General features: G+C 38.9%; 2 protein-coding genes, 2 non-coding genes and 2 pseudogenes across 4 annotated transcripts; 1 reads left to right on the top strand and 5 right to left on the bottom strand.

Moving 5' to 3' along the window:
• Positions 1–6,010: 6,010 nt before the first annotated feature.
• Positions 6,011–16,735, bottom strand: LOC105885679 (eukaryotic translation initiation factor 2 subunit 1-like; annotated as a pseudogene).
• Positions 16,736–35,688: 18,953 nt separating this feature from the next.
• Positions 35,689–131,631, top strand: DIPK1A (divergent protein kinase domain 1A). Its single transcript, XM_012790924.3, has 5 exons — positions 35,689–35,817; positions 104,172–104,306; positions 126,583–126,690; positions 128,619–128,795; positions 130,311–131,631. The coding sequence occupies exons 1-5, from the start codon at positions 35,764–35,766 to the stop codon at positions 131,121–131,123; spliced, it is 1,287 nt and encodes a 428-aa protein (XP_012646378.1). The 5' UTR covers positions 35,689–35,763; the 3' UTR covers positions 131,124–131,631.
• On the bottom strand, positions 60,646–61,650 carry LOC105885731 (L-lactate dehydrogenase B chain-like; annotated as a pseudogene).
• A 1,577-nt stretch (positions 131,632–133,208) lies between the features above and the next one.
• On the bottom strand, positions 133,209–143,186 carry RPL5 (ribosomal protein L5). Its single transcript, XM_012790923.3, has 8 exons — positions 143,061–143,186; positions 141,744–141,813; positions 141,539–141,654; positions 139,831–139,965; positions 138,405–138,607; positions 137,153–137,330; positions 134,594–134,682; positions 133,209–133,377 (listed from the first exon to the last, which is right to left on the bottom strand). The coding sequence occupies exons 1-8, from the start codon at positions 143,061–143,063 to the stop codon at positions 133,278–133,280; spliced, it is 894 nt and encodes a 297-aa protein (XP_012646377.1). The 5' UTR covers positions 143,064–143,186; the 3' UTR covers positions 133,209–133,277.
• On the bottom strand, positions 134,360–134,492 carry LOC142869825 (small nucleolar RNA SNORA66). The gene has a single exon (XR_012918377.1). It is a non-coding gene; the product is annotated as a small nucleolar RNA SNORA66 (small nucleolar RNA).
• On the bottom strand, positions 137,400–137,494 carry LOC142869818 (small nucleolar RNA SNORD21). The gene has a single exon (XR_012918370.1). It is a non-coding gene; the product is annotated as a small nucleolar RNA SNORD21 (small nucleolar RNA).
• Positions 143,187–144,179: the final 993 nt, after the last annotated feature.

The following is a 144,179-nucleotide window of genomic DNA, read 5'->3' as shown; positions in this document are numbered from 1 at the left end:
TTTTTTGGTTTCCTAACTCCAGAAAGCTATTTGAGCCCAGCAATTCACAAAAATGTCACAGCATTTTTAAGTGAGTACAAATGCCAATCTGTTTTCTTATATAGAAGATTTGTCTCCAAGTTAAATCAAGTACTTCTTCTCTACTTAGAAAATTGGTTATCAAATATTGTCTTGGGGCAGAACTGTAGCCTGAGGTTAGTAATGTAGACAGGTCCGTGGCAGCTTATGAGGCAGACACAAAGAAAGTGGAATGCTATCCCTTCTCTCCTTTACTCTTCCTCCTCCAGCTCTGGCCTCACCCCCAACCCCATGGACAACAGTCATCCCCTTGAGAAGGGAGAGCACTGCAGGGGGAAGAAGGGGAAGAGAAGGCTGCATAAAGAACGTCGGAGAGCTTGGTTTCTGAACACTTTTAACGGCCGAAATTCAAAAGCAACAAAGAAGTTTCAGTCCAAACGCCTTAGAACCCAAAGGCAACTTAAATTGAGCCTTTTAATTTTAAAAATTAAGAGTAGGGAACAGAAAATTATATTTAACAAAAGTAAAAATTAATTTTAAAAATCCAATTCTAAAGTATAATCATTTAAGGGCAAGAGAGATGATAGAGAAAGGAAAATGAAGAAGGAGACATAGAAAAATAACCTCAGTGATTGTTAAATTCCTGAGAAGCACCATTCTTTTTAAAGCACAACCCTTTAAGAAACACTGGTAAATACCATGAGAAACTTTTCTGTCTTTCTCTCTCTCTCTCTCTCTCTTTTTTTTTTTTTTTGAGACAGAGTCTCACTGTATTGCCTGGGCTAGAGTGCCGTGACGTCAGCCCAACTCACACCCACCTTAAACTCCTGGGCTCATGCGATCCTCCTGCCTCAGCCTCTCAGATAGCTGGGAATACAGGCATGTGCCACCATGCTCTGCTAATTTTTTCTATTTTTAGTTGTTTGGCTGATTTCTTTCTATTTGTAGTAGAGACGGGGTCTCACTCTTGCTCAGGCTGGTCTCAAGCTCCTGAGCTTAAGAAATCCTCCCACCTGGGCCTCCCAGAGTGCTAGGATTATAGGTGTGAACCACCACATCCAGCCAGAACATTTTCTTTTTAAAAGAAGAAATTCCTACATAGAACTTGGAAACCTAAGCATTTGTAAAATCTTCTATGTTTATTATTTTAAACTAGAAAAACTCTTACTTCCTGGTATGAAAAGTAGGGAATATTATATCATACATTATAGAGAAATGGGTCAAGTTGCATGGATTGACATCGCCATTTCAAGATCATTTGGAACATTGCCACATGAAGTATAAATAAGTGGGGTTTTTAAAAAATTTCACTAATGGAATTACTCTGTGGGGCTAACAAAATTAAACTGAAATAGAGTTCCCCTGTCCTTCCTTTACATGAAATCAACTTCAAAAAATTGAGGAGAGCCTATAAACATCTTCAGGTTCTCTCAGGAAATCTGAACATCCCGGCCTCTAGCCTGTAAGTACAAATGAGGTCATACAGGCAATTTTTATGCATATTTTGTGAGCTCGTGATCCCCATCTATTCATAATTTCAACCCCCTACAATGTTCTCTCTCCCAACTCCACACAAGCATTTCTAGAAGTCTCCAGGGAGTGTCTCACGCGTCCTCAGGAATAAGTCCACAAGTTCTGGCCCTACCAACTTCTGTTGGGCATCTCCATGTCATCTGGACATCTGTTGTGTGGGAGGAGCAGAGCGACTCATTGGCTCTCAGCTCCCTTTTGGATGGCCTCACACTACTCCTCTCTCTCTTAGAACTCTAGGCAGCTGTGTGGTGAGATTGGCCTGGCGGTTGCCATCTGGGCTCCTCTGTTCTTGGAAGGCCCAGGAGTAAGGTGAGGGTCAGGGGACAGGCTGGAGTCCTAGAGGGAGGGGTTTGGGCCTGGCTCTCTTATTAGGGCAGAAGGATAAAGCAGACTTTTGTAGCCAGAATAAGAGACCAAAAGGGATTTGGGATCAAATTTTGGACGAAAGCCAGGGCTATTTTGCCTAGCTTCATGCCTTGGGTATCTGTCTCTGGAGGACTTGCAGGAGCCTTGTATGTAGCTGGCCAGGGGTTCCCACCAGTTACTTACAACACAGCTAACTTCATATGTCTGGTGTCAGAGATGCCTGTGGCAGGAAGGGTTTGGATACCTTTTCCTTTGTTTTGCCTTAGATTTCCACCAGGAACCTCAGAAAATCTCTCTATGGACAACTCAGCACACTGACATAATTCCTCCCACCACAGAGCAAATTAGCCAAGATGTATGAAAAGAAGTTTTATCTAGCCCAGGTAACAAAGCAAGACTCTGTCTCATTAAAATAAAATAAAATAAAAATAATGTGTGAAAACTAATTCTTGTTAACTTTTTTTTTTTTTTTTTGAGACAGAGTCTCATTCTGTTGCCCGGGCTAGAGTGCCATGGTGTCAGCTTAGCTCACAGCAACCCTCAAACTTCTGGGCTCAAGCAATCATCCTGCCTCAGCCTCCTGAGTAGCTGGGACTACAGGGATGCACCACCATGCCTGGCTAATTTTTTCTATATTTTTAGTTGTCCAGCTAATTTCTTTCTATTTTTGGTAGAGACGGGGGTCTCACTCTTGCTCAGGCTGGTCTCCTGACCTCAAGCTATCCTCCCACCTCAGCCTCCCAGAGAGCTAGGATTACAGGTGTGAGCCACCGCACCTGGCCAAATTCTTGTTAATCTTTAACGGTAAAGTTGTAGTGTTCCAAAATTCACATAGTCCCTCAAAACCTTTTCCTCAGAGTTATACACAGTAGTGGTGGTTCCATGATGGTTCTTGACTGTTTATTTGTCCCATTTCTTGTTTTTATAACATGGCTTTTCCAGTTCTCACTTACCTGTCTGATTTCTGATCTCAATCTGATACCTGAGTCAGATCTGGGTCATACCTCCTTCCCATTCAGGGAGACTGACCTGACTCCCACCAGCAAATGGATGGCAGACCCAGAGGTAGAGGTATCTCTTTGCAGGCCTGGAAGCAATAGACTGGAGGGCAAATTCTAGAACTCTGCCAAAATAGAGAGCCAGCCTGAACCAGAAAAGTTTGAAAAGTAGTTCCAGAAAAGTGTGTCCAAACAGATCATCAGAGAAAAGGTGCTCAAAATTGGCCAAGTGGGATGTAGTGAGGGGAGGGAGATCTGGGGTAGTGAGATTGGGTGGGGCCCCAGAAGGTGGCAGTATGAATTTTGTAGAAACTGCTGGCTGGGAGATGTTCATACACTTTTCTTGGAAGATTTTGCACAGGCGGGCCACACCCATTTAAAGGCAGCAGGTTGGGACAGACAGACATTGTTTTCTGACTGTGTCCTGGTGGGACCTCATTCGCTGCCCACACGCTCCTCCCTAGCCTGTTACAAACTCCATCTCAACACTCCCAGAGCCTTCTTAGCTTCCGATATGACCTGTGAAATCTATATCACCCTAACTTTTATTGATCTGGTTTATAATTAATAATCCTTTGCTTTGCATTGGCCTCTAATTTTTATAGGCACCTGTAGGAAACATTTATTGAGGACTCATTGCCCAGCTTAAATAAGTGAACTTTGGGCCGGGCGCGGTGGCCCACGCCTGTAATCCTAGCTCTTGGGAGGCCGAGGCGGGCGGATTGCTCAAGGTCAGGAGTTCAAAACCAGCCTGAGCAAGAGCGAGACCCCGTCTCTACTATAAATAGAAAGAAATTAATTGGCCAACTGATATATATATAAAAAATTAGCCGGGCATGGTGGCGCATGCCTGTAGTCCCAGCCACTCGGGAGGCTGAGGCAGAAGGATTGCTTGAGCCCAGGAGTTTGAGGTTGCTGTGAGCTAGGCTGACGCCACGGCACTCACTCTAGCCTGGGCAACAAAGCGAGACTCTGTCTCAAAAAAAAAAAAAAAAAAAAATAAGTGAACTTTGTCCTTTTCTGAGCAATGTACCTAGCAGAATAGCCCAGACATTAAAGTTAGGCAGATCTATGTTTGGATCCCACCCTGCCAACTTACCAGATGTGTGATTTTGATTAAGTGACCTCACTACTGTGGGTCTCAATTTTCTCTTTGTTAGATGTGCACAATGAGGTCATTGTGAGGATTATTTGAACCTTCATCTGTAACACAAATAGTATAATAAATAGCATAATACCTGGCAGAGTATAAATTTTTCATTCTCCTTTCTTTCTAACCCATTTTGTAGGGGAAAAGTGGTGGAAGAAGTGGTTTTGTGGGTTCCTAAAGTTTTGTTTTATATCTCACCACAAGAGAAATGGGGTTCTTTGGGTTAATGAGCAGTCTAATAACTAAAGTTCCTGGCAATAAATGAGTTTCATAATGTTTCAGTCCCAAAATTAAAAATCACAAGAAAAGCAATGGTATCTGCAGTGTCTATGACACTATTCAATACTATTGAAACATTTCAGTCAAATCTCAGCAGCAATGTTTTTCTGCAGTAGCCCTTTCTTTTTTTTTTTTTTTTTTTTTCTTTTTGCTTGGCAAGCTGTCATGGCCTAATTTTTAGAAAGAGACTTGGATACAAAAAGGAAAACCCTGAATATTAATCAGTTCCCATGCTTATAAATAGTAAATAGAATTAAAACTGCCTGATGAAATTAATTCATTAAAAATTTCTTTCATAAAAGCAAAAATAAAAAATTCTAAAACAGAAAAAAGAGTTTGGCATAATATGCCTCTAAATAAGTAATCATTTTTTTTTAAGCAATAAGAGTGATGCCAGAAAAACCATGGATAGTTAATCAGAATAAATGTAGCTAAGAAAAGCTATTTCATTTCTGGGAGCCAATAATTTAAGGAGGAAAAAAAAAAGAAAAGCTATTTCATAAAGTAAAAACCAGGAAGTTGGGAGGCTGAAGTGGGAGGATTGCTTGAGCCTAGAAGTTTAAGTCCAGCCTGGGCAACACAGTGAGAACCAGCCACCATAAAAAAAAAAAAAAGAAAAGAAAAGAAATGAAGGAAGAAAAATACAAAACCAGAAAGTTAAGAAAATCTCAAGCAAAGATTTAGTAATAAATAATAAAATTGATCAAAAGACTAATATTACAGATAATAAGAGACCCTAATAAGTAAGTCCTGACTCAGGAGAAGCACTGAATGATTTAGAAGCAGTGGAGATAATCCCATGATATGTAGACAGATCTGCTGGAGGATGGGCACCTGGGGAGAGCAGGGAAGTGTGTGCTATAAATAGGCACCTGGGGCTTGGGATTGGCCTTGGCAGCCCAGCATCTCTCTAGCTCTCCTCTGCAAAGATCTTATTCCAGGCACAGGATCTAGTCCCTGGGCTAAGTTTGCCAATATCCTTGTACTCATATGGGTCCTTCCAGAGCATCTAAGACACTAGGCCAACATTAACTTCCTCCTTTCCACAGCAATCCCAAGCCTTCTCCCAACGCCCTATCCCTGGGGCACAATAAATGATTAAGTAAAAAACACAGACTTTAGCCAGCTCCTGATACAGCAGGGTCAAGAAATTACACAAAATCTGAGTTTGTTTATGATTGCCTCATAGAGGGTCATGGATTTTGGTTTATCTCATGCTTCCATTCCACCCGAACTGATTTTTAAAAGAAAAATCCTAGAAATTTACTTGATATTTGCTTGAATACAGTTTATATAAAAAGCTTGGGATTGTTTGCTTTGAGTGCCCCTGATAAATCTCACGGAGGCACTGATCTACAATGGGGTGTCAATCTGGAGACATCAAGAATGGACATCACAAGCCCAATTTTAGGACTGTTCTTAAAGATTTGTCTGTAGTGATTTGGCCACTCCCTTAAAAATTGCTTAATGCGTTGGAGCTACTGTGTGAAAACAGCTGACATTTAGGAGGCCATTTCATGTTCTGGTCTGTTAGAACATTTAAACACTTGGAAATAAAAAATATTTAGCTTTGAAGTTTTCAATACCGGAAAACTTTCAAGTCTGGAGTTTACAGCCAGGAAGGCCTGCTCTTTGTTCCTTAAATTGTACTCTATTTCCCACAAGGTTAATCTTCAGCTTTGGCTTCCATTTCTTCTGCATCATCATCTCCATCCACTTCCACATTTTCTCTTTCAAGCCTCTCCAGCTGCCTGGCAACTTCAGTCTCATCCGTATCTGTGGCCTCTTTGGGATCCCTTTGAACACTGAACACATTCCTCTTTTCCTCGGTCTTTTCGTTGACTACAGCCATAGCTTGACCGAGGACAGAAAGGTCTTCTGTTCTTTCCAGGGTTGTCGTAGTCCTCACATACCAAGGAGGAGCTATTGAATTAGTGTTCATGGGACTGGTTTCCATAGAACAATCCAAACCTGCTCTTGGGGCTTCTTTAACAGCATCAATCCCTTCATAACCACAAACCACTTCAATATCTACTTGAATTTTGACAGCCTGTGGGGTCAGATGCCTATTAATATTGTTAATGGGTACTTCCTGTTTATCTTCATTCAAATCTAAACTATCCAAAATAGATGCATCTGAAACTGCACGATTAAATGCACCACAGGCACCATATCCGGGTCTCTTGTCACCACAGACCCAGGCAGCCCACTGCTTTCCACCTGCTTGTCTTCGGTGTATTCTAACACTTCGGCAGCCTGAGGAAGAATGCTATCAACTGTTCTGGATTTTTGTGAATTTGTCTTCACAGTTGATTGCTCCCTCTGGAGAAACTCCTCTTTTTAACAAATCAATAGATCCTTTTTTTTTTTTGTCCCCCTTAATGACAACCACACCTTCATTCCTGCCAATTCAGATGAGTTTGTTTATAGAACAGATACACCTTCTGGACATTTCACAAGGGTCTTCAAACTTTTTAAACAGGGGGCCAGTTCACTGTCCCTCAGACCTTTGGAGGGCCGGACTATAGTTTTTAAAACAACTATGAACAAATTCCTATGCACACTGTACATATATTATTTTGAAGTAAAAAACCAAACGGGCAAAAACACCCGCATGTGGCCCGCGGGGCGTAGTTTGAGGACGCCTAAGAAGAATCGTGCCTTTGATGTTGCTGTACTCAGGCAAGCTGACATAAGCCCCCACTTCAGCAATGGATCTTACATTCACCATCAGTACCTCTTCCACCTCGGGAAGTATGTGTCAATAAAATCTACAACTTAGACCCGGCTTTCTGAGGTTTGTGTGTGATTCACACGCTGGGTGCCTGCACCATGCTCTTTAATTGGTGAGATCAGATTTGATCCCATCCGAACTGATTTTAACCCACAGTATATTTCTCTAAGTATCCAGCCTAATTTTCCAGAAAACTACAGGGTTAAGGAAGGAGTCAAAACGAGCATGTTCCAGATGATCACAGAAGACACAGGCTTGCCAGTTTGACCTTGTGCCAAATCTTGAGTTTGGGCACCGCTCACCAAAGTATTTTGCTTTGTTATTATACTGGAGACCGAAGGCAGGAAAGATGATATGATCATGTCAGTACCAACCAAAGTTTATTTTCCTGTTTCTACTGTGGCTTGTTTGCCCAGTGATCTTACTTCTTTCTTTCTTTATTTATTTGAGATAGAGTCTCACTTTGTTGCCCAGGCTAGAGTGAGTGCCATGGCGTCAGCTTAGCTCACAGCAACCTCAAACTCCTGGGCTCAAGCAATCCTCCTGCCTCAGCCTCCCGAGTAGCTGAGACTACAGGCATGCACCACCATGCCCGGCTGATTTTTTCTATATATATATTAGTTGGCCAGTTAATTTCTTTTTAATTATAGTAGAGACGTGGTCTTGCTCTTGCTCAGGCTTGTTTCGAACTACTGACCTCGAGCAATCCGCCCGCCTCGGCCTCCCAGAGTGCTAGGGTTACAGGCGTGAGCCACCGGGCCCTGCCTTGATCTTACTTCTTTAGTAAGCAGTATTAACAGTGGAGCAGGCAGTGATGGTATAGAGATTCTAGGAGGGAAGAGCGCAGTGGTAGACAGTTGAGAAGGCAGATGCTATAACCATCGAGTCCCCTGCTCCTTACTGATCTCCTCTAAACACATCTCCACTTCTCAGGCAAAATTAAGGCCCTTTCTCTTCATGCAGCTTCCCCTGTCATGTCAACCCATTGCTCAATTTAATCACTCACTTATTCATTCAAGTGACTATTGAGTGCCTATTCACTGTGTTACGATCTCTTCCATCCATGAATGCCTACGGCACTCGCTCTTTAACATGCGTGGCTATATCAGACAATCAATCACTCAGTATGCATTTATCCATACCAAACTATGTCAGTTACTGTGTTCATACGATGAGGTCTATGAAATTGTTCCTGCGAATCTACTTGGGAAGACAAGATATGTCCACTTATTATTGAAGAGTGAATGATAAATGCTAACAGGAAGTGTTCTGGTTAGGAAGAGATCACTGTGGATTAATGTGACCAGTAAAAGAAGACTTCCTGGAGATGCTGGGGCACAAGTAGTAGTCAGATAAATGGAGAAGTACATAAATCATGTAAGTACCAAAGTACCAAAAATCATGTAAGCAAACACACGAAGATCTGCATTAGAAAGGCATGTGGAGGGAACGGGGGTATGACATAACTAGCTTAGGTGCTCCCCAGCTGAGAACAACCCTAAATGCCGCAGTGCCACTCTGAATGTGAACCCCCTGGTGTAAAGAAGCCAGATCCCCTCTGCATTTCTCCTTGCTGGGTCTAGTGGCTTTTCCATCCTTATATTCTGCAGGAGAGGGCCCTACCCTGACCCCCAGTTAGAAGCCACGGCCCTGCTTTCCCACCTCATTCCTGCAATCCCATTTCCCAGGAGCTGGGCCTCCATTCCCTCTGGGGCCCTGAAGTTTGAAGAGATTACTTTGAATAATGTCTCTGCTTAGAATTTGGAGGGGATGAAATACATGTTGAAACCAGTGAATCCCATAAACTCTAATTTTACTTCTTTTACTGTAAAATTAGTTCCTCGATTGGAAACATGTATGATATCACTGGCAGAAGTATGGTAGGCAAGAAAGGCAGATTATCTAGAATAAATTTCTATTCCAGTGAGGACAAATTACCAAATTGCTATTCCTTAGTATTAAGAGTAATAAAACTTATACAAGTGGGCGATGTCATCATCCTGCCACCAGGTGGCAGTCTTTGCCTGCTGAGTCTGGCACTGAATTGAGGGCTGAAGGTCAGGCTGACATTCAGCAGTGGCAGTGTGGAGATCAGCTTTGTTGAGAGGAAGCCAATAGTAAGTCCATAAATAATTGTGCAAGTACTGAGGTGTTTGAGAAAAGCATCTGAGAATCAAAAAATGAGAAATCTTGTCCACTGGTTATTCAGATCATCTCCACCGCAAAGGCTACTTGATGGCCATTAATGTGGGACACGAATATTCTCACATTCTGGGGAATCATTCTGAGATAGTCACTCACATACATTTTCCCTAAATCATTAGTTTTCACTCCCTTGGTGTTTTGTTTTTTCTTCCAAGTTTTTGAACGTGCGTCCATCTGTTTTTCTTGGCCAATGGACCATGAGATATACTGATAAAAGTCGTACTCAGTATGAGAATTTCCATTTATCTTATTTTATTTTATTTTATTTTATTTTATTTTATTTTATTTTATTTTACTGAGACAGAGTCTCACTCTGTTACCTGGGCTTAGCTCACAGCAACCTCCAACTCCTGGGCTCAAGTGATCTTCCTGTCTCAGCCTCCCAAGTAGCTAGGACTACTGGCAGGCATCACCATGCCTGGCTAACTTTTTCTATGAATATTTTTAGTTGTCCAGCTAATTTCTTTCTATTTTTAATAGAGACGGGGGGGGGGCGGTCCTCGCTCTTGCTCAGGCTGGTCTCGAACTCCTGAGCTCAAACTATCCGCTCGCCTCGGCCTCCCAGAGTGCTAGGATTACAGGCGTGAGCCACCGTGCCCGCCTCATAATTTCCATTATTTATTGTCTTTCAGGCCACACCTAAGTTGGACTGCTATTTCAGTTCAATTTTGACTGGTGACATCACATCATGTTGAGCTGTCTGTAATCCAGGCTTGAATTTCTTCTTCATTTGTCAACTAATCATAGGGAACTGTTAATACCTATAAGAATATAGGTTGGATTGGGTGTGAAAGGAGTAGGCACACACTGTGAGTGAGAGCTGCCTGCTCAAGCAATTTACTTGGGTCTTTAGAAGCTACTTAAACCTGATCTTAGGTATGCCAATTTCCCTTCATGATGGGGTACTCTGGGCTTCCCACATTTGTGGTTTGGTGTCTCAGACAATTCCCAGTTAAGATGGGCAACTCACTTCATATTGGGTGTCCTGTGGTCAGGTAGAGGTGGCTAGATGCTTCGGTAGGACACATGTATTCCAGAATTGGGAGATAAACTTCATGAAGATTCAGGGGCCAGCCACTTCAGCATAGTTTTTAGGAGTCCAGTGGTCAGAGGCTTGCCAGAAAGTGAAAGAGAGGATCTTTCACCTTCACCATAAAGAAAAAAAGCACAGAGCCTGGAGGTCTCTTTAGATTTTGAAGCAACATATTCCATACTTAGGAATATTGCTCCTGCCCATATACTAGAAAATATGGAAGGCTAGCAGCTTTGAGGAGCCTTGGAGCAAGAAAGGGCACTCCATCAGGTCCAAGATATGGTGCAAGCAGCCCTGCCACTTGGGTCACATGGTCCAGCATGCCGTATGGTGTTGGAGATGTCAGTTGTGGTAAAAGATACAATAAGAGGCCTATGAAGAACCCCAGTGGGAGAATCACAATTCTTGCCCCTGGGATTCTGGAGAAGGGTCATGCCACCCATAACAGAGAATTATATGTCCTTTGAAAAATAGTTCTTGGCAAGTTACAGAGAGCAAGTTACTCTGGTAGAGGCAGAATATTTGACTATTGAACATCAAATGGCCTATGCATTCAGAGCTTCCCATTATAAGCTGTGTTCTGTCAATCCCACCAAGACAAAAATTTGTATAGGCTCAGTAGCTATCTATCATATGATGGAAATGGTATATCCAGGATCGAGTCCAAGCAGGACCATAGGGTACAAGTAAGCTGTATGGGCAAATAGCTCAGACCCTCATGTCACCCATTAGAGTTGCACTAATTCTCCCATGGCTTATACCAATGGCCCTGTGATGGGTCCCATATGACTAAAGTGGAGAGAAAAGTCCAAGATTGGTTTATAGATGGGTTGACTCATTAACTACACAAAGCTGAAAATGGACAGTGACTGCATTATAGCCGCATTCAGGGTGGTCCTGAAAGACACTGGAGAGGGAAAATCTTCCCAAAGGACAGAGCTGGGAACAGATATCTGGTCATCTGCTTTGGTGGAAGAAGAAATGGACTGAGGTGAAAATATAGATTCCTGGGCTATGGCCAATGGCTTGGCAGTCTGGTTGAAGGCCTGGAATGAAATGATTGGAAAACCAGAAACAAAGGAAATCTGTGTAGAGGAAGTGACATATGGGAGTAGTCACAAAGTATGAAGACTTTTGTATCATATGTTAACACCCACCAGAAAGCATCTACCAGACACTAAACAACCAAGTAGACAAAATGGCTCTCCCAATTGATATTAATTAGACTTTGTCATTAGGAATCCCAGAGTTGAGATAATGGGCACATAAATGGAGTGACCATATATCAGAGATGGAGGCCATATGTGGACCCAACAGCATGGGCTCACATTTACCAAGGCCAATCTAGTTACTTCTAAATGTCTTAACTTGAGTCCAGGAATTTGAGGTTGCTGTGAGCTTGGCTGACTCCATGGCACTCTAGCCCAGGCAATAGAATGAGACTTCGTCTCAAATAAATAAATAAATAAATAAATGTCCTACTTGCCAGCAACAAAAACCATCACTAAGCCCCTAATATATTATTATTCCTCAAGGAAACCATCCTGGACATTGGAATTTTTCCTATTCTGAAAGGCCTACTGGTTCACTCTCATGAAGATAATCCCTATTCCAGGAATGGCTTTGTCTTTCCTAACCAGAGAGCCTCAGCCAGCAAACCTATGCAGGGAGTTATGGAATGCTTGAGCCACAGGCGTGGAATCCCACACAGCACAACATTTGGCTAGGAGACTCGCTTTAGAGAAGAGGTACAGGAATGGACCCACGGCCATGGGTTCCACAGGTCATATCACAGGCCATACCGTCCAGACACAGCCAGGCTCAAAAAATATCAAAATGGCCTAAAGGGCAACTAAAGTACTTACTTTGTGGGTAGGTCAGTCTGTCTATATTAATTTATTTGTCAGAGTAATATGCCAGGAATGCTAACAGTAATTATTTCTATATGGTCATTTTTATTTTCTTCTTTTTGCCCACTTGAATTTTCTAAAGTTTCTGAATTTGTTAATTGGGGAAAAGTAAAGAAAACTCTTCTTTTTCATTACTCCAGAAAACAGCCCTCCAGCTTCTGGGCCCCAGCATCTTTGTTTTCTCTCTCAAACTCTCTAAAGACTGTGTGGCTCTTTCATTACCATAAACAACATCCTGTATTTCCCTAGAACCTAGAAGTACTTCCCTGCAACCATTTACAACAGAAGTCTGCATTGCTGAAGCATTTGTCCCCCATTGTCCCTGGACCCTCTGAACTTGTCAGTACTATTTTTTCTTCAGTGTTCTGAGTGCTTCTTACACCATATGGCAAATAAATTTACCTTAGTGCCTTCTGAGTTCTAGAAACCTGTTATTATTTATCTTAAATTCCAGAAACTTCTATTTCACAGTGAATCTGTATTAGTTATATGTTGCTACATAACAAAATATCCCCAAATTATCAGCTTAACACAACATTTATTATACAGTTTCTGAAGGTCAAAATCTAGGAATAGCTACCAGAGTGCATCTGTTTCCAAGATGGCTCACTCACATGGCTGTTGGCATCACCTATGATGTGACCTAATGAGACTGTCACTTATTCCTTCTGACCTAACAAGGCCACCACTTACTCCTTTTCTTGACCACAAGTAGATAAACCCTAGTGTGTTGTTAAATCCTTGAGATTTAAAAAAGAAACACAATTTCTTCCTTTAGATTACCAATCATGCTGATATTTTCCCTAAGCCCCAGGGAAACCCCATATGTTGAGCTCAAAGGTCACAAAGTGCAAAGTGCTATGCTTTAAATGTTTTTGTCCTCTCATGAAGTATTTGTACTCAAAAAATATAAAGAACTTTTACAACTCAATAAGAAGGCAAACACCCAATAGAAAATGAGCAAAGATTTGAACAGTCACTTCACCAAAGAAGCTGCATAGATGACAAATAAGCACATGAAAAGATGCTCAACAGTTTTAGGCATTAGGGAAATGCAAATTAAAACCACACTGAAATAACCACTATGCAGTCACTATAGTAAAAAATCTTGTCAAGGATGTGGAGAAACAGAAACTTCATACGCTGCTGGTAGGAATGTAAAAAGATCCCAACCACTTTGGAAGTTTTTCAAAAATTAAAATATACACCTGTCATATGATCTAGCCAACTTCTAGGTATTTACTCAAGAGGAAAGTAAGCATATATTTGTTTATATATTAATAAATACTTGTAGGCCGGGCGCGGTGGCTCACGCCTGTAATCCTAGCACTCTGGGAAGCCGAGGCGGGCGGATCGTTTGAGCTCAGGAGTTCGAAACCAACCTGAGCAAGAGTGAGACCCCTGTCTCTACTATAAATAGAAAGAAATTAATTGGCCAACTAATATATATAGAAAAAATTAGCCGGGCATGGTGGCACATGCCTGTAGTTCCAGCTACTCGGGAGGCTGAGGCAGCATGATTGCTTGAGCCCAGGAGTTTGAGGTTGCTGTGAGCTAGGCTGGTGCCATGGCACTTACTCTAGCCTGGGCAACAAAGTGAGACTTTGTCTCAAAAAAAAAACAAAAAAAAAAAAACTTGTATATAAATATTCATGGCAGATTTATTTGTAATAACCAAAAATTGAGCTACCCAAATGTCTATTAGAGAGTGAATGAACAAATTGTGATATATCCATATAATTGTACACTACTGAAAGTAGATAATAATGAAGTATTGGTACACATACAGCAGGGATAAATATCAAAATAATTATGCTGAGTGAAAGAATCTAGACCAAAAAATGAACAGTGTATTATTCCATTTACATAACACTCTAGAAAATGCAAACTCATCTATGGTGATGGAAAGTAGATCCGTAGTTACCAGGATGGGGAAAAGTACAGGGGTACAAAGAAACTTCTGTGGATGATGGATATTTTCCCTATCCTGTGTAGTGATTGCTTCACAGTATATACATATGCCAAACTTACCAAACTGTACACTTCAAATACATGCAGTTTATTGTATATCAATCATGCCTCAATAAAAATGTTGAAGCATTGTAAAAGTGATAGCTTAGGGAGAACTTGAAGGAAGTGAGGATATTCACCTTGTGGATAACCAATGGGAGATTTTTTAAAAAAAATTATTAATCAAATCTTTGCAGGGAACACTCTTTTATTTTTTTACCCAGAAACTTTTCCTTCTTCTGGTATAGTAGTACCTTCTACATCAGTTTGGATTCGTTTTGGCTGCAAGTGACAGCAAATTCAAAAGAGTAGGAACTTAAGCTTGAGTTTAGTTTTTCCCTTCCATAAATTTAGGCAGGTCAGGGCTGGTATGACTCCTCCATGGTCATCAGGAATGGAGGATCCTTCTAATTTATCACTACAACTTTCATTTTGTGATACTGGCTATTGCAGGTCTAACCAAAACACTACTCTTCTAGCTGGCAGAAAGGAGGAAAGGGGCATGCCCCTCCTAGTAAGGACACTTCCTGGGAGTTTCATATACCCTTCTGCTTGTGTATCATTGGCTAGAATGTGATTAAATGATCTCAGGCAGCCAGTTAGAGTTGGAAAATGCTGTCTTTGTCTGAGCTGCCATGTGCCCAAATAAAAGTCAGAGGAAAAAGGAGAACCACGGTATTGAGAGACATCTTATTAGTCTTTGCCACACCTACTTCCTCTTTTGGAGGCTCTTCCTCTTCTCATGCAAACCACATAGTTCTAGTAAGGATTGCCAAGCATCTTTATAACATCTCATTGGTCACAGAGATGGGTACATGACCTAAACCGGGCAAATGAGTGTGACAAGGATGGAAGCAGGGAACTTGGGAGTGCCTGGAGATCATGGGGCCAGGCTCAGGAAAGCCCACATGCAGAGGGAAGTGACAACTGAAAGAAAGGTTCTGAAGGTGTTCAAATCCCTGCTCTGGTTACACTCGAGGCCTGGCTGGCTACATTGCTCATTCTTTATTTATGTTATCTTAGGCAATATACAGTCATACCTCAGAAATATTGTGGGTTCTAAAGTGAAGATCTCAATAAAGAAAAGTCATATGAATTTCTTCATTTCCCAGTGCATATAAAAGTTATGTTTACAATATACTGTAGCTATCAAGTGTGCAATAATAGCATTATGTGGAAAAAGTACACATACCTTAATTAAAAATGCTTTATTGCTAAAAATGGTAATGATCATCTGAGCCTTCAGCATGTCATAATCTTTTTGCTGGTGAAGGCTCTTGCCTAGATATTGATGGCTGCTGACTGATCAGAGTGGTGGTTGCTGAAGGTTGGGGTGGCCATGGTAATTTCTTAACACATTGACTGCCACACTAGAAAAAAATTTTTTTCCTTGGGGCCATGGTGTTTTATTAGGAAAATAGAATAAATGATGAATAGAATAAAAAGAATACATGACGAATAGAATAAATAGAATAAAAACAAAATTATCCTTTCTAACTTAATGAAAAATTTGTTATTTTTTTGTTTTCTGTGAGTTATATGTAATTAAATTGTCAATATTAATTGTAACAATAAGAACATCAACAAGTAAGATTTTCACGAACCAACAACTACAGTTACTTATGTTTCACGAGGCCCTGGGCTCAAAACTAGTGTGAGTTAAATGGCAGTTAATGTGTTAAAATAAGACATCAGTGAAGTTTGCTATATGGATTGACTCTGCCTTTCACGAAAGATTTCTCTGTAGCATGTGATGCTGTTTAATAGCATTTTACTCACAGTAGATCTTCTTTCAAAATTGGAGTCAATCTTCTCAAACCCTGCTGCTGCTTTATCAATTAAGCTTATGGAATATTCTAAATCTTTTGTCTTCATTTCAACAATGTTCACAGCATTTTCACCGGGAGTAGGTTCTATCTCAAGAAACCACTTTCTTTTGTTCTTGCATAAGAAGCAACTCCTCATCCATTCACGTTTTATCATGAGATTGCAGCAATTCAGTCACATCTTCAGGCTCCACTTCTCATTCTAGTTCTCCTGTTATTTCTGCCACATCATTGGCAAGTTACCTCTTCCACTGAAATCTTGAACCTCTCCAAATCATCCACAAGGGTTTGAATCAATTTCTTACAAACTCCTGTTAATGTTATTTTGACCTCCTCCCATGAATCACAAATGTTTATCAGCTTTTGACATTCCTTCCTCATTAAGCTTAATCATTTCCAGCTTTTGATTTAAAGTGAGAGATATGTAACACTTCCTTTCACTTGAACACTTAGAGGCCATTGTAGGGTTATTAACTGGCCTAATTTCAATATCGTTGTGTCTCAGGGAATAGGGAGGCAAGAGCAAAGGGAGAGAGATGAGGGAACGGCTTGTTTGGTGGAGCAGTCAGGACACCTATGACATTTATCAATTAAATTCTGTCTAATATGAGCACAGTTCATGGCACCCCAAAACAATTAGCAATACCAAAGATCCCTGATTACGGATCACCATAACAGATATAAAAATAATGGAAAAGTTTGAAATATTATAAGAATTTGAGCACATGCTGTTGGAAAAATGGTACTGCTATACTTGGTCAACCCAAGGTTACGACAAACCTTCAATTTGTAAACATTGCAATATCTGCAAAGTGTAATAAAGTGAAGTACAATGGAACAAGTTATGCTCGCACCTTCTACACCCCGAATTATTAACCAAAGAGAACACTAAAGGGCTAGTTTTGGTCCTTGAGCAGCCTTCTAAGGGGCTAGTTTCACTAAACAATTAACACTACATTCAAAAGGAGTCACATAAGAAGAAGAAATAATAAATGGTTAGTATACATATAAAAAGATGCAAAATCTCAGTTCTAATTAGGAAAATAATTATTAAAACAGGAGGATACAGACATTTAAATATATTATTGTGAGGATGAAATTGGTATCATAATTGATGAGAAAAAATTTCAAATACAGGTTGGGCATCCCTAATCTAAAAATCTGAAATTCAAAATGCTTCAAAATGTGAAATTTTTTGAGTATTGACATGTTGCTTAAAGGTCATGCTCAAAGGAAATTCTCATTGGAGCATTTCAGATTTTGAATTTCCTAACTAGGGTTGCTCAACTGGTAAACAAATGCAAATATTTAAAAATGCAAAAAAATCTGAAATCTGAAACACTTTTGGTCTCAAGCATTTCAGATAAGGGATACTCTACTTATACCTACCACAATTTAAAATGCATATCTCCTTTGATCTGCAATTTTATTTCTAAGGAATTGCATTCTAGTGTTTAAGAACATATACATAAGGATATTTATTAAAACATTATTTGAACAAGTGAAAATTGGAGTCAAAGTAAGATATTTGTTAATAAAAAAGTTTCAGAAAATTATGGTACATTCATATCATGGTATATTTTATAACAAGATTCTTTATAATTATGACTTTATGGTATATATAAAACTGTTATAACAAATAGGAAGAATTTAGGAGGTAGTAGGTAATATACCATAAAATGAAAAGAGTAAATTACAAAACAGTATATAAAATATAATTTCATTTATTTAAAAAAACCTCATATGTAGAGCCTGCCAAAATTTGGGATTCCTCATCCCTCTGAGCAGGTCCCTATTTTCCTTTTTAAAAGAGATCAGGGTATGAAAATCAAAAGATACAAAGAGAGAGTAGCAACAGTTGGGTTTTTTTTTAGTTTACTTAAAAAAATTATATATATATATATATCATGTGTGTGTGAAGATGTTGTTTTGTAGTTAGACCAGGCAATGTCCTGATACCAACCACACTACCCCTCTGCCCTAAGGTGAGCTTGTCCCATGATCTGATGGGATTGGGCCCACAGTGGGTTGGGCTCACTACGCAGTGAGCATCAGTAATAGAAGGGACATCCTCTACCTCTGCTTAACCTCTGCCAAACTGAGCAAGCCAATGTTCCAAAACAAGAAGATATTATGATGCCTTCTATTAATTTCCTTAGAGCATAAATTGTAACCCCATGGTAATCACCAGCTTTGGCCTCTTATTTCATTTGAGACCCTGAAGGACAGACAGGTTTCTCTCTAGTCTTTTGTAGAAAGACAAAAAGCATGCATTGTTTTCTGTATTAAGAAGCTTAAAGTAGGGAGTTTGTATATACTTCAGAAATTCTCCTTTACTGCAGATATGAGTCCTTTCTCCTTGGAAGGACAACACAGGCCTGTTGAAGAATAACAGGCAATAGTTACAGCCTATTCATCCCATCTGCTTCCTATGAAAAATGAGAATCATTATATAACAGTGTTAGGGATATCAGACCTCGGAGAGGGGATTTCCTTGAGATGTACATAGACAAAGGCTTGGAAGAAGACACAAGAAACTGTCCTTGGTGGTTACCCAGATGAAGCAAGGATAGGGAGTATGAGGGTAGGAAGGCTTTCTATGTGGTTTGAATACTTTACAAGTCTTTATTACTTCTGTCATTAAAACTCTTTTTTTTCCTGCTAAGAATTCATGTTGTTTACTCATTGTGTGTATGTTGGAATGGACCCAAAAATATAATCTGAAGAAAATCTTGGCCTTGCATTTTCCATTCCACCCCCATGGGAAAGTTGGGTGACTTTCTATTTAAGTATACACACTGGTTAGGGGCTTTCCTTTCATAAAGGGCATCAATTCTAGGTTAATTATGCTTAATTGCACCATAGAACTTCCACACTTCAAGTTCTTCTTAGAAAATATAACTTTGAATTATCTGGTGTTTTGAATTATTATCGAAAGGTCATGATTATTATCAAAAGATCATGATCATTGTAAAGATCATGTTCAGGAGAGCTGCCTGATTGGAATGGACTCATTCTATAGTCATTCAAATTTTGTCAGGTTTGGAGACAGATTCTTGGAGAGAATTCTTGGACCATATTGTCTCAATACCCCTCTCCCATGATTTGGCCCTTTTCTGACCTACATTTAGCATTTTGTCAGAGTCTGTATTAAGAGGTATTTTAAGAAATAGTCACATTACATTCACCATTGTATAAACTTGTAGGATTATCATGGAAAATGATGGTGTTCAGAATATATCACCCCAAAATGTGGCACTGTGGCATACTGACCATTTTACACTGAAGGAATTTGAGAAACAACATGTGCAGAAAGGATTTTCTGACCTTCCCCAGAAGCAGGTCATAAGACCCTCGTGTAAATGTGAGAGGTGCTCTCCTTATACCCTGAGGAAAGGAACATCTTTATCTCCATAGTTACAGGGACACCAAAAGGAATATGGATGAATAGGCCTTGCTGTTTCCCCAGTTTATTACACTTAGCTCATACTTTTTCTTTATCCTATCCCATTTCTCCACAACTCTCTACTCTTCATCAAACTTAGCACAAAAACTCTCAGGTTGCCGGATGTGGTGGGTTACACCTGTAATCTCAACATTTTGGGAGGCCAAGGCAGGAGGATTGCTTGAGCCCGGAGTTTGAGACTAGCCTGGACAACATAGTCAGACTCCCATCTCTAAAAAAATAAAAATAAAAATTAACCAGGCACAGTGATGCATACCTGTACTCTCAGCTACTCAGGAGGCTGAAGCAGGAGGATTGCTTGAGCCCAGGAATTCTAGGTTACAGTGAGCTATGATTGGGCCACTGCATTCCAGCCTGGGTGACAGAGCTAGACTCTGTCTCTTAAAAAACAAAAAAACTCAGGTTTAACTGCTTCTTCAGATCTCTATTTCCTTATGAAGTCTCTTGAGTGACATAAAACTTACATTAAATAAGTGTGTATGCTTTCCCCCTGTTAATCTGTCTTCTGTTATGGTAGTCCCAGCCAATGAACTAAGATGGGTAGAAGGAAAAATATTTTTCTTTCCTTATAGGAACATTGTCTATACATTACAACAACATAAGAAAAGCTGGTTTGTTTTGTGAAAAGCTGGTCTTTTTTTGACCTTATAGACCCTGTGAATCTTGTAATAGCTTTGTTTTTCCCTGGCACTAGGAAAATGAGCCAAATGTATGTGCTTCTCAGCGCCTATGTATGTATGTGCTTCTCAGCGCCTATGTAGGAGTTCACAGATGACCTCTTAGTGCCTGGATATTATATTACATTATACTACTTTCTAACCTAGGTATTAACTTTTCCTACCTTTTTACTTTCCCTTTGCCCATTTCTTCATTTATATTAGTACATTTTTAATTATTATATTTTACATATTTCTGTAAACTACCTTGATCCCTTTTTTTGGAATGAAGGGCACTAAGGGATCCATTTTACTTTTGGAACATGTAATTTACTAAACTTCACATGATTCAAACCAGGATTCTAAAGTCTTCTATGAGGTTTCTGATTATACCATATTTATACCTGTGTCCACAATACTATCATCAAACTCTATTATCACAACTCTGGAGTGACCATGAGAGTCCCACGTCCCTATGAAGTCAATCTTGTCTAGATCAAGCTATTGTGTTTTGGGTTAGTGAAAAGAAGTTGTTTTGACCAGAATTCTAGACCTGGTTAATTTATTCATTTATTTAAATATTTGTAATTCGTTTACCATAGACCAGGCATCCAGGTAGGTTTTGAGGATACAATGGTAAACAAAAAATGGACAGGGCTGTGCCCTCATAGAGTTTATGATCTGGAAGTGAAGACAGACATTAATCAAATAATCACACAAATGTAATTGTAGGTAATTATAAGTGGCAATGCTTTGGGATCGTATGTTGAGGGATCATAACTTTTCTTGGAAGTCAGAAAAGACTTCTCTGAATTGAAATATGCAGGATAGTCAGGAGTTTGGGAAAGGACGGGGAGAGACAAGAAGCATTTTGGGATGTGGAAATAGCATGTGCAAAAGCCATGTGGCAGGAGGAGCAAAATGCAATGGAGGAACAGAAAGAAGAGCCTTGAGGCTAAATGCAGAACATGTGAGGGATAGTGGCTCTGGCAGAAGCAGGGAGAGGTAGGATGCCAGGGACTAATCAGGTGAGCTATGATAAATGACCCAATCTTTCTAAGCCTATTTTCTAGGGTGCAAAACTCCGATCCTTGAGCACATGGTGATGCTGAACTACCTACTGAGCTACCTTTAAAGTTGCAAATAGGTTGGTCCGAGTGCAGTGGTGTTTACAACTAATTGATCACAACCAGTTACAGATTCCTTTGTTCCTTCTCCACTCCCACTGCTCCACTTGACCAGCCTTTAAAAAAAAAATAAAAAAATAAAATAAAAAAAATTAAAAAAAAAAGTTGCAAACAAATTTAAGCTACACTTTCTCGAGGGACTAGCACATTGGAAATTCCCACTACTCAAGAGGAAAACCATCTATGGAAAATGGGACCTGGGGGAGTTTTTAAAAAAAATCAAATTATGCACAGTCTCAGGTGTAAATAGTCCTGTGATTGGCAACTTATAGGGAGCAGTGTCTGTTAACATTCGCAGAATACGTACATACAATAGGTAAGACACTTTCAGATATATTATTTTGTTTAATCCACACAACAAGCCTGGAACATAGCATTTTTTTCTATCTTAGAAATCAGAAAACTACGGACCAGAGAAATTAGGTAATTTACCAAAGGTCATATAGTCAGACAGTTATAGAGCTGGGAATCAAATTCAGGTAGTCTGATCTAAATCCATACAAATACCACTCACCACAGGGGTCTCAGGAAAACTAAATGCTGCCCAGAATTGCCAGTCAGGCCTCCCAGTGACTGTAAAGATGAGGAGGGAAGGGAAACTGGATTTACCAATCCTCATTCATCAACACACAACACAACACAAAAGAAAAGGAATCTTTTCTTCCAAGGAAATACCCTCACTTCTGCTATCAACCCAGTCAGGTAAGGCAGGGCATAAAATAATTTACCTATCAAAAAATCTACATGAGAAAGTCTCCAGCTTAAAAGAATGAAGTAAAACAGATAAACTCTTCTGCCTAGAGAGATAAAAGACTCTGCTTCCACAGATGGCCCTGACAGGGGGTGGGTTCTGTGAAACCTGTACTCTATAAAGAGAAAGGAAATGTCACCAGACTTTCATATCTGCAGAACTTTGTCAGAGTCTGTAGAGAGGGAGAATATAACATGGTACCAGCTGTCAATACTTCTGTTTTTAAAAAGAAAACCACCTTTGGAACAAACTGAGACCACACTGGGATGGAATAGGATGTCCTAGAGTTAGAACTTGTCGTGAGATTATTAAGAGGCAAACCCCACAATCCTGCTGAGTCAATGGGCAGGATCTATTTTCAGTTTTCAACTTGTCCTGAGATGCTCTTAATCTCTTGCCAAATTGAATCAGCACAGCATCTGTGGGTAGCGATTAAGAACTCTACATTACCTAGGAAGAGAGCAGCAGAGAGTGTCTGGATAAAAGCATCCAAAAAGGGAGAAAATTAGCCAACTCTCTAGTCATGGAGCCAAACCATTTGTTAACAGTAGGAAAAGGAAAGACCTACTCTGTTTGGCCCAACTCCATATTCCCTGGGTGACTAGGGTGTCTTTTCCTACTTCTGGCAGTCCCTAGCAGGACACTGATTGGCTTGAAAATCAAGGTTTTCTCAATAATGTCTTTGCCCGGTGCCTGACCTCTGCTGCCCAGATCTCCTGCTAAGGTATGCTCTTACCTCCTCACCATCCTGTTGCTCTCTGGGTTTTTAACCCCCTACCTGGCTTTTGGCACTCCTGGTCTCCTAAAGCATTCCTTTGGGATTTCTGGGCTCTTTGGTTGCTAACTGCATGCCTCATTTCTGGCACACTCTAAATTCTGCCTGCCTTTGGCTTCTGGATCACTGATTTTTCCTGTCTTTTGGTTCTTGTGCACTTCTTGAACTCCTGTTTTTCCATGCTTGCTGGTCTGCTGTCTAGGGGATACCCTATTTGTAGCTATCCTCACCTATTGAATTTTTTTTTTTACCTGTCTTTGCAAAGCACCACCATTGTTCACAATCCCAGAACTGACATTTATTTAGAGTTTGAGTGGAGCAATCAAGAGGAAATGCCTTTTTGGAAAGAGGAAGTGTAGGATTAGAGTGCAGACCAGCTTAACCTTTAGAACTGAATCTCAGGAAGGCAATAATGGAGAATATAAAGTGAAAAATATCTGAATTCAAATAGAAAGCCTTTATTGCTGGTAATACAGTTAACAAAATAGTAATTATCTAAAAAGAATTTAAGATAAGAACCCTGATAAATCATTGATTCTTAATAATATTCTATATTCCATATCATGAAAATTTAGTTCCTTTGAACTAAATGCTTTTAAAATATGAATTTATTTCATATTTTCAAAAATATAAAAACATTTTTGAAATGTTTCATGTTTCATGAAAATATGAAAAAATCTTAATGGATTAAATAATTTAACATTCGCTAACATTTATAATATAGAATTTATTTTTAGTGTCCCAAATTTGAAACCAGTATTTAATTTTAAATCTAATTGAACTGTGCTATTTTCATAGTGATATACTGGCTTCTTTTGAAAGGTTTAATTTTAGGTTGTAGGAATTTAAGGGAGTTCATTCTTAAGGTACACATATAGCAAGCAGCTCTATACCAACAACATGTTTTCTTTATAAATGAATATGTAACTCAGTCTTATTCCTTCAAAAATTATGAATTATGTGAGTCTAAAGTTAGTTATATAGCTGGAATTTTCCTTGGAATCAGAAAAACAAATCCAATCATTTCCAAAATTTGACAGAAGAGCATAACATCTGTTTTATTTCATTTTACTTTTTTATTTTTTATTTTATTTCTTTTTTTTTTGAGACAAAGTCTCATTTTGTTGCCTGCGCTAGAGTGCCATGGAGTCAGCTTACCTCACAGCAACTTCAAACTCCTGGGCTCAAGCGATCCTTCCGCCTCAGCCTCCCAAGTAGCTGGAACTACAAGCACATACCACTATGCCCGGCTAATTTTTCTATTTTTAGTAGAGATGCAGTCTCTCTCTTGCTCAGGCTGGTTTTGAACTCCTGGCCTCAACCGATCTTCCCAATGGGGCCTCCCAGGGTGCTAGGATTATAGGCATGAGCCACAATGCCCAGCCCATCTGTTTTATTTTAAAGTGAATAGAGCAAAGTAGCAGAAATGCGTAGGGACTCAGATGGCCCATGATGGAATTCTGGCTGTGCACCTTCACAGCATGACTTTGAGCAAGTTACTCAACCTCTCTCCATCTGAGAAAGATTTGTTTGTTTATTTATTTATTTATTTATTTTATTTTTGAGATAGAGTCTCGCTTTGTTGCCCAGGCTGGGGTGAGTGGCATGGCATCAGCCTAGCTCGCAGCAACCTCAAACTCCTGGGCTCAAGCAATCCTCCTGCCTCAGCCTCCCGAGTAGCTGGGACTACATGTATGCACCACCATGCAAGCTAATTTTTTCTATATATATTAGTTGGCCAATTAATTTCTTTCTATTTATAGTAGAGACAGGGTCTTGCTCTCGCTCAGGCTGGTTTCGAACTACTGACCTCGAGCAATCCGCCCACCTCGGCCTCCCAGAGTGCTAGGATTACAGGCATGAGCCACTGTGCCCGGCCTTGAGAAAGATTTATGACCAACCTTGCCCCACAGTCTGTGACCGTTAGCTCTCTCCATTAGTCCTTATTCTTATAACTAGACCTTTGTCTTGGTCCTTATTCTAAAATCGAACTTCCAGTTGCCTCCATAGCACAGTTATCTCTAGGGTTTGGAGCTCTGCCCTGCACATAGGTGGTGGCTATAGGCCCTGACAATCTTTGTGCAGACTTCCAGTTACCACCTCCAACCTGCTGGTCTGCATTTCAGGATAGTAGTGTCTTCCCTTCTCTGGTATTAGTAGGCCATACTGAAACTGCCTTTACAAATTGATAAAGGGGTGCAAGGTGAGAACTGTGGTAAGGGCCTAGCTAAAAATAATGATAATCATTAGCCACTGTCCCCTTTTTGCTTCTCTATAATTGCTACTCTGGAGCTACATAGCTAGTGGCCATAAAGATTCTTAGCTTTCTCCATAGATAACATCACTTTTTTGAAACCTAGGGGTAGTTTCTGAGATTATCTTCCAGGTCCTGCATTCCAGTGGAAGGGCCGATCCACTCAGACCAGAGGCCCACAAGGAGAAACTGACTCACTGGTCTTGTGACCCCCACCCAAGAACCTGGTGGGCAAAGAAGACAATTTCTACAATCCTGTGGTTAGCAGTCTTAATTGCTAATGCCAAACTGTCTTTAAAAATCCTGTCTTCCAAATTCTCGGGGAGGTGGCTTTGAGAAAATCCTCCCATCTCCCCTTTTAGTGCTATGCAGAATTAAAAACTCTTTCTCTACGGTAAACTCTGCTGTCTCAGTGTATTGGCTTCCTCTTGCGCAATGGGCGAATGAACCTGGTTGGGTGGCAACAATACTCAGTCTACTCCTGAGATGTCAGACATATGATTCTATTTTGTATGATCCTGCAGGATCAAGAAAGTGTTAGATTACATTCACTACAATCTGTTTAATAAGGCCGGGCGCCGTGGCTCACGCCTGTAATCCTAGCACTCTGGGAAGCCAAGGTGGGAGGATTGTTCCAGGTCAGGAGTTCGAAACCAGCCTGAGCAAGAGCAAGACCCTGTCTCTACTATAAATAGAAAGAAATTAATTGGCCAACTAATATATATAGAAAAAATTAGCCTGGCATGCTGGTACATGCCTGTAGTGCCAGCTACTTGGGAGGCTGAGGCAGCAGAATCGCCTGAGCCCAGGAGTTTGAGGTTGCTGTAAACTAGGCTGATGCCACGGCACTCACTCTAGCCTGGGCAACAAAGCGAGACTCTGTCTCAAAAAAAAAAAAAAAAAAAATGTTCAGCTAGAAAATTGAAAAACAAAAATCTGTTTAATATGACAGAAACATGGGTGACATAGTTCAAAAAGATCTCTGTTAATATAACAACAGTCAAAAATTTTATAAGAGTTGGTCCCCGGGCAAGTACTGTGGCTCACGCCTGTAATCCTAGCAACTTAGCAGACTCAGGAGACTGAAGCAAGAGGATTACTTGAGATCAGGAGTTTGAGACCAGCCTGGGCAACATAATGAGACCCTATCTCTACCAAAAATAGGAAAATTAGTCAGGCCATAGTGGTGTGTACCATAGTCCCAGCTACTTGGGAGGCTGAGGCAGAAGGATCACTTGAGCCTGGGAGTTCAAGGATGCAGTGAGCTATGATAATGCCACTGCACTCTAGCCTGAGTGACAGAGCAAGATCCTGTCATATACACAAAAGAAAGAAAGAAAGAAAGAAAGAGAGAGAGAGAGAGAGGGAGAGAAAGAGAGAGAGAAAGAAAGAAAGAAAGAAAGAAAGAAAGAAAGAAAGAAAGAAAGAAAGAAAGAAAGAAAGAAAGAAAGAAAGAAAGAAAGAAAGAAAGAAAGAAAGAAAGAAAGAAAGAAAGAAAGAAAGAAATTTGTGTGGAAAAGCTCATTCTCCTGTAACTCAAAAATGATATTTTTCAGGCTGGGTGCGGTGGCTCACGCCTGTAATCCTAGCTCTCTGGGAGGCTGAGGCGGGCGGATTGCTCAAGGTCAGGAGTTCAAAACCAGCCTGAGCAAGAGCGAGACCCCGTCTCTACAATAAATAGAAATAAATTAATTGGCCAACTGATATGTATATAAAAAATTAGCCGGGCATGGTGGTGCATGCCTGTAGTCCCAGCTACTCGGGAGGCTGAGGCAGAAGGATCGCTCGAGCCCAGGAGTGTGAGGTTGCTGTGAGCTAGGCTGACGCCACGGCACTCACTCTAGCCTGGGCAACAAAGCGAGACTCTGTCTCAAAAAAAAAAAAAAAAATGATATTTTTCCTAAAGCTTTTTGAGATGAGATGGTTCATTGAAGATGCTGGCTCTCCATGAATTTATTCAACAACAATAGCAATCATACACATCTTAGAGCATGGCATTTTAGACAACTGCTTGTTTTAGACCGTCTATGTGTGTCCAGTGCTTACTCTGTGCTAAGCATTGTGCTAAGGAATCACCTCATTTAATCCTCACACAGTTAATTAATGTGTTACTGAACATGAAACTGAGGCATAGAGATTTTAAGTAACTGGCCTGAGGTCACATAACTAGAAAGTGGCAGAACTAGACAGAGTTTATCTGGTTCTAATGGTTCATTCAGAGCTTCTAACCACTATACGGAAAAAAGAAACATTTAAAAACAACAACAAACAACTCAGTAAAAGACATGGAATATGCTCTACAAGAAGTTTGGAACTCTTATTACATTTTCTGAAACTTTTAGTCCTAACTCGGCTTTACAGGGAGTAATCAGCAAGGAAACATCTGGGTCCTCTAAGATCTTTGCTATCCTCTGAGAAAATTGGATGTTTCCTGGATTTGGATAGTTAGTTATTCTTGTGCTCAAGAGAATTGGGGAATGTTTATGGCTGGTCATCAAAAGGAAGAAAACACTACAAATCACCCAATGAACAGTGCTCTGCTGGTACTACCATGTTATCTCTTGCTGCGCTATGTCTTTATGCAATTTTCTTCTTCTGTGGAAAACAAGGCATATTCTTACATGCAAAATTAAGAGAGTGGTGAAACCATATTGTGAATTGCTGCTTTAAATCATGACATGAACAGTCCATAGGAAATTCCTGATACTATTGCCAGAGGCTGAAAATAGTGTCAGATCATCTCAGGACAAGTTCATATCCTTCTGAAGACTATAACCCACCATAATAAGGTGATCCCTTCTATAACTTCCACGTGACAGGTTTCATATGATGTTTGCTGCAGTCATTATGAATTCTCAATGTAAGTCTTTTAGTGCAATATTTTCATTAGGAGGAATTTCAGTTTTCAGAAATACAGCTTTATGCCTCAAGTCAGACAAAATCTTAGCATCAAATTATTATAGGCTGTTCATTTTCTTGAAGAACTATTCCAAAAAACTAGCATTTCTTCAGGGAATGTACTTATAAGAATAAAGAGCAAAATAAAGAATCATGAATTGTCATTCATGATTCTGTTTCAGATTTTGACTGCTGCTTTCAAGTTAAAACATGTTTTTTTTTGAGACAGAGTCTCGCTTTGTCTCCCAGGCTAGAGTGAGTGCCGTGGCATCAGCCTAGCTCACAGCAACCTCAAACTCCTGGGCTCAAGCAATCCTGCTGCCTCAGCGTCCTGAGTAGTTGGGACTACAGGCATGTGCCACCATGCCTGGCTAATTTTTTCTATATATATTAGTTGGCCAATTAATTTCTTTCTATTTATAGTAGCGACTGGGTCTCACTCTTGCTCAGGCTAGTTTCGAACTCCTGACCTCGAGCGATCGCCCGCCTTGGTCTCCCAGAGTGTTAGGATTATGGGCGTGAGCCACCGCACTCGGCCAAGTTAAAACATTTTTAAAATTGGCCGGGCGAGGTGGCTCACGCCTGTAATCCCAGTGCTTTGGGAGGCCGAGGTGGGCGGATTGCTCGAGGTCAGGAGTTCGAAACCAGCCTGAGCAAGAGCGAGACCCCGTCTCTACTATAAATAGAAAGAAATTAATCGGGCAACTAATATATATAGAAAAAACTAGCCGGGCATGGTGGTGCATGCCTGTAGTCCCAGCTACTCGGGTGGCTGAGGCAGGAGGATTGCTTGAGCTCAGGAGTGTGAGGTTGCTGTGAGCTAGGCTGACGCCACGGCACTCACTCTAGCCTGGGCAACAAAGCGAGATTCTGTCTCAAACAAAAAAAACATTTTTAAAACCTATTTTTAGACTTTCTATCCTCCCGGCAGCCTCATTTATTCATTCATTCTTTTAACTGTTTATGGATTATCTTCTATATGTTTATAGATTATCTTCTATATCTATATCTTATCTTCCCAAGCAGGTTTTAGAGACATAACAATGAATGGGAATTTGCCTTCAAATTCTAATCATTTTTCTTCTTTTTCTAAGCATTGCATTCCATATTAAATGCAGATACAAGGCTAGGCGTGGTGGGTCATACCTGTAATCCCAGCACTTTAGGAAGCGGGAGGATCACTTGAGCCCAAGAATTGGAGACTAGCCTAAGCAACATAGTGAAACTTTGTCTCTTCAAAAAAAAATTTAAATAATAGCTTGGCTTGGTGACTTGTGCCTGTAGTCCCAGCTACTTGGGAGGCTGAGGCAGGAGAATCACTTGAGCCCAGGAGTTTAAGGCTGCAGTGAGCTACGATCATGCCACTGCACTCTAGCTTGGGTGAGAGAGAGAGATCCTGTTTCTAACAACTAAAAAAGCAGATACACAAAATACTTGCCCTTCTTTATGATAAGTTTCTTGTGTTCCATACTCCAAATAGCATTCCATAACATTTTGGACACAATAAATTCTTAATGTTTGGTGGTGGTGTTAGTGGAAAATTAGAGAACCACTGTATTTTTTATGCCAATGTCCAATGTGCCTTTATGTAGAAGATAAAAAAAATAAGAGCCCTGTCTCTCATTTCAGTCTGTGTTCTCATGACTTAATTGCAATAGATTTCATTTTTCCTGGGGTGTGACTTCAATCACCACCTTGCCTTACCCTGCATTATCTAGTGACATAAGAAGGTGAATATGGGCTACACAGTGTACAGAAAGAACACATTTGTATGTTCTGTTATCTGGGGAATTTCAGGTAAAACATGGGCTCTTTTTGGTGGAATCTTTAATCTAGAGCCTAATCATCCTCTATTCTCTTCACTTGTCCCTTTCTTGCTTCTCATTCTGAAGCTTCAAAGAAGCTCTTGTTTGAGTCTCCTTTCTTTCCCAAATCATGTGCTATAATTTTAACTCAGAGGTCACAAAGTCAAATGCCTTCCAGGGACCAGATAGAAAGATAAATGCCGGGGGCTGGAGCAGGAAAACTAGGGAGTGAGAGGGACTGTGGCAAACTGCAGAACACACCACCACGCAGAGGGGTCACGTCAGCCCACTGCTGATGTGCGAATGCGAGGCTTGATTAGCTGATCTTCTACATTTCAAAAGAGCCAGAAATCTGGATACTTATGTAAAATGTACCAATTTGTAAATGTTGGACTAGCCAAAAAAGAAAAAAAAAAAAAAAGCATGTCTGTCCAGAGCTGCCATTAGTAATACCACTATCCTCTCATTGGTATTGAATTCAGAGCACTAAAAACACCACAAGTTTCTGAAATGTCCTTGAAGAATGTCTGTTGAGTTCTGTGATTTAATCCTACTGTCAAGGCAAAAGAGAAAGGAAGGGTTTTATCAGGAGTCTGATTTAATATCAGTACATTTAATTAGTACATTTTCATTAGTCTAATTAGATTTTCATTCTGCAGTTTTACAAATGTAATAAAGTAACATTTTTTAGGTAAGAAAGGAGGAATGAAATACATATTCAATTTTGCTTTCATTTATATAAACAAACACTGGCACTGGAAGAATAAATTTAAAATTAATAAAAGTGATTACCTATGGGGGGATAGGACAAAGTAGAATGGGAATAAAACTCAATGTATACTTTTGATTTAGTTTTTATTTTTAATCAGGTGAAAGTATTGTGTATGCAAAAATTAAAATAAATTTTTAAAATGAAAAGAAAAAACATTAAAATGACTTTTTTTACAGAGAAAAATGTAGATGACATAAAAATATACAACATATAAAATTCTATGAAGGAAATGGAATTATATAAGTTCAAGAAGAAGAAAAGAGAACAACTGTATAAATACATTTCTGATAGCTAAAGAAATAATTATATCATTTACTCTTTAAATGGATGATACTCTTTAAATGGTATCAAATTGCCAAGGTATTTATATTCCACTGGGCACATCTAAGAGTTGTGTGCCAGTTCTATTTTTGAATGCCAATATTTACAACATGAAACTGGAAATTACTTCCTTTATAATTGTTTACATTTCATGATAAAAATTTTGGACGTTGATATAAAACATAAGGGAAGGGATGTGTGTATTTTTCAAAATTCTTTTGGGAGTGTGCAAACAAAAAAGTTCAAAGACCACTGATCTTGACTTTTCTGTATTAGAAACTACCGGAGTCAATCCTTAGTCTCTAGAAGGCCAAAGTTATATTACACATGGTGACTAACAGGCCACAAATGAGCACCTCCAAACACAACATTATGGATTAGTTTTGGATTAGTTAGCTTTTACTTAAAAAAGCAGAAACTTTTAAGTCCCATAAGAATGTGTACCAGAATAGGCACATGTAGATGTCTGTAAAATAGGTCCAGGGTATGACAGGAAAGATAGCAAAGACCCTGCAGTGAGGGTACAGGGGAAGGCCAAACCAGAGGCAGAAAGCATCCTGCCCAAATTTGCCAAGGCTAACCTGCTTGGATCCATCTTGGGACTCATATCAATGGATTTAAAGCCAAAGTGCAAGTTCAGTGGTACAAGGTCCCCAGAATGGACCCTGGAGGGCTGCTGTGGCCCCAGGTGTCGCTCTCAGGATCTTGGGGCATGTCAAGGAAAGGGCTCAAATTTGAAATGAAAATAATTGAAACCGCTTTTCCCTTTTCAAATAAAATATTACTTTCATTTAGTCTTTGGTGACTCTAAATGGAAACCTGAGTAACCATTTTTTCTCATTTGGTTTCAATTTTGTCCTTGCTATACGTTTATATCTATTACCAGGAGAAATCCCAGGCCATCAGGTCACTCCTCATCTCTCACCTGCTCATCCACTCAAGTCTCTTCACATCACCTCTTCTGAACCCTTTGCTCACCACTCTCCAATTTCTGAGACTTTCCCACTCTCAATGGGAGACAAGAAAGCACAGGTGCCTTTGGTGACGGCAGGAAGTTCAAACCATGCAAGACCCAGTGCATGTGAGAGAACCCTCAACAGGGTCCCACCCCCAACCACCATGAAACCCTAAGACAATCTCCTTTCACTGCTCCCTTAAGCCATTTTTGGACCAGTTCGGGAGCCTGCCCTGCTCTCCACAGAAAGTTTCATTATGTTAGTAATAAACCTTTTGGTATATCATCAGTGTCAACATCCAAACCAAATTTTAGGTGGAGGAGTCCATCCTGCTTCTGCAGAGTGACCACAACAATGTGGTAATCAGAATGGGATGCATGAAATCGAGATTACGTAGGAGTGATGACATCTAGAGTGGGATGTGATCATGATATTGATCACAGGGGAAAGAGGAGTGGCAGCACTTGAAAGCTGTCACCAAATGTAAAAAATGTAGTCAGATCCTTTATGATATATCCTTCCAGATTTATCCCTCTTTTTCCTTGATTCTTATGATCCCTCAACCCCACAATTTACTGCAATTTACTGATCCTACACCTTTTTATATCCTTAGCCTCTCCATGTCCACTCTTCCCTCTTTACTCATCTTAAATTCCATGTTGGCCAGCCACAGTGGCTCACGCCTATAATCCTAGCACTCTAGGAGGCTGAGGCAGGAGGACTGCTTGAGATCAAGAGTTCCAGACCAGCCTGAGCAAGAGTGCAACCCTGTCTCTACCAAAAATAGAAAAAATTAGCTGGGTGTGGTGGTGGGCACCTGTAGTCCAAGCTACATGGGAGGCTGAGGCAGGAGGATCACTTGAGCCCAGGAGTTTGAGGTTTCAGTGAGCTATATGAGCTATGATGATGAAACTGCATTCTACCTGGGGCAACAGAGCATGACTCTGTCTCAAAAAAAAAAAATAATTCCATGATGATTCATAATTACTCCTTTGCTTACATCCTCAACTTCCTTGCTCTCCTCTTCTTGCTCTCATTTGATTAAATAGAATTCTCAGTCTACTCTGTGTCTGCAGCCTGGCAGCTGATTATTGCTGGAGAAAAAAGCACAATCACACTGACTTGTCCCACTTAAAATTCATGACCATAAATACAAGTGGGCTCTTAATGACACTCAACAAGCATACAAATTTTTTTTTGGTCCACAAATCTTCCCATTCATTCTCCTACATGACTATTTCACACCCTCTCTTCTCTCCTCACATGTTAATCTTTTTCACCTCCTCCCAGCTAATAACATTACCTTCTACATCTCTAAGAAAAAGAAGAGAACATCCAAAGATTCTGACTGCCATCCCTATCTACCTGCCTGTCTGCTTTCATAGATGAACACTTTGTATATACTCCGGTCTACATATGATCCTTCCACTTGTGTGCTAGATTTCAAACTATTTTTTCCTCTCAAGGACACCATTCCAGCAAATCTCCCTTATTGCCCCTCCATTAATTTTTCCTTCTTTTCTGGATCATTCCCATTAAAAACAAATATTTCTCCTAATTCTTTTTTCACTCTACATTTGACTTCACTTTCATTACTAGTTACTGTCCCATATTTGGGCTCCTCTTTGTAAGAGAACTTCCCAAAAGAACTGTGTATATTAGTCAGCTCCAATTCCTCTCCTTCCTTTCTTTCTTAAACCTACTCCAATCAAGTTTTTCCTCTACTGCTTCACTAAAAGTTTGTCGATGGCCTCCATGTCACTAAATCCAATGATCAATTCTCTGTCCTCACTAATGTATGAGTACTTCCTTCTTGATGCACTGGCTTCACGACACCTCACTTGGTTCTCCTACTTCATTGGCTGCTCCTTTTCAGTATCCTTGGCTGGCTCATCCACTTCTACCCACTTAAAGCTGCATTATCCCCAGGGCTCCATCCTTGGTTCTCTTCTATTTACACTCACTCTCCTTAAACTCAGCCTCAAGTATACAACTGCCTAATCAAAATCTCCACTTCAATTTCTAACAAATACATCAAATGTAACATGCCCCAAACTGAACTCCTCTACTTGTAGCCTTCTCCATCTACCTTGCTTCCCCCCCATGACTCTTGTCAGTTTTCTTATCTCATTGATAAGATTTTTTAATTGATTACATTTATTATTTATTGCCTGTCTTCTCCACCCCCAAAATGTAATATCCACTAGAGTGAGGATATTTGTCTGTTTTGTTCACATATATAACCCCAACAACTTGAATAGTGTCTGGGTACTCAATATTTACTGAATGAATGAAACCAGTAGGATTCATCCTTAGCTTACTCAGAAATTATTGAAATCTCTTAACTCAAATTGAAAATCAGTGAAAAATGGGCTTATCTGCAAGCAGTAAAATACCACCAAGTAGCTAGGCGTGTTGCCCTGTGCTTGATGTCCCAGCTACTTGAGAGGATTGCTTGAGCCCAGGAGTTTGAGCCTAGAAAACATAGTGAGACGCTATCTCAAAACAGAAAGAAAGAAAGAAAAAAAATACCACTGAAGTTTAAAACCTGTGCCTGCGTGTGGGTTGGGGGAAGGGGAGACAGAAAGGTACCTCTTCAGAAACAAAGCACCAGAACAAGGATTATGGGAAAACCATGGTGAGAGTGAAGAAAGGTTTGCTTCTGGAGAAACCACTTCTCAGAGCAACAGGCCCGAATGAGTTCTAAACAGCCACCTAAACTTTGTTGGCATCACGTGAAAACGTGGTATGCAGGGTACAAAGAAGCAAAAACATGCATCTTCTTCCATTACAAGTCACTCTGGATTAACAGCTGTTCTCCCACTAGGGTGGTTCTTTTTTCCCTTATTTGGACCTCACTGTCAAAAGAAAGACACCACACCCTGAGTGTTATGTAGCCTTAACTGAGTAGCTATGCCACGTCCCAGGTCCCCTGCCTTCAAGACTGCATTTAATTCAGTAATTTTTTTATTTTGACTCAGGATTCCTGGGTGGGGCCGGGAAAACCCTGAAGCTGTCTTGAAAACAATATAAACCAAAAAAGTCGGAATATTTACAAAGTACATTTAAAAAAAGTTGAAGGCCGTTAGAGGCGAACCGGATTGGGGGCGTGGGGGGAGACACTGACTTCAGCTGAGGAGAGCCCGTCCGCCTGGGCGCAGAACCCAGCGCTCACTGAACTCGCAGGTCCGCGTCGCCGGCTGCGGCAGCCGCTCCCTTACCCTCACGTCACCCGCCACCGTGAACAAGGAAGACCAAGTCAGTCCCCAGGGATGGAGCCCCAAGCCTCCCTTGGATTTCGATACAACCCGCCCAGACACGTCGTGACTGAAGGAGCAGAGTCCAGAGGGAGCGTCAGTCCTGCCGGGGCGGGGTGGCGGGACGCGCGGCCAGGCGCAGCGCGGGGAGCCGGCAGCCGGAGCGGGCGGCCAGGTCTGCGCTGTCCGAGGGGTCGGCGCTCCGGCCGGCGCGGCGCGCGTTCCTCTCAGCGCCTAGCGTGCGACACCCCCTGCTTCCGCGGCGCCCCCTCCCTCCTCCGCGCGCCTCCCCTTTAAGCGCGAGGCGCAGTTGGATTTGTGTCGGCGGAGGAGAGGCGCGACTCCCCTTTATGGCGCAGTCGGCGGCACCCGCTCTGACAGCCGCGGCGGCCGGGCGAACAGAGCTGGAGGCCGAGCCTCGGGCCGCCCGCAGCCGTCACTGCAGCTGGGCAGGGGGAAGCGCAGCGCGCGCGGCGGCGGGGGTGGGGGAGTGGGCGGGCCCGGCCCGGCAGGGGGCGGGGAGGCGGGGGGAGGCGGGGAGCCCGGCCGCCGGCGCTCTGGTCCGCCTCTGACTGCAGCGCGGCGGGGCGATGTGTGATTACCATGGCGAGGAGTCTCTGTCCGGGGGCCTGGCTAAGGAAACCCTATTATCTCCAGGTAGGCCGGCGGCGGCCCAGCAACCCGCTGCGGGCGCACCCGGCCGCGCGCCCTCCCGCGCCGCGCGGGACTCGCCCGCCGCCCTCCTCCCTCCCTGGGTCGGCGCCTGCCAGAACCCCGCTGCCCCCTGCCGTCCGGCACCTGGCGGCGCGCCCTCCCCGGCCGCCGGGCGCCGCAGCCCCCTCGGCGGCGCTGCCTCGTGCCCCCACCGCGGCCCCCGTGCCTCGGCCGGCCAGGCTCCAGGGCCCAGGTCGTCCCGCCCGGGCTCGCTCTCGAGCCCCTCGCACCCCGAGAGCCCCAGCCCCAAGACGTGACCCGGGTGCGACCCCGCGCTCCTGGCGCTGCCCGCAGCTCTTCGCCCCTCCAGTCGGAGCTTGGGACGCGCCGCAGTCTAACCCCTGGTCTTCTCGGTGCTTTCCTCCTCCCTCGTGGGCCCCCGCAGGTCGGCAATTCTTGACTCTGTCTTTGGTCTTCAGTCAGTGATAGGAAAGGTGGTGTGTCATTCCTGCATATTTTAGATAGAAAATTACGACAATTTGTCACATCAGTGTTTCCTCAAAACCCCCAAAGTGGCGTGTGCCTCGTGCTGAGTGAGCCCCTTGCTCTGGGCTTTCCATCGCACCCGGGATTTAAATGGGAGATGGGGATCGGAAGCCCGAAGGAGGCGAATGGTGTTTGCTTTTTAAAAGGGAAGGGGAATAGTGGCTGCTATGCGGATTTCAGATACCCCAGCAGTGCGAACGTAATTTTCAGTCAGGTCGTGTGTGCCGTTCGCGTGTTAATTTTTCATGATTTCCCCTTCCACCCTCTGCTCCGCTGCCAGTTTGTGCCTTGGAACCCTACTATTGCCTAAATGTACTGTTTGGTCACCAGGGGGACCTAGTAGACACCGTGAGTAGCTGAGCGCAAATCCATCACTCCGGTGGAAAAACAGCTACAAATCACTGTCTCGCGTGGGTTAGCAGTGTTGTCTGCATTCGGAGGACCTTTACCGCTTACATTAAAAGGCTTAAAGGTGTTGGCAGATTATTTTGGGTCAGCTGGTGCTTTTATAAATTATAAGAAAAGTTGAGAAGGAACCATCATGGGGCACGTAAATCTTACATTTTTGTTTGAAAATTGTATGTGTAAATGATTACTCTGAAATGACTAATGTATGGCAAATTGGAAGCATGATAATAACGGTGTAGGGATAACATTGAATGTCCTGAGTCTTTGTAGGAGGCCACCAGTAGTAATTGTGCCCTTGAGTAACAGTCTTGCAACCAGTCTAGAATGCAACCCAGGCCAGGTGCCTCTTTGTAAACCCTTATGTAAGTTAAAAAATACTCTATCCCTAAAATGTTTCTTAGGATATTTCAAATGTTTTTACAAAAACTACCTGTGTTTGTTTACAAAAACACTATGCAGTGTTTTTGATTTGGTGGCAGACTTTATTTTAGACTTTGATTCCTTTGGCTATAAATGCTATCTGCAGATATGGCTGTGACATTTTTTTGGCGGTACAGCACAAGAGCTTTCAGATTGGCTAAAACTAAGTTGAGATTAGTTTTATAAATAGTTGTCATTCCATTAATGGCAAACATTTGGCATTTCTGACTTTCTGAATTTGCACATCGTTATCTATTACCAAATTAAGGTAAACTCAGGTTCTAACGATTTCAAAAGGATATGGGGTCATAGTGATATTTTATTATGGTGGATTATTTCTATTAATAAATAATTATTAGCTGGTAACTTTAGTAGTTACAATATTATATTTGAGATAAAAAGTAAATGTTCTGGGAACTGGAATCCTAGGGGATTGGTGTTTTAAACATTGTCTTGGTATTAATATTTATTATCTTTATGAATTTTCCTATGTCCCTCATCTTACTGGTTCAGTTTAACCAGTTTAAAAAAAAAGGCCTTCAGATCACTCAAGTGTCATGCCTTCTTGTGTTCCCTATTGTGTTAGGTATCTCACCTTCTACTTTTTATTTTTTTATTTATTTTTTATTTTTTTAAATTTTTTTGAGACAGAGTCTCACTTTGTTGCCCAGGGTAGAGTAAGTGCCACGGCATCAGCCTAGCTCCCAGCAACCTCAAACTCCTGGGCTTAAGCAATCTTGCTGCCTCAGCCTTCCGAGTAGCTGGGACTACAGGCATGTGACACCTGGGTAATTTTTTCCTCTATATATTAGTTGGCCAATTAATTTCTTTCTATTTTTAGTAGAGATGGGGTCTCGCTCTTGCTCAGGCTGGTTTCAAACTCCTGGCCTAGAGCAATCCATCCTCCTCGACCTCCCAGAGTGCTAGGATTATAGGCATGAGCCACCACGCCTGGCCTACCTTCTACTTTTTATACTTTCTCTACCACTAGGTGCTTCAATCTCAAAATTATTTTAGGCAAAGTCAAAATAAAATATTTTCAACTATTATACAACTATTATACATCTAGTTTCTCAGCCACTTAAGGTTGGATTAATATATACAATACTCCTTTTCCTTTTTTAAAAAATTTTTCTTGAGAATAAAATTGTGTTCTTTTAGGAGCAGCATGAGGCATGAGAACAGAGCTGAGTCTGTTCACATTTGTGCATCTGATTTATTATGACTTTGAATAGTTATTTTAACTTTTTGGTTCTGTAGTTTCCATATCATAAAATGGTGATTATAATGCTTAGCCAAGAGTACACGACATGAATATATTTGCATAAACTAGATGAAGTTAAATCTGTTTTGTGACACATTTACTACATTTTTACTAGAAAAGCATGTGATCTTAAATGATGAATACACAAAGGTAAATATGTTGAATCCCCTTCACCTAAAGGTTCTAGATTTTCCATCCCTCTCCTTTTATTTATTGAGCATTTATTGACCTAGGTGTAAGCTATGACTTGTTTTATTGATTCAGTCATTTACTTAGTACGTATTTGTTGGATGTGTGTCGTGTGCCAGAATCCATGTGAGGTGGTGGAGATTCTGTGGGAGCTAAGCAAATACCTTTCTGATCTTCCTGGAGCTCAAAGTCTAGTTGAGGAAACAGGCATTAATAATATAATAATCTCAGAAATATGTGGTGATAACAGTAAGTGTTATGAAAAAAAAGAAAATGAGTAAAAGAATACCTGAGAGGAGAGAACAATTTCTCTCTCTCTCTTTTAAAAGTGTTTTGCTATGGAAATTTTTTTATATATAAGACAGAAAAAAACAATGAACTCTCATGTGCCCATCACTTGCCCTCAACAATTACATATTAATATTTAGTTTCGTTTCCCTCCCCCACATCCTCTCCCAACCAAAGTATTTTAAAGTATCTAAAATTGATAGTGGTGATAGTTGTACAACTCTGTGAGTATACTGAAAACCACTGAATTGTATATTTTAAATGAGTAAATTGTATGGTATGTGAATTATATCTCAAGAAAGCTGTTAGAAAGCTGTGAGAAAAAACAGAACTGAGTTTTATCCCATGGAAGTTTTATCCCATCCTTCTCTCTGTCCTTTGCTGCAGATTCTGCCAATGCCAGCTTTTTGGTGCAGGGAGCAGTTCTTCCAGCGGAGCAATACAGGCACATTGTTTGTCTTTGCAACCTCTCTGTGTGCCAGGAGGACTTGTGACCTGCCTGAAATAGATAGCCAACGTTTACCTGAGCAACGAGCTTCTCATAGCAAGGCATCTTTCCCAGGGCAAGCTAATTTACAGTTACCACTTTCCCAGCTATTTTTTTGAGAAACATTGCTTGGGAAATAGCACTTCCTGAACTGACTAAATGGTACAGCACATTGAACAGAGTGGGTGGGGTATATTAACTGCTTAAACCATTTTTAGGTGGTATTTTTCTTCCCTGCACCATTACGGTGCATACTACTCATGGCCTGCTGGGGTGTGGTAACCTAGAATGACACCTACATTTGTCTGTTTTTAGCAGTGTGTTTTCTACAAATTACGATCTGTTTTGTTTAGGGTTTACTCATAGTCTAAGTGAGGCTGATAACACAGCAGCCCTATAATTCATTGGTTTTAGTTTAGAATACCTTCTTCTCACTGTCATTAAGTCTGAGAAGAATGAAAATAAGACAATTTAGGATAATTCTCTATACTTAGATTGTGCACATTTTCCATTCCAGTAATTCTGCCTGCATGTCCAGTTGCATATCAAAACTTGGCACAATTCTAATGGAATTTGAAGTCTGAGATACTTGAGTCCTTTGAAGGTTTTCAAGCCCTTTTTAAGGCATCCTCTTAAAAATGATTGCTCTAGCAATTTCAGTATGTGCTCAGTAGGGCTGTTATGAATGAAAGGATAGATGGCATGTTCTAATTTGGATGTTGGTGCCTGTTTAACATTTTTGATACCTGGCTCTTTAGCTTATATTAGTACTATCTTTTCAAACACGACTGATGTCGATAATTTGGTTCTTTATGACTTAATGTGGTTATTTTGTAGGATTTAGTACCAGATAGATTTACTAATACAGATTAGCTGGTAATAGTGACAATGTTGACAAATACTGTAGTAAGAGTAATAGGGCTTTTTGTCCATTTTCAGTTTCCAGGATTATTTTAAATCTAATTAGAGTCTGTGGTTGTTCCTTATCCCACAAAGGTAGAGGGAGAAGGCCTGTACTGTAGGTGGTGTAGCTCTCATTAACTTTATTAGACCTGCTGTTCAGAGTTTAGCTTTTGCCTCTGCTAAAACTTAATCTCCAGAACTATGATTAGCTTTCTGAGACTGGTCTGTGTATAGACAGCATATACATCCCATAATATCTAAATTCAAGCACAGAATTACATTACAGCCATTTGATACTACCATTAATTGCTTTTCAAGCTTTATTAGGGGAGGGAGGGCAAGGGAAATATATGTAACCTTAACATTTGTACCCCCATAATGTGCTAAAAAAGCAAAAGCTTTATTAGAAGCTCAAAGAAATGATGAATTCTGAGGCAGATTTCATCCTCACCACACTTCCTTCAGACTGGAGCATACAGTAAAAGTGTTTCTTCACTATAGTCTTCCAGGTGCCTCAGGGTTTTGTTTTTTGTTTTTAAATTAAAGACTTTATTTTTTTTAGAGGAGTTTTAGGTTCACTGCAAAATTGAGAGGAATGCAGAGAGATTTCCTATATACTCCTTATCCCCACACATGCATATCCTCCCCCATTTTCAATATCTCCCATCAGAGTGCTACATTTGTTAGCATTAATGAACCTATATTGATGCAGCATAATGGACCCATCCATAGTTTACATTAGGGTTCATTCTTGGTGGTGGTGTACATTCTGTGGGTTTGGACAAATGTATAATGATGTGTATCTGTCGTTATAGTATACAAAGTAGTTTCACTGCCTTAAAAATCCTCTGTGCTCCATCTGTTCATCCCTCCCTCATCATTAAGCCCTGGCAACTACTGATCTTTTTGCTGTCTCCATAGTTTTGCCTTTTTCCAGAATGTTATGTAGTTAGAATCATACTGTATTTAGCCTTTTCAGATTGACTTCTTTCATTCAGTAATAATATACATTTGTTTCCTCCATGTATTCTCATGCCTTAATAATGCCTTCCTTTTCTTTTTTCTCCACTCCCCTCCCCCTCCTCTCTTTTTTCTTTTCTTATTTTGAGGTAGGATCTTGCTGTATCTACCAGGCTAGAGTACTGTGGCCCAATCATAACTCACTGTAACCTTGAACTCCTGGCCTGGGCTTAAGTGATCCTCCTACCTCACTTTCCTGAGTAGCTGGGACTACAGGTGTGTGCCACCATGCCTGACTAATTTTTTTATTTTTTATAGAGACAAGGTCTTGCTATGTTGCCCAGGCTAGTATCAAACTTCTGGCCTCAAGCAATCCTCCTGCCTCCCAAAGTGTTGGGATTACAAGCATGAGCCAATGAGCCCAGCCTCATTTTTTTAATGCTGAATGATATTTCATTGTCTGTACATACCACAGTTTATCTATTCACTTACTAAAGGACATCTTGGTTGGTTCCAACATTCGGCAATTATGAAAAAAGCTGCTATGTAAACATCTGTGTACAGGTTTGTCCCGGCCCGCGGGACCTTCTGTTACTCGTGGGGTCAAGGGGGACCGTGCCTGAAAGAGATGGGCGAGAGAAAGGAACGAGACCAAGCAAAGGGTTGTCAAGGTCTACTTTACTTAGATTCTTAGTAGGTTTTATAAGCATACAGAAACAAGGAAGTAGAAACAGAAAAATAGAGTGGGGTAACGATGAGGCTTGGGTTTGGGGCAATCAGCCCCAATCAGTGTCTTATCGGTATCGAAGCTGTTTGTGACTGATTACTCAACCCCAACCTGGCAGGTGGTCGGGAACAATTGCAGTCAGCACTCCCTGGAGCATTCCGTGGTCAGCACGTCATGGAATGCATTCTTCTCGGAGCTATAGCTGGAATTTTCCAGGGCGAAGCCCGTGCATAGGACGAGTCATAGGGGAGTTGAGGGTCTTTGAGGGTCCTTGCCTCCAACACAGGTTTTTGTGTGGAATGCCCCACTTTTTCATCTTGATGTATTATAGTATTGTTTTGTATTCTTTATAAAAGTTTTTTTTTTTTTTTTTTAGCAGTTAGGGACATTTTAATGTTTTTATTTCTTAAAGTTGTTTCTAAAAACAGTACTATACCATTTTGTTAAATACCATCTTTTTACATTGTCTTAAAGGTAAAATATTAATGTTTGTTTTTTTTTTTTTTGAGACAAGGTCTTGCTCTGTCACCCAGGCTGGAGTGCAGTGGTGTGATCCTAGCTCACTGCAGCCTCCAACTCCTGGGTTCAAGCAATCCACCCACCTCATCCTCTTGAGTAGCTGAGACTACAGGCATGTGCCACCATATCAAGCTAATTAAAAAAAAATTTTTTTTTTTTTGTAAAGTTGGGGTCTCACTGTGTTGCTCAGGCTGGTCTCCAACACCTGGGGTCAAGAGATCCTCCCGCCTCAACCTCCCAAGTGCTGGAAATATAGGCATGAGCCACCATCTCAGACAAGTTTTAACATTTTTAACATATCCATTTCTAGGTGTTAAAATATTTTGTAAATAATTTTCCTTTAAAACCTTTTAATCGGCCAGGCGAGGTGTCTGATGCCTGTAATCCTAGCACTCTGGGAGGCCGAGGTGGGCAGATTGCTCAAGGTCAGGAGTTCGAAACCAGCCTGAGCAAGAGCGAGACCCTGTCTCTACTATAAATAGAAAGAAATTAATTGGGCAACTAATATATAGAGGAAAAAATTAGCTGGGCATGGTGGCGCATGCCTGTAGTCCCAGCTACTTTGGAGGCTGAGGCAGCAGGATTGCTTGAGCCCAGAAGTTCGAGGTTGCTGTGAGCTAGGCTGATGCCACGGCACTCACTCTAGCCTTGGCAACAAAGTGAGACTCTGACTCAAAAAAAAAAAACAAAAACCCCAACTTTTAATCTATATGAGTTTAGAAACCAGGATATTGTAATGTGAATATGTTTTTAAAATCCTAAAATATTGGTTAATGAATTTATCTTTAGAAATAAATAGTTCTTTTTTATTTGTTGTTGAATGAACATTTAATGAAATTAAATACTTATCTTTTTTAGGCATGATAATGGTATTGGGGTTATTTTTTTTTCTCTTTTGTTTTGGTTTCTTTATTGTGGTCAAAAACACAAAATTGGTCCGGCGCGGCGACTCACACCTGAATCCTAACACTCTGGGAGGATCCCTTGAGCTCACGAGTTTGAAACCAGCCTGAGCAAGAGTGAGACCCTGTGTCTATGAGACCCTGTCTCTACTAAATATAGAAAAAATTAGCTGGGGGTGATGGGGTGGCATGAGCCTGTAGTTCTCCAGCTACATGGGAGGCTGAGGCAGGAGGATTGCTTGAGCCCAAGAGTTTGAGGTTGCAGTGAGCTATGATGATGCCACTGCACTCTAGCTAGGGCATCAGAGCAAGACTCTGTCTCAAAATAAATAAATAAATAAAATTTAAAAAATTTAAAATAAATTTAAAATAAAATTTAAAAAGTTTAAAAAAAGTAAAATTCAACATCTTAGCCATTTTTAAGTATGAAGTACAGTGTGTTAACTATTATATGCACCTTGTTGTGCAGCAACAAATATCTGTACAGAGCGATCTAAAGATCTGTGCCGCAGATCTCCTCTAGAACCTTTTCATCTTCCAAAGTTAAAACTATACCCATTGAACAACTCCCCATTGCCTTTTCACCCTTAGGCCTTGGTAACCATATTCTGCTTTCTCTTTCCATTGATATTAGTTTGCTAATACTAATTTGCTGCTTTAGATAACTCATATAAGTGGATTCATGCATTATTTGTCTTTTTGTGACTACCTTATGTGAGTTAGCGTATTGTACTCAAGGTTCATCTATGCTGTAAAGTATGACAGAATCCTTCTTTTTAAAGGCTTAATGATATTCCATTGTATGTTTATTCCACATTTCCTTTATCCATTCCTCAGTCCATGGACATTTAGGTTACTTCACCTCTAAGCTATTGCAAATGATGCTGCAATGAACATGGGAGTGCAAATATTTCTTTGAGATCTTGCTTTTGATTATTTTATATACCCAGTAATGGGAATTGTTGAATCATATGGTAATTCTATTTTCAGTTTTTTGGAGAACCTCTACCATTTTCCGTATTCCGTAGTGGCTGTATCTTTTACATTCCCACCAACAATGCACAAAGGTTCTAATTTTGCTACATCCCCATCAGCACTTGTTTTCTGTTTTCTTGAGAGTGACCATCCACTCTCAAAATATCTCTTTGACTTCATTTCCATGATGATTTGTGATGTTGAGTGTCTTTTCATGTGCTTTTTGGCCATTTGTATATCTTCTTTGGAGAAAATTTCCTCTTGATTTGTTGTTTCAGATTGATGTTTATCAACAGGGTTATGGGTTATTGTAGACAGAGTTCCCCTTTCTTTCTTAAGAATAATCATGTTTGAGGACATTCTTGCAAGAGAGATTTTTAATGTACTAACAACTTTCTGAATTAATTAGTACATACCTTTCAGATGTAACATATTGTCAGAGTCACAGAACATTAGATCTTAGAGCTGGCACCACAAGTTTTACTCCCTGCTCCTCATTGCTTAAAAATTAGAGTTGCTTATTTATTTTAAATTTAAAATATTGATCAACATGCCAACCTATGTACCCTTGATTGGACCCTGTATTTTTTTTAACTATAAAAGGATATTTTTTTTTTTTTTTTTTGAGACAGAGTCTCGCTTTGTTGTCCAGGCTAGAGTGAGTGCCGTGGCGTCAGCCTAGCTCACAGCAGCCTCAAACTCCTGGGCTCCAGCGATCCTTCTGCCTCAGCCTCCCGAGTAGCTGGGACTACAGGCATGCGCCACCATGCCCGGCTAATTTTTTATATATATATCAGTTGGCCAATTAATTTCTTTCTATTTATAGTAGAGACGGGGTCTTGCTCTTGCTCAGGCTGGTTTTGAACTCCTGACCTTGAGCTATCCGCCCGCCTTGGCCTCCCAAGAGCTAGGATTACAGGCGTGAGCCACCGTGCCCGGCTAAAAGGATATTTTTTGAGATAATGGGGAAATTTGAAAATGGATATTGGTACTGTATCAGTGTTAAATTGTGCTGTATGGGTTAGTGTCCTTGTTTTTAGAAGCTATAAACTGGAGTATTTAGGGTAAAAAGTATCATGATGTCTATAACTTACTTTCACATAGTTCAGGAAAAAATGTTTGTATATATATACACAAGGGATTTTTTTTTTTTCTTTTGAGACAGAATCTCACTCTGTTGTCTAGGCTAGAGTGCTATGGGTGTCAGCCTAGCTCACAGCAACCTCAAACTCCTGGGCTCAAGCCATCCTCCTGCCTCAGCCTCCTGAGTAGCTGGGACTACAAGGCATGTACCATGACACCTGGCTAATTTTTCTATTTTTAGTAGAGACTGGGTCTACCTCTTGCTCAGGCTGGTCTTGAACTCCTGAGCTCAAAGGAGCCTCTTGCCTCAGCCTCCCAAAGTGCTAGGATTATAGGCATGAGCCACCTGCCTGGCCAAGCAGGGATTCTTAACCTCAGCATTATTGACATTTGGCTGGGTCATGCTTTGTTGTGTGGGACTCTGCATTGTAGGATATTTAGCAGCATCCCTGGGCTTTACCCACTAGATGCCAGTAGCACCCCTCAAGAGTGTCAATCAAAAATGTCCCCAGACATTGTCGTATGTCCTCTGGGGGACAAAATTGTCTCCAGTTTGGAACCCCTGATACAGAGGAGAAAGGGAGAGGGAGAGGGGGAAATATTTGTGTACATTTAGGAAGAGTGAGAAAGCAATTAAATGTAGAACAATGTTAGCAATTGATGAATATAGGTAAAAGATATAACAGTATTTATTATATTATTTTCAATTTTCTGTAGGTTTAAACGTTTTCAAAATAAGTTGAGGGAAAATAAGTTAGGCTGGCTTTCATAATAATGGAATATGACTGGAAATGTAGGAACTCTTGTTCGAAGTTGTATTAAGGGACAAAAAAATGAGATTCAGCAGAGTACATCTGAAGTCAGTGATTAAACAAAGGGTGTTAGTTTCAGTGCTCCTGTAACAAATTATCACAAATTTAGTAGCTTAAAACAACGCCCATTTATTTGTACCCTGATCTCACTCTAGGTACAGTGTGACTCAGCTGTTTTTGCTCCAGGTTTCGCAAGTTTAAAATCAAAATGTCACAAGGGCTGAGTTTCTTTCTAGAGCTCTGAGAATGACTTGACTTACAGGCTGTTTCAGGTTGTTGTCAGAATTCAGTTCCTTGCAGTTGCAGGACTGAATCTCCATTTCCCTGCTGGCTGCTGACAGAGGTTGGCCTCAGCCTATAGAGGCCACCTACATTTCGTGGTTCATGGCTTCATTTCTCCATTTTCAAAGCCAGCAACAGTGGGTGGAGTCCTTTGCTTCACATATCTCTTAAGTTCCTCTTCTGTCTCATCTCACTGACTCCTTTGCCGTCCTCTTTGGCTCTTAAGGGCTCATGTGATTATCCATCTGGATAATCCATGATAATCTCTCTATTTTAAACACATCTGATTAGTAACTTTAATTCCATCTGCAAAGTATCTTCACAGCAGTACCTAGATTAGTGTTTGAACAACCAGGAGGTGGGAATCTTGGGGGACATCTTTAGAATTCTGCCTACCACAGAAAGATATATCTGAATTCTAATAGTAAAAAAAAAAATTAATGATTTCCCAAAATATTTTCATTCCTATTAGTATTAGGATTAAAGGTGGTACCAAAGAAGAGATTTTATAAGAGAGCAATATTGTGTTAATTCATCTGACAATAACTCTGAAAAGAGTCTTGGATATTTATTAAGGGGAAGAAAATACAAATACCTGCTGATCAGATTTGGAAATACTTGTTTTTACAATAGACACTATTCTTAAATCTTTTGTACCCTTAGACAAACTAAAGTAAGGGTGGGAAAATATCAGTTTATGACCACTAAGAAAAGGTTCTTTATAATGTAACCTATTTCTTTCTGTTTATTATTTTAATTAATTAAAATTGTTGTTTACCCCATAACGAAGACAGTGCTAAGTTTTATTTTAATGTGCCAGCTTACAACATTTTCAATCATACCTAACACAGTAGAACTAAATTTGGGCCCAGTGAAGGCAGGGCCTTTTTATTACCTGGTCTTATCTTTTATTCTGAGGTATGTACAGTGTGTTCACAATTATATCCACTTTGTTGTGCAGCAACAAAGATCTGTACAGAGCAATCCACAGATACTCAGAATTTGCAAAATTATGCAACATAGTACACATACTTTACATATATTAAAAAATATCTGTAATAACTGTAAGATAATGAACTGCAGTAGCTAAAACTAAACAAACACTCCTATCTCTTTTACATTCTCTCTCTCTTTTTTTTTTTTGAGACAGAGTCTCTTACTCTCTGTTGCCCCAGCTAGAGTACCGTGGCATCAGCCTAGCTCACAGCAACCTCAGACTCGTTGGCTCAAGTGATCCTCCTGCCTCAGCCTCCCAAGTAACTGAGACTACAGGCATGTGCCACCATGCTCAGCTAATTTTTACTATTTTTAGTAGAGACAGGGTCTCACTCTTGCTTAGGCTGTTCTTGAACTCCTAAACTCAAGGGATCCTCCTACCTTGGCCTCCCAGAGTGATAGGATTACAGGCTTGCTCCACTGTGCCCTGCCTCTTTCACATTCTCTTACTCTTTAATGTTACCACTACCACCATCGTATCATCTTTATCATTATCATGATAGAGGCCCTTGCCACTCCCATTTCTTCCAATCTATCAACCGTCTCCTGGCTTCCCTCCTTTCCCCAGTCCAGATCCCATGGTCTGTTGTTTCACCTACCCTGCCTTGCTCATTTACTACCACCTTCCTTCATTCCTACTCTGATACTCTCACACTTTCTTTGTAGTATCATCTTTCCTTTGCCTTTTGCTTTCCCTAGGACTCCAGCCTGCTTCTATTTCTCATTTGTACAGTCTCCTTGGGTAATTGTATCCCTTCCCATGGCTTCCATTACAACCTAAATATTAATGGGTCTCAACTCTGTATTACCAGTCCACACCTCTCACCCAGCACTTCAGTTCTGTATTTCTATCTGCTAATATCCACTTTTAGATATTTACCATTCATATTTACCATTTCCAAACCTAAATTCCTACCCACCAAATTTGCTTCTTTCTATGTTTTAGTTAGTGGTAGTCTCCAGTTACACAAGAGAGAAATATACCCAAGTCCTTCTAGACTTTCCCTCTTTCCTTACCCTCACGCAAGTCCTAGAGAGTACATCTCCCAAATAACTTTTTTGTTTGTTTGCTTGAGACAGGGTTTTACTCTATCACCTAGGCTAGAGTGCAGTGACATCATCATAGCTCACTACAACCTCAAACTCCTGGGCACAAGGGATCCTCCTATGTCAGCCTCCTGAGTAGCTAGGCCTACAAGTACATGCCACCATGCCTGGCTAATTTTTCTATTTTTTGTAGAGACGGTCTCACTGTTGCTCAGACTGGTCTTGAACTCCTGACCTCAGTGATCCTCTTTCCTTGGCCTCTGCAAATAACTTTTGAATGCATCATCTGTTTTTCATTCTAATGCTGATATTGTGATTCAGTCATTAGGCCCACTGTAATAGCCTAATCTACCCCTTGGAGATACATTTTCCACAGTGCTTCCAGAGTAATCTTCCCTAAAGTACAAATCTGATCATATCTCTTCCTGCTGGTAAAATCCTTCAGTGGCTTCCCATTGCCTTTAAGAGATCATGTAGAGTTCTGAGCATGGCCCTTACCTATCTTTTATGTTTGTTTGTTTTTCTTGAGATAAGGTCTTGCTGTATTGCCCAGGTTAGGGTACAGTGGCAGGATCATAGCTCTCCACAGCCTCACACTCCTGGGCCCAAGTGATCCTCCTGCCTGAGCCTCCTAAGTAGCTGAGACTACACGTGTGCACCACTATGTCCGACTAATTTTTTAATTTTTTGTAGCAATGGGCTCTCCTATGTTGCCCAGGCTGGTCTTGAACTCCTGGCCACAGTGATCCTCCCATCTTGGCTTCTCAAAGTGCTGGGATTACAGACATGAGCCACTGTGCCCAGCCACCCCTTCCTATTTTTTCCTTCTATTCTTGCCTCTAATATCTCAAGTACCATTTGCTCTAGTAATCGTTAAAAACTTCCAGTTTCCCAAATACAACATATTGTCGTCTCTCATGTGTCAACTTGTCTCCCCCCCCCCTTTTTCCTTTTTGCCCTAGAATGCCCTTTCCCCATTCCCCTTACATACCTGTTCATCTGGTTTATTCTCTTTTCCACTTGTCCTTTAAGTCTCAACTCAGAGGAAGTGACTGTTCAGCAATCTCTGCCTAACATCCCACACGGTTTTACTGTGCCTTTCCTGTGCCCAGACTGTGGGCGTGTCATAGCCTGCATATGCTACTCTTAAAGCACTTAGGTTACTGAAATGTCATCACTGGATTTCATATCTTTCTTCCACCCCAGACTGTGATCTCCTTAAGAATTGAAATGTCAGTTTTCTCTCTCTGTCCTTTGTGCCTAGTCCAGAGCAGATGGTCAGTAAATGTTTTTTGAATGAATGATCAGCATAAACACTTGAAAAGATAAAGAGTTTTGTGGTGCTGATTAGATAAACTAATTCCTTATGTGAAAGAATATGCGTACACAATAAGTAAAATAGTACAGATGAGCTTATGATATAAACCATAAGCCTCTCCTTCCACTTCTCCCTGCCTCTAGCTTTACTCTCTAAAGGTGCCTCTCTTTATTATATTTTTGGATTTCCTGGTGGCTGTGCCTCTAACTTCTAGAGCTGTGTCTCCAAAAGGGAAGTGTACATATCCTGAGAGGTGCATGAGATGCTTAATTTGGGTACTGGAAGAAATTGCCTCAAATTTTATTTATTCTTATATACTTCTTTGGGGAAAGAATATTAATTTTATTAATTTTTTATAAGTTCCCTGAATATTTCCTGGGGGAAGATAAGATTCTAATTTGGGGTTTTAGGTAGGAGTGTAGAGAAGTGGATAAGATGAATGGTCAAATCTTTGGTTCTTATTTGCCTGCTACTTTTTAGCAAATGAAATTATTTACCTTTTACAAAATTTTTAAAAATTATTTTTAATTGACATGATAATTATACATATTTATGGAGTAGAGTGTGATATTTTGATACTTGTATACAATGTATAATGATTAAATCAAGGTAATTAGCAAACCTACCTCAAACATTTATCATTTCTCTGTATTGGGAACATTCAAAATCCTCTCTTCTAGCTATTTGAAAATATACAATAAATTATTGTTAACTATGGTCACCCTACAGTGCTATAGAACACTAGAACTTACTCCTCCTATCTAGCTGTACTTTTGTATCTGTTAACCAATCTTTGGCTATCCTCTATCTACCCTACTCTTCCCCACCTCTAGTAACCACTATTTTATTTTCTCCTTCTATGAGCTCAACTTCTTTAGCTAGGCTTCCACATATAAGTGAGATCATGTGGTATTTACCTTTCTGTGCCTGGCTTATTTCACTTAACATAATATCCTCCAGGCTCATCTGTGTTGTCACAAATGACAGGATTTCATTCTTTTTTTTACAGCTGAGTGGTATTGCATTATGTATATACACCATGTTCTCTTTGTTCATTTATTCGTTGATGGACACATAGGTTGATTCCATATCTTGGCTATTGTGAATAGTGCTGCAGTAAACATGGGAATGCAGATATCTCTTCCACATACAAATTTCCTTTCCTTTGCATATATACCCAGTAGTGGGATTCCTGGATCATGTGGTAGTTCTATTTTTAGTTTATTGAGGAAACTCCATATTGTTTTTCGTAATTGCTGTACTAATTTACATTCCCACCAACAGAGTATGAGTTCCCTTGTCTCTGCATCTGCACCCTTGCCAGCATTTGTTATTTTTTTGTCTTTTTGATAATAGCCATTCAGACTGTGGTGAGATGATGTATCAATTGTGGTTTTGATTTGCATTTCCCTGATGATTAGTGATGTTGAGCATTTTTTCTTATACTTGTTGGCCCATTTGTATGTCTTCTTTTGGAAAATGTCTATTCAGATCATTTGTCCATCTTATATATTTTTTAAATATCTTAAAATGTTTATTTTTGTAAGAAGAACTGATGATTTTCTATATTTTGGCATATTATTATAAGCATTCACCCCTTGAAAAAAATCCATTCAAAATTGTTCTTACATACTTTTATTTCTACTTTTGTGTAAGTTACAGTATACATATAATAGATTAGTATAGTCATATGTTTATATAGAATATAAATAAGTAAATATATTTATGTTAGAGATTTGTATTTAGAAATATTTTCCTGAAAGGGAAAATTTTTTCCTCAAAAAAATTTGGAGACCACTGCTCTAAATAATTTACCTGTTTCTTGATTTATCAAATTCAGATAATATCTACTGACATGGTACTTTAAAAAATGAGTATTCAGCTTTCTTAAACCAAGACCATCTCATTATCTCTCTTTCAGTGTTTGACAGTGTAATTTTAATTTTACTTCACTTGGTTAACTTGGTAACTTCATTTAATAAGAACTCTTTTGTATTTTATCCACTTTTGAAAGTCTTTTTTTTTTTTTTCCTTGAGACAGGGTCTTGCTCTGTTGACTGGGCTAGAGTGCAGTGGCGTCTTCATAGCTTATCATGACCATGAACTCCTGGGCTCAAGTGATGCTCCTGCCCCAGCCTCCCATATCCGGCTAATTTTTTTATTTTTTGTAGAAACAAGGTCTTGAGATGTTGCCCAGGCTGGTCTTGAACTACTGGCCTCAAATGATCCTCCGGGCTAGGCCTACCCAAAGTGTTAGTATTTTAGGTATGAGCCACCGTACCCAGCCTGACAGTCTTTCTTGATTCTCCCCTTCTTAAGAAGGGGCATTAGAACATATGTTCCTTTTTCTACCTGTTTTTCCCTCTCGTCTACTTCCCACATTCTGTCGGCTACACTTTTATTTTATATTGGCAAAGTTGATAACATTCATATTTTTCCTGTTATACAACCAAATCTCTTAAGCTGAATCTAAAATATGAAATCTATAAGTAGTATTATATTATTATGACTTGTTAATTCTTTTATAAAGGAAGATCTTCCTTATGAACCTAAGACACATTTACTGCAGCTTATAGTTATTTTCCCTTTGTAATGAGAAGCAAGTAGAATTAACAGACTTCAACAATTGTCCCTTGTTAGTTAGCACATTCCTGCAAAGATTTATTCCTTCCCAGAAGCTAGACCATATTTCTGCCAATAGGGAAAAGGACCTGTGATGTTTGTAAATTCTCTGTAAAAAGTCTCTTCTATTTAGAAATCATGCTTGCTTGCTTTTTAATATTTCTATTAAAGAAATAATAATTTAAAACCTAGCCTTTGGGATCCCTAATGAAGTAACAAAATTATGATTTGAAATTATCATGGGCCACAATTTCTCCCCTGAGCAGTCAATATACAGTACTTGTCTTTTGGAATACTTACCTAATTATGTTTAGCTGTAGGGAGTGGACATTTCTTCTGTCATCTGTCCCCCAAATCCAAGGAAACTGAGTTGGTTTTGGAGTGCTGGACAGTTCAAATAATGAAAAGGACTCTCACCTTTAGGCAGACCATTACAGCGAGGAACTGGGTATCATTTGGTGCTACTTGTTTTTGGGTTTTTTTGTGTTTTTTTGACAGAGTCTTGCTCTGTTGCCTGGGCTAGAGTGCCATGTCATCAGCCTAGCTCACAGCAACCTCAAACTCCCATGGCATCAGCCTAGATCAAAGCAACCTCAAACTCCTGGGCTCAAGCAATCCTTCTGCCTCAGCCTCCAGAGTAGCTGGGACTACAGGCATGTACCACCATACCCAGCTAATTTTTTCTATATGTTTTTAGTTGGCCAATTAATTTCTTTCTATTTTTTTAGTAGAGAGGGTGTCTCACTCTTGCTCAGGCTGGTTTTGAACTCCTGACCTTGAGCAATCCACCCGCCTCGGCCTCCTAGAGTGCTAGGATTACAGGCATGAGCCACCGTGTCAGGCCTGGTGCTACATTTATAGAAGATAGAAGGAGAGTGCAGCACTTTTGGTCAGTCTTTCTCTTAGGGTTCTGAAATTTATGTCTTGAGATCAAACATATCAGAGCTAGTTCTCACCTAAGATGAAGGACATTTCTAATTTCAGTACCCCCTAAAATATGATTCTATAAATATTATTTAGTGCAGAGCCAATTTGTATGTTAGAATTACATTTTCTTCTCACCAGGGGCAGGGTAATGACCCTGGACTCTCAAGATTTCAACATTAATATCAACTGGATCTTCTTTTCTTATACTTTTATCAGTTTCTTATAATCAGGGTATATATAAACTTATTTCATATTTAAAATCTATCTTTTTTAATGCTACTTGTCTTTTCCTTTTAAAAAAAAATTTCAGGGAGTTTCTAATTGCCTTTCTTTTCTTTCTGGCACAATCTGCCTTTATCATAGCCTTATTTTTTCTATACTCTAGTTATATTTTATATTTTGTGGTGAAATCCACCTCCTTTTTTTTTTTTTTTAAACCAGAAAACCTCCCTTCTCCATTCTCCAGTCAGTTCCCATAGTGACCAGATGCTCTTCTAGGCCTGCTTTACAGATGTCTGCATTTGCCACTTCTCTTTTCCTAGGAATCACTGTTCTCAGAATCCTGAGTCTCCACCTGTCCTCATCTGTGCCATCAGAAATAAATATTCTGAGTGCTTTCATGTCTGAAACTGTCTTCACTGTACCCTGGTCCTTGTTTGTAGTTAGGTTGGGGGTAGAAATCAGGAATGTAAATAATTTTCTTTAGAAAATTTGAAGAGGTGGCTGCATTGTCTTCTAATATTTCCTGTTGCTGACAAGAAGCTAGTCTGATTGTCAGTCCTTTGTGGATGACCTGTTTTTCCTGTTCAGGATCTCTGTTTTATACTTTTGTTTTGAAATTCCATGAGGAAATGTATAGGTATGGGTCTTTTATCAGTTGTATAGGTACTCACTGAGCCCTTTGCATCTTAAGACTTAGGTGTTTCTTTTCTTGGCTCTGGGAAATTCTATTATTTATTTAATAGTTTCTCCCTTCTCTTTTCTTTGTTTCTTCTTATTAGTCAAATGGTACCTATTGGATTGGCTCTGCATATTTTCTATAGTTTTTCTATTATTTCCATCTTTTTATCCATATGCTCTCATTCTGAGTATCTCAGTTTTTATTTTCCAGATCATCTGTATTTTCTTTCCTTTTCTAATCATTTTGGGTTTTTTGGGACAGAGTTGCCCTGGGTAGAGTGCAGTAGCATCTTCATAGCTCACTGCAACCTCAAATTTCTGAGTTCAAGCGATCCTCCTGCCTCAGCCTCCCCGAGTGCTAGGATTATGGGCATGAGCCACCTTGCCCGGCCTCTAATCACTTTTTAAATTCCAAGAATCTTAAATTTAATTTAAAAGAGTTCTTCCAAGTTCTTTGTTCCTTTTTCATGGTTTCCTATTCATATTTTATATGTATCTTCTTCAATATTTTGATTATAATACTTTTTAAAAAATGTTTTCTTATGTTTAATTATCTTCATTCTTTTCAGGTGTTCCTTCTGTGTTTTTCTTAGCTCTTCTTTTTCATGGTGCTAGATTTCCTCATGGTCCCGGTGATCCTTGGTTGTCTATTCATATTTTAGAAAGAGGACTTGGTAACTGGTATGGATTTCCTCTGCTGTTTTTTGTTTTGGTTTGGTTTTCTTTTGGAGACAGTCTTGCTCTGTTGTCCCAGCTAGAGTGCAGTGGCATCATTGTAGCTCACTTCAACCTCAAGCTCCTGGATGCAATCAATCCTCCTGCCTCAGCCTTCTGAGTAGCTGGGACTACACGTGTGTGCTACCACACCCAGATAATTTTTCTATTATTTTGTAGACACAGGTTCTCACTCTTGCTCAGGCTGGTCTCGAACTCCTGACCTCAAGCAATCCTCCTGCCTCGGCCTCCCAGACCGTTGGGATCATGGGTGTGAGCCACTGTGCCTGGCCATCTGCTGTTTAACAGTATCTACCTGACTGACCCCTCTGTAGGACAGGATGCATTGACTGGCCTGTTTGCTCTAGGCTGAGCCATGCTGAGCTCTGAGGGACCTTGTGCCAGTGGAGTACTTTACTCTGGTCGGACTGTACCCACACTGGAAGTCTTGGCTTTCTCAAGGTTCTGTGTTCCTTTAGCTATCTGGTTTTTTGACTGAGTGTTAATACGAGGTTGTCTGTGATCTGTATGGGGTCGGGGAAGTGGATAAGGGTGCCAACCAGTGCAGTTCCAGGTACAGATCTTCAATTATACCTGCTGTATTCAGCCTCACTTCTCACTCTTGCCCTCCCTGGTACCTGTTGGCTTAGAGCCCAGAGCCGTCAGGTGTTCCAGCTGGCAGATTCGCTCTCTAGATTCCTTCTAGCACTCCAATAAGCAGTTTGGCTTTCAGCTCATTTTAAGGTTACCTGGTAGAGTATTCTGGGCTGTGGCTTTCTATGCCTGCCTCATCTATCAACACAATTCCATTTACTTTTTGAAATTGAAAGTTTTTTGGATCTTTTATCCATTGCCGAATCTCCTCCTTTCTCTTCTCTCTGCTGTTTGAAGTTTATTGCTTCTTTTGCCTTCCTTATTTGAATGTGGTTTTGCAAGCTGTAAGTAGCAAACATACATCTTCAATCTACCATCTTGAACTAAAAGTTCTGATGTGAATTTTAAACTACAGTATCTGTTTTCCAAATATTTACCTACCCTGTTTTTCTTGATAGCTGTAGTAGCTGTCAAGCATTACATAATTTATAAATTATGTCAATAAAATAAGGCAAGAGAATTAGAGTAAATAACTTCAGATGAATAAAGATAAGATGGCACCTTTTTCCCCCAGAAAATCACATATAATAACAATACTTTATTTTAGTAAAAAAAAAAAAAAAGAAAGAGAAAAACCTCAAAGATGAATGCCTTAAAATTAGCATCAATTTTGTGTCTGATTTCTATAGGTTTTAAATCAACGATATCCTTTCCAGTTTACTCATAATGCTAACCACACTTTGGTTTTGATAATACTTTTGTCCTATAAAGGATCTTTACATTAATGTAATGAATTGCTTAAACATTTCATCAGCTTTTAAATAGAACTTTGGTGGAATAGAAAGATTCATGAGATAATTTATTCCCCTAGGACATAGAAGGGATAAACAAGCCCTTTTAGTCTGTGATAGCAGAATGGTTGTTGAATTTAAAAGCCTTAATTATTATGCTTTAAGCAACAACTTAATTTGCTTCACTGTGATTCTTAGCTTTCAAGTGGAGTTCTTCCTTTGGTATACTGTATTGTGTTGCTATTTTGGTGCTTGTCATTTTGCTATTTCACTTTTCCTCATCAAAAAGTATTTACTGCTTACTTCCATATACTCCCTCTGCTGGTGTTGATGCTATGGGCTGTGGATGCACACTGGTTTTTATCTGTAAACTTGGGTGCACTTTTTGAGTATGGAATGTGGATAGTTTAAGATAATCAATTTCTAGATCCTTGACTTCCCCATGCACTTTTCCCTAACATTGCTGTGCCTGAGAATGTGCTTGGGATAGAGTTGCAGGCTCTGCTTTCCCACCTTCTCTTGCATAGTTGCCTTTCTCCCACTTTTATAAAAGAAGGATACGCTGCTCATCCATCTCAGATCTTACAAAGGTCCATTGCCCAAGATGTAAAAACCACCAGGGCACCAAAGAAAGGGCAATTGAAAATTTAGGGTCTGTGTTAAGATAGTGAATGACTACTAATACTATCTCAGGGAACAAATGACTAGATAAGAGTTTCTTTTGCAATTAAAATAGTTTCCAGTATTTTGCTCTCAACAAAACTGGGAGAAGACCTAATTGAGTTGTCTGCTAAGTAACTAATAGATCACTAAGTATGTTTTTGATGGTAGATTACTGTTATGTTTGCCACATAACTTAAAAAATTTTGAAGAATTGGGAGATAGTTGCTCTAACAAGACTTCAGTGCTCATCTTCTCATTTATGTGAAGTGCTCATCTTCTCATTCATGTGAAAAAGATTTCTCACCACTTAAATTTATAAAAACAAAAAATAGGGACAGAATTGAAGCTAAGTCCTACTTCATTCTGGCAATAAATAATAGTCACTGCATGGAAACACGAACTAACTGAAGAAGAAAAATCTCACTATCTTTTTAAGAGATGTACCTATAATAGAGTTTGCCTTCTTTAAGAATTTTTAAAATCAAAATTTGCAGTATACTTATATTATAATTGATTGGATAGTAATAATATAATTGTAAAAAAACTCACTAGAAGAAATTGTTTTAATATTTAGAATCTCTTATAGAAAATGAAGAGAAATTTATTTTCAATTTATAGACTTGTTGAGGAAAAATATAATAGTTAATAAAAGACTTTCAAACATAAAATGTATTACATTAAAAATAATTTAGGGAAGGAATGACCTTTCTCAGTGTTAAAGCTTATTATGTGGCTACATTAGTCAAGATAGTGTGATACTAGCAAAGGGAAAGACACATAGATCAATGGAATAGAATAGATTACCCAGAAATAGGGCCAGGTAAAAATGCCTAATTCGTTTTTAACAAAGGAGCAAAAGCAATTCAATGGAGGAGGGACAGCCTTTTTCATAAATGGTGCTGGGATAACTGGATATCCACTGGCAAAAAACCAACCAACCAGACAAATGAATAAAAAAACACTTGACCTAAATAATACACCTCACATAAATATTAACTCAAAATGGGTCATGGTCATAAATGGAAAGCATAAAGCTATTAAACTTCTAGACAAAAAAGGAGAAAATCTTCGAGACCTAAGACTAGACAGAAAGTTCTTGAATTTGACTCCAAAATCATGATCCATAAAAGGAAAATTGATAAATTGGATCTTATAAAAATTAAAATCATTTGCTTTGTAGAAGACCATGTTACGAAGATGAAAAGGCAAGCCTCAGACTTGGAGAAAACATTTGTAAGCCACATATCTAACAAAGGACTAGTATTTAGAATGTATAAAGAACTCTCAACACTCAATTTTAAAAAACAATGCAGGCTAGGCACAGTGGCTCGCGCCTGTAATCCTAGCACTTGGGGAGGCCAAGGTGGGCTGGCGGATTGCTCGAGGTCAGGAGTTCGAAACCAGCCTGAGCAAGAGCGAGACCCGTCTCTACTATAAATAGAAAGAAATTAATTGGCCAGCTAATATATATATAGAAAAAATTAGCCGGGCATGGTGGCACATGCCTGTAGTCCCAGCTCCTTGGGAAGCTGAGGCAGGAGGATTGCTTGAGCCCAGGAGTTTGAGGTTGCTGTGAGCTAGGCTGACACCATAGCACTCACTCTAGCCTGGGCAACAAAGCGAGACTCTGTCTCAAAAATAAAAAAACACAGAAAAAAAACAATAACAATGCTACTGGAAAATGGGAAACAAACATACATAGACGTTTCACCAAAAATGATATATAGATGGCAAATAAGCACAGATGAAAAGATGTTTAAGTTTATTAACTACTAGAAATTACACATTAAACCATGATAACATATCATCAGAATAGCTAAAATTAAAAATTATGACAATACCAAATGTTGGCAAGGATGCAGAGAAACTGGATTATTCACACACTGATGTATTCATACATTGATATAGCCATGGAAAACAGTTTGGCAATTTCTTTAAAAACTGACCATGTGACTATCAAATAAGATTCTAGCCATTTATCCCAGAAAAATTAAACTTATTGCTGTGGACGGAACTGTGTCCCTCCCCCACTCCAACTTCATATTTTGAAGCTCTAACTCCCAATGTGATGGTATTGGGAGGTGGGGCCTTTGGGAGATAATTAGGTTTGGATGAAGTCATGATGGTAGGGCCCTCATGATGGGACTTTTGCCCCTATAGGAAGAGACACCAGAGAACTTGCTCTCTTTTGTGTGCTTGCTCTCGCTTCCCCTCTGTCTGTCTGTCTCTCTCTCTGCCATGTAAGGACACAGAGATAAGGCAGCCTTATGCAAGCCAGGAAGAGAGCTCTCAACGGAACCTGACCATGCTGGCACCCTGATCTCAGACTTCTACACTCCAGAACTGTGAGAAAATATGTATCTGTTGTTTCAGCCACACTGCCTGTGATATTTTGTTATAGTAGCCTGAGATGACTAAAACACTTATGTTTACACAAACTTGCATATGAATGTTTATAGCAGCATTATTTGTAATAGCCCCAAACTGGAAACAACCCAGATGATGTTTAGTAAACTGGATTAGGTCCATGCTGTGGAATACTGCTCAGCAGTAAAAAAAGAATGAACTGTTGATACATGCAACTATTTGAAAGAACCTCAAGGAAATTATGCTGAGCAAAAAGCCAGTCTCAAAAGGATACATACTGCATGATTCCAGTTATATAATATTTGTGAAATAACATAATTACAGAGGTGAAGAACAGAGAAGTAGTAGCCAGAAGATAGGGAAAGGGTGGAGAGGGAAAGGATATAGTGATAAAGAAGTAGTATGGAGGAGTCTTGTGGTCATGGTATGCTTAAGTATCTTGATTGTGGTAGCAGTTACATAAAGTTACACGTGCTAAAATTGCATTGAGCTAAACATATATACCCACAAATGACTGCATGTATATCTTTTGAAATCTAAATAAGTTTTAGATTGTACAATTGTCAATGTCCTGGTTTTGATGTTGTACAGTTGTTATCTATGCAAGATGTTGATGTTAAGAATGCTGAGAACATGGGCCTACCTGTACATTTCTTAGCACCTTTCTCTTAATCTATAAATATTGCAAATTTAAAGTTAAAAAAATAATTTGTGGTGAGAAGTTGTTCAAGAAAAACAATGATTTCCTTCAATGGTCTGGAAAAAAAAGAAAGAAAAGAAAAAGAAAAAAATAAGAAAAAATGAGAAATGTAAAATTTCTGGCCATTTTGAACCATTTGTTCATCAGTGTTTTGAAATGAATAGTGGTGGCTATCAAATTTGCTATAGTTTATTTGTTTATTAGTTTTTTATTTAGAAGCACTCTACAATAGTTAATTTTATTTGTTCAAAGGCTTATATTGCAAGCATTAACCCAAGCATGGGCTTTGATTCTGTGAGGCCATATTCATATATGGGCCCACATAAGGAAGATAAAAACAAACTGTGATCCATGTACATGGATGAAAACTAAAGGCTCAAGACTAATCACATTTTTAAATTTCTGTAGCCTAGGACTCAGTAGTTAGTCAGAGGTCTTTTAGGTTCTTCTATATGTCCCACAGGGGATTTGTATTTTTCTTGAGCTGAGCAACCTTATCACCCTTTAGCTTCTAGTAGATAACACTGTTTAGTCCCTAAGCATTGAGGATACATGGGAGGCTCAGGAAGACCTCATTCTCAATGCTGTACATCCATCCCCTTCACCATTGTTGATGTCAGATGAATCATGGATAGATTTTTCGACATGGATTCAATCAGGTCAGCTGCACTTAATCCAGTAGCCCAGCTGTATATCCTTTTAGCTTGATGACTTCATAGGCCTTCAACCACCGTCTTATCCACTTCCTTCCAATTTTCACTATATTGTCTATTTTCATTTCTGGATTCAATTCTTGGAGAGAAACATATGCCATGTTCACTCCATTCTACATAGCCACACTTGAGTTGCCATATTCTCCTAAACTCCATCCATGGCAGCTGCTGATAGGAATGCCACGTTTTTTAGCCATAAGATAGCAAAATCTAGCAGAATCCAGATTACACCCACTTCCAATCGCATGGTGGTTGGATAATCCACTTAATTTCCAAGTAACATATGTAAGAATGTCCACTGGGTTGGAAACCACAATTATGATGCAATCAGAACTGTACTTTATGATCTGAGGAATAATAAATTTGAAGATGTTACTATTTCTCTGTACCACATTTAGATGACTCTCCCCCCTCTTGCTTAGGGTTGCCTACAGTTACCACCACAATCTTAGAACTGGTGGTCACAGAGTAATCTTTATCTGCCACAATTTTAGGTGTTTGAAGAAATAAGCTCCTATGCTGTAGATCCATCATTTTCCCTTACGCTTATCTTCCAAAACACCCACAAGAGGAAGTTCATCAGCCAGACACTTTCCCAGAATGCTGATAGCACATGCCATACCAACTTTTCCAGCACCCATTACAGTGATCTTATTGTCTGGCACTGTTACCTCTTCTTCTCCAACTGGTGCAATGGGTTTTTCCTTAAGAGTTGCCATTGTGCACAGGAGAGAAGGTTATTATTGAGACTGCTGTACTAGTCATGCGAAGAAGACGTGCTATAGAGTTTCCATTTGATACATCTAAGAGGGATATAACAGCTTTATTTTTAAAATATCAGTATTTATAATATGTTAAGAATTATTCTTTTGCAACTATATGAACTTAGGGTGAAAATTTTTAGATAACCTAAAAATATGCAAGGCGGCATATAGTTTTCCAATTCTTTTGTGGGATCTACAAACAAAAATGCTAGATTTTAATTGCATAATACCTCTGTTGATAAAGGGGCTAAATTCTAAGAGAATACTTTTTAAGAAATCAAAATTTAATTATCAGAGGTTGTTGAAATATTAAAGAACTTTGGATCTGTCAGTTAAGGAGTAGGATTTTAATACCGAAAATCCATTACTTAGATGAGAACACATACCAAATATGGCACTAGAAAGAGGAAGAAAAAGTTGTGTTGTACTATGTTAAGATGATGTTATTGGTCTTAAATGCCTATTTTTTTTTTTTGATTAGGGTTACGGGAATGTACTCAAACAGGTGTGTTCAATAACCTTGTTCTAAACAGGAAAGAGAGGAAAAAGGAAAGGAAGTGCCAAGGAGAGTTAGGTTTTAACAATCTATGTTAGGGAGGCCAGAGTGACAGAGATATTCAGCACAACCCCCAGAAATCACCATGAAAGGACTACATCAGGTTTATCTTTTGATAATGCATGATTTCAGATTTTCTGTTTCTACCCTGCCAAAAGAAGATCTCTCTATATGCTCATTGTTGATGTCCCAATCTTCTTAAGTAGGGGATTAAGCTTCCGTTTCACCATTAGCCAGCTTAACATCCAAGTACTCGTTGGACTAGTTATATTATAGTGTAAATGAACTTCGGTCATTTGATGAAGATAAATGTTGTCTGATCATTTTCTCATTGATAGAGAAGAATGCGGAGGAAAGGAGTATCATAGAAAAGAAGGGCATTTGGGAAGGTGGGGAAGCAGAGAATTAAGCTTTGAAGGCTATAAATAGAAATAGAAAGTTATTTTGGTCTTGCTAATGCATTGCTTCACATGATTTAGGATATTTTGGTTAATATTTTAAAATACTGCTGACTGCTTTATTAAGGAATTTGTATCTCTGAAGATTAATTAACCTAAAATGATCTTGCTAAAGCAGATTAATGTAAAAATGGCCCACAGCTAGATCTACCAAGTAAATATAAAAGTCATATTATGTAGACTTCCCTCCCCAAAGGTGATAGAAGTTAACTATACAAAATGATAGTAATGGGTTATAAATGTCTTATGTAGCAAGTATTTTTATTGAAGTAATTTTGAATTTAAAGAAAAGTTGAAAGAATCTGAATACTGTATGATTTTAAGATGAGTAATACACTTTAGCATGAGATTTCAAGTATGTGATTTGACTTGTATCAAGCTCCTTTGCCCTTCTGAGCCTTAGTTTTTCATTTACTGGTAGGATGATGATTCATAAGACAGTTTTTTTCTTACCTCCCTAATAACAATTCTGAGAGAATTCATTCATTATTGAAAGAGGAATACAGCCAGGTGTAGTGGCTCACGCCTATAATCCTAGCACTCTGAGAGGCTGAGGCTGGAGGACTGATTGAGTTCAGGAGTTCAAGACCAGCCTGAGCAAGAGTAAGACGCCATCTCTACTAAAAATAGAAAAATTAGCTGGTGTGGTGGCGTGTGCCTATAGTCCCAGCTACCACGAGGCTGAGGAAGGAGAATTGCTTGAGCCCAGGAGTTTGAGGTTGCTGTGAGCTATGATGACACCACTGCATTCTATGTGGCATTACAGAGCAAGACTCTGCCTCAAAAAAAAAAAAAAAAAAAAAAAAAAGGAATGCTTTAGCTTCCTCATAAAATGATATGCTATCCAAAAATTATAAATTTTTAATCACTTTTAAAAACATCATTTATTTTAAGTGTGTGTTTCTAAAAAACATCATGGCGTTCTATGTTGGACTCTTGCCTATTTTAAGAAGTTTTGAAGTCAGATTAGTGAAATGGCTAATTTCCCCTTTTAAATTGATTGTTTATCTTTGGTATATGTCTATGAGTTACCTTTGAGGAATCAATTCTTTTCTTATTGAGAGATGTTAACATACCTTTACATAAGGATTTCTAAAAATTTATGTGCCAGCTCTTTTTAAATTTTGTCATATTGAATCTAGAAAATTTCATTCATTCATTGTATATGAATTCATATTCAATATCTTCATTTCATATTATATTCATATACATGTTATATACAATATATGATAAACAGATGCTCTAACAAAAAAATTATCCTTTTTTTCACTTTCAGTAAGTAAACAGGGGCATATTTATGTTATCTAATATGAAAAAGATTCTTCTATATTTATTTTTGTAGAACTTTGAATAAGAAAACAGTTTAAGCTGGGCGTGGTGGCTCACACCTGTAATCTTATCACTCTGGGAGGCTGAGGTGGCCAGATAGCTCAAGATCAGGAGTTTGAAACCAGCCTGAGCAAGAGCGAGAGCCGTCTCTACTATAAATAGAAAGAAATTAATCGGCCAATTAATATATATAGAAAAAATTAGCCAGGCATGGTGGCACATGCCTGTAGTCCCAGCTACTTGGGAGGCTGAGGCAGGAGGATCACCTGAGCCCAGGAGTTTGAGGTTGCTGTGAGCTAGGCTGACGCCACGGCACTGGCACTCTAGCCTGGGCAACAGAGTGAGACTCTGTCTCAAAAGAAAAAAAGAAAAAAAAAAGAAAGAAAACAGTTTACAGCTGGTCCATATTTCTCTTAGGTACCATATCTGCAACTTGGGAAAGTATCTGCTAACTTACTGAATGGAAAGGTATGCAATTAAAGATCAGAAGCTGTTTAAGGATCAGTAGTCTGTCAATCATATTTTTTCTACCAACCTAAACTTTATCGTAGGTTTAATAGCATATGTATTAAATAATTCTTATCAGCATAACTTTTGGAAAAAATAGAGGAAGGTTTAAAGAAAGGTTAGAAGATTTAAACCTTCTAGAGGAAGGTTTAAAGAAATACAGATACCTATGCACAATCAAGAACCTTCCCAGTAATCTTCATTTTTTACAAAATTGCTTAATCTAGCCTCAATTGTTCGACTATGGCCTAAATAAAACCCTCACTCTGAATTGTTGGCTCATTTGAGACCCAGCTGTGGAGACCTCTACCCAATTGTCTATTTAGCCAGTTATTAAAAGCTGTCAAGCATTTTTATTATAGGCCTATTGGTGGCATGGGCTCTCTGTCTTGGCTCGTTAATGTGCAGCTTTCATTCTGTAATAGTCCAACGCCTCCATGGGTCTTTATAAAATGGGAGTGGGGAGGAATGTTCTGTTCAGATCTGGCCTTCTAAAATGACGAGACAAAAGCCAAAGAAGATTATCATCACTCCATGCTGAAAAGCAGCCATTGTGACAATGAAGCAGTATAAAATGGGGAAGAATATGAGCTTGGGAGTCAAACAAACCAGGATTCAGATCCTGGCTCTGCCATGAATGTGCTGTTTTTAGACAATGTACTCAACCTAAATCTCCTTAACTACAAAATTATGGAAATAATGAAAGTATTACAGGCCTGTAATCCCAGGCCTGGATTACAGCCTGAGCGCAACCACCAGCGGGCAGTGGAGTCCCTGCAGGCCTCCCTGGATGCTGAGACCCAGGCCCGCAGTGACCTCAATGACCTGGAGCTGCAGCTGGGCCATGCTACCTGTCAGATCACGGAGGCCCAGGCAGCCACGCAGCTGCTGCAGGCCCAGCTGAAGGAGGAGCAGGCATGGTGGGATGAGGAGCAGCAGCTGGCAGCTTAGCTTCAAGAGTAGGTGCAGGCCCTGGAGCGCCGGGCTGCGCTGCTGGCTTCTGAGCTGTAGGAGCTGCGGGCTGCGCTAGAGCAGGGTAGGCACAGCCAGCGGCTGGCAAAGCAGGAGCTGTTGGAGGCCACCAAGTGCCTCAACCTCCTGCATACACGGAACACAGGCCTCCTGAACCAGAAAAAGCAGCTCGAGGCAGATTTGGCCCAGATGAGTGGGGAGGTGGAGGACGCTGCCCAGGAGAGGCGGGAGGCAGAGGAGAAGGCCAAAAAGGCCATCACCAATGCCGCCCCCATGGCTGAGGAACTGAAGAAGGAGCAGGACACAAGTGCGCACCTGGAATGGATGAAGAAGACACTGGGACAGACAGTGTAGGAGCTCCAGGCCCAGCTTGAGGAGGCTGAACAGGCTGCCCTCAGAGGGCCCCTGGACCATGACTGTGCTGAAGAGGAGGTCTATGCGAGCCAGCCAGACTTGAAAGATAGTCCATTGCCGGTGCCCGACCTGGGCTTTACACGGATGGCAGCAGCTACACCCAGGATAGCAAACGGTTGGCTGGCTATGCAGTCACCACAGGGAGTGAAGTCATCATGTCAGCCCCTCTGCCTCAGGGATGCTCAGCCCAGAGGGCAGAGTTATGGGCGCTCATACAAAAGGGCCAATATGTATGGATTGCCTCTGACTCTGGCTGAAAGCCAAGGACTGAATGAAACCACTGGCTTGGACTCTTATAGGTATACTGACAGTCTTCTTGGGAATTGGACTCGGGGCCTTCACCCCAAGAGACTGGACTAACTTGTTTCTTGGTAATCCTTTTCTGGGTCTACTTGGGGTGCCTCTGTGTTGTTCTTGGTTGGGGCTCTTGGGGGTGGGGGGAAATGCTGTTACTATGTAAACCAATCAGGAATTGTAACTACCAAAGTCAGAGGGCTAAAAGAAAGAATCCACAAGAGAAAACAGGAGTTAGAATAGGCTTGGGCCTTCCTCTATACTTCTGATGGTAACCATGGGACCCTGCTTGCTCAATGCACTTATTAGATTCACAGAGAGGTTGATGCCTCTGTGTAAACTGATAAGGGCATCAAAAGGGGGGAATGACAGGGAAAACTGTAGGACGCTGGGACGCCGTGGCTCCCCACCTCCCTGCCGCTCCTGCTCCTAGAGTGGGTGTGTTGGTGAGGCCCTCACCTCCCTTGGTGTTCGTGCAATCTTGATTGCATATTTTTTGAATCCCACTGCTGATTGGATGTTAAAGCGTGTTGCTGATTGGACGCTTTCTGAATCCTACCAAGGGTATAAAAACTGGAGGAGAACTAGGAAGGGCAGTCAGATCCTCTCCAAGCGGAATAAATGCTAATTCTCTGACTCTCCGTGTTGTGCTGCTCGTTCTTCCCCTGGTCAGTCGCTGTTACACTTGCTGTTACACTTGCTGGTACTTGCCATCACACTTGCCAGAACAGTTGAAGTGGTGACTAATGAAATTAGATATCTTTTTTAGGTTAATTTGACATTTGGGTATCCTCTTTTATGACATCATACAAGTTTAGGTCTTTTGTTCATATTTCCGTTGGATAGTCTGTATGTTTTTCTTTATCAGCTCATAGGGATTCTCTATATATCTCTATATAAGTCTTCTGTCAGATACATTATTGTCTTCCACTTTTGTGGGTTGTCATTTTGTTCTATTAGTGTCTTTTGATGAGCAGAAATTCTTAATACAAGTTTATCATTATTTTCTTTTATTGTCAGAGTTTTTGTGTCTTGTTTAAGAGAACACAAATACTTTACTCCAAGCTCACAAAGATACTCTGTGGTTTTTCTTTAAAAAGCTGTATTGCCCTGTCTTTCACATTTAGAACTTCAGTCCACCAGGAACTGACTTTTGTATATGGTGTAATTTGAGTTTAAGATACATATTTTTTTCCAATTGTATATTCACATGACCTAGTGCTGAGATTTTTTGAAAATCAGCATGAATACTTTGGCAATAATTGGGTCATTCACCACTAGAATGAGTTCCAGTCCTAGCCTCAAAAGAGGCTGAAAGATGGTTTCAAGGCCTCTTTTTCTTTCCTGATTCACCATTTAGTCTCAACTAAATAAAGCAGGTAGGGACTTCTGTTGAGATCTCCACAGGCTAAAAGTCATGCCTGCTAAAGTTAGGTAGTAGAACATGCAGGTACTGTGAAGTAATACTTGTAAAATCTTTATGATGAGTTAGTCACCAGTTAATGTGCTAGGAGGAAGTAGGAGTGGTTGGAGAAAGATCTGACAATATCCAGTTTTGCACTTTTTTTGAAAGGTTTAAAAAGATTAATAATAATGCCTTACATTTATAGAATAGCTTATAAAGTACTTTCATTTCCACTGTTTCATTTTGATCCTTGTGCTAACTAGCATTGTAATGTTTTCAAGACAGGTATTATTGTCCCAGTTTAACAGAGGGAAAAAAACTATTCAGATCAGTTAATTAGCTTTATAAATAAATTTGGTAAAACTGATAACCCCTGTAGTCTTATTGCCTTGATCCAACCATCTTTACCAGACAATTCTAGGCAAACTGACCCAGAGAACCAGAAAACCCCAAAATATGATTTATTCTGTTGAAGGAATATAAAACTTCAATGTTTAATCAAAACAAAATATTTTATTGTTTTTTTTACTTTTTTCTTTTTTTATTTTGAGACAGAGTCTTACTCTGTTGCCCAGGGTAGAGTGCCATGGCGTCAGCCTAGCTCACAGCAACCTCAAACTCCTAGGCTCAAGCAATCCTTCTGCCTCAGCCTCCAGAGTAGCTGGGACTACAGGCATGCGCCACCATGCCCAGCTAACTTTTCTATATATTTTTAGTTGGCTAATTAATTAATTTCTATTTTTAGTAGAGACGGGGTCTCGCTCTTGCTCAGGCTGGTTTCAAACTCCTAACCTTGAGTGATCCACACACCTCAGCCTCCTAGAGTGCTAGGATTACAAGCTTGAGCCACCGCGCCCAAAACAAAATATTTTATGTCTGACAAATGAGCTGGAGTTTGGAGGGGTTTTGGCTCATAGAGTTTGATAATCTTATATTCATTCTCCTATTTTCTTCCTCTTATCACCATCAATTAGATTAGCTCTTTATGATGCCTTATCCCTTTTTCTAGTAGCTTACAAGTTAACTTTTCTGTTGTATGTCTGTTAGCTAAGAGGCAAATGACTTAAATGAAATTAAATTGGACATAAAAACTGGTAAGAATTTAATAGTATAACTCAGAGGTCATCAGATTTGCATGATCCTGCTCAATTGTACACTCTTGGCAGCTAGTGGTACAAGGACTGTGTTTATACTTTCCAGTTAGCTAACAGTGAATTGTATGTAAAGACCTCTGTATCTTCATGAAGTAACAATTATCTCAAGTAGAGAAAAGTGAAGGTAAAAGTTATTTCTACTAATGATAGATTTTTCCCCTAAGAGATCTAAATGACCTATTTATAAAATAGTCTGGAACTTAAATAATTCAGGGCCATATATAACAGCACTCAGTAAAGCAATAGCTAAAGGGTCTTGGTATCTGATAGTGGTATATGGTTCTTGCTATAGTGATTCTGGCAGCACTGGACTAAAACAGCTACTTAGAGCTTCTTTTATGTTCATTCTCTGTTTCCTCTTCAGAAAAACTATACTTAGGTTTTCAAAGCCATCTATTTAGTAAAATGAATGTGGAAAGATGTGATCCAAATGTGTAACTTCAACTGTGTACTACATTTTTCTGACAATATTCTTTTTCTCCCTGACTCTGTCCAAAGCCAAATCTACAGTTTTTTTAATGGTATAAATGGTGTTTCTTGTGGTTTTTAACTTCTTTTGTTAATCAGGTATGGAACAATGTGTTTATTTTTTTTTTGCTCTATTATTTGAATAAGTTATAAAAAAATAAGGCTAAGATAAAGATCTTATCCTTGAGTTATCTGAAATCATATTTTAAATGATAGAATTAATTTTAGTGATCCTGATCTACCCTGCTCATTTTATAGAGGAAGCAGGCTCACACAGGTAGTCAGTAGCAGAGCTGGAACTTAAATCCTGGTTTTGTGACCCTAATTCCAGTGCCCCCACCTTTTAAATATATTAAGCCATAATTTTAAAAGATTCTTCCCACATTTAAAGATTTGGAATTTCAGCTGGGCGAGGTGGCGCACACCTGTAATCCTAGCACTCTGGGAAGCTGAGGTGGGAGGATCGCTCAAGGTCAGGAGTTCAAAACCACCCTGAGCAAAAGCGAGACTCTACTAAAAATAGAAACAAATTAATTTGCATGGTGGTGCATGCCCAGCTACTCTGGAGGCTGAGGCAGAAGGATTGCTTGAGCAAGAGCTTGAGGTTGCTGTGAGCTAGGCTAACACCAGAGCACTCTAGCCTGGGCAACAAAGTGAGACTCTGTCTCAAAAAAAAAAAAAAAAAAATTCAGAATTTCTTAATTGTGTTTTAATTGTTTTAAGCTCAGTTCTAAATCTCATTTTACTTTGATGACTTTGGGACTTAAAATACAGTCCTTTTAAAAACTATTATTTATAGGGTCTTGCAAAATAAAAGTATATTGCTATTTCTAGCAGAATACTAAATGAGAGAGAACCTATGACGTTCAAGATATTGAGATGACTTAGATAAAAAAGAGTTTAAGACATGAACAACATGTTCTTTCTAATATTATTTAGAAGGTAGTATTGCTCAATAGAGAGGCTGACAGATTATTGAACTGGGAGTCTCAAGACCTGCATTTTGTCCTGTCACTGACTAGCTGTGTGATTTTGGGCAAATGACTTACCTTCACTGGGCTTAAGTTTGCTTGTCTGTAACATAAAGGAATAGGATAGAATTATAATTGTCTCTTTGGTAAATAACTCATTATTGCTGAATGTGAGAAGTTAGGCAGAGCAAGTTTGTTGTCAGAAGTCTTTGGATGTGAAAATGATCTGTGCCTAAACATTCTTCATCTTGACACTGCTAAGTAACCACAGAGCAGCAAGCCAGCAATCAATCTCCATCCATGGAACAGCCAGTGTTGTCCACGTATAGCAGCCTGGAGAAGGGCCAGATTTTATTTTTGCTAGAAGCACTCTTGGCAAATCTGTATCCCTGGAGATGTCTGTTTAATTCTGTGGTTCAGAGCATGGTTTAGTGGAAAAGAAGAGGAATGCTGAGCTATTTGTTTCTGAATTCTCTAAAAGAAAGCTCATTTTCATTTGTTTCCATATTATCTATGTTTCAAGATGTTTTGAGGGTGGAGGTGAGCCAAAATGAAATGAAAAGAGGAGGGTGAAAAACCTTCCACAGCATATGCTGACTTGGGAAATAAATTTGATCTATGTGAGTATGTGTATGTTTACACAAAAGGAAAACTTCTGATATATATATCAAAATAAATACTATCAAAATAAATACTTCACCAGGTTTATCACTTTAGACTTTCTCATATATAACATTTTTATTTTAAACTAGTCTCCTAGCTTTACCCTGTTAAAAATACCTTTTTATTTTATGAAAAATTGGTACATTCTAGTAGATATTTCAAAACTATCCCATTATCTTGCCTTCTGGAAATAAAGGATAAAAGTGTTTGAACTTGAATACATTCTCCACTATTTTTATTCAATAATAGGGCAAAGATCACAGTTAACATCTGGATTTAAAATTCATTTGTTTGAGAAAGTTTATTTTGTGATCAAAAGTTATATGCTGAATCTTAAATACTTGAATTTCTTAAACAACAGGAATAAGTCCAGTTGAGGATACACTTAACTAAAATGCCATTCTATGTCACCACTGATCTTCATCATTATCTTAATTTTTTAGTCTTTCAGATACCTGTAATATCTTTTTTTTCTAACTTCCATACCCACCTACTGACAAATGCTAACAATTTTACTTTTATAATCTCTCTCAAATTTCACCCTTCATCTTTATTGTAGTTGGCTCATCCTAATCTATGCAGGGCCTAGATTGCTGCAAAACTTCCTAACTAGTCTCCTGCCCTTAGTGTTCCCTTTTAAAACTATTAAGCTACATACAGATTAATCTTCTTTAAACATCAATTTTTTTTCATACTATACATCTGTTTAGAAATCTTAAAATTTTTCATTCATGTCTCAATACTGTAAAGCATTTAAATTCCTCTATATGTGGTCCTTTCTTTTCCATCCTGCTGAACTGATTCAGCAAATAAAATAAATAAAATAAAATAGACTGTGTATTCTGTAGTTGTTGGGTATTGGGTTCTATAAATATTAATTAGGTCAAGCTGGTTAACAGTGCTATTCAGATCTTTTATATCTGTACAGATTTTTGGCCTGGTTGTTCTATTAATTACTCTACAAGGGATTTAAAGTCTCCAAGTATGATTGTAGGTTCAAATCCTTTTTTCCTTTTGTCAGTTTTATGCTTCATGTATTTTGAAGCTAATTAGGCACCTACATGTTTATAATTAAGTCTTTCTGGTATGTTGAGTTTTTATCATTGCCTTTACATACCCTGGAACTTTTACACAAGACCATGAAACAGGTCTTAATAAGTTTCAAAAGATTGAAATCTAACAGAGTATGTTCTCTTATTACAACTGAATTAAGTTAGAAATCAATAACAAAAGATATCTTGAAAATTCCCCAAGATTTGGAAATTAAACAATATATTTCTAAATAACCCATGGATCAAAAAGAAATTAGAAAATATTTTGAACTGAATGAATGAAAAACAAACACATCAGTGTTTGTGGAATGCAGTAAATATGTTGCCTAGAGAGAAATTTATAGCTTTAATTGTTTAATTAGAAAGGAGGAAGGATTAAAATTTAAGTTTTCATAAACTAAAGATAAGCAAATTAAACCCAAGAAGGAAAAAAATAAAAACAATAGCAGGTATTACTTAAATAGAAAATACACAACAGAGAAAATTAACAAAGCCAAAATAGGTTCTTTCAAAAGAGCAATAAAATTGAAAAAACATAAGTTACCAATACTGGGAATGAAAGAAGAGTATCATTATAATGTGTAAACTTCAAAAGGATAATAAGAGAATTCTAAAAATAACTTCATGACAATAAACTTTACACCTCAAACAAAATAGACAAATTTCTGGAAATATGCAACTTTCCAAAACTGAAATAAAATGAAATTAAAAATCTGTATAGTCCCATATATGTCAGAGAAACTGAATTTGTAATAAAAAGCATTCTACAAAGAAAACTCTAGGCCCAGTAATTCTTACAAATATTTGTGAAAGAAACTATAAAAATCTGACAAACTCTCCCAGAAAATAAAGTAAGAATAAATACTTTTTAACTAATTTTGTGAAGCCAGCATAATCCTGATCCTAAAACCTAGTAAAGACATCATGAAATATTAAAATAAAATCTTTTATGAACATAGACATAAAACTGTTTAACAAAATATTAACAAATTAAACTCAGCTATACAGCACGACCAGCAGATTTTATCCCAGGAATATAAGATTGGTTTTGTATTTGAAAATAAATAAATGTAATCCACCATATTAACAGAAGGAGGAAAAAAAATGGCCATCTCAATAGGTGTGGAAAAAATATTTAACCAAAATCAGCATCCATACTTTGTCAAATATAATAAAATCCAGCAAACAGGAATTAAAAGGTAACTTCCCCAGTCTGATAAAGGACATCTACAACATGCCTTCAGCTAACATCATTGTTTATAGTAAGCCACTGAGCACTTTGCCTTTAACATCAGGAACAAGGCAAGGATGCTCATTCTCACCACTTCTCAACATTTTTCTGAATGTCCCTGCTGATGCAATAGAGCAAGGAAAAGTAAAAAGAATAAAGATTGGAAAGTAAAAAGTGAAACTCTCTTTGACAGATTTTTTTATAAGTAGAAAATTCTAAGGAATAAAAAAACCTGCTATAATCAGTAAGTGAATTTAGCAGAGTCGTAAGATATAAGTCAATAAAAAAATCATATTTTGATATGTGAGATTTATGAAACAATTATATTTCAATAATGTCAAAAATAAAACACTTAAGAATTTAACAAACATGCATGGTTTTATATTGAAAAGTACAAAATACTACTGAGAGAAATTAAAGATGTAAATGTCTGGAGAGATATGTTATTTGAGCCCATAAATTCTGTTTCTTTTGAAGCCAGTTAGACATGGATTTTCTATTACTCATACAAAAAGGATCTCAAATAATTCACTGGAGATTGTAGTTTTGTATTTGGTTTTTGTTTTGTAATATTCCATCATTTTTGTGTAACACTAAGCCTGATGATTGGATCTTATAGTGTAGCAGGCCTGCACCAGATAGAAGCCCATTAGACACTGGGAATTGGATTAGAGCAGGGGATTCCATTAGCACATACATTGACAGAATGGGGCCAGTGGCAGTCCACATACCCTGTTTGTTGTCAGATATCAGGTCTAGATGTTTTTCTCATCCTCACATGAGAGATCACATAATAATATGGGACTTATAAAACTTTCAGAATATCTTCATTATGAAGATATAGAGGAAGAGCAACTCTCTGAAAATTATTTATTGTAGAACTCTAAGAAATTTAAAATCTTTTCTGACATCCTTAGTTGACTCAGGAAGACATAGCCTCTCTGGAATGGAAGACTAAAAGTATAAGGAACAAATAGGCTGAGACGGAAAGGGACCCACAGCATGGATAGTTACAGGTAAGCTGGATGTGCAGTAGCAGTATTCAGATACAAGTTGGAGACATCGAAAAGCAGAATTCAGACTGAGGTACAGGAGCAACAATGTGGAAAACACATTTGAGACATTTTCTTGAAATGCAGAGGGAAAAAAACAAAAGATGAAAACTGTGGGAGAGATGGTAGCTATGGACAGCAGACTTTTCTAAAGCACCAGTGTCAGAGAGTAAGCCAGAGTTTTCAGGGGAAAAGGTTGTGTGACTGGAGGATATTGTACCTAGCTATGTTTTGTAACATCATTGGAGGTTACAGACATTCATGTATGCAGGGTTCAAAAATATGCCAGGGTTCAAAATATGCCATGCACATAGCTTTCTTGTAGAAAAAAACAAATTAAGAAACTTAGTAGGCTGGAAGACAAATCAAAATGACCTTAAGACTAGAAAATATGTTACGAAGGACCTGCAGAACTCTGAAGGACTGCCAGCAAGCAGAGGGCCATCTCAGGTTTTCAATAGAATCCACATCTTAGCTGAATGCACTGACTGAACTGAGTGCGCTGATGAGTCTGCAGGCTTATGTGTCGCGTTGGCATCTGTATTAAACTTAAAAGCAAACAGCTTCTTTGTGAGTTATTATTCCCTCTGGACAGAAATGTGTAATTCGGCACAAACAGTTCATCTGGAAAACCCTCTCCCTCAGGCATTGTTTACCACAAGATCCAGAAATTCAATTAAATGAGATTACAATATAATAATGTTAAAAAAAAAAAAGAAAAGAAAAACTCAGAAAAAAAGACTGAGTGGAAATACTTCAAATGTTAAAGAAATTAAATGGTTGTTATGAGACTATGATTTTTAAAACTTCTACTTGTACAATTTTCAGCTTTTGAAATGAGCATCTTCTAGTATTATTTTTCAATGAGAAAACTATAGAAAAAGGAAAATTGATGAAAATGCTGTTACTAAGCAAAAAGGGCATACAAAATAGTGGAGCAAGAGAAAGCCAAGAACAATTAAGATTTTAATTAAACAGTTAAACTAGAGAACATAAATATTATTCAAAGGATAAGATTAACCACAACAGTGTAAAAGGGAACATTTAAAATGCTAACCTTTTTAGATTTAAAACTCTAAATTTTAAAAACAGACAATAAGATAAATGTGAGGTCTTAATAACCTTGTGCAGTAACTTCCAACCTGAGACAAACAGTAAGAGCACATTCTGATGACCTTCAAGCTAGATGGCTTTCCAGGTAATTATTCTCTGAGTAGAGAGCCAAGGGCTAAGGATAGAACTCCAGGTCCCTTGTACCTTTTATAGATGACTTGTGCTTCTTAATGACTACCCTGGCTTGATACTTGAAAATAGAGGCAGGATCAAACTTTTGGCCACCATACCTACAAGGCCCCATTTTAGCAATTAATGGCCCACCAGATCACCCCTTCTCCTCAGATATCTGAAGAGAAAAGCAGAACTCTACGTGTCTTGCTCATTCTAGATAGTTCCACATGCTTATTCCTTACCTGCCAACATCAGGCAATACAAAGGTAATTAAGTTGAAGCACCTTGTTTGGGAGCCTTCTGCGTGTTCAAGCTGGGGACCTTTAACAGCTCACCTCACTTTAGGATTCCTTGGAGAGTTCTCTGTATATGCTACTCCAGGCTCAGGAAGTCTTTCAAGACTCCTCTCTTGACTTACTCAACAGTCACAATCTTGCAGACCCTTCACTTTGGATCCAGTTCTTACCTTCTGTCTAGCCCTGAGGAACTGGTCTTTCTCCAGACTTCTCACTCCTGAGACATCCTGACTGAGACTGCCCACAGCCAGTCTCCCACCGAGTCTGGTTCCTCAGGGCCCACTCTCCTATTTTCCTTAGGGGCGCTTAGAATGTAGCAAATTGTCTTAGTTTTTACTCCATACCACCAAACTCTCCTCTCAAGTTAGTAAGCCTATATATGCCACCTTATTTTATATCAAGTTTTTTGATGTTGTTCCCCAGGATAGCTAGGGTGCCATGGTGTCAGCTCCCAGCAACCTCAAACTCCTGGGCTTAAGCAATCCTTCTGCCTCAGCCTCCCAAGTAGCTGGGACTACAGGCATGCACCACCATGCCTGGCTAATTTTTTCTATATATTTTTAGTTGTCCAGCTAATTTCTTCCTATTTTTAGCAGAGACAGTGTCTCCCTCTTGCTCAGGCTGATCTCAAACTACTGATCTCTAGCGATCCTCCCACCCCAGCCTCCAAGAGTGCTAGGATTACAGGCGTGAGCCACTGCGCCTGGCCCATCAAGTTTTTTTTACACATTATATTTTCTATATATATATCCTCTAGATTTTGTCTGATATTCTCATCTTTGTGTTCTATTTCCAGTGCTTTACTTTTCTGGGAAGTCTTTCAAAATTTGTCCATCCTGATTGTGTTTCCATAGCACTTAAGAACTAAAACACACAATTGCTTTCTCAACTCAGTTATAAATTCTTTGAGGGCTGGAATAATGTCTCATACTTTTCTTATGCAATCTGGGACAAAGCAACCTGGGATGTAAAAATAGAATACTGGCGACTTCTGGGGCCCCCCTCTCTTTGGACCCCAGAACCTCGCCCACGAGTGTATAATAAAGCCACGTGGTTTGGCCCCCCTAAAAAAAAAAAATAGAATACTAAAGGGTCACTAACAGCAGCAAGTAATATTTCCCTGACTCTGCATTAGCCCCCCAATTGTGGAAACTCTGGCTTCCTCCAGGCTCTTCCCCAAATAGTTCAGGGAGTCCTCAGGGATAGCTCAAATCTGCCTTCAAATATAGTTCTCTGTACCACTCTGTGGGTAACCATTTACCCCAGCCTGTGCCCCATGAATGTTTTCTTCTCAGCCACCATATCCCATACTCCTTTCCTTCTGCTTATACTCTGGCTACTATAGTAAAATCTTCTGCCACCCCTGTGCTCTGATACATAATGTACTCTGAGACCCAGTTCTTCTGTTTGATTCTTAGTTGGTCTAGTTCAAGCAACAGCATTGCCCTCCTCTCCAAACCAACCCCTTGTCTTTACCCTAGCTTATGTGATAGGATTCATTTTCTCTTAGGTGAGTTCTTTTTTAGGAGGATACGTGAGCCATAGAATAAGTAGTCCCCTTCGTGGACTAACTCATTAACCAAACATATTAAAACATGTCTTAATCAGCCAGGTGAGGTAGTTCATGCCTGTAATCCCAGTACTTTGGGAGGCTGAGGCAGGAGGGTCGCTTAAGCCCAGGAGTTCAAGGCTGTCGTGAGCTATGATGACGTCACTGTACTCCAGCCTAGACAACACAGCAAGACCCTGTCTCAAAAAACCAAAAAATCAAAAAAACATGTCTTAATCATCCACGATTTGGGTTCAGGGACCATCTCCTCCAGGAAGTCTTTCCAGAATTCCTCCCCCCACCCCCACCATCACCTCCAGCTAGATGGTAAACATCCCTTCTTTGTACTATGGTACTCTGAATATGTCCTGGATACAGTTTTTATCATATTCTATGGTAATTATCTTTCACTTACCCAATTTGCTATGTAAACTATGAGCTCTTTGAGGGAAAGAATCATGTCTCCTGCATCTTTGAATTCTGAGTGTCTAACTTAGTTCTTGGCAATTAATAGGTTTTGTAATTTCAAGCTGATATGCTTGTGTGTACCACAATAGATTTGGCTCAACTAATACACTGTTTTGATTAATGGCAGTTTTCCCTTTGATAAGAATTTCATGCCAAGGTGCTTCATTTATTTTCTTTAATATTTATGTCAAATCAGACATTTGATGAGTACCTGTCTATCCTTAGTGGTGCCCTACACCTTGGATATATGGGGGTAAATAAGACACACACGGTTCCTGCTCAGAAGAGGTCCCAGAAACTTCCTTGGGTCTCCCTCCCTCCATTTCTCTATTCTTTTCTCTCATTCTCTCTTGTCTAGATAAATTTTACTGAGCCTGGAATTGCATCTAATGGAATAAATAAATATAAAGAGGTTGATTACAGTACAGTATACTCAGTGCAACAATAGAAGTGTGTTCCAGATACAGAGCTAGCACAGAGGAAAGCATGATAGAATCCTTAGGGTGGGCATGGGGTATCCTGGAGGAGGTGACTTCTGAGTGAATTACAAAGGGTGAAAAGACACTCCAGATGTTCAGGTCCCAGAGAAGAAAGAGCATATGCAAAGGCGTAGAGATGTGCAGTAGCACCATGTGTTCTAGAAACAAGTACTTTGTTATTTCTCCATCATAAAGTTCAGTAGAATGAGGGTGGAGGTGGTGGTGAGAGATGAAGCTGTAATAGGGTAATAGGCAATATTTTTAAGCACTAAGATCTTTTATGTTGCTCAACTTTTTAGTTTAGTAGGGTCTTCAGTATAGCTGGTGATATGCATAATTCAAATATGGAGCCATATATTGCATTTATTACAAGGTTCTGTGGTCATCTAGCTATGTTTTAGTGTTTGTTATATGGGTGGATAAGAAAGAAAAGGAAGATTCTCCCTAGAATTTACAGTCTTGTTGAGGATATAGAATATACCCAAGCAATTTACAGACTAGTACAAACTAAAATTATAAAGGTGGTGTATAAGCACAGTTGTGATACAGGGTTATAGGAATGGTTAGGAAGAGACAACCCAATTTTTGGCTTTTAAGAAAAACACCTTCCTTGGCCGGGTGCGGTGGCTCACACCTGTAATCCCAGCACTCTGGGAGGCCGAGGTGGGCGGATCGCCCAAGGTCAGGAGTTCAAAACCAGCCTGAGCAAGAGTGAGACCCCCGTCTCTACCAAAAAAATAGAAAGAAATTAATTGGCAAACTAAAAATATATATATATAAAAAAAATTAGCCAGGCATGGTGGCACATGCCTGTAGTTGCAGCTACTCGGGAGGCTGAAGCAGGAGGATCGCTTGAGCCAGGAGTTTGAGGTTGCTGTGAGCTAGGCTGATGCCACAGCACTCTAGCCAGAGTGAGACTTTGTCTCAAAAAAAAAAAAAAAAAAGAAAGAAAGAAAAACACCTTCCATTAGAGCTAGCCAAGCGTGGAAAATGTAAAATTGAGGAATGCACTTATAAATTAGAAACTTTTTAATGTTCTGTAATTTATAGTAATGACCTCTTACCTAGAACAGCAGGTAATCATCTTTGAGCTTTGTAGTATAAGCAGAAGACAAATTAGTTTTTTCTTTAAATTTTTTTCTTTATAATAAATATATTTTCTTGTTTTCTACTAAAGACATGAGCCTAGTTAACAGTTATTTTCTTTAGTTAACAGTTATTTTCTACTAATTTTTCTTGTACTTTTCAGATACTTAATTTGCCTTGGAGATAGTTTATTGTTCATATAAAATGGGTGCCGTGTTTCTGCCAAGCCACTCTCAATCCAGACTACACTGGGACTGTTTTAGCCCCTCCTTTCATCTCTTTATCATCAAAAGTACACTACAGCCTCTGCCCTTTTCCTTGCAGAATGTATTAACCCAACATCTCCTCACATTCCCACAGCCCTGTGCTTGGGTATTCTTCCCTTCCTGTGAGCTAGTGTGGGATTTTGTCAGGCCATGAGGGTTTCTGTGTGGAACCTTCCTAGAAACTTTGATGGTTAAATACATTTCACACTTATATAAACTCAAACTTAAGAGGAGATGTATTTTAATCAATACTTCAGAAGAAGGGTGGGGGGATCTTTTACTTTCCATTTGTAAACTTTATAAATTGTTTGACAATGAGCATTTGCTATTTTTATAATTAAAAAGTAAAGATGAAATTCAATAATAGAACCTTTAGTACCATTTCAGCTCTATTAAATTAACCTATCTATTTATATCTATACATACACACACACATACACACACACACACCACTGCCACTACCAATACAGTTTTTGAAAAACTATTTTGCATAATAGTTAGGAAAGCAAGAGCCATAAAAATGTTCATACTGTCTGACCTGGAAATTCTTCTGGGAAACAACGTAAGGAAATAACTCAAAAGAAGAAAAATCTAAAAATCTTTATACAGCTTTGTCTACACATGGAAAAATTGAGGAAAGAAAACTTTGAAGCCAATATAGGGGAAAAGTTAGATAAATAATGATACGTCAACTGAATGGAATATTATTATAACACTGAAAATAATTATTATAAAAACTATGTTCATAACAGAATGTTTATAGTATAAAGAAAAAAGAATACAAAATTTATATACACTGATTACAGCTGTGTATGAAATGAATTACATGTGGACAACGGGAAAGGAAAATGACTAATGAAAACAGCTGTTGTTCTAGTGTATTGGAATTATGGGCAAATTTTTAAATTTTATTGAAATTTTTTTAGTAGGTAAAGTTAGAAAAACTTAAAAAGAATTTCAGGACCGGCACTGTGGCTGATGCCTGTAATCCTAGCACTCTGGGAGGCCAAGGCAGGAGGATCGCTCAAGGTCAGGAGTTTGAAACCAGCCTGAGCAAGAGCAAGACCCTGTCTCTACTAAAAATAGAAATAAATTAATTGAACAACTAAAAATATATTTAAAAAATTAGCCAGGCCTGGTGGCGCATGCTTGTAGTCCCAGCTACTCTGGAGGCTGAGGCAGAAGGATTGCTTGAGTCTAGGAGTTTGAAGTTGCTGTGAGCTAGGCTGATGCCACGGCACTCTAGCCCAGGCAACAGAGTGAGACTCTGTCTCAAAAGAAAAGAAGGGCCAGGCATGGTGGCTCACGCCTGTAATCCTAGCACTCTGGGAGGCCGAGGCGGGCGCATTGCTCAAGGTCAGGAGTTAGAAACCAGCCTGACCGAGACCCCATCTCTACCAAAAATAGAAAGAAATTAATTGACCAACTAAAAATATATATACAAAAAATTAGCCGGCCATGGTGGCACATGCCTGTAATCCCAGCTACTCAGGAGGCTGAGGCATTAGGATTGCTTGAGCCCAGGAGATTGAGGTTGCTGTGAGCTAGGCTGATGCCATGGCACTCACTCTAGCCTGGGCAACAAAGTAAGACTCTGTCTCAAAAAAAAAAAAAAAAAAAAAAAAAAGAAGAGAATTTCAGATTGTCAGTTAATTCAGATTATTGTTGAAATTTTACAGTAAAAAGAAGGAAGCTCTCTAGAATCCGAGCCCCTTTTTTCTTTCTCTCATTGGCAGAAAGAATTATACCCTAGGAAAAAAGGAAACCTCTACTGTAGAAAGTTATGAAAATGAACATTATCAGGGCATATGATACTGGAATGGCCTCCTGGAGAAAACTGTAGACTCCATTCTCATAAATTGTTAAGAAAAATTAGAAAGTGATACTTACTGGTTTATTGATTCATATATTTAATAACTAAAGATGGATTAGGCCAGGCACAGTGGCTCATGCCTGTAATCCTAGCATTTTGGGAGGCTGAGGCAGGAGGATTACTTGAGTCCAGGAGTTTGAGGTTGCAGTGAGCTTATGATGACCCTACTGTACTCTAGTCTAGAGAACAGAGTGAGACCCTGTCTCAATAAATTAATAAACAAATAAATGAATATCGATTGTGACAATTTTTAAAACAATTTTATTGAATAAAATTCACATTTCTGTAGAAATTATTGGGTTCAAATTTTTAAGAAAAACAGCACATTCTTTATATTATTATTTATAATTAATAAATTATTTATTATTGAATGGAATCTTGGAATGGAAGAGACCTTAAATAACTCATTCTAGCCCTGCCAATGTTGCTGGTAAAGTAGTTGTTCAATAGACTCTCATTTTAGTAAACTACACAGGTGTTCTTTAAGAGGTTTTCATTATTAAGCTTTTGTCCATATCCTTTTCCTCTAAATTTAACATGAAAAACCTCAGGAGCTTTTAAGATGCGTGTTTCCAGGCTTCATCCCTGAGGGTTCTGATTCGGTAGGCCCGGGGCTGCGTCTTAGCAACCTACATTTAAAGAATTATATCAGCTGATTGATGCAAGAGATCAATCAGTTATGAACAATGAATCAGAATAGTTATGGTGAGTAACTAAGAACCCTTTAAATTTCTTTGTGCATAGAAGATTTGTGGTTAGGTGAGAACTTTAAAAGCAAAGTACTGATAAAATTTTCCAAACACCCACGTGTTTAAGAAAGAATGTTTGACTAAACATGAGTCTGTGCTTGCTCGGAATCAACAAGAAGTTTGAACAGAAAAGAACTTGCCTTTAGTTCTTTTTCATGTTGAAGAAGCCCTGCACCATCTCTTAACTATTAATATTTTGCCTGCCTGACCACTCATGATGAATTTGGTACAAAGGCAAAGATTTCTGCTTTAGTTACATAGACTGTGTAAAGGGAATGCTCTGCCAGGGTGAGGAATGCTGAAACATTTCATAAGCTCTGAAAATAATCTATTCATTTAATTCCTTTACTTTTGTAAATGAAGTTCCAACTAAAGTAATTGATCCATCCTCCCTTCCCCAACCCCCAGTGGTCCAGTCATTTAAAATGATTGCTGTTATTGAAAAGCAGATGCAAAGAAATTCTATTCTACCTTTTGGGATGCTTAGGTTACAGCTTATTGATGTCTGGGCAACCCTCTCTCCGCTCTGTACCTCCAGCCAATAATCATAACATTTTCACGTGGAGATTATTTGGGTATATGTCAGAGTCCAGTCCAACTGCTTCTCAAACTCATGGGAATCCACACAGAGCTAGTGAATTGTCCATAGTTGCTTCCATTGCACAGAAGCCACTCTCTCTAGGCCTGAGGCCAGGAAGGATCATGCCAGGCCTTCCTTGAGTAATCACAGTAGAACAGTAATCTCTCCAAGGAAACTTCTGCAAATCCTTCCTCTCCTTGACCCCAGCTGACTCGGGAGTGGCAGCAGAGAACCAGCCCCGCCCATTTGGCTTTTACTGTGTGTATTTGCTGGGCACCTCACTTTGGTATGCAGCTTGTTTTGTGTTTGTGCCTCATGGCAGAAAGCACATAGCATTATGTATTTTAATAACTTGGTACTTTATGTAGTAAAAATACAAACATATACATGGGAATGATGCACAACGATTTAATGTATACATCCTCAGATAATATTTTCCTCTGAGGATGAGGGAAAACTGAGGAATGTAAGGAGAGGGGCTTTGGGTCTGGCTCTTACATTTTATTTCCTCTTAGAAAAGATTTTAAATTAATATGGCAAACCATTGACATCTGTTTGCATTTAGTGGTGGGTACAGGGCTGCATTTTATATTATTTCTGCTAATTTTCTATGTGGACTTTTTTTTCTATATTTTACAATGTTTTATAATTTAAAATTAAGTGGAAAAACCATTCTAGGTTACAGTAATTTTTCTGCTTTAGGTTTCTCTTTCCCTTTATTCTCTAAGACTATTTCTGTAGAAAATAGAAATCATCTGATAGAAACTATATCACTTCCTTACCCTTGGATATCCATACACACACCCTTCCTTCTTCCTCTAGGTATAGGGGAGGTGGTATCCATCCTTGAGTCTGAGTCCAGCCCTTTCATCTCTTCTGGATCCCCCCCCCTACAACCTCGCATGAGCCTTATGCTGTTTATCTGTCAACACCTCACTTTCTTCAGCCTATCTCTTTGTACTGACTTCCCCCTGTCAACATTAAATATGTGCTAGTTTCTCTTAGCTTTAAAAAAAAACCCCTGCCTCGAGCTCCCCAATGCCCTATGTCTTTCCTCCCCTTCATAATCAAACTTCTCTTAAGAGGTGTCTACCTGGTTGTCTTAATTTTCACACCGCCTACTCTTCAGCCTTCTCCAGTCTGCCTTCTCTCCTGTGAAGTTGCTCTTGTCAGAGTCAACAGTGACTCCCATGTCACTAAATCCAGTGGATACTTTTCAGTCTCCAGCTTTTGACACCATTGACTACTCTCTGCTTCCTGAAATGCTTGCCATGATTTCATGTTGCATTCTGGGTTTCTTTCACCATGTCCTATCCTCCATGCTCTCCTTTATCAGCTCTTCTTTTCCTACCCAACTGTTAAACAGTGATGATCCTCAGAGCTGGGTCCTAAACCCTTTTCTCACTCTAAATGTTTTCCTAAGTGATGGCAGTTGCTTCTATGGTTTCTGGTTACTTTCCTTTTTGACTTCCAAACCTCTGCCTCCAAGTCTGACTGTTTTCTCCACCATCGATCTGTACATACAGCTGCCGCCGAAATAGCATTTGCATGACTCAGACACTTCAGTCTCAACATGTTTAAAACGGAACTCATGGGAGAGCTCATCCTTCCCTGAGTGTTTTTGTCCTCCAGTGTTCCCTGTTTTAGGAAATGGGACTGCAATTCATCCAGTTGGTCAAGCCAGAAACTTGGGAGAAAGTTGATTTCTCTCTGTCACCTCCATGTCCACTTAACAACAAATCCTGTTCATGCTCCCTCCTGTCTTTTAGACCCTGCTCTTTCCCCTCCATTCCTCACTGCCAAAACCCTAGTGTGGTAGCATCCTAACTGACCCTTCTTTCTTAACTCTATAAGAGATAGACATTTTTCAGTATTTTTAATATCTTAAATATTTTTTAAAATATTTAATTTTTTGAAAATGTTTTTCATTTTTCAATATTTAATATTTAGATATTGTTAACCTAATACTATTTCAGTACTTCATATACTTATTTTTAAAATTTTCTTATTGAGGTATAATTGATATACAGTGAAATGTCCAGATTTTAAGTTGTACAGTTTGATCAGCTTTGACAAATACATTCACTATTGTAAGCCTCCTCCCATTAAGACACAGAGCATTTCCATCTCCCTAGAAATTTCTTGTGACCTTTCTCAACCAGTCACCCACCAAAGCAACCACTGATCTGATTTAATTTTTTTTTTTTTTTTGAGACAGAGTCTCACTTTGTTGCCCAGGCTACAGTGAGTGTGGTGGCATCAGCCTAGCTCACCAGCAACCTCAAACTCCTGGGCTCAAGCAATCCTTCTGCCTCAGCTTCCTGAGTAGCTGGGACTACAGGCTTGCGCCACCATGCCTGGCTAATTTTTTCTATATATATATTAGTTGGCCAATTAATTTCTTTCTATTTATAGTAGAGATGGCATCTTCCTCTTGCTCAGGCTGGTTTTGAACTTCTGACCTCGAGCAATCTGCCCACTTCGGTCTCCCAGAGTGCTAGGATTACAGGCATGAGCCACCATGCCCAGCCTCTGATTTAATATTTTTAATGTTTTAATTTCTTAAATTAACACCCCAAAATAAGACACAAAAAGATGCTCCAAACCTTAAAAATAATTTATTGGTGGTGGTCAAGTAAAGCTATTTTAAAATATAGGACCTGTGGCGTGTGGTAATTAATTTTATCAATCTTGTTTTGTTAAACTGTGCAATTTTTACTTAGCATTATGGACTGCACTATGCCAGCACCTTTCCATTTCTCTATTATTTTCCCAATTAATTTGATTAAAACATATCTTATAATTCCTAGCAATTTCAAATATAGATTAGAAATTTTAAATTCTTTTGTCATTCACTTGAATATTAAACATTTAAAGAACTTAACCTAGACACTGACCTTTTTTGTTTATTTACAGGATAGGTACAGCAGAGGCAGCCAAATGTGAGCTTGCTCATAAGTGGTCCACACTGGATTCAGTTCTAATTCAGAGGGACCATCTTTAAGAACAAGACGTAATTTAGGTTTTCATATAGGTAGCTCAGCCCTTCTTCATTCATGGTGAGTCTGGTTTTGGGTCACTAGATTCTCAATGGAGACTCATGGTGTAGTAAAAACAAGAGTGCTAGATTTCACACTTACTTAGCAGAAATGAATACTACCAGGTCCCCCATACTATGCCTTTTTTTACTGATCTCTATACTTTTTTCATGTTGCATCTATATTAGAAAATTTTTTTGAGTATATATCCCCCATTATATGTGTCACTGTATTAACATTGTATACATTATCATACTTGTATGAATAGGAATTTTAAGGGATATATTTTGTTGTTCATGATTTTATTTAAATTTCACGACATCTACATTTTATAGATGGAGACACTAAAGCTCAAGGAAGTTTAGTAACTTGCCCAAGGTGAAATAACTTGCTAACTTGGTGATATTTGACAAATCCTAAACAATATGGAGCTTCAGTTATAAAATCATTCCAACTATGTGATCTCAAGTCCTCCTTTAGTTCTTAACCTGTGCTTCTATGGTAGCTAAGACTCACTTATCTAAGACTTAATCTCTGATTTAATATTCCTTAGCAGGGAAGGCCCTATTATGATCCACATAGCTAGCAATCTTTAAAAATGGTGGTGGAAGAGAAACTTCCATTTACAATAATGTCAAACTAATTTGGTCTTTAGTGCCACTTTAAAACTCCATTGGTGTCTTTTGCTTATTAGGTTTATGATGCATATTTAAGAGATTTGCATCAATAGTTGCTTCAAACATAATTTATAATATATCCATTCTTTAAGCACCATAGGTAATTCTATCAGTATATTTTCATGAGGATTTTTGAGTAATTATTTTTCAGCATTTTCCCATATGGCAAAGGTGAAGCCTATTATTTTTCTAAGTACTTGTGTTGCTGTAAATAACTACCAGTGTGGAACGACCTCAACTCCCTGAAATGCCACAGCAAAAACATTTTCATTTAGAAATAGTCTCAGTGCATTTTCTTTATAAGTCAGCTCCTTTTCCTTTAAATAAAAATTTCTGTGATCAAAACAGCTGTCATTTGTCTCTGAAGCATTTTCTACAGGTTTTGTTTTTAGCTTTTTTTGGAATTTATGAGAGAAATGGGAAGACAATTTTGGATTAACACCTGTCTGAAAAATTACAAAATTAGAAATGGCCATACGGTTTGCATGATTTGCAAAATAGGCTTTTACCATTCCAAACAGATTTTTAGTCTATTCTTAAAACTGCTGCAGCTATCAACATTTTACTATCATACTGAAAAGAGGATACTTACATAGATACTGGTGATGTTCACTCCCAGAAGAAGTGCTATTGTAACCCCTCTGTTCTCTGAGAGACTGTATATGGTCAGTTTAAGGCCATATTTCTCATTCCTTGGACCCGCATAACCTGAAAGTCCATCTTAGATTCCTCTGTGTTTTAATTATTCTAGGTTAGACCCAAAGAGCTCAACGTTGGTATCTCTTAAAATACTTGAATTTGACCTAGGTCATCTATACCTTGGGGGTACTTTGAAATGTGACTAGCTCTTTTGCCTCCTATAATAATTTTGAAATAGATTTCCAAGATACATTCCTGAAATTCCTTGTGTTTGAAGTCCTGAGGTGGTCATTCACCAGCTATTTTCGATGACCCACAGGTCTAGGTATACCTGGACTTTTGCCGCAGCTAGTGCTAAAGATTCAGCGAGCTTATTAAAAAAAAAAAGTCAAGGCCAGATGTGGTGGTTCACGCCTGTATTCCTAGCACTTTGGGAGGCTGAGGCAGGAGGATCCCTTGAGTTAAGGAGTTTAAGACCAGCCTGAGCAAGAGTGAGACCCTGTTTCAAAAAAAAAAAAAAAAAAAAAATCAAGGCCACTGTTAAAGAAATGAAAAACTGTAATTATCTATAGAATTGGATGGTGGAGAAGGTAAAAGAAGTGCATTTGGAAATGCAGTAAATGTTAATTGTTACAATTATTACACTGCTATTGTAACACTATATTGCAATATTATTACACTACTTTTTGGAAAGCAGTGTAATAATATGTATCACAAACCTTTTAAAACTGCATAAACTTTGACCTAGAAATTTCATTTACTGAAATATCTCCTGAAGGAATAATCAAAAACTCAGGCTTACTCCAGGTAACCTCAGCAGATGGCCACCTAGAAGCCCCTTACCCCTTCCTTCACAAAGATGGCCAGAACAAATAAACTGCATTGTAATGAAAGCAAACCGAGGAAGAGCACTGGACTCAGCCAGAGGAGTAACAAAATCCTGGATGAACACAGAAACTTGGGATGGCCACATAGAAAGAGAAGGAAACACCAGGGCTCCACCACCCTGTCCCCCAGTTGGGAACCAGGAGGACCTTCTCCCTTCAGTAAGAAGGTAAACGAGCATCCCAGCAACCCCAGTGACACCTTGGATACCTACAGACCTCACCATTGGAGTTTCCTGGAGTCTTCACAGGCACTAAGCCCAGCTGAGGGAACTGTCTGGAGTCTGCATAGCTGTGCTCCCCCGAGAGAAGGAGCTGACACTATACCTTGCTCCTTGTGGCCCATGTGGCTGTTGTGCTATGCCATCTTGGAACTGGAACTATGGCTGGAGTATCTTGCTCAAGGGATGAGTAGCCATGGCTTTCCTTTATCCCTGAGGCTAAGCTGCTGAACCATCCCAGCCCAATGGCCTAAAATCTCCAGTCCAAATTTTAAATAGCTTTTATACCCTTCCCTGTGGGGCTAAGCAGAGGTGGAACCACTCCACCTATCCCCTCTCCCACACCTTGGGCCAGACCTAAGGCAGTACCCCGTCTCTGGGGAAAACAGTATCTAGGCCACTTAGGCCTCTCCAGTGCCCAAGTTGAAGCAGCACCCTGCATCACAGGAAACAGTGCTGTGGCTACCCAGAGCAATCAAGCACCCTACAGACCTGAGCTGAAGTGCACACCACCTCCTGGGAAATTAGTACCCTGGCCAAGCCACACAGTGGTGCATCCCAAACAGAGCAGTGGTTGAGTTGAGACATCCCTCCCTACAAACTACTCTAGTGCCCTGCTTTCCTAGGGGACTACCCTGGACTAGCCCCCTAGAGTCTGAGCTGCTGAGAAGCCCCTCAGGAAGTAGAGTCATTACTTTGCTCTTCCCATCCCCCCTAGGAACAAGAGCTGTATTCCACCACGTTGGGGTACTTGCTGCCACGGCACCTGGCGTCACAGGGTCTGAACCACAAAAGACCCTCTGAATAGCCAAAGCAATCCCAAGCAAAAAGAATAAAACTGAAGGTATCATATTACCAGACTTCAAATTATTCTGCAAAGTTATGGTAACCAAAACAGCATGGCACCAGCAGAAGATTAAACACATAGACCAATGGCACAGAATAGGGAACCCAGAAATAAATCCACATATTTACAGCCAACTGATTTTTGGCAGTGACATCATTCGTTGGGGAAGGGGCAGTCTCTTCAATAAATGGTGCTGGGAAAACTGGATATCTGTATGGAGAAAAATGAAACTAGACCCTTATTTTTCACCATATCCAGAAATCAACTGAAAATGGATTACAGACTTAAATGTAAGACCTGAAACTGAAACTGCTAGAAGGAAATATAGGGGAAATGCTTCAGGACTTTGGTCTGGGCAAAAGTTGTATAAAGAAGACCTCAAAAGCACAGGCAACAAAACCAAAATTAGACAAATGGAATCATATCACACTAAAAAAAGCTTATGTACAGCAAAGGAAGCAGTCAACACAGTGAAGAAATAGCCTGAAAAATGGGAGATATTTTCAAACTATTCATCCAACAAGGGATTAATATCCAGAATATACAAGGAATGCAAACAAATAAACAGCAAAAAGAAAAAAAAATCCGATTAAAAAATGAGCAAATGAGGCCAGGCACAGTGGTTCACACCTATGATCCTAGCACTCTGGGACACAGAAGTAAGAGAATCACTTGAGCCCAGGAGTTTAAGACCAGCCTGAGCAAGAGTGAGACCCCACCTCTACAAAAAATTAAAAAATTAGCTGGGCATGGTGGGATCTGCCTGTAGTCCCAACTCCTTGGGAGGCTAAGGCAGGAGAATTGGTTGAGTCAGGAATTTGAGGTTGAGGTGAACGAGGCTGATGCCACTGCACTTTAGCCTGGGTGACAGGGCAAGACTCTATCTTAAGAAAAAAAAAGAGGACCAATGAGCTGAATAAACATCTCTCAAAAGAAGAAATACAAATGGCCAACATGTACATGAAAAAATGATTAACATCAGTAATTATCAGGGAAATGCAAATCAAAACCACAATGTTGTATCATCTCACCCTAGTCAGAATGGCTATTATCAAAAAAACAAAAAATAACAAATGCTGCCATGAATGTGGAGAAAGGGGAACTACTATTTACTGTTGGTGGGAATATAAGTTAGTATAGCCATTATGGAAAACAATATGGAGTTTCCTTCAAAAAACTAAAAATAGAACTGCCACATGATCCAGGAATCCCACTACTGGGTATATATCCAAAGGAAAGGAAATCAGTATGTGGAAGAGATGTCTGAACTCCCATGTTTATTGCAGCACTGTTCACAATAGCCAAGATACACAATCAACCTATATGTCTGTCAGCAGATAAATGGATAAGGAAAATGTGTATATACACAATGGAATACATCATTTAGCCATAAAAATAATGAAATTCTGTCATTCACAGCAACATAGATTTGCTTGGAGGACATTATGTTAAGTGAAAGAAACCAGGCACAGAAAGATAAAACTGCATGATCTCAGTCATATGTGGAACCTAAAAAAATTGATCTCATAGGAGCAGAAAGCAGAATAGTGGTTACTAGAGGTGGGAAAGGATAAGGGAAAGAAGAGCATAGACAAAGGTTGGTTAATAGATACAAAAGTACAGCTAGATAGGAGGAATAAGCTCTAGTGTTCTGGCACTGTAGTGTGACTATATTAACAATTTATTGTATATTTTCAAATGGCTAAAAGGATTTTGAATGTTTCTAATACAAAGAAATGGTAAATATTTGAGATGATAGGGGAAAAAAACAGTGTTCTATACTAGATTGTTTAAAAAAAACCTCAAGGAAATTTTTATGTATTCAATACAGTAGGCAGTAAAGTAGAACAAGTACAGGCTCTGAAGCCAGGTTGCCCCAATTCAAATCCTGGTTCTCCTTGTAATGACTAGTATGGCCTCACCTCTGTGTGTTTCTCAGTTTTTCCATCTGTAAAATGAGGAATAGTCCCCTATTCATATGGTTCTTGTTAAAGGTTAATAGTAGTCCCCTCCAGTATCAGTTAGTTACCACAGCAGTGCTGCATAACACATATCCCCAAAACTTAGTGACATACAATAAACATTTATTTCTCACAGTTCTACAAGTCAGCTGGAGTTCAGCTGCTCTAGGCTGGGCTTGGCTCCAGAACATCAATCTGGTGGGCTATAGTGTTACTTACTATTATTGGATCAATAAACTACCAAGGACCTGTTCTACTGCTGGCAATGTCTGAAGTGGAAGAGGGCAAGTCCAATTGCATACTTTCCTTTGCATCACATTTACTAACAAACATTGACCAAAGCAAGTCACATGGCTGAGACCAACATCAGTGAGGCAGGGAAGGTGAGGCAGAGGGAGGGAATGAGCATTTGCTGAACAATCTACGGATCAGCAAACTATTTCTGTAAAGAGCCAGATAGTAAAGATTTTTGGCTTTGCTGGCCATACAGTTTCTGCTGTAACCACTCAACTCTGCCATTACATCATGCAAGTAGCCTTAGATAACATATCAATTAATGGGTTGACTGTGTTACAATAAAATGGTATTTACAAAACTAAGTGGCAGACTGGATTTGGCATGTGGGCTATGGTTTTCCAACCCATGACTAGTATACTGTACCAGCTTATAGAGTTTTTATGAGGATTAAGTAAATTAACACATAAAAAGTGTCTATAACAAGCCGGGCGCGGTGGCTCATGCCTGTAATCCTAGCTCTCTGGGAGGCTGAGGCGGGCGGATTGCTCGAGGTCAGGAGTTCGAAACCAGCCTGAGCAAGTGCGAGACCCCGTCTCTACTATAAATAGAAAGAAATTAATTGGCCAACTAATATATATAGAAAAAAATTAGCCGGGCATGGTGGCGCATGCCTGTAGTCCCAGCTACTTGGGAGGCTGAGGCAGAAGGATTGCTTGAGCCCAGGAGTTTGAGGTTGCTGTGAGCTAGGCTGACGCCACGGCACTCACTCTAGCCCAGGCAACAAAGCGAGACTCTGTCTCAAAAAAAAAAAAAAAAAAAAGTGTCTATAACAGTTCCTGGTACAGAGTAGCACTAATGAAAATAATATTTTATGGATATTGTTATTTGCTATTACTATTATAATAGCACAATGTTGGAAATAATAAAAATGCCCAACAACAGAGATAAGGTTAAATAAATTATGACATACCCATACTATAAAATATTGTGTATCCATTTAAATATCACATTTTTTAAAATCTCAAGACTACTTAATGACACAGCAACATGTTTATGTTAAGTGAAAAAAAAGTAAGCTATATTTATCATGTGATTTCCAACTTTTCTTAAAAGATAATATATTTTATATATGCACATACATGGAAAACAACTAGCAAAGGAATATATCAAACTAGGTTATTTACCTTTTTAAATATAATTATTTGTTCATATTTTTTTCACTGGGCATGTACTGTTATCTGGTATTAAAGTATTTTGATTTAAAAAAAATAGAAACTGGGTTCATTGAGTACTCTTCTATTAGAGCTGCTGTGATGTAGTTATTTTATATGCTGCTATGTTTTAATTGTTTAACAAATTAAGGGCTTACTTTCAGGGGTGGCAATTAGATTAGATGAACACTTTCCATCCTGTGTTTGTTTGTTTGTTTGTTTGTTTGTTTGTTTGTTTGTTTTTGAGACAGTGTCTCACTCTGTTGCCCGGGCTAGAGTGCCGTGGCATCAGCCTAGCTCACAGCAACCTCAAACTTCTGGGCTCAAGCAATCCTTCTGCCTCAGCCTCCCGAGTAGCTGGCACTACAGGCATGTGCTACCATGCCTGGCTAATTTTTTTCTATATATATTTTTAGTTGGCCGATTAATTTCTTTCTATTTTTAGTAGAGACAGGGTCTTGCTCTTGCTCAGGATAGTTTCCAACTCCTGACCTTGAGCGATCCAACCGCCTCGGTCTCCCAGAGTGCTAGGATTACAGGCATGAGCCACCGTGCCCAGCCAGATCCTGTTGTTTTTTTATGTTAAAGAAAAGTTGTCCCATTCTAGGGCTCCTGGAAATCTATGTCAGGGTACTAACCAATGGGAATAGCATGTCCTCACCAACTTTCAGGTTGTGTGAACAGTATCCTTGGGTCAATATTCCCTGAGCGACCACAGTCCTTTCAGTGATACAAAGAATGCTGATGCACTGAGGTGAACAATCTCTTCCACCCTTTCCCTGGCCAACCCATTGTTTGGACATACACATCTGCTTTACTTATATGTCAAAAGGTGATTAGGTTTCAATGTTTAATTGAAACTAGAAGTGACATAATTAAAGACTGAGAAATGAAGCTTCAGAACCCTGCTGCCTCCTTCATCAATCTCACAGAATATTGGCAATTAAAGTTAATTTATTTTTTAAAAACCCTTTACAATAATCAAGTTTTATCTAAATTTTAATCAGTTGGCTTCTGGATACTCCAGAAGTCTAAGCTGTGTTTAAATTGTTGTACTAATTAGGTTATACAACCTTAGAAGAAACTACTCCATATAAATTTTGCCCTAAAATATGCTTTTATTTTTTATTTTTTGTTGTTGTTGTTGTTTTTTGACCCATTTATCTAGCTGAAAAAATATGCTTTTAAATCTGAAGTATAAAAGGACTGTGTATTTTAACCTCTAAGTTCAGATTGAATCATTAGTGAATTTAAGTGCCAATTAGAAGTCCCATCAAAATTTTGCATGTATCCTCTCTTCCTATATATAGGGTCAAAGAAAAAACTTTGCATGTTGCTATTTTATGTTTTTGTAAGGTCTAGATCCAGTATGTTATGTTAAGCCTATTAAAGGGAAAGTGGATATCTGATTTACTCAATATAGTGCCAGAATCTTTTTTTTTTTTTTTTTCCAGACAGGGTCTTGCTCTGTTGCCTGGGCTAGAGTACAGTAGCATCATTAGAGCTCACTGCAACCTCAAACTCTGGGGCTCGAGTGATCCTCCTGTCTCAGTCTCCCAAGTAGCTGAGACTACAGGCACACACCACCATGTCCAGCTAATTTTTCTGCTTTTTGTAGAGATGGAATCTCATTTTTGCTCAGGCTGGTCTCCAACTCCTAGCCTCAAATGACCCTCCCACCTCAGCTTCCCAAAGTGTTAGGATTACAGGTGTGAGCCACTGTGCCTGGCCAAGAGGAAAAGCCAGAATCTTAACTAAAATAATAAGTTAACATGTATCCTATTATAACCACATCTCAAGGAATCTTTAACTTGGGTCTCTGTGTATTTAAGCAAAAGATTTATTGATAGTTATTAAACCCATGATATGGAATGAAATTATATTCATTCAACTTAAGCATAAATATAAACAACTACAAATACTATTAATGGATTCTAGTAGCAACTTCTATTTCTTCTCTACTAAGTCAGAAGGAAGAACCCTTAATCAGAATGGCCAAGAAAATTGTCTCTATTCTGGCTGAGATGTCCACACTGCTTTTCTCTTTACTCCCAAACCCTGCTGTGCTGTTCCATTCCTAGAGTGACAGCTGGTCTCCAAAGATGACCCTTCAGTGAACCGTGCCTCCTCATAGTCCTTCTCCTACATTCATTCTGGGCTGGCCCTGTGTAACCAAAAGAATGCTGCAGAAATAATACAGCTTCCATCTTGCTGGCTAGGTACACTTGCTTTGTGAAAAGTCAGCTATCAGCCTGGCACTGTGGCTCACACCTGTAATCCTAGCACTCTGGGAGGCCGAGGCAGCCGGATTGCTCAAGGTCAGGAGTTCAAAACCAGCCTGAGCAAGAGCAAGACCCTGTCTCTACTAAAAATAGAAAGAAATTAATTGGCCAACTAAAAATATATAGAAAAATTAGCTGGGCATGGTGGCGCATACCTGTAGTCCCAGCTACTTGGGTGGCTGAGGCAGAAGGATCGCTTGAGCCCAGGAGTTTGAGGTTGCTCTGAGCTAGGCTGACACCATGGCACTCTAGTCCAAGCAACAGAGACTCAGTCTCAAAAAAAAAGAAAGAAAGAAAGAAAGAAAAGAAAAGTCAGCTATCATGTAAGAAATCTGACTTCCTTGACACTACTGTGCTCTGATGAAGTCCAGCTAGCCACATAAAGCTGTTCCAGCCACTAGCTGAGGGGTTGGACATGTGACTGAAGAAACCATCTGTATATCCAACCCAGTCAGTCCTTCAGATGACCCCAGCCCTAGTTACAAATGCATGAGAAACTTAAAGATTTGAGAACTGCCACATTGAATCCATTCATCCCTCAGAATCAATGAGAGATAAATAGATTGTTGTTTTAAGACTCTGAGTTTTGGGATGGTTTGTTACACAGCAATAGAAAATCAGAACACTTGGTTTTCTTAACCTTTTCCTTCTGCATTGGTATGTTGAAGAACCCTATGATTGAGTTCTTTTCATGTGTAGTAGCAAATGCTAATATGACTCTTATGTAGACTGATAATGGAGGCTATACCTTCCTCCCATATGCTCTGTAAAATGCAGGCTATTTACTTGTTCATTAAAAGCCATTTGTATGCTTTCTTTTATGACCCTGGGGATGGCTTTTATCTGTTTTCTTGGCCTTGAAGCTCTCTTTAACATGGCCTGTGCCTGGCCTGTGTCCACTAAAGCAGCAGCAAAGAGAAGGATTGTAGTCTTCTGCTTTTGCCAAGAAAAGTCACTTATTTCCTCATTGGCTAAGAACTAAAATTGTACCCACCCCAGGACATGTCTATGACATTTCCTGTGTAAAGCCTTTAGACTTCCTCCTGGCACAGCTGACTTAGAGCCAAAACTGTTTAATCATTTTAAGCCTAATATCACATCAGCATGTGGTTGAACTATAGGAGGGCTGCCCGGAAAGTATCCAGCCACGTAATCATTCTCATTATATTTACAATGGCTGGATACTTTCCAGACAGCCCCTGTATATTTTCACAGTCCTTCAAACCTTCTAAGTCCATGATTTTTAGGAACAGTGCAGGGAATATATGGGATACACAGAGTGTTTCATGGGGTGCCTGGTACAGAATGCAACTCCATATTATGGTTTTTGGTATTTTTTTTTTTTTTGGCAGAGCTTAAAGAGAGAGGTAAATTTTTTTTTTTTATTTTTTTTTTTTTGAGACAGAGTCTCGCTTTGTTGTCCAGGCTAGAGTGAGTGCCGTGGCGTCAGCCTAGCTCACAGCAACCTCAAACTCCTGGGCTCGAGAGATCCTTCTGCCTCAGCCTCCCGAGTAGCTGGGACTACAGGCATGTGCCACCATGCCCGGCTAATTTTTTTATATACATATTAGTTGGCCAATTAATTTCTTTCTATTTATAGTAGAGACGGGGTCTCGCTCTTGCTCAGGCTGGTTTTGAACTCCTGACCTTGAGCAATCCGCCCGCCTCGGCCTCCCAGAGAGCTAGGATTACAGGCGTGAGCCACCGCGCCCGGCTAGAGGTAAATTTTTATATTGGTTGTGTATAAAACTAAAAGGATTGCCACCAAAAAATCAGTAGAATATTAATCCACAATAAAGAAAATAAACATGATGACATGTACCTGTAGTCTTAGCTACTTGGGAGGCTGAGGCAGGAAGATCACTTTGAGCCCAGGAGTTTGAGGTTGCAGTGAGCTAGATCACCCTACTGCACTCTAGCCCAGGCAATATAGTAAGACTTTGTTTCAAAAAAAGAAGGAAAAAGAAAAGGAACAAACTGGCTATATGCATCAGCCTGAATGAATCTCACAATATAATGCTGACAGAAGGATACAAGTCAAAATAGAATATACATTGTGTGTGCCTCTATTTACATAAAGTTCAAGAGCAATCACCATCAAACTCTACATTTTAGCAATACATGATGAGTGGTTAAACTACTTATAGAAGCACATAGGCCGGGCGCAGTGGCTCACGCCTGTAATCCAAACACTTTGGGAGGCTGAGGCGGGAGGATCGCTCAAGGTCAGGAGTTGAAACCAGCCTAAGCAAGAGCGAGACCCCCTCTCTACTAAAAATAGAAAGAAATTAATTGGATAACTAAAAATATATAGAAAAAATTAGCTGAGCATGGTGGCACATGCCTGTAGTCCCAGCTACTCAGGAAGCTGAGGCAGGAGGATTGATTGAGTCCAGGAGTTTGAGGTTGCTGTGAGCTAGGCTGATGCCATGGCACTCACTCTAGCCTGGGCAACAGAGTGAGACTCTGACCAAAAAAAATAAATAAATAATAAAATAAAAATAAAAAAATAAAAACACATAAATGATTATCATAGAAGTTAGGAACATGTTAATTAAATTTTTATTGGGGAAGGGAAGATGGTGGTCAATGAAAGTACTAGAAAATTCTATATTTTAACCCAAGTGATAGTTACATAGGTATGTGCTTTATAATTATAATCCAAGCTATATTTATATATTTTAAACAATTCTATATATTTCACAGTAAAAAATTTTGAAAGCAATCAAGAGACTTCTAGATCCTAGAGATATATTTTAAAATATGTACATTAAACATATATATACACAAATATATAATTCTTTCTGTTTAAGAAAGTAATACTTATTCTTTATAGGAAATTTGTGTAATAGAGAAGAAAAATAAAAATCATCCATAATACCACTACTCTTGACATTTTCAGATAGCTACCCTTGACATTTTGTTTTATTTCCTTGCAGTTTCTAAAGTTTGTTAGTGACTTTCTCTTTTTAGTTTTTTAGAGACAGGGTCTCACTCCATCACTCAGGCTGGGGTGCAGTGGCATGATCATAGCTCACTACAAACTCAAACTCCTGGGATCAAATGATCCTCTTGTCCCAGCATCCCAAGTAGCAAGGACTGCAGGTACACACTGCAACACTGGCTAATTTTTTAATTTTTTTGTAGAGATAGGGTCTTGATATGTTGCCCAGGCTGGTCTCAAACTCCTGGTCTGAAGCAATCCTCCAGCCTCAGCCTCCCAAAGTGCTGGGATTACAGAATTGGAAACATGCCATATATGTGATTTTGAAACCTGTTTTTTTTTTTTTCCACTCAATATATCATGAGCATATTCCAATACTCTGACACTTCTTTGAAATAGTATTTTACTGTTGAGCCTAGTCACAGGCTGGAGAATCACCCCAATGCAATTAATTCCCCAGGTGTTCTTGGCATTTTTATGATGTCAGCTTCTAAGCATAAGAAATAGGAATCAGCATTTAGTGAAACAGGTGAAAATTATCTGCTCCTTGTTGAAACCTTATTTCTAAAGTATTCATAAAATCAAATCAGAAAATATGCTCATGCAAATAAAATGTTTAGGTTGTTGATCACAGAACAACTAGGATTCTTTCTATAAATGTGAAAATTCACCTCTTACAAAGAGGTGCTAAAACTCTGACCAGTAGACTACTAATGCCCTTTGACAAGGAGTTCTTATTGAAAGTTTTGTCATAAAAAAGCATTTTTGATGCTCAAAGAAGCTGGGGAGGACAGACATTTTTTAAGACCTTTTCATTATTTTAAATTTTAAAATTCAGCATTTTTCATGCTTGGAATGACATAAACGTTCTTTTTTTTTGTTTTTCTTTGATTGCTATACTATAGCTGTCTCTTGATGTTTTGGAAAATTATCACTAGAACAGTTTAAATTTGATACATTTAGATCTTAATGGTTTTCCAGTAGCCCTCCAACTGGCAGTGAGACACCCTTTATTGAGGGTATAGGATCCAATCCAAATAAAGTTTAATTAATGTGTTGAGATGTGCATGAAAATATCTACCCTATTAAATGGTTTCTTGATGTTTCTGTTTTATACAGCTAGCATGTTTTTCAAAAGTATTATTACTATAAATATCTGGAATTTATTTAAAGACAATGGCAAAAGTTGTATTTGAGGATATGAGTAAATAATTTTAACTAGTGTTTTTAAACAAGATTTCTCCTAAATAATGCTATAAAAGTCAGCGAGCTACAATGTTATCACTGTAACAATAAGAAAAATATGTTTTTGAAGATTATTGCAGAATAACTGGCAATTGAAAAAATTGAATAAAAAAGGCAAACACGTTTCCAGGCTTTTTCTATTAATGACAGAATAATTGTATTTGAGCTTTTGTAAGTCATAACCTTATCAATTTTTTACATTTTCTGAGCATTCAAGTCAATAAATATGTTAAGCAAAATATTTGTAGGCAAAAGTAAAAATATATATTTTTCTCCTAGTCCTCAAAATTAACATCTGTATATGGAGTATTTAGGGGTGAAGTAAATGGGACTTTGTGCTTTGTATGTTTATGAAAGATGTTAATATGAAAAACAGTTAAGTAATAGAAGTAGTTTTAAATGGCTAAATTTTTTTTTTTTTTTTTTTTTTTTTTTTTTTGAGACAGAGTCTCACTTTGTTGTCCAGGCTAGAGTGAGTGCCGTGGCGTCAGCCTAGCTCACAGCAACCTCAAACTCCTGGGCTTGAGTGATCCTTCTGCCTCAGCCTCCCGAGTAGCTGGGACTACAGGCATGCGCCACCATGCCCGGCTAATTTTTTTTTTTTTATATATATATCAGTTGGCCAATTAATTTCTTTCTATTTATAGTAGAGACGGGGTCTCGCTCTTGCTCAGGCTGGTTTTGAACTCCTGACCTTGAGCAATCCGCCCGCCTCGGCCTCCCAAGAGCTAGGATTACAGGCGTGAGCCACAGCGCCCGGCCAAATGGCTAAATTTTGGTGTTGCCTCTTTTGCCTATTTTAAAAACTTAATGTAAAATTATATAAACAAGATCAAAGATTTTCAGATCTGTCTTAAAACAAGTTATCACAGGCCAGGGCGGAGGTTCATGCCTGTAATCCTAGCACTCTGGGAGGCTGAGGCGGGCGGATTGCTCGAGGTCAGGAGTTCAAAACCAGCCTGAGCAAGAGCGAGACCCCGTCTCTACTATAAATAGAAAGAAATTAATTGGCCAACTAATATATATACAAAAAATTAACCAGGCATGTTGGCGCATGCCTAATGCCTATAGTCCCAGCTACTCAGGAGGCTGAGGCAGGAGGATTGCTTGAGCCCAGGAGTTTGAGGTTGCTGTGAGCTAGGCTGACACCACGGCACTCACTCTAGCCTGAGCAACAAAGCAAGACTCTGTCTCAAAAAATAAAAAAATAAAACAAGTTATCACAATGAGATTGTTGCGGCAGTGTGTAGAGCTAGTGTTACACTCTTGGTATAGCTCTTATTCATTTGACCGGGGAAAGAACTGAGCGGCACGCGAAGAGTCGGAGAACAGAACAGCCTTTATTCTTCTAAAGCAGGCTCAGCACACCTAGTGTCACAGCTCTCTTCGTGTCTTCCAATGTTCTTCCAATGTTCTCCCCCTTCCTGCCCTTCTGCCCCTGCTTTTATACCCTTGGTAGGGCTCAAGAAGCATCCAATCAACTACAAGCTTTAACATCCAATCAGCAACAGGCTTTAACATTCAATCAACAACAAGCCTTAACATCCAACCTAAAACAGTGGGATTCAAAAATTACCCAATCAGGATCACGCAAGCAGCATGGCCAGAAACAGGCCGTAGCTCGAGGGCCTGGGGCATTCCAGCACTCGGGTGTCGGGGCGGCTGTGTGCTGCGGGCCCGGCCCTAGCAGCGTGCCTCTAACTGGCCACGCGCAGCACTGGCCCCCGAAGATGCGGAACTACAGGGAGGCGCAATCAGCCGCGACCCGGCGCCCAACATTTTCTGCATCAAGATCAAACAATACAAAAAAGGAGAAAATTTATCACTGTTATTTAGAGTGAAATGGGTAAAGTTTGTGCCATCATGTATATATTTTCTATCTCTGATGATTTTTTTACAATAAAATTGATGATTATTTACTTTAGTCATAAAGAACTGCTTCTGTTATTTCCAGACAGATGTTACTATATTTTTAAAATTAGTAATAGTTTATACATAAAAGCTAATTTAAAATAAAATAATAATGTCATGCAAATTTTATTCTTTCAACCTCTTAAGTTTTGTTTTCACTTTATTGTGTAACCATAATGCAGAATTTCACAACACAGCACCATGGATATTTTGGGCCTAATAATGCTTTGTTGTGAGGGAGCTATACTGCATATTATAGGATGTTTAGCACCATCTCTGGCTCAACAAGATACCAGTGGCAGTCTCTACTGGTGATTCCAAAAATGTCTCCAGACATTGCCAGCTGCCCCTAAGGGTGATCCCCAACATTTTTGGCACCGGGGACCGATTTTATGGAAGACAGTTTTTCCACAGACTGGGGGATGGAGAGGTGCAGGGGGTGCAGTGGTGCGGAGGGGTAGCTGGGGGCAGAGAGGGGGTTGGGGGACGAGGGTGGGGGGTGGAGTTCAGGTGATGATGCATGACCAGGTTCCTAACCGTCCACAGAGGTACCCGGCCACAGCCCAGGGGTTGGAGACCACAGCCGTAGGAGGCAAAATTGACTTCAGTTGAGAGTCACTGCCATGGTGCATTTACTAATATTCTTATCATGCTTTTTCCAGGGCATAATTTGGAATAAAGTAATATACCATTAATAGCTAGGTCCCAATATGCATATTTAAAAAGCTGCTAGGCAGTAATTTCAGATAGTTCAGCATAAATAAAAAGGTCAGGCTACATTTCTTAATCAAAGATAAGATTGTCTAGGTAATTGGTACAGAACAGACCACTAGAAACATTTTAGTGAGAGCCACATGGGAATAAAATTAGTTAATAGCTACAGATGTAATTTACAGTTGTTTCTTTCTGCAATCATTATGTTAAAACGTAAGGCTGCAGGATCTACAGATATTAAAGGATACACGAAGGTCCTTTTGCTATTTTGTGTTACCCCCAAATCACAGCAATTTTCCATGGCATGCTGGAATAAAAATGTGTTTCACTGTTTTTCTCATTATGTCTACAGCAAGTGATGCCCAGAGCCCTGCCTGGAACATCATTAATCTAACTTCCTCTCCAGAATTTTTGGCATTCTTTATCATGACAAGCAGTCATCCATTGGGCAAACCAGTTCACAGGATGTTCTTCAGTTTAAACATTTGCCAGAAGAAATAGAAAAATGTAGCTACTTGAGAGAAAGAGAAAAGCAAAATATTTAAATATTACCCCAGAACCATTATCACACCTACAAAATTAAAATAATCCTTTAACATCAAGTATCCTGTAATTCTTCAAAATTTCAATTATCTCATTTTTTAAACATTTTTCATTTGAATCAAGACTCAAAAAGACCCACATGGTAAAATTATTTGATATATTTCATGAGTATTTTTTAATCTTTCAGTTTCCCCATCTTCCTCCTCCCCCTTATAATTTATTTGTTAAGAAACTAGATTGTTTGTATTTCAGTGTTTCCCACAGCCTGGAGTTTGCTGATTGTATTCTCATAGTGTCATTTACTTAAGTGTCATTTGTGTTCCTCTGTCTTCTGTATTTCTTGTAAACTGACTTGATCAGATTCAGATTCAGTTTTCTTTTTGGCAAGTTTAAGAAAAAGGTGATAGCCACTGACAGTGTTGTTGAGCTCTTGCTCAGTGACTTGCAAATTGATTTAACTGACATTTGTGGAGTATTTACTATGTGCTCAGCAATGTGCTTATGTTCTGTAGGCCTTATATCATTTAATCTTATTTAGGCTCATCCTAATACTAGTCAATTAGGCTCATACTAGTAGTAGTCAAATACTAGTACATGTCAATTTCTGTCTGATGACCAGACCTTGTATTAGGGCCAAGTAATCTTACATGTCTCAAACAAACCCCTTGGTATATACTCCATTGTCATTTATGTGATTAATTCTGTAGTTCTATCTGAATTTTCTTTTTACTGAGTTCATTGAGAGCTATACAAAAAATATTTTGCATTAAAGGCACTTTTTAATTTTAATAATAAAGCTCAAAGACCTATTATTTAACTGTGAATTCATTATACTCAAGCTTTTTGGTACTGGGATTCACCATCTGTTAACCTCACAAAGATATCTAAACCACAGAAAGGGCCAACAGAATTCAGTATTTCCTGAGTCTCTTTTTCCTTTGTACTCATTGTCTTCTGCAGGTGCACTTATGTTTCTTTCATCTCTTTCTGCTTTCTTTGCATGCTCACAGTGCTCACAGTATCCTACTGTTTCCCAGTGTGAGAAACTGGCTTGTGATTGTAAAAGCAAAACTAGCTTTTCATTGTTTGTTTACATATCTTTAATTTATTCTGCTCAATTCTCTTCATAGTCCTCAATTCTACTGTTTATAAAACCAGACCATTGGAGCTCCAGACTCAAAAAATAAATGTCAAATTATCTTGACCAGCTGTTACTTTTGTTAAACTGTTTGATATGTGGTTGATGGAGAAAAGGCACAACCAGTCCAAGTTGCAGTTAGATACCAGAGCACTGGGAGCAAAATAATGCAAAGAGGGTCCTATTGTGTGGCTTTATAAATTGACATGCAAAGAGTAATTTATTCTTAATATATCTTAACCCTTCTTCTCCAGTCATTTCTCCTTTAACAGTTGTAACATTCTGGAAGACCATTTCCAGAATGTGTATTAGGTGAAAGATTTGGTTAGTTGAATAGAAAGAACATAAAGCCCAGGTGAATACAATAGGTAAATGGGAATGACTGTGGAGTTTAATTTCTTATTCTGGTTGTCACTATGAGACATGAGATAAATAACCAGATTCCCTGTTCTTATTTCTTTAAAATAAAATTATTTTTGTCATAATTATTCATAAAGACCTTTAAGGTTTTTATGTGAAACAGTCTTTTGTAAGCTCCCAATAAATGGGAGTTGTGTCTTTCTACCTGATCTTACATGGTACTCAGGGTAGCATGGTACACGTGCTTGTGCTTAATAAATAGCTTTTGATGGTGGTGGTATTTGAAAGGTTATACATCTTAAAGGATATTTTGTTCCTCTTTTCCTTGGCAGGACCAAGGAGCTTCCTTTTCTAAGCCCAGTGCTGTTCGGACTCGGTGAAAGTACACTTTGTTCTAGAATTGACATATGAAAGCCTAGAATATATATTGAGTTATTCCAAGGAGGAGGAGAAAATCACGTTCTAGGACAGTAAATGCTGACTTGGTGTTGATTGAATGATTGTTATGTGTTCTTTTACTCACAGGCTCGCTTCTCATATGTGCGGATGAAATATCTTTTCTTTTCCTGGTTGGTGGTTTTTGTTGGAAGCTGGATTATTTATGTGCAGTATTCTACCTATACAGAATTATGCAGAGGAAAGGACTGCAAGAAAATAATAGTAAGTATTTTTAATTTCCTAGTTTACTGAAAAGTCTGTTAATAAAATGTTATATTTACTACTTACTGTATTTACTAATAAGTATTTTCAAAAATTGAAGTTAATTTGACATTAGAATTATGCTCAACTTCTTAGCTTTTTGATACGACCAAATTAGTTGGAGTTTCCCCCACTTGGAAAATTCAAGTATTCAGAATTTTAAGTATATAATATAGATAAGTCAGTGTGGGAGCATCCTCATTACAAAGAAGGATTTTTGTTTTTTAAATAAATTTGAAGTTTAGTTTATTCTAATGAGATTTTTTTTTAATGTGTAGAGTATTATTTATAGGCAACTTTTTTAGGATACATCTTTTATATAAATGGAATCATTCTTGAATATCAAAATTTATCAAAAAAACATGTAAATGTATTGATTATTTAACTTTCATCTTAATGATTGGACATATCTCAGGAAAATCACCGAATCCGTCCAAGATTGCTAATAGTGATTATTGGTTCCATAGCATTAATATTTTAAATGTTTAAGGATTTGAAGTAAATTTAACTCCTTGTTTTTTACCCATACCTTCCAATATAAATAATATTAAAACACTTCATCTCATAATTATATTTTTAATAATAATGATTTGGAGAATCCCAATTATTCACTTATTAAAGAGTCTACAATTACTGAATGGTTACTCTTTACCCAGGCCAGTGGTGCTAGGTATGTGCATATAGCAGGGAATAGGATGTCTTTAACCTTACAAAACTTACAGTTGAGCAGGAAAGAAATGAGTAATTACAGTAATATAAGTTAAATATTATGGTGCTAGCTGCATGGGAAGATAAGACAAGGACATCTGAAGCTCCCAAAATTCTAAGAAAAGAAATATCAGTTTAATACTGGGTACTCTGTCAGTCAAAATTAAAAAACCATTATTCCCCGGGAATGTTACAGTCTCTTAATTGGGCAAGAGAGAAATTACTCGGCCGGGCGCGGTGGCTCACGCCTGTAATCCTAGCTCTCTGGGAGGCCGAGGCGGGCGGATTGCTCTAGGTCAGGAGTTCGAAACCAGCCTGAGCAAGAGCGAGACCCCGTCTCTACTATAAATAGAAAGAAATTAATTGGCTAACTAACATATCTAGAAAAACAATTAGCTGGGCATGGTGGCTCATGCCTGTAGTCCCAGCTACTCGGGAGGCTGAGGCAGGAGGATTGCTTGAGCCCAGGAGTTTGAGGTTGCTGTGAGTTAGGCTGACATCACGGCACTCACTGTAGCCTGGGCAACAAAGTGAGACTCTGTCTCAAAAAAAAAAAAAAAAAAAGGAGAGAAATTACTAATATAAGAAACGGGGGAATGAATTAGTAAAGAAGAGTCCCAAATCAAGGTCTAACGATGTCAATCCTTTCCAGTTGGCCATTCCAGACCCTTGAGGAATTTTAAGACAGGAGAAATTTCTGGGGCCAATCAATGTTCTGAGTACTTTACATTTTCATTAATCCTTAAAATAATACTATGAAACACCCCAAGTCCATTTTACAGATAAAGAAATATGACCCAGAGGAAGAGAAGAATTTTCCCAAGATGATGGATCCAAACTTTGATCCTAATTCTGTCTCTCTATAAAGTCCCTATTCTTTCTGATATCCTATGTCAGAAAAGACTGACAAAAGAAGCTATGGTTTACTATAGCTAACAAAAACCCACAAAACTCAAGCTGTTCACCTTCCCTGAAAAGGAGAAAGCAAGAGTTATATAATTGCTTATAATAACTGACAAATAACCAAAACTATTTGAAATGTTTATTTCCATTTCTGTAGGCAACTTTTCTCAAACTAGGTGTCTTGGGTCACATTAGTAAGTATTCCATGGATAAAATATTTCCCTGTTCAGATAGATTTCAAAACCGAGGGCTAAACCAAGATAAATAGCTGACTTTACTATGGACTTCTTAGGGTCTTTAATATACTAATGTGTGTTATGGATCTCCGAGAAAGCAAATATACTTGATCAGAAAAAAATGCATCCCTACTACACCCTTCCAGGAAGACCTGTTAACATCATTTGGTAATTTTGGAAATACTGTTCCACGAGATTAAGCCAAACTAAAATGGATATGCTTTTAAATACCTTGTATTGATACAATATCCTTCAAATGTAAGGCACATATTGATATATATTCTGTCATGAGTAAATTATAGTTGAAATGCCTCCTTATTTTGTACTTTAACTTCCCTTTAATTTATAAGAAATGAAAACAGGCCGGGTTCAGTGGCTCACACCAATAATCCTTAGGAGACCAATGCAGGAGGATTGGTTGAAGCCAGGAGTTTAAGACCAGCCAGAGCAAGACCCCATCTCTACAAAAAATAGAAAAATTAGCCAGTTATCGTGGCACATGTCTGTATTCCCACTACTCAGGAGGCTGAGGCAAGAGGATTGCTTGAGCCCAGGAGTTTGAGATTGCAGTGAGCTATGATCATGCCACTGTACTTCAGCCTGGGTGACAGAGCGAGATCCTGTATCAAAAAAAAGGAGAGAGAGTAAACAGAACATAATTCTAGAATAATGTAATCTTACTAAAACTGAACAAATGAAAAAGGTTTCTAAGTCTAAATATACACCATTCTAAGACTGGCTTCAAAAAAAATTGTACTTACTCTGTATTTGGGATTGTGTTCTTAAAATCTACCATAAATAGTAGTATTAAGGTCAATTGTACTAAGCTAAGATAGTACTAATATTGCATAGGAATTAGGATTAGAACTAAAAAGCAAATAGGATATATTTTAAAAGTATATTTTCAAGCTTCAAAGTGCTAACAAGATAGGGAAGAACCACTTGATCAAGATCTGAGAGAAGATAAGATTTGAGAGAGATGAGCCTGGTTATTGTGGCTTCTTTTGTATGAAGACATATGACTTGAACTACACAGTCTTCTGGACTAGGGAGATAAAAACATAGTCCAGGTCTAACCAAAGGGTGGGAACCCTAGTATACCATGCTTTGAGCTAGGACGCTGTAGGGATAAACCCCAGGAATAAGAGAACTGAAAGAACCTTAGAATGGTGAGCTGACTTTTGTAGCCTTTTTTACCCTGGGGGAATTTGCTGATTCTGGGCATGGGCAGGGCTCTGAGAAGCAGATTCTGTAAGAGCCCTTTCTGGGAACAAGAAACCAGCAGTGCCTTTGTCGAAAATGAAGGGAACTTCATGCATACAGCCAGTATTCCATTGGGATATTTGCCAATTCCTGGGGCTCTGCAGAATGGAAGGCTAAAAGTCTTGCTGGAGAGCCTTTGAAAAGCTGGGCAGACATTTTGGCAGTCTCACAAGATACAGATTAGAGTTACAAACCTGCCAGAGGAAGAAGCCCCAATCAATGCCATACTCTCAGTTAACAACCCTAAAGGGCTATGCCCTTGGACATAAGTAGCTTAAACTTTACCAGAACTACAACCCACTATCAACATAGTCCTTAATTAGGTTAAGCTGATAAGCTACCATTACTTTTGCCTACTAGAGGGAAGAGAAACCCTTTCTGGAGACATTATGTAAAAAATTACAGGGAATGCCAAAAGACAAGATAACATGATCAAAAACCAAGAGATAAACACAGACACTATAAGCAGATCTGCAGATGATCCAGATATTAGAGTTATTCAAAAAGGATATAAAAATAACTATATTCATGTTCAATTAAATAGGAAAGGAAGTAGAGAAAATAGATTAAACAATGGATAATTTCAACAGAGAATTGTAATATATAAAAAGGAATCAGGAAGATAGTATGGAGGTTTCTCAAAATGTAAAACATAGATTACCATATGATCTAGCAAATCCACTCCTAGGTATATATACCAAGAAAATTGAAATCAGGGATTCAAACAGATACCTACACACCAATGTTCATAGTAGCATTATTCACAATAGCCAAAACGTGGAAACAACCCAATTGTCCATCAGCAGATGAATGGATAAACAAAATGTGGTATATACATACAATGGAATATTCAACCATTTAAAATAATGAAATTCTGATGCATGCTACAACATAGATGAATATTGAAAAAATTATATTAAGTGAAATAAGCTAAACACAAAAGGACAAATATTATATGATTTTACTTATATGATATATCCTAGAATAACAATTACATATAAACTGGTAGAAGAATAAACAGAATTAAAGTGTTTAAGGTCCTTGCAATATTGTAGAATAGGGTAAAAGTAAAAGTATCTACAGTTAACTGTAGATTTCATTTTTTTGTTGTTTTTTTTTGAGAGAGAGAGTCTTGATCTGTTGCCCAGACTATGGTGCTGTGGTGTCAGCCTGGTTCACAGCAACCTCAAATTCCTAGGCTCAAGCAATCCTTCCGCCTCAGCCTGTCGAGTAGCTGAGACTATAGACATGCGCCACCATGCCCGGCTAATTTCTTTTTTCTATATATTTTTAGTTGTCCAACTAATTTCTTTCTATTTTTAGTAGAGATGGGGTCTTGATCTTGCTCAGGCTAGTCTCGAAATCTTGACCTCCAGTGATTCTCCCGCTTTGGCCTCCCAGAGTGCTAGGATTATAGACATGAGCCAATGCACCCGACCTAGATTTTGATAATTCAGGGATACATATTGTTATTTCTAGGATAATTAAAAGAATAATCAGTCATGGCCCAGCGCGGTGGCTCATGCCTGTAATCCTAGCATTCTGGAAGGCCAAGGTGGGTGGATCATTTGAGCTCAGGAGTTTGAGACCAGCCTGAGCAAGAGTGAGACCCCATCTCTGCTAAAAAATAGAAAGAAATTAGCTGGACAACTAAAAATATATAGAGAAAAAATTAGCTGGGCATGGTGGCGCATGCCTGTAGTCCCAGCTACTTGGGAGGCTGAGGCAGAAGGATTGCTTGAGTCCAGGAGTTTGAGGTTGCTGTGAGCTATGATCATGCCACAGCACTCTAGCCCAGACAACAGAGTGAGACTCTGTCTCAAAAAAAAAAAAAAAAAAAAAAGAATAATCAGTCAAAAGGAAGGCAAGAAAGTTAAAAAACAAAACAGAATAGGCAGGATAACTAGAAAACAAATAGTAAGGTGATAGATGTCATTGACTGAATTCCCTGTGAAACAAACTTAGAAATTTAGATTTCCCTGCAGCAAGTTTTTTGGGGTGGTCTCTTGGGATTAACATGTTTGGGGAGTGAGGAAGTAGAATAGGCTGGAGGAAGAAGTTAAACTGCAATGCTGTGGTAACAAAGGCCTGAGTTGACCCTACAGGGAACTCTGGAGCTGGAATGCAAAGGTCAGACCTTTATACCCACTCACTGACCAGTCAGTGGATACAGATTCCCATCCTCTGTCTCATCCTCACAGGGGACATGACCTTGGGCAAGGTTGTAGTCTACCTGGAGGCAAGTCTTTTTTTTTTTTTTTGAGACAGAGTCTCACTTTGTTGCCCAGGCTAGAGTGAATGCTGTGGCATCAGCCTAGCTCATAGCAACCTCAATCTCCTGAGCTCAAGCGATCCTGCTGCCTCAGCCTCCTGAGTAGGTGGGACTGCAGGCATGCGCCACCATGCCCGGCTAATTTTTTTGTATATATATTTTTAGTTGGTCAATTAATTTCTTTCTATTTTTAATAGAGACGGGGTCTCGCTCAGGCTGGTTTTGAACACCTGACCTGGAGCAATCCGCCTGCCTTGGCCTCCCGGAGTGCTAGGATTACAGGCGTGAGCCACCGCACCCTGCCGGGAGGCAAGTCTTAAAGAAGGATTTAGCTAAGAGCTTTTTAGTACCTATACTCTCAGCACTGAGGGAATGTGAGTGCTCCCAGCAGAGAGGAGCACTCACATTCCCTCAGTGCTGTGAGTATAGGAGATTTGGGTGACTTAACATGACATCACCTGTAGTATATTTAAACACTAATATATTAATAATTACATTAAATATAAATGGACCATTAAATATAAATGATTCTGTTGAAAGACAAAGACTATCAGGCTGTATTTAAAAAATCAAAATCCAACTATATTATATTTACAAGAGACACATCTAAAATGCACAAAGATGTTGAAAGTGAATATGAAGTCATTCTTACAAATACGCAAATTCTAAAAGGGAAACAATAGATTTAGAGGAAATCAACAGATATATGTATATATTAATATATATATATCTACATGTCAGTTTTATATTACACAGACCATACCTTTTTTTAAAGTCTAAGACCAAGCACGGTGGCTCACACCTGTAATCCAAGCACTTTGGGAGGCAGAAGCGGGAATATTGTTTAAGCCCAGGAGTTCAAGACAACCTAGGCAACATAGTAAGACCCCTGTCTCAACAAACAATAAAAAAATTAGCCAGGCATGGTAGTACATGCCGGTAGTCCTAGCTACTCGGGAGGCTGAGGCAGGAGGATTGCTTGAGTCCAGGAGTTTGAGGCTGCAGTGAGCTATGATCATGCCACTGTACTTCAGCCTGGATGACAGAGGGAGATCCTGTCTCAAAAAAAAATAAGTAAATGAAAAATACAGGCTAAATTAGCCCTTAGTCGCTTGAAATGTAGTATATTTTAAATTTGTTTCTTCCATGTTTCAATTTTGCAATATCTGCCTAAATAATTACCTGGCGTTTTCACAAATTATGGCAATATCCACATATACTTCTGGTCCTACTCACTACTATTTTAAAATGTGGGGTCTAAACCAATTTTCTTTTTCCCTCTGTATTACTGCATCAAGTGTTCTTTTATTTAAGTGGATTGAACTGAACCAAAACATATAATAAAATTGCTAATTTTGAATTTTAGGTATGTAAATATAAAACTATATTATCTCAAAACCACATTTAGCAAAAATGTGCTCAATAAAGATTACAGTATCCTGTATATGAGGTTTGATTCCTTCAAAACCCTCAGTTTCATCTTTGTGAACTAAGGAAGAATATAAAGAAGTACAGAGGATCCAAAAGAGGTTCCACAAATATTATTTGCTAGAATTTGAAAATATGGGGTCTTATTCTCTTTGAAAATTAGCAGTGTTGCTTTTAATTTTCCTCTAGTTCTCTTTTCATATTCTTAATAATTTAATATTTATTTTCAAGGTAACTACTATCATATGGCAATCATATAAAGAGTATAATTCATTTTAGAAGAGATGTCAGTCAACAAATATTTATTGAACACCTAGTATATCTAAGCTATTCTAGATGCTGGAGATATAGTGGTAAGCAAGATATACAAAGTTCATGCCTTCAGGAGATTACATTCTTATAGTGGAATGTGTATAATAAAGACAAAAGACAAGTAAATAAATAACTCAGGCACTGACAAGTGCAATGAGAAAAGATGTGAGAACAATATATAGTAGAGAATGGCGAGGGCATGCTCCCTTAACCAGAGTGGTTGAGAAAGCCTTCCTGAAAAGATGGCACTTTGAATTAGAACCTGAAGAGAAGGAAGCAATTGTGTGAAAATCTGGCAAAAAGCATTTAAGGAGAAAGGACAGTGAATACAAATGCCCAAAGAGAGGAGCAAGCTTGAGGAATCTGGTTAGTTTTATGTGTGACTTATGCAAATCTGTCTCATTATTTTAGTCACACCATGTACATTTTAAAATATTAAAAATAGTGTGGTGCAATCTACCACAGATGAAGAACTTCTTGATTACAAGTAGCTCAACTATGACCTGTCAATCTGTTGGAAAAAATACTAGTCATGAGTCAAAGAACCAGCTTCACCTTCCCTTGTGTACACTGTATGACTTTGAATAAGTAACTTCATAGGCTTGCTTTAAGTCCATTTTACAAGTGAGAAAAGTATCTCTGCCCTACCTGCATCACAGATTTTATGATGATAAAGTGGCGTTGAACCAATTGACTTGGCAACGTAACACTGAATGATGCTCTGACATGTCTATTGAATATAGAGAAGGTTCTCAAGTCCTTGACTTTGTATCATTTGGCCTGGGGCAATTACTCTAGTATTTGTCATCACCGTAGCCATAACTTTGTAATCTAGAAACGTTCCTAAAAGATTAAATGTAGCCATCCCATTTAGAGCATTGCCTCCAAGCTGAGAGCATTGTTTAGGAATTAGGGATGACAAGTTATCAACAGAATGTAATAAGCAGTTTATGTATTTAACCATCATGGTCTTATCTTGGCTTACATAGCCTTCTTCTCTACATGTCTCTAACTTTCTCCTCTTTCTCCATTTGTGTACAGGGGGTCATATCTTTTTAATGGTTTTGAGCATAAGCATTGGAATAAACGAGCTTAGGTTTGAGTTCCAGCTTTGCCATTTCTGAGCTATATAAGCTTGGGCAAATTATTTAGCCTTTGTAAAATGGGGATTAATAATGTTCTCACATCAGGTGGTTGTAAAGATAAAATGAGTTCATGTATATGAAATTCATAACACTGTGCCTGACACATGGTAAGTACTCAGTAAATAATAATTATTATTACTCTCAAGTTCCTGCCCTTGAGTCTGACTGGGACGATAAAACAGACAGACAGACACACACACACACAAACACACTTATGGGCGCACACATTATATAATCAGGGGTATTGGTGAGGTTCAGCCAGAGAAGCAAAACCAATATAAAGAGATTTAGACTAGGTGCAGTGGCTCACGCCTGTAATCCCAGCACTTTTGGAGGCCATGGCGGGAGGATCGCTTGAGGGCAGGAGATGGAGACCAGCCTGAGCAACATAGCGAGACCCCATATCCACAAAAACCAGAAAAATTAGCTGGGTGTGGTGGCATACACCCATAGTCCCAGCTTCTCAGGAGACTGGGGCAGGAGGATCGCTTAAGTCCTGGAGTTTGAGGTTGTAGTGAGCTGTGATGATGCCACTGCACTCTAGCCCTGGCAGCAGAGTAAGACCCTGTCTCAAAAAAAAAAAAAAAGATTTGCTGCAAGGAATTGGCTTATGCAGTTGTGGAGGCTGCCTAGGCTAGGCTAAAATCCATGGGATAGGCTCTCAAGTGTCAAGAAAGGCGGGTAGGAATTCTTGGTCATGAGCTACAGCTGCTATCTGTCAGCAGAAATTCTTCTTCATCAGGGAAGCCTCAGCAGTGCTCTGAAGGCTCTTCAACTGATTGCATCAGGCCCACCCAGATTATCTAGGAGAATCCCTCTTAAAAGTCAACTGATTATGGACTTAAATTACATCTGCAAAATACTTTTACAGCAACCACCTTGGTTGGTTGCTTTAATAACTGGGGACTGCAACCTAGCCAAGTTGCTACATCAAAAGACCATCACATCAGGTTAAAATGATTTAGGTTATACTACAAAAATATAAAGAAAGAAAGCATTGATGAATAGAGAGATACTTGTAGGTAGAATGGTGGAGAAAGGCTTCATAGATGTGGCAGAACTTCTGCAGGGCCTTATAGAATAAAAAGAATTTGTAAAACACTAAGGAGTCTTTCTTCTTCTAATTATAAACCAGACTTGCCTTAGCACTTTTATTCCAAAGAGCAAGATGCTGATTAACAGACCAGAAAATTCCCAGAACCATGTATTAGTAGCCCCTGAACCACAGCCTCAGTGGGTGCTTTTTGCTGCCTATGAATTGATATATTTTCCTCTTTTGTCTTTTTATAGTAAATCTTAAAAACAAACTTAGAATATTTAACAAATCATATATGTATTTCATATAAATATACAGTATATATGTACTGTATATAAATTAGTCTAATCTAGTAATCAAGTATATTTCTTATCATTCCAACATTGGAAATCACTATAGAATGTTAGTATTATTTCCCCAAGATGTTTTCACTAACCTATGGATACTTTTTTTTTTTTTTTTTTTGAGACTGAGTCTCACTTTGTTGCCCAGGCTAGAGTGAGTGCCGTGGCGTCAGCCTCACTCACAGCAACCTCAAACTCCTGGGCTCAAGTGATCCTACTGCCTCAGCCTCCCGAGTAGATGGGGACTACAGGCATGCACCACCATGCCTGGCTAATTTTTTGTATATATATATTTTAGTTGGTCAATTGGTTTCTTTATATTTTTAGTAGAGGCGGGGTCTCACTCAGGCTGGTTTTGAACTCCTGACCTTGAGCCATCCACCCGCCTTGGCCTCCCAGAGTGCTAGGATTACAGGCGTGAGCCACTGCGCCCGGGCCCGATGGATACTTTTTATTAAAAGATTTAGAGTAATGCTATAAAGTAATGCTACAAAGTAGGAGCCAAAACTGAGATTAATCTTGCACATTGTATGTTGATTTATAGTTTAAATTCAAGTTTATTGTTTTCAGTTTTAATAAAAGTATGAAACTTTACACTATCATCATTCATTATTTAGGGCTTGACTCTAGTGAAATGGATAATAGGCTTTTAAAACTCTGAGAAGAGAAATAAACTGGAGTGCTACATTCAGAAAAGCCAAAGTAAACTCATGAAAGTCATAAGAAATGAGAACTGTGTTCTCTCCTTTGTTTAGAGATAGCTCTCTAAAAATGAGAGCAACCACTAACGCTACTTAGGTGTGCTTGGAAGGACTCATTTTTTTTCCTGTTATGTTATTTTCCTTTTTCACCAAGCTAATTATATAATATGCTTTATAATTCGTTGTACATTTTCCTAATTATAGAAATCACTAATTTATTATTTCAGCAAATCCTATTTGGTGCCCAATCATAAAGAAATTTTGCACAGTTTGACTCTGTAGGTAAGATTCCCTTGACACAGCATATTTTGTTTGTTGGGTCTTTTAAAGAGGAGGAAAAAGAGGCAGAGAGGAATCCTTCCCTTCTATACATTTCTTAAGACCACATTGTTTAATATTGGTATCTTCTGACGTGTTCCTCTATAATTGAGAGTTGTATGGTTCCACCAGGGTAATAATGAGGAATTGCTTACCGCGCCACTCTAGCAAGCCTTTGTGACTGTTATATGAACACACCCTTTAAAATGGAAGTAGGAAAAGATGAAAGGGCCTCTAAATTTTATTACAGTCTCTTTTGAAATTCAATTTCTAGAGATAATGGTTTATTGCTTAAAACAACTAGCTTAAGCTATACTAAATTTAAGATATATAGAACCATGTTTTCAATTAGACAGTAATACATAACTAACTATATTTCATTTAGCTTGCCTTTGCTTAGGATCAATTGTTATTTGACTTGACACATTCATTTTGTGCCATTATTCTGTATTTTTAAAATGTACTGAACCAACCCTGCTAGGAACATACTGTTTTTAAAGTATAAGCTTATTTTTTTTTTCCTTTTAGGAAAAGCATAGCCCTTTTCCCTTCGTGCCCATTTGAGTTAGGTTACTAGTCTCTTCTTTGTGAATTTACAGAAAAATATTTACTGAGCAGGTTTATTTAAAATCTTAACAAACATAAGCCCTATGCTAAGGATAATTGGTTAAATTGTAGTAGCATTTCTGGTGGCTTTTATCTGTAATGCTGTACTCTCTTATATCATGTGATGTTCAGTGTAGTCCTGAGACAGGTGGTATCATTGTTATCATTACCATCATTTCTGGGAAACAATAAAGAGACTAAGATTTAAAGCCAACTTAGAAGAAACAGGCCAGCAATAAAACATCATATTATTTTAGTTAAACATTTATTTATTTATTTATTTTTGAGACAGAGTCTTACTTTGTTGCCCAGGCTAGAGTGAGTGCCGTGGCGTCAGCCTAGCTCACAGCAACCTCAATCTCCTGGGCTCAAGCAATCCTCCTGCCTCCGCCTCCCAAGTAGCTGAAACTACAGGCATGCACAATCATGCCTGGGTAATTTTTTCTATATATATATTAGTTGGCCAGTTAATTTCTGTTTATAGTAGAGATGGGGTCTTGCTCTTGCTCAGGCTGGTTTCAAACTCTTGACCTTGAGCAATCCGCCTGCCTCGGCCTCCCAGAGTGCTAGGATTACAGCGTGAGCTACCGAGCCCGGCCTAGTTAAACATTTATTATCTGCTTGTTAGCATTGTGCTCAAGCCTGGGGATGCATGTCCCTGCTGTGAAGATGCTTATAGACTAGCAGGAATATGGAAAGATAAAAAGGAGGGACATATAACTGAGACTGGGAGTAGGTTGCTAGATGTAACAAATAAAAATATAGGATGCTCAGTTAGATTTGAATTTAAAATAAACCATGAATTTTTTAAAATATAAATGTGTCAAAAGTATCACCAATAAACAAATAACTTTTCAGTATAAGTATGTCCTATGCAGTATTTTACTGGGCAACCCTAATGGAGACGGTCCCAGAAGTCTTTCTGGAAAAGGTTACATCTAATTTGAATTTCGAGGAATAAGCATTGCAGACAGAAAGGAGGCGTGTGCACGGCTACAAAGATAAGAAATGATGCTACATTCCAGGAATACCATTGCTAGAGCAGAAAATACAGGGTGCAGTTTACAGTGGTGAAGTAAGCAAGGTCAAAATCATAACAGACCTTCTGTGTCAAGTTAAGGAGTTTGACTTTTACCCTCAGGGCTGTAGGGAATCAATAGAAGTTTTTAAGCAGAGAAGTGACTGATCAGATTTATGTGTTAGCAAAAGTTTCACTAGTGGTAGTGTAGAGGGTGGGGTGGACAGGAGACTCCACAGCAGGGAGATCTGTCATATGGCAGTTGTAATAATTCAGGCACAAAGGGGTGACACCTTAAACTGTGGTATTGACTGTGGGAATGGAGGGGAAGAGACAGCTTCAAAGGATTTGAAGGAAATAATTGCCAGCTCTTGAGGATGAGCTGAATTTTGGGGGAAGAGGAAGAAGAAGAAATTTAGGACAACTCATAGCTTCCTTCCTCAGTGCCTGGGTAGATGACAGCACCTTTCACCGAGGCAGGGAAAAAAGGAAGAAGAAACCTTGAGGAGAGGAGGGCAGGAGATGGTGAATTCAGGTTTGGGCAGGTTGAGTGTGAAGTCCTTGTGTTATCCAAATGGAGACAAGAGATGTCCAGGAAGCACTTAGGCATTTAGGTCAGGAGAAAGGCCTGGGCTGGGATAGACCCAGGATTCCTCAGAGCTGTGGGGGTAAATGTCACTCCTGATGTTGTACAGAGAACCCAAAGAAAGTACAACAAAACCCTGGGAAACAGTAATATTTAAGATTGTGAGAAAGGAAGGAACTCCATAAAGACGACTCACAAGGAGTTGCCACAGAAGAAGAAAAACATGAGGAGAGAAGCCATTAGCAAAGAGTTTGTAAGCAATGTGGTCAACAAGGACAAATGCTAAATAATATAAGGATTGAAATTTGCAATTCAGAGTTCATTGTTAAAAGTGTTATGAGTATTTGCAAAATGTAATAGGGTCAAAGGTCAAAATGTATTGGATTGAATTGGGATAGAGGAAAATAAGTTGTCAGTGAATACAGACTGTTTCTAAAAACTGCTGGGAAATGGGGCTTTTTGTTGTTTTTTTTTAATTGTGGTAAAATATACATAACACTTATCAACTTAACCCTTTTTAAGTGTACTGTTAAATATGTTCACATTGTCTTTATAACTTTTTCATTTTGTAAAACTGACTCTGTACCCATTGAACAATCACTCCCCTATCCTTTCCCTACCACCTCTGGCAACCGCCATTCTACTTTCTGTTTCTACAAGTTTGACTATTAAATTATCTATCTATCCATCTATTTATTTATTTGGAGATAAGAGCTTGCTCTGTCACCCAGACTGGAGTGCAGTGGCACGATCACAGCTCACTACAACATCCTACTCTTGGGCTCAAGTGATCCTCGTGGCCCAGCCTCCTGAGTAGCTAGGACTACAGTCATGCCACCACTTAGCCGGGCGTGGTGGCTCATGGCTATAGTTTTTTGTAGAGAAGGGGACTCACTATGTTGCCCAGGCTAGTCTCAAATTGCAAACTCATTTATTGCAAACATTCAGCCCCACACAAGACCTACTGCGTCAGAAACTCTGAGACTGGGGTCTAGCAATCTGTTTTAACAAGCCCTAGATGATCTGAAGCTCCCTTAAATTTGAGAACATCTACTGTAAAACTGTTAGCTCCAGGTACCTCCCTAAAGATAAAGACTATAGCCCCAGCTGGTTCTTTTACCCTCTTCGTGAAAAGGTGTGGAATATCTCATCTTTAGCCAATCTGAATACCTTAGACACCTTTAATTTTACCATTTATAATTTATCATGCTATTTAACAAACCACAGATTTTACCAATAAAAGTCCTAATTTTCTAGTTAATAAAATCTCAGAAAAAGGCCAGGCACAGTGGTTAATGCTTATAATCCTGGCACTCTGGGAGGCTGAGGCTGGAGGATCGCTTGACGGCAGGAGTTAGAGACCAGCCTGAACAAGAGCAAGACCCCATCTCTACTAAAAATAGAAAAATTAGCCACGTGTCATGGCCCACACCTGGAGTCACAGCTACCTAGGAGGCTGAGACAGGAGGATTGCTTTAGCCCAGGAGTTTGAGGCTGCAGTGAGCTATTATAATGCCACTGCATTCTAACCTGGGAGGACAGAGCAAGACTCTGTCTCAAAAAAATAAAATAAAAATCATAAAATCTCAGAAATGGATCAGTCTTGATCAAGGTAAGAAATGCAGAAGTGCTTATAATATTTGCTTCTGGAGCATTGGCTTCCTGATTAGAACGCTGGCCAAGCACCTGTGGGTTCCTGACTAGGATATTAGAGGCACCTGGACTATACAGATGTATTATATGTGCCGAAGAGTTCTACAGTAAATTGCAGGTGGTATAACAGAAGTGCAGGAAAGAGTGAAGAGGATTTGTGTGTTTGTGTGAAAGAGATTTGAGCACCTTTAATGGCTAAGAGAGAAATCAGTAGAAAGGGAGAATGAGAGGTTGAAGATAAAGTGAGAGTGCAGAAAATGGTGAAGATTTAAAATAGCTGATATGGAGAATGGGGAGAGGATATTGACTAGAGACATGGAAGATTTTCAGACATTGCTAAGAACACAACTCTGCTTTTATTTTTTTTCCTTAGTGAAGAGAAATTGATGAGCTTGTCCGAAATATATTTTTGGAACATGAGTCTTAGAAAATTATTTTAAACCTAGTAGTATACATCTGTTCATTGTGATTGCCTCCTTGTGGTACAGTTCCCCTAGTTTATGAAATTATTCCTTCAACATGGTGGGTTTTGTCAAATGAAGCCGAAGAGTGCCATCTTCTGGTACAGTGAAGTATGTGCGAGCAAAAGGTGGGGTTAGTAAATCATAGTACATGAAATCTTAGGACTGGAAAAACCTTAGGTATTTTCTGCTGATTATCCTGTTGTAAAGTTGAACATTATTTATTTAGAATATCATTTTACTGACAGTGATTACACTTTGTGTACATAGCTGTGCTTGAAAAACAAAACAGTATGTGGCCCACCAACCTTTCCAAACAAGCATTTTGGAAAGTTGCTTTTGGTTTGTGATAGAAGCCACAAGTTGAAGAGCCTGTTCCTTGTGACTAACCTCTTTGATGCAGGGTTGGCTTGAGGCCTTTGCTCAAAACAAGAATCTGATTCTTGTAGCTGAATGCCAGAATAGTCTTCACTGCTTACCAATAAGTTTACTAATAAGATACCTGGTTTGTGCTTTTTAGAAAAATGTTTTAGATTTTATGGAGAGGTATTAATTTTGTCCTCAATGATGTTTTAAAGCCAAAACCACTATGTTGTTTGTGTTGGTTATTTACCTAACAATTACTGAACACTTGAATACCAAACTGCTGTGTGCTAGAGAGGAGGGAAAGATCAAAGATGAATGTGATAGAGTCTCTACCTTCAAATCATTTTGCTTTCTAGCAGAGAAAATAAAATGAATACAAATGATATTAGATTTTGTAATATAAGGAAAGAAGGGAGGAAGAATATAGGCTCAGGAAAGAAATATACACGCTAAAGATTATTTATTGGAACACGTGGTTGTGGAAAGGGCCATGTTTAAATCTTGACCTTCAACAGAGTTAAGGATAAAGTGTTTCTTAGGATTCAGGAGCTCAAGATGAGGATAGATGAAGGGAATAGCTCTTTAAATCCTATTCCGGAAGTTGTTCGTAATAGAATGCCCTACTTTTGGATAAAAACCTAGCTATACATTTCATTCATTCATCCATTTGGCAAGAGCCTTTTATATATCTTTCGTTATGTGTCAGGCATTGTGCAAAGTCCCGAGGAAACAAGGATGAAAGTCCTGGCCTTATTGGAGTTGCTTGGGTAGAGGGAATGACCAGAGACCTTTAGTGGGAACACTGGGGAGAGGCATCTGACCCAGCCATTATTAAACCTGTTCTGCCAGTTCCATTCCAACATAAGTAATTCTAGTTCTTTTACCTTACTGGTTAAAGGACAGGCTCTGGAGACTATCTAGACTCAGATTCCAGCTCTCCCATTAACCTGCTCTGCAAGTTTCCTAACCTCCCTTGCCTCAGTTGCTTTATCAATAAAATGGAGATAATGGTGATACCTATTCCACAGGGAGATTGTGAAGATTAAAGAGAAATACACACAAATCTCTTAGAACAATGTTGACATATAGTAAACACCATGACAAACACCCATGTACCCTTAACAAATCTTAAACTTTTGCCATATTTGTTTCATTTTTAAAGAGAAGTAAAACATTACAGGTACAGTTGAAGCCCCTTTTATCCTCCCTGACATTCTCCTTCCTCCCCCCTCAGAGTAAGCACCATCCTGACTTGGTGTAAGCTCTTGCCATCGTGTTTTTATACATTTACTACATGTGTATAGTCACATAAATAGTATGTTTATGTTTGCATGTTTCTAAACTTTAATAAATGGTACTGGCTGGGCTAGGTGGCTCATGCCTGTAATCCTAGCACTCTGGGAGGCTGAGGCGGGAAGATTGCTTGAGGTCAGGAGTTGGAGACCAGCCTGAGCAAGAGTAAGACCCTATCTCTACTAAAAATAGAAAAAAATAGCTGTGGGTGGTGGCATGTGCCTGTAGTCCCAGCTCTTTGTGAGGCTGAGGCAGGAGGATCGCTTGAGCCCAGGAGTTTGAGGTTGCTGTGAGTTAGGCTGACTCTATGGCACTCTACCCAGGCAACAGAGTGAGACTCTGTCTCAAAAAATAAAATAAAATAAAATAAAATAAAATAAAATGTAATGAAATAAAATAAAATAAAATAATATAATAAAATACTGCTCATAACATTCTGCAGCTTTTTGCACTTAACATTATGCTTTTAAGATTTTTTCATGTTGATATATGTGGACCTAGTTCTTTCATTTTAATTACTGTATAGTGTTTTATTGTATGAATATACCACAGTTTATTCAACTATACTCCTATTGGTGGGCATTTACGTTGCTATCCATTTCATTTTCCTCTCTTACAAACAGTACAACATCCCAGATGGCAACCTGAGGTCCTCCCTGGACTATACCTTGGCCTGTTTTCTTTGGAGGGAAAGATTTTGGTTACTAATTCAATTTTTAAAAATACTTACTAGTCTTATTCATCCTTTCTATTTCTTCTTGCATGATTTTTTTAATTATTTATATTTTTCTACAAAAATTGCTCCTTTCAAATGTATTGCCATAAAGTTGTTTCTGTTTTTCACTATCACTACCCTTTTCCTTCCTAACAATGTTTATTTGTGCCTCCTCTCTTTTTCTCATGATCAGTCTTGCTAAAGGTTTATCTTTTTGTTTGAGTTTTCAAAGAATTAACTTTTGTTATTGTTGATTGTTTTTCATTAATTGCTGCATTTATTTCTTCTACTTCTTTTGGGAGTTTACTATATTGTCATTATTTTTGGATTTTTTAAGCATCTTTAGTTGAGTGCTTACTTATTTATATTCAGTCTCATTTTTTCATCATCATATTGGAATTTGGAAATTTCTGTAAATTTTCCTCGAAGAATTTCTTTAGCTGTCTCCCACAAGTTTTGATATGTATACCTTTGTTATTGTTCAGTTCTAAATATTCTGCATTTCCATTGTAGTTTCTATTTTAACTTACAAGTTATTTAGAAATATATTTTTTAGTTTCCAAACATACATTTGTTTTTACTTTTTTTTTCTTTTTGCCTTTACAGTTTTTCAGCAATTTTATGTTCTCTTTTCTTTTGCAGTGGGCCATGTTTGAGCTATGGGACTTCAACCTTTTTTTCATTTATTTATTTATCTATTGATTTATTATCAGAGAATGTGGCCTATATGATTTAAATTCCTTGGAAGCCCTAAACTATGCCTGCAGGAGATTTCACTCAAGCTCCTGAGTAGGGCCTCAAAACCCACACCACCTTTGCATCAGTGAACAAACATGCCAGTGAAATTGCTAGCCATCTCTTACCAAGCAGATATGCTCAACAGATGGTTCGGCATTTCTTAAAAATCCCAGTGGTTGACCAGATGGGAGAAAGGCATTGAGCATCTCTCCATGTGGCCCCCCCCAAACTTGAGTCCAGGAACTAGATTGCTCTACTGCTCCTCTGATGATGAAACTTAATATTCTTAGTTATAGCCAGATCCAAAGGAGAAAGCAGGTCATGGTCAAGAGCCTGTCCAGGAACGTCTCTGCTCTTGGTAGCTGAGTAGAGCTACCAAGTAGAGGCAATGGCTCCTAAACAGCTCCTAGGTATTGACACATTGCAGGGCTCTTTTTTTTGTTTGTTTGTTTTTTGAGTCTTGCTTTGCTGTCCAGGCTACAGTACGTTAGCATCATTATAGCCCACTGCAACCTCAAACTCTGGGTTCAAATGATCCTCCTGCCTCCCCATCCCAAGTAGCTGGGACTACAGACATGCTACCATGACCAGCTAACAGCTAATTTTTCTATTTGATCTTGCTCAGGCTGGTCTCGAACTCCTGGCCTCAAGCAATCCTCCTGCCTTGGCCTCCCAATGTACTAGGATTATAGGCATGAGCCACAGCCCTGGCAGAGGACTTTTGTTCTCTATCAGGACTACTCTTATTCTCATAGTAAACTGTAAGGAGTATTGGTAGTAGGGCCCAGTGGGCAGATCTGAGGAGCCCATGCCATTCTGAACAGTATATAATAGTGATTAAGAGAATTGGCTCTTCTATGGCTTACCTTAATAGTATGTCTGCAAAAAAAGAAAATAAAAATTTTAAAATATATAAAAAATATATTAATTAATTAATTAATTAAAAAGAGAGAGAGAGAGAGAGAATTGGCTCTGGTTTGAATCCTGGCTTCATCCTTTTATAGTTGTGAACAAGTTACTTAACAGATATTTCTATTTCCTTATCTTTGTAATGGATATAATTACAGATTCTACTTCACAAGGTTATTGTCAGGATAATAAATGTATAGCACTAGGAACAGTGCCTGACACCTAGTAAGCATCCAGTAACTGTCAGTCAGGTTATTGTATCAAAAATTATTACGTATTCTATTCCCTGAGCTGTTTTCATCCCAGTCCTGCATTTCAACTGGCTTTCATGTGCAGTTTCTCCATCCATCTCTTGGTTGGCTGAAATTCATTCTCTAATAATTTCTTCAAGAGATACTAATGGGGATTATATTTTCTAAACTTTATATGTTCAAAAACATTTGATGCCTTTGACTTGAAGTTACAGAAACTCTTTACTTTGGAAAATGCTTATCCACCAAGCCCAACAATCAGGAATGGACATTATAAAAAAACATTCCTGAATTACAGCATACTCTAATTTTGCCTTAAGTTAAAGGCTATGTAAAATAAAAATAGTTATTATTGAGTACTTATCAAAGTCACAGATGATTTATACTAATTATATCATTTAATCCTCATAATGATGTTATAAATCAAGTACTGTTAACTTCCCTTCTTACAGATGAGACATTAGGACGCAGACAAGTCTCACTTCTCTCCCCACAGCCTTTGCTGGCATTGTACCTACCACTGTTGTCTGCTATCGAATGTGACTGTGGAGAAACCTGGGACCAATCTGATTTGTTACCCCTTAAAGGTGCTTTGATATTTTTGCCTGGGTGCTCAAAGGATTATTTGTTTTTGAAGTCCAGCAAACTTCAATGGGACATGTCACAAGACATACCAGTTTTTCTTAGAATATTGTATGTCCTTTTAATCTGTAGATTAAAGTGTTCTTTCAGGTATATGAAGTTTGTGTTTTTTCTTTTCCACTTACTCCTATTCTCCCTCATATGGACATGCTGGATATCTTTCGTCTCTTATATCTATAAATTTATCTCAAATTCATTTTAATTCTTTTAAAATTTTCATTTCATTTCACTCACTTTTCTCAATCTAGTCCTCATAAGTCTTTCTGGGTTTTATCTCATCCACCTTTCACCCCCATTTGAAATGTGACTTTCATTTCTAAGATTTTTAAATTTTTCTTCCTTTCTGAGTTCTATTAGCTTATTTTACATTTCCTTCTCTTGCCTCATCATTTCTTCTTATTTTAAATTATTTGACTAAGTCCCTTGAATTCATAGCAGTATGTTTAGTATGCTTCATAGCAACATTTTTCTGGAAAATTTCTTTATTTGAAATATACTTTTTCTATTCCTTTCCTCCTAATTCTTGAAGACTTGCTGTATGGGTCTTTTGCTTGTTTTCTTTTGAGTATTACTCATTACTGAATGCAATGAGTTCTTCCTCAACCAGCCATTTGCAGGAAGCAACTAGACAGTGAGCTGAGCTGATAGCGAAGCTGCTTGTGGCTGTGGGGGTGGGGGGAGTCAGGGGGGAGAAAAAACAAGTGAAACAGAGAGACAGACACACATAAATTGGTTTAATCTGTATATCTTCCCAGCAACTACAAGGCTGTTCATAACATAGTCTCTCCCAACCCTAGTTCATCACCAGATACCTCTAGCAAACATGACATTTTTAAGGATTTTATCATTCAGCCCTGCCTTATCCTACTACTTCATGACACCAAATAGAGTCCTAAGGAGTTCCCCCAGCTTGTGCCCCTTAAACCTTGATTGCAAACCAGGGTAATGGTTCCGCTCCTCAGATATACCACTCATTTGGTGCCTTGCCAACTTTGAAAACTGAGGCTACAGCAGGTATTTAATCTCAGCATATTTCTGGGCTCTGGTATAATCTTCACTGATTTTGGCAGGTCATCCTCATTCTTGGGCCTAGGGTTACATTGGTATCTTATTTTTTTTTTTTTCTTCCTCAATTTACATGTTCTCATGGTATCTTATTTTTATCAAAGAGTTTGTGTGGGTTTTTTGTCTTATTTTCCTTCTCATTGGTTGATCTCAAGGATGACAAGATGACAAAGATAACTTTATTTTGTTATATTAAATTATTTTGTTATTTTAAACTTTTTTTAAAACCAGAGCCATTTTAAAACATAGAATGACCAGGCACAGTGGCTCATGCCTATAATCCTAGCACTCTAGGAGGCCGAGGCGAGAGGATCACTTGAGGTCAGGAGTTCAAGACCAGCCTGAGCAAGAGAAAGACCCTGTCTCTAAATAAAAATAGAAAAAAACAAAAACCTTAACCAAGGAAGTAAAAATAGAAAAAATTAGCCAGGCATGGTAGTACTCACCCTTAGTCCCAGCTACTTGGGAGGCTGAGGCAAGAGGCTCACTTGAACCCGGGAGTTTAAGGTTGCTGTGAGCTAGGCTGATGCCACGGCACTCTACCCAGGGTGACAGAGTAAGACTCTGTCTCGTTTATAAATAAAAACATGCATACATACATAGAGTGCTTCTACTCTTGGAGGGAGTAGATACCATACCAGCTCGGTACCAGCATGGTACCATACAATGTTAAGTGGGAAAAATAGTTTCAGAATTCTTTGCACACCCCAGTAGCAACAAGGTCTCTCATCATCATATAGCTAGTAAGTAACAGAGCTGGATTCATATTCATGTCTGTCTAAATCCAAAGCCTGTGTTCTTTTCATTATAGAATTTCTCTTAACCACTTCGGTACCAGTGCTGACTACTACAGTAGACAGCCACAGATGAACACGCACAGCGACTTTAGCCGACAGCCGTGATATGACTTTTCTAATTTTTCATTATTAAAATAAAATTGTAAACATTTAAAAATAACATAATGAGAACATATGTGTATATGTTACCTATTCTGATTTACATTACAAGTAAAGCTGCCTGTAAAGTGAAACAAGCTTTCAGTGCTTTAAAGCTTTCCTCACCACACAAGAGCAAAACGGATTCGTCGTCAATGCACAGCACAGACCATCGTGCGGACTGTGAGTGCCGGCTGTGGGCGAGGTTTCCCGGCCTGTGAGCGCCGTACCAAAGTGGTTAAAGGACATAGATATCTCTTTATGGTGTCTTTCTTATGTTTCTTCTCATGAACATTTTTCTATTAACTACTTTTTTATTTCCTGGTTTTTTAGTGTGACAAGTACAAGACTGGAGTTATTGATGGGCCTGCATGTAATAGCCTCTGTGTTACAGAAACTCTTTATTTTGGAAAATGCTTATCCACCAAGCCCAACAATCAGGTATGGACATTATAAATAAACATTCCAGAATTACTGCATACTCTAATTTTACCGTAAGTTAAAGGCATTGTTAAAAGAATTCTTGAACCAGAGTTCAAGACCTTGATGGCATGTTATAAGTATTTCAGTTTTGTATGCTTTGATTCCTTCATTCAACACATATTTATTAATACCCTATTCATAGTATATTCCTGACACTGTTTTAGTTACTAGGAATACAATGGTGATTAACAAGATAACTTCCCTTGTGGACTTCACATTATCTTAGAGGGATGGGAGGCACAAACAATTGATAGATAACTAAAAAAAAATTATAGAATACAGTGTGTTCTGTAGAGGAGATACATAGGGTAAATTGATAGATAATGTAGGGTCAGGGATGGTAGAGATTTGTGTTAGAGGAGTTGATCAGGGAAGACCTTTCTGAGATCAAAGATAACATTTGAGTTCATACCTGAATGAAGAATTAATCTACAAGAACTGGGAAAAGGATAGGATGACCTAAATCACAAAAAGAAGAACTACAAACAGCAGATAAACATAATGAAAAAAATCCTACCTTTCATCAAAGAAATAAAACACTAGGATACTATTGGACTAGAAGAAAATACAACAAAACATCCTTGGGCAGTGGAAAATTGCATTTTATGATCATGTTATAGTTTCTACATTTTTTCAGTATATGCATTACACTTACAGAAATTTAAAATAATTTTAAGTTGATAATACTAATCATGTTTAAGAGGATTTCTGAAGCACAGTCTAACATCTGAATGTGTACTGCATGCCAGGCACTGTTGGGCATTGGGAAAGAGTGTGGCAATGAGACAGATAAAGCCTCTGGCCTCGTGTGCCTGACGTTCTAATGTGAGAGAAGACAGATAATAATGAGTTGATAAAAACATAAATATGATCATTTCAGACAGTGCTAACCACTGTGAGGATAATAAAACAGGGTAATGGATTAGAGATGACCTGCAGTTGGAAGAGGATCTATTCTAGGTAGGAGTCGGGGAAGGCCTTTCTAAGGGCGACATCTGATCTGAGACTTGAATGATGTAAAGAAGCCAGCTAGGTGAGGATCTGGGAAAGGACATTCCAGACAGAACCAACAGCAAGTAAAGCAGGTTGTGAAACAGGAATAGTGTGGTGTGTTCAAAGAACAGAGAGACCAGTATAGCTGGGACTTAGGAACCAGTGAGTAAGTGGTACCAGATCAGGTTGGAGAAGTTGGCAAGGCCAGCTCAAATGGAACCTAACAAGCAATGGAAAGAACCTTGGACTTTTTCCTGATTGAATTGGGAATTTATTCAGAAGGCTTGGAACAAGTGAGTGCTATAATCTGCTTTGTTTGGATTAATATTATTAATTAACATGATCCCATTGGTTTTCATATAGAAGTAAGAGGGGCAGCCTATCCTGATAATTAAGACCATGAGCTCTTTTAGGCATGTTCCTTCACCTGTCTTTGCTTTAGTTTCTCCGTCAGTGAAATGAAGATAATAGTACCCACCACTAGGATTGGTACAAGGATTAAAATAATAAAATAAATTAGTAGACCATAGGACATATTAAATACTATATAATATTAGTTTGATAAATAGCTAGAAACTTAGTGATTAATTCTGGGGGAGGGGGATTAAGGAAATAAAATGTGTAGGAACTTTGCTTTCACCTCCTTCCAATTTGACTTTTAAAAATATATATTTAGTCATGCATTAAAAAAATTAGTTTAAGGAAAAGAATCCTTGGAGTATGGTTTCAAATTTGCAGTTCAAAAATAAAGTCACAGCTCAATCTCAGTGTTCTGATGCTTGTCTGTGTTTTGGTTTTGCTCTTTTAGGAGGAGGACCCTAAAAATATAGTGGTATATTTTTTAGAGTTTTCTATTCAATACAATAGATAACTTGTTGTTCTTTTCCACATAGATGTATTTAGGGATTTGGGATAATCTACCAGGTGTTGTGAAATGTCAGATGGAACAAGCACTTCATCTTGATTTTGGAACTGAATTGGAACCAAGAAAAGAAATAGTGCTATTTGATAAGCCAACTAGGGGAACTACTGTACAGAAATTCAAAGAAATGGTCTACAGTCTCTTTAAGGTAAGTCTGTCTATTCACTTGTTAGTGTGAAACAGTATTCTTTCAGAGGAATTGGCCGGATGTCATCCTAAGCCATTAATGCATTGATATTCTTTGACTTCTATCAGGGACTCCATCCTGAGAAAATAATTCAAAGAAAAGAAAAAAAATACATGTTGGAGAATGTTTACTTTAACATTATTTATATTAGATTAAAATGTAATGTATGAGGGGGAAGTTCATTAACTAGCTGTAATGATATGAGGGGGAAGTTCATTAACTAGCTGAAAAGTTTGACCTGAAAACTGATACATACTTGGCTGGGCAAGGTGGCTCATGCATGTAATCCTAGCACTTGGGAGGCCAAGGCAGGAGGATGGCTTGAGGTCAGGAGTTTAACACCAGCCTGAGCAAGAGTGATAACTGCTCTACTAAAAAATAAGCCAGGCATGGTGCTGCATGCCTGTAGTCCCAGCTACTCAGGAGGCTGAGGCAGGAGGATCACCAGGAGTTTGAGGTTGCTGTGAGCTATGATGACAGAGTAAAACTGTCTCAAACAAAAACTGATACATACTCTCTGCATGTGTCTGTTAAAAAAAAAAAAAACTAACTGATACATAAAAGGGGAAATAAAGTTAATACATTCCTAGAATTATGGTTATTAGAAGCTGGGAAGGGTAGAGGGAAGAGGATCTGGAGAAATTGGTTAACAGTTACAAAAGTACATCTAGATAGGAGATTCCTCTAGTATTCTATAGCACTATAGGGTAAATATGATTAACAATCATCTATTGTATATTTTCAAAAAGCCAGAAGAGAGGATTTTGAATGTTCACAACATAAAGAAATGATAAATGTTTGAGGTGATAGATATGCTAAATACCCTGATTTGATCATTACACATTGTAGACATGTATTGAAATATCACTCTGTATCCCATAAGTTTGTACAATTACATGTCAACTAAAAATAATAGGAAGAAAAAAAAGGATAGCAGTTGCTCCTATTCTAAAACAAAAAAATTAGTATCTTGATTGCAAATTATTTTTTTAAGAAATACTTATATAGGCCGGGCGCGGTGGCTCACGCCTGTTGTAATCCTAGCTCTCTGGGAGGCCATGGCAGGCGGATCGTTTGAGCTCAGGAGTTCAAAACCAACCTGAGCAAGAGCGAGACCCCATCTCTACTATAAATAGAATTGCTTGAGCCCAGGAATTTGAGGTTGCTGTGAGCTAGGCTGATGCCATGGCACTCACTCTTGCCTGTGCAACAAAGCGAGACTCTGTCTCAAAATAAAATAAATAAAATAAAATAAAATAAAAAGTGGGTTTTACTGCAGTTACAAAACACAGTTCTAATTAGTTTATGAAGGGTCATAAATATTTAGAGATGTAACATGTTAGGCTCCTTTATGGGGATTTAGTAGCAAGATCATTCCTAGCATGGTAATAATGCCTATAAAGGAACTTAGTATGTTACATAGTAGATAAACTTGTTTTTCATTCTGTATAATTAGCCAAATTCTTATCTTCACAGGCAAAGTTGGGTGACCAAGGAAACCTCTCTGAGTTAGTTAATCTCATCTTGACAGTGGCTGATGGAGACAAAGATGGCCAGGTTTCCTTGGGAGAAGCGAAGTCAGCATGGGCACTTCTTCAGCTAAATGAATTTCTTCTCATGGTGATACTTCAAGATAAAGAACATACCCCCAAATTAATGGGATTCTGTGGTGATCTCTATGTGATGGAAAGTGTTGAATATACCTCTCTTTATGGAATAAGCCTTCCATGGGTCATTGAACTTTTTATTCCATCTGGGTTCAGAAGAAGCATGGATCAGTTGTTCACACCGTCATGGCCTAGAAAGGCTAAAATAGCCATAGGACTTTTAGAATTTGTGGAAGACGTTTTCCATGGCCCCTATGGAAATTTCCTCATGTGTGATACTAGTGCCAAAAACCTAGGATATAATGATAAGTATGATTTGAAAATGGTAGATATGAGAAAAATTGTGCCAGAGACAAACCTGAAAGAACTTATTAAGGATCGTCACTGTGAGTCTGACCTGGACTGTGTCTATGGCACGGATTGTAGAACTAGCTGTGATCAGAGTACAATGAAGTGTACTTCAGAAGTGATACAACCAAACTTGGCAAAAGCCTGTCAGTTACTCAAAGACTACCTACTGCGTGGTGCTCCAAGTGAAATTCGTGAAGAATTAGAAAAGCAGCTTTATTCTTGTATTGCTCTCAAAGTCACAGCAAATCAAATGGAAATGGAACATTCTTTGATACTAAATAATCTAAAAACATTATTGTGGAAGAAAATTTCCTACACAAATGACTCTTAGTTCATTTGGACAGTTACCATTGCAAGAAACTTATCACTTTTAAAGAACAATTTTGAGCATTTTAAAAAATGGCTTCTGAGTCACATCCCTACCAGTTACACAAAACCACCCTCCCCTGGACCTGAGACGCCATCATCTTAAATACATGTGATTACTGAAGTAATGGCAAGAGGTACAGGGTCTACAGATCCAAGATTTCATTCCTGCCCTTTTAGAAGCCCTGTTACATTTCCCAAGTACATTTACTGTATAATTATTTTCACTAATGACTTAAAATAATACTGTGAAAAGCCTCATTCCATAAACATCAACAGTGAGAGTGATTTGTAGACTTATGTTAGCCAAAATACCATTGCTGGAAACGTTGTCTTTGCATTGAAGCTGCTGTTTAAAGAAAATTTATAAAGTTACTAATGTCTTAGCATGGTAAAGTTTGCACATTAACAAATTAAGACTGCAAAGCAGGTTAATTAAAATTACTCCTTTATAAAAACAAATGTTGGGTTAATAGCATGGTTTATTGTATTATAGATGTACACTTATTAACCCCAGACATCAAAATGTGGAGAGCTTCAGAATGTTCTAAGACAATATGCAATTAGCAATTTTAGTGGTTGAAACTGAACTTTTAATTATCCTGTAGATTCAAAAGGTCCATCTTAGTATCAACCAGCCAACTGACCCCTTCAAAACTGACATTTGAAGGCCATAGACCCAATCCAGATCCATGTATCTTGAATTTGAGTTATGCAGAAAGTGGGACTGAAAAGAGCAAGACTAAAATTACTAAAGACTTTTTAGTAGTAATTTTCCACTTTCAAAGTTATTTCCTGTGGACCAAAGGGCTATTTCTTAGAGGCATGTAAATGTATAACACTTTTTCCCCTGTATATTTGATATACCAGATTATGTGTTCCTTTGTTATTTTCACTTGAGTACTCAGAAGTGGCATTTACGTTTCAACATCTACATAAAATGAAACACCATCTTTTGGAGAAAAGTCCCAGTATTTTCTGCTCAAAGGTTTCACCTGGTTAACACATTAACTGCCATGTGAGTTGTATTTAATTCATGCTAGTTTTTTATTTTTTGAGACAGTCTCGCTTTGTTGCCTAGGCTAGAGTGAGTGCTATGGCATCAGCCTAGCTCACAGCAACCTCAAACTCCTGGGCTCAAGCAATCCTTCTGCCTCAGCCTCTGGAGTAGCTGGGACTACAGGCATGCGCCACCATGCCCAGCTAATTTTTTCTATATATTTTAGTTGGCCAATTAATTTTCTTTCTATTTTTAGTAGAGATGAGGTCTTGTTCTTGCTCAGGCTGGTTTCAAACTCCTGACCTTGAGCAATCCGCCCACCTCAGCCTCAAAGAGAGCTAGGATTACAAGCGTGAGCCACCTCGCCCGGCCTAATTCATGCTAGTTTTGAGCCCAAGGCCTTGTGAAGCATATGAAGATTCAATTCCCAAACAAATGAGGTATGTCATGAGTCATATACAACTCAAGTGGCAGTGTAAAAATTAATTCTAGTGCACCCTGAATTGCATATAACTCACACAGAAAATAAAAAATAACAAATTTTTCATTAAATTAGAAAGGATCATTTTGTCTTCAAAGTTTTTATTCTATTTTTGTAATAAAATACCCTGGCCCCAGGGAAATTTTTTCCTAGTGTGGCAGTCAATGTGTTAAATCTATGTAACCTTCATCAGATGGCTTTCTCTCAAAAATTAAAGCCATGGATCAGCACCAGTTTTAAGACTGTACTTTCAAGGTACTTTTCTCTTCCCACTAATCATCTGGTTGTAATAAATGGATGGAAGTATCTCCCAGTGATGGTTGGTCTATTGCTTACCAGATTTTTAGGGAGAGCTGCACATCATAAAATGTGAGGGGTAACAACTCCTATCAGGGAGAACAGAAGCCCAAGTATGTGTGAACTGTGTTGGAAACATGCAAGACCACTTTTTTCTGAAAAAGCTACACCTGTTTTCTTGTAGAAAAAAACCCTGTGAACTCTTTTGCCTTTATAAAAATACTTTAGGATATTTTCTGTAGTTCCATAACAAAAAGAGCTTGACACACAACTAGCTGCTTATTCAATAAGTTTATTGTCTGACATTTCTCAAAAATCCTCATAAAAAATTGCAGTTTGGTTTAGCTTTCAGCAGCCCGCTCCTGAGCTCTGAGGAAGCTTGCCTTCTTTTGAGCTACCCGATCTTTCTTCTGGGCAAGGGACATTTTGGGACGGTTCCATCTATAAAACAAAGTAAAAGACAGGAATATATTTTTCAAAACCATAACTAAACAGAATAAACTTTGTAATCAGACAGAGGTTAAATAATCCAAGTTCTACTATATGTACTTATTTTATGAGCTTAAGCTAACTTTCTCAAACCCCGACTACTATGATGTCCTATTACCCCAGAGGACCAAAAATCAAAAACATGTTAGATCCAGCAATCCCACTTCTGAGATTTACCCAAAAGTTTTGAAATCAATTTGTTGAAGAGATCGATCTGTACTCCCACGTTCACTGCAACACTACTCCTAATAGCAATGGATGAATGGATGAAGGAACTGCAGTATATATACAAAATGCAATACTATTCAACCTTTAAAAAGAATGAAATTGTCATTTGTGACAACATGGGTGGAACTGGAAAACGATATGCTCAGTGAAATAAGACAGACAAAAAGAAAAATATCACATGTTCTCACTTATTTGTGGAATCAAACACAATCAAACTTAGAGAAACAGAAAGTAGAATGGTTGGTTTTAGAGGCTGGAGGGGTAGGGAGAATGGGCAGACGGACAAAGGATACAAAATCTCAAGCAGAAGAATATGATTTTTTTTAGTTCTATTGCACAGTGTGGTGAATAGAGTTAATAATAAAGAGTATTATACATTTCAAAATAGCTGAGAATAAATTCTAAATATTCTCACCACAAGAAATATTAAGTATTTTAGGTGCTAGGTTAACTAGCTTGATTTCATTAATGAACATTATATTCACAAATTATATCACTTTGAACCCTATGGATTTATATAAACTGCCTACTTACAATAAAAATACATAAAAATGTTCTAAAAATTTAAAAGCATGAAGTTATGCTTTTAATTTTAGATGTTCATTAAATATTATTTTCTATTCCATTAACAAAATCAAACCATGAAAGACCAACAAAAAGCAACTTTTTAAAGGTAGCCAATAAAAAATGCAGTAAATGGTACTTATACTGTACTAAGATAGAATGGGCAACCTCAGTAACATCTGAGGCTAGTACATTTCTATCACCATAATTACTTTAGCAAACCTGGTTCCCTTAGCTTCTGCCACATCAGGCAGAGCTAGTGATCGAGTTTGCACTACTTCACTGAGACTCTGACCCACTAGATAAGACTAGAGCAAGCAGTATGGGAACCACTCCCAACTTGTTTCTCTTGAAAAGACAATAGTAAGACACATACCTCTTCTTCTTAACTTCTTTCTTAGGCTTCTTCTCATAGACTGGATTATCTCGTATAGCAGCATGGGCTTTCTTATACATCTCCTCCATCTGAAACAAAGGAAAGCAAACAGTACTTGGTTTCATTTCATATGCCCTACTATATTAATGTAACTATTATAACTACTTGTTTTATTTTGTCCCTCTAAGCTAGATTCTCAAAAGGGGCTAAACTAAGTCAATGTTGGTAAGTGCTTAAATTTCTAAATGTAATCCACCTTTTCCTAACAGATTCCCAATTTTTACCTTATGCAATGTGAACTGACACTATTCACACAACTGAAAACTTTGTCTTAATGGCAGCAAGTTCATATGCGTTAAAAAAAAAAGGAAGTTGTTTAAATTTATTTATAATAAAAAAAACCTTTGTCTTACTAAAGAAAAATCTGTATTTCTGAGGAATTCAGCCATACTTCAAGTCACTCTAAAGCAAATTTACTTCTACAGAAACACACATGGCACTGCTTATTTAAAATACTGTTCAGCCTAAACACTTTCATACAAGTGATGATCCATGCCAAAACAAAAATATTTAAGATGTTAGTAAGATAAAGAATATATGGTATGAAGACAGTTACAACAATGATATTGTCTAATTGAGACCAAGGACTGGACACTAGGGCCGAGCAGCAACTGCCAAATTCATTTGTCATCCATATTCCCCAGATTTACATTTTCTATCTTTGCCAGATAAGTCTTTCAAAGCATTTCTCAGTATTATGTACTAGGGACCTCTTCTACCTTTCCCTACCACCAGTCACTAATATCTGGCAGTAATATAAGGCCTCTAGAACCAAGAGGTGGTCTGAATTTTTCTTGAAAAGCTATTTAATTAGATACCTTACTGGGTAATTTTGTTCTAAAACTCATCAAAAAAAAAAGACTGCAAATCTGAATATCTAGTAACAATTGCAGCCCCCTAAAAAATGTTATGGTAATCTGGGTCTCTAAAATTACTCATTCCATGTGGAGAAAGTGATTACTGCATGCATTTGCATAAGGCTTAGTAAAGGAAAATAATGCAAGAATGTTCATAGCATTCGAAACCTCAACTACCTAAATCCCTTTAAAAAGTTTACTTCTACACCTCTTTGAAGACTCTATTATAGCCATCCACTGTATTTAATAAATCTAAGCAATAAAGTTCCTGCTCAAGACAACAGACAAGTAGGAAGTACAACCACATATGTAGATAAAGCCATGAATTTAGGTAAAGACCACTTCCTGTTAGAGATATATCCGATATCTGTAGAGGATTTCAGCAGGCACACAAGAGGAAAGAACACCACAGACAAAACGAGCTAGCTAGAAAATTAGTTTTACCCAAAAAGCAGTCTGGCTGAAGTACAGGTTGTATACAGGAAACCACTAGGAAATAAACATCTGAAGGCACAGAAAGGGAGTCTGAAAAGTTTTGACCAAGTATGACATGACTAAGGAAGAAACATTCTGCAGGCCAAGTAGAATCAAAGTCTAAAAGTAAAAGAACGATTTACCAGGATGAAAGTCAGTAGTAACACAAAGGAAAATAATCAAGTAAAAATTAAAAATTAACGTGCATCTACATTACTGATAAAAAAACTACCCTTAATTCCTTTCCTATCTCAAAACAATCTATGCTTTACTCGGCCTTAGAATGGTATCCAAAACATATAAATAACATTAAGTGATCTTTTCCCAATTTCTTTTTAATGTGATTTGTGTCCTACATTTTCACTGTAATTTCAAAATCAATACTATAACCTTCAATTACTTCAATGTCTTTAACAGAGTTAGCCCCAGAGATCCAACTTTAGGGCCACTAAATTACAATACACTCACTTTTTTTTTTTTTTTTAAGAGACATGGTCTCACTCTGTGACACAAACTGGAGTGCAATGTCCTGATCATTGTAACATCAAATTCCTGGGCTCAAGTGAGCCTCCCACCTCAGCCTCCAAAGTGTTGGGAATACAAGAGTGAGCCACTGCTCCTAGCCAAACTCACTTTTGTAGACATAGTCCTCTTGTTTCTGCAACATCATGCAGAACCAGTGATCAAATATGTACCTGTGTGCATGCCTGAGATATTCAGAAAGCCCAGAATGTAGGACATATTTACTATGAACTTTCCTCTCCCATGGCATCAAAATTAGTGAATCATCTAGCACCTCATTTCAAGCAGATTTGTAACTATGACCACAAGAATGACATCTAAAAATACAGAACAGCCAAAGAACAAAAAGCAACAAAGGCTTTAGATGCTTGAAGCCTGCTGTGCGTCAGCAACTAAGATTCCTAAAACCATACTGACAAGTCTAGCTCAGTAAGTTAACCTATTTTCATCCAGAACATTCTTATTTCATTTAAGCCAAGAATATCTTATGTGAGCCTATCTATACTTACAAATTTGCCCATTCACCTTTCAATTGCCAACCTGAAATACATCTAACACAAGAACGTAACCCCCCCCCAAAAAAAACAAGCAGTAAATCCATTTTGATAAATTAACCAATACAGGCATTTTTAGGTAAATTTTTTACCATGTCTGGAGTAACGTTGTTCTTTATGTATTGAGAAAACTGTTTTTTGTAAGCATCTTCATCTTCTTCCATTAGATAACGCATATAATCTGCAACATTCTGACCCATGATGTGCTTCCGATGTACTTCAGCATTAAATTCCTTGCTTTCAGAATCATAACCAGGGAATCGTTTGGTACTAAAATAAAGTTTTTCATATTTTAGTATAGACTGGAATTAGTTCACTAGTAAGTATTCACCTCAGTCAGCTGCCATCAGTCCCGTCTTGAAACAATTACTGCATCATATGCAACCAAAGGACCAACTACTGACTGCTCAGTTAGTAGGGTATCATCATTTGGCAGCTTATCTCTGAATTCCAGGATGGAAAAGAAATTCATGCCACAAACACCTTTAAAAAACAATTACCAAGGTTCCCTACCACTATAAGCTAGGAGTGGTCACTCAGGCCTGTAATCCTAGCACTCTGCAAGGCTGAGGCATGAGGATGGTTTGAGCTCAGGAGTTCCAGACCAGCCTGAGCAAGAGCAAGACACCGTGTCACTACTAAAAACAGAAAAATTAGCTGGACGTCGTGACACACGCCTATAGTCCCAGCTACTCAGGAGGCTAGGGCAAATCACTTGAGCCCTAGAGTTTGAGGTTGCTGTGAGCCATGCTGACACCACAGCACTCTACTCAGGGCAACAGAGTAAGACTCTGTCTGAAAAAAAAAAGTCTTCTACCACTATAAAGTTAATTCTATTGCATATCAGCACAGGAAGGGGTTTCAAAAGTCATCCCCCAAAATCTTTTAGTTTCTGTGGTGCCTCAGGCTATGCTACATGGGAATAAGTGACTTGTCCAAGATCAGTTAATGAAATCCCCAAGTGAGAATACTCTTGGAGCACCTGCACCTCACAGTAAGGAATTGTACATAAGATCTAACGGGTCCTCAAAAAAATATACTCCTCCCTCAACTCTACATTATAAAAGCAAAATTCCAGTTAGGTTGTATTTTAGGCTTACCAAAAATAAAAATCTATTTGTCAAAAATTATTATTTTGGTTGTTAAATTACCAACCACTAAAATATGCCTAATAAATCAAGATGCATCTACTCAACAACAAAAAAATCAACTCAAACCAAAGGAACAACAAATTAAAACAACCCAATTAACTTCTGAAAATGGCTTACAATCTTACTTCCAGTTGAAAGTTTAAAATGCTTTCATGAGCCTTGTTCTCAAATTTTTTTTAAATACTATCATTACCTGTGAGGAATAGACAAGCCTCCATCCACAGCTCCCTTCAGGGCCCCAAAAACTTTATTGCCAGTTGTAGTTCTGGCAAGGCCTGCATCCAAATAGCACGTAAAAGCACCAGGCTGGCCGTCAATGCTTTCCACGTTGTATTCATCTCCTGTCACTTCCACTTGGCCTTCATAGATCTTGTCCATGCCAAACCTATTGAGAAGCTATTAACAAAGAAGCCAGTGTAAATGTCCAAACACTCTAAAATTAAAACATCTCATGTCACAACCTTAATGACCTCTGACAAATGGAAAAAATTTTCTTACAATTCACCTATCCCTTTTACTACTATGCGCTTTAAAAGGTAATTCAATTTTTAAATGCTTCAAAAAGAAACTGCATTATGTTCAATATCACCCACAACTATAACTTTGTTTTATGGCTTCTGAATCTTTGCTACATGTCCATACTTGATTCATGTAGCAATCAATTAGAATGTATAAACTTAATTTGATTCTTATATTTACTCAAGGGAGATATTCGCTGCATTTCTTCAGTCATATTTGGCTATAATAATTTAAGAACTAAATATTACACATTATCACATGTAGTTTTGTTTAATCTGGAATAAAATTTGTAGGGCTAGGATCCTGGACTGAGGGGACATCATTTGTGGCTCTACTCTCCAACTACATGTTAATCTGGGCCACTCCTTTGCTGGTATAGTCACCTAACTATGGTTTTTCTGCAAGCAGCACCTTTGTACCAAGTTGTTCTCATTAATGACAATGTTCCCCCCATTCAAATATATTTATAACAATGAAGATGTGAATCCTAAATCTTGATGCATAAACTCAACAATTCCACTGTAAAACAAGGTAACTGAGAGGTAACAAAAATAAGGCAAAATCACATTTTCATCTCCAACATTAACATAGCATATACAGTAAATGCTGCCAAAAGATGGAAAAATGATTAAAACAAAAATGAATCTTCCCATCAATGATAACCCCCAAAAATGTTTAAGACATCACCTCTCAAATTTTAATGTGCATATACATCACTTTGGACACAGAATCATAATGTAGATTCTGGAGTTCTGGAGTAGGGTCTTTGCTGTCCAATTAAGTAGTCAATAGCCACAAGTGGCTTTTGAAATTCAAATTAAAAATTCAGTTCCTCAGTAGCACTAGCCACATTTCAAGTGCTCAATAGCCATAGGTGTAAATCCAACCAGACAGCAGATTACAGATTTCCATCACTGCAGAAAATACTACTGGACAAAGCTGGTCTAAATACACCCATAAACAGGGCAGAAAATAGGAAGCAGGCACTCTCCTGAAGCCACAGCAGGGTGTATTTTATCCATGTACAAACATCTCAAAGACAACTCTGCAAGCAGTGAACTAAACCCAAAGCACATCAATTAAAGTCACCTTGTACATACCCTGCGGGCCAGCAGCAGGCCAGTACAATATGCTGCAGCATAATTTGTCAGGCCAACCTTCACACCGTATTTTGGTAGTTCGTGTGCATAAGCTGCGCAGACTATCATATCCCCTTCTATACGGGCATAAGCAATCTATAGTAAGAGAAAAGCCAGGTTAGTGATCTGTTGCTTTCACTGCTTAATTAATTGTCGTAAGTGCCTTCTTTCAAACGAATAAAAAAAAGCTGAATAGACAGAGATCTGCATCACTTAAAACTTGTCTTTACTAAACTTACACACCTCCAACTATAATTTATGACTTGGTCAACTGTACAGCAATTAAGCAATTGTACAGTAGGTAGGTTTAAGTGTAAGTATGTTTGACTAATGTCAGAGTATCCAAGGCTAAAATTGCCAAATAGACATTGAATATTAGGATGTATGTGGAATAAATTATACCATGGTTCCCTACTTCTAAATACTGAAAAGACTCTTAGCCAGGTTAGCTGGTGAATTCAAGAGGCACTTAAAAAGCCAAAGAGATAGCCATCCTTTTCTTGGGGTAGTGCTAGTGTCCAATGAACAAGTAGTGAGGGCAGTACTGCTAAGGACTTCTAAAAAAATAAATAAAAATAAAAAGCCAAAGAGAAACACCCAGTTATTTCAAGCACCTTCTTTAACAAAGCATAAGCTAAGTTCAACAAAGTTTCAGGTACCCAATGATTAGTTATCTGAACTTGGGTACAGACTTAGATACTGCTTTAACAAACAAACTAAATATGCGCAGGAAACAGGTGTGCTTGCCTACTGTAGAAGATCATCCAATCTCAAGTATCAGAATTTCCCCTAGTTGTAAAAGCCCAGAATACTAGCATCCAGGGACGAACTGCCTCTTTTCCAAAGGACTTTTATGTGGGAGGTATCTTTGTATATTTTATTAAAACCTATTTCAAACAATAAGCAGAAATAAGGACAATCTTAGGAATTCCATTTAACTCTCAGAATTACCTACCTCTTCAGTGAGGAGTGGTTAAATGACAATGTAAGGCCATGTAGCAAGAATCAGGTCTTAGTCCATGATAAACTCTTTTTTGATTTTTGGAGACAGGGTCTCACTTTGTCAGCCAGGATAGAATGCAATGGCATCATTGTAGCTCACTGCAATCTCAAACTCCTGGGCTCAAGGGATTCTCTTGCCTCAGCCTCCCAAGTAGCTGGGACTACAGGCACATGCCACCTTGCCCAGCTAATTTTTCTATGTTTTGTTTTTTGGTAGACTCTTGCTCAGGCTGGTCTCGAACTCAGGGCCTCAAGCGATCCTCCTACCTTGGCCTCCCAAAGTGCTAGAATCACAGACATGAGCGAGGGCACCCAAACCACAAACTGTTATTCTACTGAAATTGGGATGGGTAAGAACCTTCTCCTAGTTTCTAATCTTCCCACCCACCCTCTTAAGAGATTTCTCTTAGCCTCTTTCCCCCAAATTATAAAATAAATGGGATTAAACTGGGTCAGGAATTCCAAACAGGGCTGATCTTCAGTCAATGTTTTCTAATGTACCAATTTCCCAGGCTCCAGCTCTAGACCTCCGAAGAGGAAAAGAACTACTTATTCAATGTTTCTGGTCATATTAGCCCCTCAAGCCTGTACGTACATCAATGTGCTTTGCTTCCCTCCTCCAGTACAGTTAGTAAAGGGGAATGCTTGCATCTAGAATACAACTTACCTGACAAATGATGTCTCTGTTAGTTACACGAACTATCATTCTGTATTTGGGTGTGTTGTACTTATTTTTATCCTGTATCACCAAGCGTTTCCGAGCATAGTAATCAGTTTTACCCTCTGGAAGAAAAAAATAACTTTAGAAAAGCTACTCCACTGCAAAGAAGATTTTTAATACTGTAAACAAACAAACAAAAAATTGACAATACCTCGTCGTCTTCTGAATTTCACTTGGTATCTCTTAAAGTAGGCCTTATTCTTGACAACTTTAACAAACCCCTTAAAGAAAAAAGAATATTAAAACTTGGACAAATGTTTTAGCCAATGATACTTTTGACTTAACATGTAACAAAAATAACACTTGAACTTTGAGAATACACACAACTGTCACTTTTGTAGAGTCTCATGTTTTGCAAGTCAACTGGGGTCAGTAACCACTTTTTCTTCTATTTTCCATCTGTCAAACTGATGGTTTTATAAAACACAATAAAAATGAATCATTAGAAAAACACGAAACGAAAGAAAAAAAACAAATAAAATGCAGGCCCCAGTCCATGAGATTTAACTGGTATAAAGTTACTGTCGCCTTGCTCGCAAAAGTGTTTAAATGCTTACTCTCAATTTCTGTACTTGTTTCCTAGAGGACCAGTGCCAATCCTTGTGCCAAACTTTGGGGAAGCACTGCTTCCAAACGTCAATCTGTTCGTAACAACCGTATGTCCCCCTTCAAAAATCTAACCTCAGATAACTATATACTTTTCTCACTTATCACATACATTTTTCAAAACCCTAGATTACCTGCCACAATACTGAATCGGGCAAGAGCACATTCAGCAATTATTCCCCATTAAAACAGCACTGTTCCCCCACCAACTAAAGTAACATTCCACCTCTCCTTTGGGGCCCTATCCTGACAATCATTAAAAACTGGAGCCAGGGACGGAATGGAGAAAGCAGGAGGCACATATTCCAAATTAAACCAGTTTCCTTCCGGGGGCCAGGGACACCTCGGCCTCCAAGCTCCACTGACGGGTTTGGCTTAAAAGCCAAGTCTTTGGCCCACAAGCACAAGCTTCCTGGAAGACTCGCCGACTCCGAGACTCTCCTGGAAAGCCCACGAAGCAGGCGGGATCGAGCCGGGTCGAAGGACCCGCAGGCCGCCTCCACTCTGGCATCCTCCAGCTAGTCTGAGGCCGACTACATGCAACCTCCTCCGCCCAGCCGTCTACCAGTGCCCACTCAGACGAAACGGCACTATCATCGCAGGCTGCCTACTAAACTCACCCTTCTCCCCAATCTACTACCCAAGCTCTCGCTACCCTTCTTCGCCAACCCCTCCCCCCAGGCTCGCACGCCGGGCGGCAGCCATTAAGGCCACGCTGGGAGCGGCAAACCGACCATGGTAGAGCAAGCAATCTAATGCCATCCGACCCCTGCGCCGCGCGAGACGGGCCATAGGCTGTCGTTCGAGCAAGGAAAAAGAACCCCCGTGCATCCAAAGCCCCGAGATGAAGGTACCCACTCACCATCCTGCCGAACAGAGACCCGCTTTTGCGGCTCCACACTGACTTGCAGGCCCAGCAGCGCTAGGGGGGGGAAAAAGGCCGTAGCTCTTGCGCAGGCGCAGTATGTAGCACCGGCGATTACGCGAGCGACGCGTGGAAGAGAGAGGGCGCCGCCACTAGGCGTGCGGCTTGCTGCCCCCTGCTGGCAGGAGGGTGAATGCCAGGCTTCGCCTGGTCGTCAGAGATCCTCAATGCCACTGAGTCCTAACGCTCCGGGTACAGTACCCGACAAGGTTGGGCAAGAGCAGGAGAAGGGAGAATTACTGGAGGCTTTCGCTTTCTTTGCCACAACGTTTTTTTCATAACAAACATGTTTTACTGTTGTAAGACAGAAAAAACATATAAAGTTAAGAAGAATTTGCTCTGGAGCCCTCTTGCCCTCTGCAGGACTCTACCTCCTGCACCACTCATCCCCGCCCAGTGCATACAGGGACCCAACAGGAAGTCCTGCTTGAGAGTCGCAAGCCTGGAACAGGGCTCACTCCTCTGCCTTACCACAGCCCCTCCGTACCTGCTTCAGCCAGCTGTAGACTGTGAGCTTTCTGAAGAAGGCCCTGCTGGCATGTGCCCCTTTGAATCTCCAGCACCTCGCACAGTGCATTTGGTAAATGTTCGGTATTTGGTAACTTGTGAAAGAACTCCTTCTTTCATGTCTCCCTTTACCTCCATCGCATCCCTGATCCCTAACTGCACCCCTATTCCTTTTCTCTGGCTCCAGCTTAATTTTTTCCTTTTTTTTCCTTTTTTTTTCAGTAGAGACAGGGTTTCGCTATGTTGCCCAGGCTTAGCTCCAGGCCTCAAGGGATCCTCCCAGCCTCCCAAAGTACTAGGATTACAGGCAAAAGCCATCACGCTGCTCAACTTTTCCCTTTCTTTAGGAACTATGGTCCTGTGTTGCTTAACGACTCAGATACATTGTGAGAAATGCTCCTCAGGCGATTTCATTGTTGTGCAAATATTATAGAGTGTACTTACCCAAACCTAGATGGTGTAGCCTACTACACACTTAGGCTATATGATATAGCATATTGCTCCTAGGCTACAAGCCTGTACAGCATGTTACTGTACTGAATACTATAG

The sequence above is a fragment of the Microcebus murinus genome, chromosome 2 (genome assembly GCF_040939455.1).
Source record: "Microcebus murinus isolate Inina chromosome 2, M.murinus_Inina_mat1.0, whole genome shotgun sequence".
In the NCBI taxonomy this organism is placed as follows: domain Eukaryota; kingdom Metazoa; phylum Chordata; class Mammalia; order Primates; family Cheirogaleidae; genus Microcebus; species Microcebus murinus.
Note: the sequence above shows the minus strand (reverse complement) of the source record. Positions and strands in the feature narration are given on the sequence as shown.

Bases quoted from the DNA above. Each gene is read 5' to 3' on its own strand.
- DIPK1A (XM_012790924.3), top strand. From the start codon at position 35,764: ATGGCGAGGAGTCTCTGTCCGGGGGCCTGGCTAAGGAAACCCTATTAT. The intron at 126,691-128,618 runs GTATGGACATTA...TTTTCCACATAG, and splicing joins CCACCAAGCCCAACAATCAG to ATGTATTTAGGGATTTGGGA. The intron at 128,796-130,310 runs GTAAGTCTGTCT...TTATCTTCACAG, and splicing joins TGGTCTACAGTCTCTTTAAG to GCAAAGTTGGGTGACCAAGG.
- RPL5 (XM_012790923.3), bottom strand. The intron at 141,655-141,743 runs GTATTGTCAATT...TTTTTCTTCCAG, and splicing joins GAAATTCAGAAGACGACGAG to AGGGTAAAACTGATTACTAT. The intron at 137,331-138,404 runs GTAATGATAGTA...ACTTTATTTTAG, and splicing joins GGCTTGTCTATTCCTCACAG to TACCAAACGATTCCCTGGTT.